The 124,772-nt window shown below is 27.2% G+C and overlaps 6 protein-coding genes across 7 annotated transcripts; 2 read left to right on the forward strand and 4 right to left on the reverse strand.

Annotated features, from left to right (window-relative positions):
- Positions 1–21,453: 21,453 nt before the first annotated feature.
- On the reverse strand, positions 21,454–23,925 carry LOC112591727 (mitochondrial import receptor subunit TOM40 homolog 2-like). The gene is made up of 5 exons (XM_025335636.1): positions 23,684–23,925; positions 23,338–23,603; positions 23,036–23,273; positions 22,771–22,953; positions 21,454–21,626 (listed from the first exon to the last, which is right to left on the reverse strand). Exons 1-5 carry the CDS (start codon positions 23,829–23,831, stop codon positions 21,487–21,489), a joined length of 975 nt encoding a protein of 324 aa, XP_025191421.1. The 5' UTR covers positions 23,832–23,925; the 3' UTR covers positions 21,454–21,486.
- Positions 23,926–25,921: 1,996 nt separating this feature from the next.
- On the reverse strand, positions 25,922–27,102 carry LOC112591729 (DNA excision repair protein ERCC-1). Its single transcript, XM_025335637.1, has 4 exons — positions 26,963–27,102; positions 26,724–26,890; positions 26,273–26,656; positions 25,922–26,205 (listed from the first exon to the last, which is right to left on the reverse strand). Exons 1-4 carry the CDS (start codon positions 26,985–26,987, stop codon positions 25,984–25,986), a joined length of 798 nt encoding a protein of 265 aa, XP_025191422.1. The 5' UTR covers positions 26,988–27,102; the 3' UTR covers positions 25,922–25,983.
- A 257-nt stretch (positions 27,103–27,359) lies between these two features.
- On the forward strand, positions 27,360–30,672 carry LOC112591683 (coiled-coil domain-containing protein 130 homolog). 2 transcript variants are annotated; one of them, XM_025335581.1, is made up of 6 exons: positions 27,360–27,383; positions 27,677–27,909; positions 27,966–28,077; positions 28,144–28,404; positions 29,668–29,806; positions 30,394–30,672. In XM_025335581.1, the coding sequence occupies exons 2-6, from the start codon at positions 27,710–27,712 to the stop codon at positions 30,600–30,602; spliced, it is 921 nt and encodes a 306-aa protein (XP_025191366.1). In that variant the 5' UTR covers positions 27,360–27,383; positions 27,677–27,709; the 3' UTR covers positions 30,603–30,672. The 2 variants fall into 2 exon arrangements, with proteins under 2 accessions (XP_025191366.1, XP_025191365.1); XM_025335580.1 differs by lacking the exon at positions 27,360–27,383 and adding an exon at positions 27,504–27,542.
- A 7-nt stretch (positions 30,673–30,679) lies between these two features.
- On the reverse strand, positions 30,680–33,720 carry LOC112591684 (S-adenosylmethionine mitochondrial carrier protein-like). The gene is made up of 6 exons (XM_025335582.1): positions 33,433–33,720; positions 32,462–32,618; positions 32,297–32,403; positions 31,920–32,190; positions 31,709–31,838; positions 30,680–30,850 (listed from the first exon to the last, which is right to left on the reverse strand). The coding sequence occupies exons 1-6, from the start codon at positions 33,517–33,519 to the stop codon at positions 30,733–30,735; spliced, it is 870 nt and encodes a 289-aa protein (XP_025191367.1). The 5' UTR covers positions 33,520–33,720; the 3' UTR covers positions 30,680–30,732.
- Positions 33,721–41,219: 7,499 nt separating this feature from the next.
- Positions 41,220–114,887, forward strand: LOC112591746 (flocculation protein FLO11). Its single transcript, XM_025335663.1, has 9 exons — positions 41,220–41,663; positions 56,520–57,071; positions 58,930–59,397; positions 63,211–63,287; positions 109,803–111,706; positions 112,469–112,597; positions 112,664–112,772; positions 114,326–114,466; positions 114,659–114,887. Exons 2-9 carry the CDS (start codon positions 56,542–56,544, stop codon positions 114,814–114,816), a joined length of 3,516 nt encoding a protein of 1,171 aa, XP_025191448.1. The 5' UTR covers positions 41,220–41,663; positions 56,520–56,541; the 3' UTR covers positions 114,817–114,887.
- Positions 114,888–115,194: 307 nt separating this feature from the next.
- On the reverse strand, positions 115,195–117,547 carry LOC112591709 (elongation factor Tu 2). Its single transcript, XM_025335614.1, has 4 exons — positions 117,263–117,547; positions 116,878–117,206; positions 115,488–116,137; positions 115,195–115,432 (listed from the first exon to the last, which is right to left on the reverse strand). The coding sequence occupies exons 1-4, from the start codon at positions 117,393–117,395 to the stop codon at positions 115,222–115,224; spliced, it is 1,323 nt and encodes a 440-aa protein (XP_025191399.1). The 5' UTR covers positions 117,396–117,547; the 3' UTR covers positions 115,195–115,221.
- Between the last annotated feature and the right edge of the window lie 7,225 nt (positions 117,548–124,772).

Below are 124,772 nucleotides of genomic sequence, written 5' to 3' on the forward strand. Positions count from 1 at the left end.
ATTACCCACACCCGTCTACTTTAGACTGTTATGGACTCGGATTTTATCCCTATATGCCCTACTTGTGACTCGATTTAAAAAAAACACATAACTCATAACAATCATAACTCATTAAATAGGTGTACTTACCTTGTTGAAATCTTTTATTTTTTTAAATCCATCTTCACTTTTATCAAATACCAACAAAAAAAAATAACGATTGATGCATTAAATTACTTATAAACAACATTTTTTTAAATATACCTCTAATTTGCAGCTCGGTCTTCCGAGACATAGATCTGGTACGGATATACAGTATATAATGTCCCTATTTACTATCATAATTAATAAATTTGTAAACTAATCGTATACCATACACATAGGTGGTATTAGTGATGAAGCGGAAACACGTGTCAAGGTGTGCGGACAGTACCCATTGAAGGCGATCGGTGAGCGCAATCAGAATTTGCTGTCAAATGCGGCGTACTTGAATGCATCTGTATCGTGTCCGGCCGGACTAAGTTGGTTTGGATCAATGAAGCCAAACAACGTGCTAAACATCGCCATGCACGGTCTGTACAATCCGTGGTTGAGCGACCATCAGCGTCAAAGTCGCGGGTCGAACACCACGTGTTCAGCCATATTGCACGTGCCCTCGGAAATCGACTCGGTAATAATAATAATAATAATAATAATAATAATAATAATTACATCTATCAACTTTGGCATGCGCCATATAATTCGCTGCATAGTATTATACAAATTGGTATAATGTATATATACATCATATTATATTCGTTTTTTTAAATGTGTTTTATATACGTTTTATTTCTTTATTCGTAATATACACACGCATTATGTAGATAGGTTTAATATTATTATCGTTTTTACGACTGAGATGAGATGAGACTCGCTCTGGTTTTGCCTGCGCACAACCCGAATAATAATATAACATACTTACCTCTATATTATATGTCCAAGAAAGTATATGCATACAGACGTAAAGGACAGCGCCGATATAATAATAATAATAATATTATTATAATATAACAGTCATAAATAAATTTGGTTTTTTTTTATTATTATATTTTTTTTCTCCCGAAAACTGTCTCGCGCTATAAATTTTGCCAAAAAACAAATATGTCCGTCGTAAAATATACTGACAACGGCTCAGCGTGAGTTCGCTTATCGATTTCTTTTTTTACTTTTTCAAAAACAGCCCACATGCCGCCGCTGCCGTTTGTTCTACGCCAGCATTGCATATTCCATATAGATTCTTAATGTATTCATAAACCCTATATGTTGAAATGTATATGTAACGTCTGAAAACTAAATCCGGTCCAATTATAAAATAATATATTTTTGTACAAAAAATAATATTTTGAGAAAACGTTTCATTTTTTTTATTGATCACAAATTCTAAATTATGATGTATAATAGATAATCTTTACGTACTCACTCAATAACTGCATAAATAAAAACAAATCCAATTAATTCCCTTCTCTTTTGATTCCTGTATCTATAAAGTTGTCGTCAGTTTCTGTATATATATTATATAAACATTTTTATTTAAAACTAATCATCGTTTTACGTTTATCTTAAGTTTTGGTTATCATAATACATAGTAATAATTCAATAATCACTATACGTACATGCAAATTTACATCAGATGAATACTATTGATTAGATAGAAATCATCTATTACTATTATTATTTATTATGGCTTTTATTAGCTTTACCTATATCATATTTTTAACAACATTTTTAAACGTTTTAAATGTAATTAACCTTATATAATGCTATAACACTTTCTATGTTGTACATTGATTGATTAAAAAGTTGACTTGATTCTCCAAAAAACTTTTGTTTACCTACATTAATGCAAGTCGTAATATAGTAAGTGCTTATATATAAATAATTATTATATTTTTGTTGAAGATTTTAACGCGATTTTCGATTAAACAACTATCATATCATAGTTTTTAGTTTAATTTAATGTTATCATGAATGTCGGATGATATCGCATAATCTAATATTAAAAACAAAAAAATATATTTATTGGATCCCACAATTATAAACAGACTAAATACATCAAACCTCAATGGTTCACATTATTTGATAATAATCTTTATTTGCTCTTAGCTGTCCTGTTTTTAGATGTTAGCTATAATTTGTTTCATGTATATTTTATTATATAACTAGTAGAAGTTATAAATTACAATTTTTTCGCTACTACTGAATAAAAAATAAATGATTATGTTTATATATTATTCAGTTAATTATATTATGTTTGATAACAGAATTGTGTAATTGACATGTTGATGATTACGAGAGTTAAAAAGTATGTAATAAGTAGGTATATTCTAGCAGATTAACAGATTCAATGCACGCCCGCTCACTGCTCAATAAAAAATGGCTCGTTATAGCACTGAATACCAATGTATAATATTATATAGGATATAAGTATTAAAATAGTAAAATATTTTTCCGAATAACGTATACTATATCATCTTATTAAGTACCCTAATAAGTAATAAGTAATGACATTGACATAAAATAATAAATGTAAAATTATGATATATGGTACCCATATATAGGTATGTAAATATAAATTTATACTGCTTAAATTTATTCATACGTCAAAAACAATAATCCAATAAAAACAATAAATCAAAATCAATGCCATCATAGCCGGGTGTATAGAGTATGTATCATGTATAAACCCTAAGGCTCATTTTTATATTTTAGAGACCTATCAACAATTTTACATCTCAAAATTCTCACGAATTCAGAATTGTTGATTGAAATAAAACAATAATTCTGATGTAATTACATCAAATATGTTGTATTTATGATTCTACAATATTCATTACATTTATATTAATTTCATACTATAATTTTTAACATAAAATGGATTTGAAGACTATTTTAAAACATTAAATTATTACAAAAATTAAAACTTTTGCATTCTGACAAGAGGACCTTTCTGGTTTTTTTGTTTAAGTTTTAGCTTGATACCTAAAAAAAAAATACAATTCTGATTTTTACGTGGCTTCTAGCTGTAAACAATTTTTCAATTGAAGTTTTTCGAAAATTAAAAATTTTTTTATTGGTCAATACCGATTTTAACCACGTGTAGATAGTACTTAATAAATAAATAATAAAAGAACAACGAAATAACACATCAAAAAGATCTGAACTTTTAGCATAAAAAAATGCGATTATTTCGGTTAGGGTTTCTAAATTACTCAAATAAGTGCTTTATCAAAGTCTTAGTTTCAGAACCAGTTCTTCTTTTCATTACGGTTCTATTTCCTGTTTTTCACTAGGTATAGTCTACTTTAAACAGAAACTGTAATTGAATACAAGTTGATATTAATATTTAAGTTTTGTGATTAATATCAATATGCATTATTCTAATTATAGTTTTATGTTTAAAACTATAGTCTGTCATATTAGTAATCCGCTACACTAATCTATGAAATTTAAATATGTCAAAAATATTAAATGTATAACATTTATATAAAAACATTTAAATACGTAAATATACATAATATCTAAACATTATGTGTGTATGTGTGTTTATATTGTATACAGTATATTATACATATTATACATACATCGATAACACAATCATGATGTTTAAAGTTGTATACTGAATTATATCAGATAGGTAAATAATATATTGTTTATACAGGAAATTCATAGCTCTGTATTTGAGCGTGGCACATACACGGACGTAACGAAGGACGTAAACGATCTGCGATGGTTCAGCTTGGATAACATGCCAGCAACCGTATCCACCACAGGTCAGAGGTGCGTAATCATACTATTCCCACGAATTCACGTGTTTGGCCACTTGAAGCTGATCTGCGGTAGGTTAAAAATATATATATACCAAACATCGACTAAACAAAACAAAAAAACGGGTAGGCTACACTTAAAACAGACACAAAGTACATTATATTATAATATGTATACATGTAAAGACAATAGAGAGGAGTTTATTCAAAACAGCGGTTACAATAATTTATATATATATGTATGTATATATATTAATGCTCCGTATATAGTGTTGCCCCGTCATTTTGACATATTGTAATTGTTAGTAAAAATCCCATAGACGATATTTTGGTGTCTAAAAATGTTCCCAGATCAATACAGGTGGTCTGAATTAAACTCAAGAGCTTTGTTGGCGTGCGTGTATGCAATGCGATGTTGAAAATGAAATTGTCTCTCCTTATAATAGGTTCGAAGAATACAAGGGCGTGGTGGTAAATTCAGCGAAAATTCCCAAACCAAAAAACGTACTGTTCAAAGGGCCCAGATTCGAATGGAATCTATGGAATCGATTTCTCATGAACGAAATATCTTCATATGCATTACAAGACTTCATTTTCAAGTATCTATAGTGAGATAAAATTACAGAATCCTAGAAAAAAATAACTTGAACTAAAAAATTCCAAAAGAAATTATTTTTAAAAAGGAAACAAAATACAATATTTACAATAATTAATGATAATATCTTCTAGCCTTAACTTTTACTAAGTATAATGACAGCAGTAGCTGTACATTTATTAATATTAATATTAAATTAATATATTTGTACTTTTTAAAAAATTAGTATAATAAACAATAAAAAAAAATTTACATTGCATAATATTGTAAATTATTTTTTTTAAGTTAAAATATATCCACATTTTATTTGTTTATTTGAACTATAATGAGTATGACTATAGTCCATAATAAAAAAAATTTCTAAGATACTATTACATAGACACTTGTAACATATGATTTTAATTTAACATATTATTGAGTTATGACATTAATTTTATTTATAAGTTTTTTTTATCAGGCAAAGATATCTACTTGTTACATTTTTATTTAACGAAAACAACCATATGATGATTAACAATACAAGAAAAACACCCTATCGGGAATCAAATACGAGCATCAACAATGAAGTAGTATCTGTAGCTTTTTTGGACTTATCGATGTTGTTACAGCCAAATTGTATAAGAAATTATTCGTATTTACTATTTAGTATTTATCTAAAGTTATGAATTTATATTTATAGGCACTTCAATTAGATGTTTGTCCATCGTTCATAATATTGACGTAGAAATTGTAAAACATAACAAATTGTCATTCAAAAATTTTGACCTTGGTAAACTTATTAAGACAAATATAGAAGAAGATTTGAAAAAGGTTTTTTATTATTTATATACAAAATCCTAAATTATAAAACTTACTATAGGCATTGGGTATAGTTGGATAATAATATAATATAATTTTGTATTAATCTAATTTTATTTACAGTAAACTTTATAGAAAATTATTATCGACATAGGTTATACCTATACGTATATAGTATATACTTACTAAGTATAAAACGTAGTAAGAAATATACTAAATAATAATGTAGTGTATTGGGATAATTATTAGATTTATAATAGTTATTTATCTAACACAATCATACACAAATTCACAATAGTATTTATATAACATAATGACATTTCAAAATTATAATTAAGCAAAACTAGTAACCAGTAAAGCATTTAAAATTGTAGTACTATAATACATTATATGATCACTCGGTATAATATATCTACATGTAAAAATGTATTTAGGTAGGTAACTTTGATAAAAAAAAAATAACATAGTGTAGATATTAGGTGTATTAAACTCAGTTTTATTTACTACCGTGCAAAATATATCATAATACTTATTGGTACAATAGCAACTAGTGAAATTAAGTAATAATATAAATTCCATAATATTTTATAAAAATATTTACGAGCCCGGCGTGATTATGATAATGCGTTTACATGGCCATAATTGTATGTTATGCGGTGATAGATCGCGAGGAACACGTACAAATATACTACAATGGAATTATAATTTCCGGGAATAAAAATTTTTTTTTAAGTTTTATAACTGTCGATAACAGTAGATTGGTATACTTATAAAATATTTTTGTTTAATAAACATTATTGTTTATGTTAACAAGTTAAACTCTAACAAAAATATACACATTGAATGATTAAAATATTGCATTTGTTTAGTCTAAAACACTATTACTAGATACGGCTGACAATAAAGGGGTGTCCACTCAAATGTCAACCGAATGGACATTTCCTTTTGTAGTTGTTGACATTTCCGTGAATTATTCACTTTACGATCAGTATTTAAAATATTTAACATCAAGGTAACTACATGAAGTCACTATAAAAAAAATTCATTGAATGCCTTGATTAGCATTATAATATTATTTAATTGTGTAAATATAGACAGATCTTTCTGATGCAGATGAATATTATTCCTGATAGCCCACAAGCTCTAATATGTAACCAGTCAAAGTTAAATAAGTATCAAGATACCTTGAAAAATATCATAGAAACGTTGATAAATAACGTATAGATAATAACATATTATTAAAACGATGGCATAACGCACAAGTTTATAAATAATAACATTTATTTTACATAAAATTAATAAAGTTAAACAGTCTAAAAATATTATTAATTTATTGAGTCATAGTATGACCATTCTATAGATATTGATTTAAATTAAAATAGAAAAAATGTTATTATTATGCATTTTCATTTTTCAAATAGTATTTCGATAAGTTGATTATTATGTATACAGATGTAACATGTGCTCTATGTCATAATTTTTAATAGAATTCTCCAGTATTAATTACAAATATTATAAATTACATTATCAAACATTTAGTCAAAAAGAATTATTGATCAAGACAGTGAATTTGTTCATGAACTTCAAATTTCTGAGACCTACAAGTCAATGTATTCGTTGTTATTCGATGAAATCCAGCTGTATATTCGAGAAAACTATAGAAGTCCTATGATCGGTGAAACGATTCAGGTAAATATTTAATAGTGGTTCCTAAGTTCATAACTCATCAGCAGCAATCACTAAATTTTCATCAAGTGAAATTCAAGAATCGACTAAAATGCACAGCGTATACTACAGTTTCTTTTTTTTCAAAAAATATCTTTTGTTTTATTTATTTTATAAAATTGAATTTACCTAGTTAGTGACTATTCACATGATTACATACTCGTATTTTATTTAAGTTTATCTATAGATAACGATACTACGTTACTGTAAGTGAATAATATTACAAATATATTATACACGCAGTACAGAATTATTATTAAGTATATATTTGTTGTAGAGTTTCGTAAATCGTATTTTCACGGATTTAGTGAGTGAAATGAAGAAGACAGTGGAATCATTTGAATTTCCTCAATCTAGCAGTGTTGATAGCATACAATTTGATCATGTGGTCGTTTATGCTAGAGAAGCGGATGAGATGGAACAGGCGGAACGCGCCAAAATATTTTACTTTAACGTAAGAGCATCTTGGATGAAAAAAATTAGGATAACGACGCGTTTTAACGTTCGTCCATTTCAGTTAAACTCTACAGCTGATGCAAGGTGTAACCCGAACTACTGGTTATTGTACGCTAGTTTATGCTCAAGGCGACTAGATTTCGATACGGCTTTGGAGTGTGTTAAAGAAGTGTTACTAGTCGACAGTGGCAACCGAATCGGGCGAGTTTAACAGGGCTATAAACTAGTATAGTTACTGTCACCGTAAAAAAACACTTGTTCATAATATACAAAAACTTAAGAAAAAAAAATGAAACCGACTAACAAAAATCTAGCACATAATTTTTATAATCATCACTTTCAAAAAAAAAAAAATTAAAAAAAAATACGTTGATATTTATTCTGCCCGTATTTTGTATTACACTAATGAAAAATATATGTATTACTTCGCCGTACATATAATATAAAACAACCAACTTTCTTCATAACAAATATATTTTCAATACAGTCAATACAGATATATAATTTTATTTTTATCTAATCCATACACGCATAAATAAGTCAATAATTTCAGAATGCAAATTCACTGAAATGAATATAAGCTTTGATTTCGTTAATTCAAATTATTCTTTATTATTATTATTTACTTCACGCCATAGCTTTTAAATCGTATTACAATTCATTCATGCGATTGCCCTAAAAATGTCGATACTTATTAAACAGTTGAGATTATCAATAAGTAATACCTATACATAAAAATCGATAATTTTACAATGTTAAATATTATTATAGTGCCATTATAATAATAATAATATATTATGCCGTCTTAAATTGAAAAATATCCTTTAAAAATTCAACTTTTGATAAAATTATTGAGGTAATTGTTAAATCTATACCTACTTCCTTCATACGTATTAACGTGAGTAGCTACAAATATTTTTATATTTACGACGAGTATTTTCTATATAAATTCTATTAAAAATATTATAAAACTCATGATTTCATTCTATTCAATAAAATTAATTGCATTCAATAACAATACAAAAAAAAAAAAATGATAAGGGTTGAATTAATTAACAATTATTTGATTATTCAGATTATTTCTGTATGCCGCAATACAGTTTACCATGCACGAGGACAACAACAATGGCGAAATCGTGCTGAAATCTTTGATAATGAGTCACGGAGACTTCAGCGAAGTGTACGCTTTACTTAGTGTTCACTATTCAAGACTAAACATGTATGAATCCAGCTATATTATGCTGCAAAGGGGTAATTATAGTATAGTTAATTTATTCCATGTATATATTCTAGTGTGATGAATTAGAAGGTGAAGTAAGATTTATTGTTTATATTCATAGAAAAAATGTTGTGAAACAATAAATAATAAAAATATTAATTTATAAAATATTATTAGGTATATAATATGTATATGTATTTATAAATTTATAAAATATACGATATTTATAAGTTAAAAAAAAATACTAGGTATAAAGAAATTATTTTTTTTGGCCTTTTAAATTTTAATATACAATTTGAAATCAGTAATCACTAAGTGGCTAAATATATATGAAAATGGTTTATAATAGTAATCATAAAAATAAACTTTTAATACTTTGATATTATATTATATTCTAAAGCAATAAAAATTAATATTATGATATTATTATTTATAAATAGTAAACATTTTCAATAACAGAAAACAGATTTTAGAAAAAAAAAATTAAAAAATATCAGCTGCTGAGCTGCAGATGTTTGAAAATATTAACAAATCATATCCTCACGGAATAGTTTTATAAATTTCGTAAATAATATATTTTATATATTTTCATCATAAATAATGTGTATATCAATAACTAAAAAGGTAGGCAAGTGAGTACTCGGCTAACCTATCGGCGTTGAGTGAGGATGGATTAGGATTATTATAATGGATGTGTTAAATTTAAATTCTATGATATATTATCATTGTATATAAAAGACGATTTTGAACGGAGATGGTCTATCAGTCTATCATTAAATAGGTATATTTCATGATATGTTTATAGACAGTGATACCCGAAAGTGCAAATCGTCTATGTTTTCAGTTGGTAGCCCGCTTTTGAGCTGATTCGTTTTACGCTTTTATACCTTGGTATAGTGAGATAAAAGCGCAAAAACAAATTATATTACTTGATACGATAATATACTCATTGAACTATGAGTTTCAATTTAAAATTTAAAGCTCAATAAATTGAATTCTCAAGTACACAGTATTTTTATGTTTCAAAAATAATATTGAAGGCGTTAAGTTTATTGTTATTGTATCGTATTTATAAATTTTAAAAAAATTCCAGATTAAACTACTTAAAAATTTTAAGATTCAAATTTCAAGTTTAATTTTAAGGTACTAGGTATATTCATCATACTTCTAAATTTAAAATAAATCTAAATTCTAATTTTTATTTTTTAACTTATCTTATATCACTATTAAAACTCCAATTAACAATGACTATGATTTTAATGAAATACACTTTAATTTTGTAAAATTTATTTTCGCTTTTCTATTGTGAAAAAAAGGTAATATTTTTATGCTTTTAAGTTGCATTTGGATATTTTTCCCTTATAGGATAAAGCCGTTTATTAACATTGTTATTAAAGTAATATATTTAACTAGTTTATGTTATACTCTATAAATATAAAATAACTTGAAATGAAATGTATAGATATACATTTTAAAATGTCATTATATAAAGTAAAATTCATAATATACATGAACGTTTCCACGAATAATATTTTTGAAATATAACAAAATAATTAACATTGTTAGGATCATTATTAAATCAAGATGTAATTTTGTCAAAATCTTAACTAAAATTATCTATAAAATAAATAATAATGGGATTCGTATATTTTTTTTAAATATTTTAGTTCTAGTATAAAATACTTATGAGGAACATTGTTTTACATTTTCAAAACTAAAAAAATCTTTCGATTTAAAAAATGGAAGATTTTATAAATTTTTTACTACAAAATACTTTTAGCTTATAAATTTTCATAATTTTGACAAATTATGACTATGTATTTTTTTAAACTTTTATGCAGGTTACAAAAACCATCTAAGCGAGGTTTTGTATAAATTTTTTATTGTCATTTATATATAAAAAAAAAAACTAAATAACTGACAATTTTAAATGTCTATAAATGGCTCGAAAAAACCGAAATATTTAAAAAAATAACATGTGTAAGAAATTCCAACATGAATATTTGATGAAAATTTGAAGCATCTACAATTATTTGTTTTTGAATTACAACAAAATAAAGAAATACATTTTATCAAAAATTGATTCAGCGTAAAAATTTTCGTTTTCCTTAATTTTTTGTACTGTTTTTCCTGATTATTCAAGAAAGTACTGATTGTTTTTTACTTTTGATCCCTAAAATTCTAGTTAGGTACATTTTCCTGTCTAAAAGTCTGTAAATTGATAATAATTGTAAACATAATAAAATCAATACATTTATCACTCCACTCAGAATCTAAATGATAAAAAAATGTATAATGTTTAAATTAATGGAACGAAATCCTAATAAATATGTTTATATCATGCATAATAAATATAATAAGAATTATATAATATATATATACCAACTAACTATTCATAATAAAATATAGATATTTACCCAATTCCAATAACGTTGTATAAATTAAATTTAAAAAATATTTAGGTGAATTCTAGTTTATAACCTACTTTCTTTAAATATCTTGTTAAAATAATAAATATAAATTAGTCTAAAATAGCCATTTTTTATTTTTACGCACTCTAATAGTTATTTATCTATTTATAATGCTATTTTAGCTGAAAAGTGTGTTGAAGAAGACAAATTTGAAAATGATAGTCTCATAAAAGAAAATCTTTTGAGTTGGACACCAATAAGTCATGAAAACGACCCATTGATTAAATGCGTAATTTTACTATTAGAATTCGAATTAGTAAAAGTCAGTTAAAACAAAACAACTATAAATATAATTTACATTGAATTATTCAAAATTATTTTTTTTTTAGTTGGCGACATATTGTTTAAAATTAGCAAAAAATCAAAGTGAAATGTACCATTATTATATGGCAGTATGTGAATATAAAAAAGGAAATCATTTAGCAAGTTTAGAACATTTAAAAAATAATAAATTGATAGAAAAATACGTAAGTAGTACACTAAGTAAGCATAAGTAATATTCTAATATTCACTACATATTTTATAGTATTATAATATTATATCAAGTTATATTGTACTATATTATATAATTAGGTAGTTATTACCTAATAACAAATATATCTATTAAATAAAATATTAAACAATAAAAATAAAAATTTCTTATTAAACAATATAAATAATTATTTAATTAAGTTTTATTTTTTTATATCCTTTAAAAATGTATTTAAATAAGTATGTATAAAACAACTTAAATTTACAAATTAAATATTAATAATTATACTTCTAAAGATTTCAAAATTGTCTCTTTAAATAAAAATAAAACTTCAAGCAAATATTTTAAATGCCGCAATTTACTACAAATAAATATATATTTATAAATTATAAAGGTTGAAACAGGTATATAATTAATTTAATAAATCAAATTACGCTTGATAGCTAACAGTCATTTGATTATGATATTTTTAATATTATTATTGAACATTGTGGAAATTTTTTTTTCAGAAGAAAGTTACTGACGCATTAAAATTTCTTAACAATATAGAGTTAAATACACGACTCGATATTTTTGAAAATGACTTGCTGCACGTAATATATTTAGAATCACCTAGCAAAGAGCTACACTTGGTATACTTAAAAGGGGCTATGCATTGCTATAAAAATGAATGGTACGTTAAAGGAGCGGAAATTTGTCAAATTGCTTGCACTGTATTACGCACGCCAATGATACTCATATTGTTAGCCAAATGTTTGATACAGGTAATTTTTATTTTATTTAGTAAATAACTAATAAGAATATTTTTATTTCCACGTTGAACACTATGAACTCATACATTTGTTTATTAAACCGAAAACCTTATAGAAAAGTGTTAAAAAATACATGTATATAAAAACCAGTAAATCCATGTATAATTTAAATTTAAATTTATTATTTAATGCATATTATTTCTGATTAAAATATGTAATTTAATATATATATATATATATATAAATAGATACATACAGTAAAAAAATGTTATATTATATATTTTTTTATATATTTTGAGCTGCTAACGTTTCTTAATAATAATCTGGTTTGACTACACTAGACCACTATATTTTTTATCACCGCATCTTTATAAACTAAATATTAATAAATTCTAATATCAATAGGTTATTAGTTATTAGGTCATCTAATGTTTCAACTTATAATCTATGCGAAAGAACAATAGACTATTACGATAAAAAATTGTAATATTTAATTACTCGTTACTTCCTGTACGAGTTTTAATTATTAATTATTTAAATCATAATTATTTAGTTTTATATTGATAGTAAAAAGCATTAATTATGGAATCTATATTATATTATATATTTAATAATTAAATAATATAATTAAGTATCTAAAATATATGTTGAGCCTTAATACTTAAATATCATTTAACAATATTCAACTGTGTATAAAACGTTTGTATTATTACGATAACAAAAAATATATTTTTAATGTTCACATAATAATTGGGCGTTGGCCGTTAAAATGCGGGTGTTTTTTTCACCTTAAATATTGCCATAAGTCATTTCAGCTTGATCGCAAATTATTTTATACCATTTCTTCTGCAGCACATTTTTCATAATTATTTTTAATTTCTTGCAGCTATAATTTATGTTTGGTACAGCCTTAATATTTATGTTCAATTTTTACTTTTAAATACAATAATAAATTATTTGGTTTTATTTGTTCTTAAGATTATAAAGCACATATTCACAGAACATAGCCTCGTTTTTTTCTCAATCTAAGAGTTTTAATTAACCAATAAGTTCTTAACCTATCTTTCCAGTCATCTATTAAATACTTTTTCCATTTTTGTTAGGCCGAGAGAAAACATTAAGGAGTCAATATCGTTAAAGTAGAATTAGTTACAAGAAACAAATTAGTTCATTAATGTACGGAGTGCTTAGATAAAATTAAAAATTAAAATAATGTATTAATCAGAGCAAAAAAATTGTTTGAAGTATACCTTTAAAAATTGATAATTAATTATAGCATATTTTTTTATTATAAAATATTATAATAAATTATATTTGTAATATGTTTAGGTTATTTTTATAAAAAATTAAATGATGTAATCTAAACAATGTATAAATTAGTAATACACTTTTAATACAAATTCATTAATGGAAAAATCATGATCTTTTTAACTATTGAGCCGGTATTTCTGAAAAGTAAAGTTGGTAACTACATTATCATAATTAACTATACATTTTTTAACTTTTAGTACAAGTTGTAATAACAATTGAAATTTTTAAATTTAACATAAGTTTTAAATGAAAAATATCTATGTACGCTAAGAATTGCTAAAAAAAAAAATCTCTAAAGAAAAATTCCACTTACTAGGAGTTAATAAATTTATATTTTTGCTCAATGATAATTTGGTTTTGAATCAAATGCTCTAAAAGTTATCAAAATATATCCAAAACTACCAATTCAACTTAATAATGCCTTTAAAAAATGATTCACATTTTTTTGATACGCGCGCAAGCGAGAAGAAAACGATAGTTTAACTTTCGATATTTTCGTATCTTAACAATAATTTAAAAACAAAATACCAAACTTAAGCACGTAAAATAGACATTTAACTATAAACCTAACGTGACTAATGAATTTTGGCTTAATTTATGTATAATATCTTAAACATTTTCAACACACAATTTATTTTATTTTTTTATTAATATTTGTAAACTCAATTTAAGTGATATTATTATTACATAATTTATAAAATTATCGATATTATATAGTTATTCTTATAATTTATTAATATTTAACTAAACTTAACCTTGGTACTCATCACATTATTTTCTTAATTTGTATACTAGGGATTTGTTTTTCTACTAGGTTACTAGGTATGTCAATTTATTTTCCTAAGGGTTTTTTACAACAATTTTTTACTGTGATTTTTCCAACTACCATACATTTTTGGTACACAAATATAATAATATCTAAATTATAAACGTAATGGAAATTAAATTCTATTAATGAAGACTAATTTTAAAATGTTATAATCACGCTCATTTAAAATGTGGGACTTTTCTACTTAAATACATCAACAACCTGAAAACACATTCAAATTGATCGTTATAATCAATGCTCACATGACCTATGATTTTACTTATTTTACACTCAACCATCCAACTGCCTTAAGTTCCTATTAAACAAATTAAATTTTAAGTACCTATATACCTACAATATAAAAAGATAGATATATTCTATAGAGTACGAATAAGAAATGATTATAAGTGCAGTACTGTTGAACCACATGAAACGTTTATATTTCAAACATAACCCATAGTATTATTGATTATTGTACAACTTATTTTGAAACATTGAATAATTTCGCTTTGGAATCTAGTATATAAGCATAAAATACTAGAAAAACATTTGAAAGCAATGCTCATTCCCAATAGAAAAACGCGTTCCTAGTATATAAACACCCTTGTCGCGTGTAACCCGATCTAACCTTTCAGTAAATAATTCAATAACATGCTGCACGGATGGAAAGTGGTGACTTTTCGTCATAATATACGCGAAGATTCGTAATATAGTGTACATAGTATTATTATTATACATTTTTTTTTCGCTCTGGCACGTTTCATTATCATAATAATATATAGATATATCGTATAACGGCTAATGGCTAATGCACTCCTACAAAACCATCGACGAGGTCGATGTATACAATAATATATTATATCTACAACTGTGTATAGGTATTAATTTCACGTTACATTACGATGATATGTATAGTTTCCGGATTTTCTAGAAAAACGATAAGCCGTACAGCAGTGCAGTAAGTTTTGTTGAAACAAGTTTTTCGCATTCACATGCCGCCTCCGCCACAAAACGCGTCTAAATGTCGTCCCCTCGTCGGAAGACGCGCGGCATATATACATTTATACATAATATAATGGGAGAGTGTGCGCGTGTTTTTGTTTGCGGATATACACTTAGTCGAGTCGTATATATAGATACACCGCCGTTGTACGAAAGATATCATCGATTGTGTTTCCTATATACGGACGTAATTCAAGTATATATCGTTATACATATATATACTGAGAATGCCTTATACGTGTGTGTGTCTCTCTAATCTTCGGCCATCGATAAAAGGTCAACTACATAACGCACCCCATTGTTATTTATTATTTTTATGTATCAAATGTATAGGTATATATACGCCGCCGTCGATTCCAAAATACGAGTCTAATTCGTTTTCCATCCCCGCGTTATTGATAAAAATCAACGACCGTGGACAAAAACACTATATACACTGTCAGTACAGCAGCATTATACATATATATTATTATATATAATATATTCTTCTACAGACAATATAGACTGAATGTATAATGTATAGATTCTGATTGCTGGACTCCGAGTCTAACAAAACTTTTCAGCGACCGATAAATTTTAACTCGAACTCTATTATATACAATTTTCATTTTTTTCTATCATTACTAAAATAAATGTTTGTTTTATTTTTATCACTGAAATTACTAAAATCTAATTACGCGCCGCTATGATCCATAATAATTAATAACGCACCTGTGTAACAATGCAGTATGGACAATGCATGTCGAATAGAACTCAATTCAAGTCATCATCCAATTAACCATGCGATGATATCAAGTATGGTTACCAGTATTGATGTGGTAACATGGGGTAAATCTTAAAAGGACACTACACTCGCATGTGTTATTATCTTCGTTTAAAAGCATAGTTTATTGTCTTTCAGTAGAATCGATCTTGAGTTATTAATTCTAATATTAAAATCTTTAATATTTAAGATCAAACTTAAAGATAAGAATATTAGATATTCGTCATATCTCATCAGTTTTTTACGAAATTTTAATTTTTAATTAAGTTACGAGTATGTAAAATATTAAATCTAACAACACAAAATTGGTTCTGTTGAACTTCTAAACGCAAATTTTTGAAGAAAAAAGTTATATTTATACCCATCATTTTTATTTTGTTTATAAATTAGGTATTTACTTTTTTTTATAACACTATATAATTTTCATTTAATTTCTAAAAGAACAATATTTTTCTGTTATATGAAAACTAAATTTAAATGAATAATCAATTTGATAAATAGAAATAGTAGGTAGTATCTAAAATTTAAATGGATGGAGTGTAATTAGTCTTATTAGTGTACCAAAATTTATTATGATGTATTATAAGTGCCAACCCAGCTACTCCCATATGCAGCCCCTTAAATTGTGTGTAGTAACTAGTAAGTACAAAAAGTGAAGTGTGTAACACAAAATTTAAGTGTGCTTTAAACATTATTTATTTTGTTAAAATATACAGCTCTCTTTAAGCTTTAAAATCAATATTGTATTTATTTAAATAAACTAAAAGGTTTCAATATAATATATATAATAAAATATGTTGGTAAATAATAATATATTAGAGACATTAGAGTAAATTAATACGTTACCTAGTTAATTAATTTATATTATGCGTTTTTGGTCAAAGAAATTTACAAGCATTGTCGTTAGTTTTTAGAGCATTGATTTTTTTATTTAGATTTGGCCGATTCGGCGTACTATATACTAACTTAAATTATGGAAACTTTCAATTCTTAGATTTAATTAATTAACTAATAGCTGGAAATTGTATTTTAATACTTAAAATATTATTCTATCCAGGAAAATAAAATGAAAATATATAAAATCATAAAAAAGTCAAAAATAGTAAAAAAAAAATTAATTATGTAGGTAAGAAAAATATTTTAAAAAACATTAACTCTTTTCAAGATAATGCATTTTTACGTATAAAAAAAATGGACCTTTTTAATAATATTGATATTAACTTGTTTAGCTTTTCTGAATCAGTTTACTTAAAAGAATAAGGTTCTAATGAATGATGCCAAATGTACGCCGATGACACATAGATATCATTATATAATAATGAACAAAAATAAGACAATATAATTTGTCCTTCAAATTATTTCAATACAATTCTATTATATATTTATTGATAAATACACGGGCGGTAGTAGGTACCTATACGTCTTATAGTAGTGTGCACCTATATAATGCACACATCAAACGAATCATTTGATAATGATTAAAAACACGTTAGATTATCGTCGGTGAGCTGATTTACTACGTAGATATAAATACATTTATTATACAGGTACCTATTACCAAGTATAATACCTATATGCTAGATGTATAATATACGCATGACTGGAGGCGATCATATATATAATTTTATAATTAGTTTATTATAATTATTTGCGTTCAACAATATGATATATATATACGTCCACGACAGTCGTACCTTTAAGTATCTAAACATATATTATACTCAATATTTCTATAGGTAGAGGTACTGACTGTATAGTGTAGGTATACTTACATTGTTTTTTTTTTTACTATACAACCATTATTATATTTATGTATATTTTATTATTAATTATTATGATATACCTAATATTCAGATTGGTGAATTGGAAACCGCCGAGAGCGCACTGAACGAAGCAAACGTTATGGACATAACGAACGAGGAAGTGTGGGCATACCTAACGGTGGTAAACATCAAAATGGGAAACGCCGGCGAAGCGAAAGTGTGTTACATTCGAGCACTTGAGGTAATTATGATATTGATGTAAGTGTGTATATTTTAACGTTCGTTTAAGGACGGATACTTTGATAGTAAATCATTATTATTATTATTGTCATATCTTATTAGGTATATTTGTGTATTGTGTTCCTATAGACTACAGGTAGGATGGTAGGTATCTATACTATAATCTGTAATAATTATTTTACATTCTATTATATTTCAATTCATAGTATAGCCATCATATTTTCCATATTAACCATGAATAAAGATAATACTATAATAGTAATAATAGCTATTATTATATTAAATAGAAAAAAGTTGAGGTACGGGTACCTACAGTAAGTGTAATTGCACCCTTATGTAAAAATTAAAATATTAAAATATGTATAGACTGTAGAACAAGGAAATTGTTTATATAATTATATTTAAAATAATATTTAATAACAGTATTATAATAGAGTTAAAGTAACTTAAGTCTACGCATAAAAGTGATAATATCGTTGTCTTAGGAAACAAATTGTAGTGCCTAATTTATTTTTTCATTATAAGTAATTAAACGGTATAACTGTGGTTACAGTTTAAACTTATTTTTATCAAAAACATTGCAAATATAAGAAAACGATTACCTATAGTACCTATTATCAATTATCATATCATGTATTATTGTTATTTATTTAAGTCAATACTTACGTACAATCAATCGATGTAAATGGGTTTGTGAACTCAAAGAAATCATAACATTAATAGCTTAAAATCAGTCTAGTTATCGTGATAATTTACCTTACTGTAAGTAAAGAAAAAATGTCTTAAACCAATGGCGTACTTTCAATATTTTTTTTTCGTTAGAGGGGGCTAAAAATATGTAAGTTTATAATATTATAAAAATACAACATACAAGTTACGAGTTAATACTTAAATTATTACTTTTGAACCTTTTTTTTCTTCTAGTGAGAGGAAGGTCGTGACCCCGAAAATACGCCATTGTTCATAACATAAACGAAAAAATTTCCAGTTTCTACATTTTTTTTTTTTTTTTTTTAATTACAACAAAATAACTAAAAATGTAATCTAGATATATCACACGTTATCAAATACCTAGTAGAATCATCATTTGAATTTCTTATCCTACCAAAGTTTCTAAAATACATGTTAATAAATAAACATAAAAAATGCGGGAAGCCATTTTAATGGTTACAATTAAAATGCCACATAGTTCAATAATGTCGTAAGTAGGTAATCAATCAAAAACTACACACAAAATATTTATTCAAATTCTTAAATTATCTTTATTAATTATTAATTTATGAAAAATCATATTATATAAAATATTCATAAAAATATATTTTAAAAAAGGTTATTTAATAAAAATATATAATACTGATTACACAAAATCATTTGGTTTAAAAACTCATCAAATATTAAATCTTTTGATAGATACATATTTTGACCAATCCTCTTGCAACCTTCTTTCAAGCAAAGAGAAAACACTATAGACTCAAATTAAACAGTTTTGTTTTGTAATACTCCATAATCACTTATCAACTTGTAGGTTTAGTTAAGGTAAATCGTGAAAACTATGATACATAATTTACTTCACGAGTAGGTACCTAGATCACAAAAACTACGTCAGACCACTTCGACACCAATAGACTGTTATCAAGGTATGAAATAATCGATACGTCTTATAAGTTATAATACAACTTTCAAGTCTACAAATAGTAAGAATTTTGGAATCAGAAAAGGCGTAGTGAATATATTGCTTTTACAATTCTGTATACTTTCTTTTTGTAAATGTATGTAATATATGTTTAGGTACACAATTTAAAATAAAAAAATTTTCAATTTTCAACTTCAACATTTTTAAAAAGTAAATCTAGTTGAAATTTAAAGGGGGTAAAAATTAAAAATACATTTTTAATTGATTGGGAAAAATGGAAACTTTTATAACCTTGTTATAATTGAAATTAGACATAATTTAAATCAGTACAGGATATTTAACCAAAGAATAATAATTTGTTATTTTGTTAAATTTCAAAAAGTATTTTCTAATTGAACTTTAATATATATTAATTTAAAGCTATTGTATATACCATAAACTTATTTTATTACTTTTCGTTCTACGACAAGACTATAATGGCTAAAAAAATGTTGATAACAATAAAATATGATTTACTATTAAATATTAACAATACAATAAATACAATATCTTCAAATAAATAAAAATGAATCTACTTAAATAATATCAAAATAAATTATTTTAAAATAGCAATATCAAAAAATAAACTTAGTAATATGGCTAACAGGCCATCTTCAATCAGAATTGTATGGTATGCGATGATTAATTCATCACATACCTAGGGACTTCCTAAACAAAAAGGTACACCACCTCGCTGTACAGTCAGATGTTAATTTTGTAAGAATTGTATGTAGAACAAAGCCTATAAATACAAGTTTAGTGATCTATTGAAGTTAAATGGAATATACTATTCATATACTATACCAAAAACGTGTAGTAACAAACATTTACTAAATCAATACAATAAAAAAAAACTGATTTATTAGTCAAGAGTAAATTCTATTAGTATTTATTGAATTAGAACTGGGCCATTTAACATTTATTTCAAGAAATAATTATAAATAATTATACACACAATGTATTTAAATTTTAACTAGTAAAAAAATAAGCAAAAATTAATTTTAAGGTACATATCATAATTATTTATATGTAATTTTGAGTGATCTAGTAATTAAAATGAATTGTTTTTTTTTTTTTTTTACAGTGTGAACTACAAACAGAAATGAAAAATAAAATAAATACATTATTTAAAAAGGAGTTGGATATACATATATAATTAAAAAAAACAAATTAATATATATTTTGTTATAATAAAATCATCAAATTTAAATTGGTTTAATTATTTCAGTCAATAAAGTAATATCACTATTTCTATTTGTATATGCATATATATAATAATAATATTTATATATAATATATATAAAATTCTTATTTTTTTTTTCAAGCATTTATAGTATTATATTCAAATGCCACTTAAAGCATAACATTTTTCTAGTAAGTGTTGAATGATTTTCCAAAAATCTAATACTTAAAATAAGTATAACACAATTTTTTTTGGTTTATTTATATTGTGATAATTTCTAATAAATGCATAAATGGCATGAAAAGTTATAATTTTGTTTATATCTACCTGATTTAATTTTAGAATAATTTTATATTTCAGAGGTATATATTATTATTGAGTTAAATCAATAATACAATATACATCATGAAATAAATGGGAATGAAAAAAAGATTCAACATGTGTACGACTACATCAATATTTAATAATGTTTAATTAACCGACTAAAAATCCAACACCCATTCTTAATTGATGTTTGGCAGGAGAAAACATAGTACTCAATGCAAATGTAAATGGCATTGGGTGTAGACGTTTTTCCAGTGTCGTGCTAACATTCCACTTTCTATCTATGCTACCTAAGAACAAAAAAAAATTAATTAATTTTGGTTTAAAAATGTAATTATTAAACTACGTGATCAATAATCATTAATCACTGAAATATTTTTTTCGAAAAATAAACTTCACATTTGGTGAATCATTAATAGATAATATAAGTTATTATAGATAACTCTCTGCAATGATTAATAATACAATTAATATATAATAGGATCAATTTTTTATATATAATTGATGTATTATTTTTATTTTAAATATTTATAAATTTAATTAAACCTATTATGCAAGTCAACTCAGGATAAAATGAGGAACTTAATATTCAAACCCAATTGAACAATATACTACTTAATTTAATCTCTAATTTTACAAGAAATCAATACTGATTTAACTGTTAATAAAATAAATAACTTTTTGTTTACCGTTTTGAATGCAACATGAGGAACTTTTCTTCCCCTAAATAAAATTAAGAACTCAGTAACACTGGGATAGAATGGAGTATGAATATTTTTATGCTTTTAAACATGGTAATATTAATAAAAACCAATATAAATTATTTTTAATTATACCTTTAAAATGTTTATATATTGTACAATCATATTACTGTAATTACTGTTTCTTTGTACTCAACAAGTTTTTAAGTCTTAAGTTGATTCTATCCTTCATAATAATTGTTTCTATTTTTTTGGATTTACTTGAATATCAATTTTATTACAATATTATTTTATTTTATTTCTCAGCTTATGTTGATTTGTCCAGTTAATAGATTGAAAAACTGAGTAAATACAACTTTAATGAAAACCATGGCAGCAGCATCAGATATCTTTGAGAGTCCCAAAATATAATTTAAATGACACAAAAATGGGAATATATATTCAGTTTTAATTAAACAAGAAAAAGTATCAAAAGTACATAATCTGATAACTATAAATTTTTTACTAAATTGTATGTATAATTTTACCTATATGTAGCACAAAAACTAAAATTTTAAAAATAGTTATTTGATCAATGATAAAATTATCATATTATTTTCACGATGGAAAAATTGTCAATAACATAGTTTTAAAAAAATATCTGTATGCTGCTATACAATGCTTTGTAGTCATACTCGAGTTCCCTTAATCAATATATTAAAAAAACACTTGATAAATTAATTTTATTTTTTACCTTTAATGTTGATATCTGATTTAGGAATTTGTGCTTGGTATGCAAATGTTGCATTTATATCTCGTTGTAAAAGACTACCTTCAAGATCTACACCAAATTGGAGTTGCTCACTAGCTTTAAAATGATAACAGCATTGCAGCCCCGTAAAACTCAATGTAGTACTGATCGTGGTAGCATCATCATCTAAAAATAATGTTTTAGTTATGAGTTGTTTATTTAATTTAAAAAATTCTAATTTAATTTATGAAAAAAAATTTTTATTTACATATATATCTTCCTAAGACATTAAACACTGTTATATGTCCATTTGGAATTTGAGGACTACGTTGGTGAATAATTTCAGCACCTACTGAAGTTTTATTGTTCAAAGCATATAAATACTGAGATATATAAATTCCTGTGTAATTGAATAAATCAGGATTGACTAAACACAATGTAGCAGTGTATCTGTTTGCTCTATACTCAGCCGTTGTCTGAATCCCAGTTGTTTTGAACTCTTGAAACTATTGTGAACAATCCTGCATAAATATTTTTAGCAAAAATATTAAATTATAATTAAAGAATTACCTGAGTGTTAAGTTTGATCTTGACATTATCCCAGGGTTGTACATTAACATTTGTAGAAATATTCCCACGGGGATCAATGTCACCTATCAACAGAGGACTAAAATCACCAGGCCCAACCTGATTGGTTCCTACAAAAGTAGATCCAAATTTGTAGTTTGATGTTTGACTGGTTGATCCTATAAGAAGACTGTGACTAACAAAAAAATGATTGCTTAATCCTTTATTGATGACAAGTCTGATGCCCTCAAAGGTCATTGGAAATAATTCTATAATAACAATAGATTTTTAATTAAAAACACTACAAATAAAACTATACAATAAGATAAGAAGTAAGTAAAAAACAAACCTTTGCATTTTTTGTGTAATTCTTCAACAGAACCTGGGTTTTCAATACGATTTTCAGGAGGTAGCTTTTGCGGTGTCGTGGGTGGCGGGATGGGTGTCGTATTAGGCGGCATCGGTGGTAAATTAGATGAAGCATGTACGTTACCCATAACGTTTTATTTAAAAGAAATTCAATATACAATTTTAAACTACTTGTTTCCACGCTGTTTTATTAAGTAAAGAAATTCACCGACAGGAGATAGTTGATAATTTGATAGTCAAAATCGATGAGCCAAGTTCACTGATACGGTTCATGGAGGAAAAATTCATAATTCATTGGTGAGAACATGCAATTTTGGAATAATTTTAATTTTCTGATTAACAACAGCACTGCAAATAAATTCAAATTTAAAAATCAAATTTTTTTTAAATATTTTTTATCCAAAACAATAATATATCGATTGACGATTAATGTATTAAATAATTATTTGTATCTTGCAATTTACAAAGTAGCAATTAACGTGCAAATGTGGTAGCTGCTTAAGTGATAGGGACGTAAGGTTATCTTTTTTAAATATTTTTTTGAATTAAACTTGTATAGTTGCATGTATATATGATATTTACACATTTTAAATTTTTTATAATAACTACCTAATTATTTCATCCAGACAAGTAAAATTTGCAGTTTTTTTATTTGGAAATACTATTAATAATTATAATCAATTAATAATATAGTTAAAGATTGAAACAAAAAATATTCAGGTATAAAAATATTGTTGTACTTGTGCAGTTTTGCTATTTTTCAGTTTATTTTGAACATACTAAATTTAAAAATGGCTAAAAATCTGTTATTTAAATTTTATAAGCAGAGCGATATGTTATTTTGTTTATCATTGTTACTTTGTAAAATAGAAAAAATATTTTGATTTCTAACTCATACAATTTCTATCAAATTTAAAATATATCCCGAAAAAAAAAATAAAAAACAATACTTTAATGATTATTGCCCGCAATTTTAGTATTTCATTTTTTTAATTATAATTCAAAAATAAATAACTGAGAACTAATAACTATAAAATTCAATTTTTCACTAAATATTTATACGAACTACTTTTAGAATTGATGTAATTTTCAAAATATTTCGGCACTTTTGTGTTAGTTATTTATTAATAGGTAGATTAAATTTTTTTAATATGAGATAAAATTTTTTGTTTTGAGTAAAAAATTAAAAATTAAATACAGGTTTCATTACAAGTTATTTGCTAAAAATTAAAAAAAATTTAAGCTAACCATTTTTTTGACAACTGATATTTAAAACTTTAAGTTTTGTAAAAATTTGATGCTTAAACGTATTATAAAAATGTGCATTTATATTTTTACTTTTTACTTTTTAATCAAAATAATTTATGAAAAACCTTAGTTCAATTTATAAGCCTTTTATAAAACTATTAAAATTTATTAATTTTTAACCAAAACAAATTATAGCAAATTTTTGTAATTTTGTCAAAATAAGAACTTCAATTAATAAACATAAAATTAATATTAGCTTAATAATTTCAACATTGATAAAATAACTTTTATTGCTTCATGTCCACAACCAGTACTAAAGTATCTAAATTTAAATCAAAACCCATGTATGAAATTTATGTATAAAAACATTAACCAGGGAAATTTTGTAACTCGACTTCATACTATTGCACTTTTTAATAAGATATTAAAATATATTTATTCTTGTATTTAATACACAAATTATAGTGAAACATCTTTATATAGGTATTTTGGGTTGTATACATTTGAAAAAATTCCAAAATTCTATGGTAGTTGTAAATTAGAAAATAAAAAAAATTCCAATAAATGGAATTTTATTTACTTTATTTTCTTATTACCAGATAATCAAATACAATAACTATAGAAATGAATAAGTTAGTTAATGAGATAACTTAAATAATGGATTACTATATAGCATAGAAACATTTGTTTATTAAAAAAAAAAATAAGTAATACTATCAACAATAAAATAAATAATAATAGACGATAGTACAAACTCTTAAATATTTATAGCCTGGTGTGTGCTAAATGAGTGTTGAGTGATTTAACTTCTCTTGGGATCAGCCATAATTCACCCAGAAAAGTTAAACAAGAAATAGTAGCTTACATGGAAATCTTTTTAGTAAACCCTCTCCCTATTTAAAATTTCTGGACACTTAACCAGATAGATTATGTTTAAATTGTATAATTGCATGGAAAATAAAATTAATAGTAAATATCAGTTATTTAAATAGAAATGCATAAACATAATAACATTATACTATAATATTAACATTATTTTTGTAATTGTAAGTCTTCTTCATTAGTCTTTTGTTTAAGGAAAGGTTTATGAAGAGTATTATATAGTTGTGTTGCTTTATGTTGAGCAAACCCTGGACACAATGCTAAAGCTGTCTGAGAAGCTTTACAAATATTTTCCAACGAACCAAACGTAGATAATAACAATGCTGCATCAGTTTTATTTACAGCACGAATAGTTGTAAGTGCATTGGCTACCTATTGTTTAAAGAATAAAATGTAAATTATAATTTTAATTTATTAAAAATAAAAATCTAAATTTTACTCTGGAATAGTCATCTGTCTCTGCTTTCTCCATTATAAGATCTGGTGGTTTGTTTTCAAATATTTTATAAGTTTCAATTAGTTTGCCTGCCTCTTCAGAAGTCCAAGCTAACATTAATGTAAGTTCAGCTACCAGACACATTCTAGTCAATTGTTTTAGAGCTGTATGTGGTTCTTTGACATCAATCTGTAGTAACAATACTCGTAGTTCGTATAATTTACCCAAGGATTTTACTCTATTGTATATATAATCAGGCTTTAGCATATGATAACGTAGGGATAAAAATAGTGCACATGTTGTACGTCCCATTACATAGTCAGGTATAATGTCGTCTGAATATTCCCATGGCACATTAACAATAGATTTAAGCAATGGATTGCCTCTCTATTAATAAATACAAATTAATATATAAAAATATTTAAAATTCATCGACAAGATAATAATTATATACTTGTTTATTGTTGACTAAAACACCTGAAAAAGATGCAGCTTTCACGGGGGATTGTTTTGCACCACTTGTGCTAGGTTGATTAGTAGTGGCTTCTGAAACATTATGATTTACACCAACAGAATTAATTGTTTCATAATGTTCTGACGCTTTTACTCTGCTAAATTCATCTATCACAATAAACACATGCACGTTAAAATAATATTTTACATCAAAGTAAATAATATAAATATTATATTTACCAGCAAAAGAACCTGGATTATTCATGTGTGCTATAACTGAAATGTATTCTTAGTTGAATTAGGCTTTAAGTTAAATTATTTATACCCTTCTAAATAAAATACAACATTTTAATTTAAGCTGTAAAAAATGAGATATAATGTAAAAATCTTAGAAGTTAAAATTTAAAACTATAAAATATTTTGTAACTTTTAAATTATTAATTAACGTAATAACTTAGGTATTTACTAATAACAGTAATAACTATAATGTTTATCATATTATTTTAAATTTTTTCATATTTGATAACATTAGTTTTTTTTTACTTGATTGATAAGTGATTAAAGCACAAAATTCTGTGATTAAAGTAATAATAATATGTGATTGTGATAGTTATTCAATAATAAGACATAACAATATTAATTATATTATATTAAAAAATTAGTAAGTTAATACTTATTACTTATTACACACAAATACATTAAACTAACCTTTCTAGTTTCTAATTTTAATTTTGTAAATAATTGATATTTTAATTTTATTTTACAGTTGAATGAATTGTTTTTTGTGAAATATATTATTAGTTTGTTTTTTCTATTTATTGTGAGTAGTATTAAATATTAACGCTAATATATAAATTTGTAAAATTAATGTTTTGAAAATATAATTTATTATTAATTAATTACTTATTTTTTTTAATATTGCTACTAATATAACATTAAAATGTTTGGTCACAGATAATATTGATTTGACTATTACCACTAAACAAGATGGGTGAACGTAAAGGACAAAATAAATACTACCCACCAGATTATAATCCTGCAGTAGGAGGATTGAATAAATTTAAAGGAACTCATGCCTTAAGAGAACGAGCTCGAAAACTCCATATGGGTATTTTAATAATTCGTTTTGAAATGCCATATAACATATGGTGTGATGGATGTAATAATCACATCGGAATGGGTGTTCGGTATAATAAATATTTTATTATTTGAAGTATTTTAATTAATTAATTTGAATATTTAGGTATAATGCTGAAAAAAAGAAAATTGGGATGTATTATTCAACTCCAGTTTATCAATTCCGAATGAAATGTCATCTATGTAATAATCATTTTGAAATCAAAACCGATCCTGGGGTAATAACAAACTTATAAAATAATATTTTTATTAATTAAAATTAATGAATTTTGAAACAAAAATAGAATTTAGATTATGTAATTGTAAGTGGTGCTCGTCGACAAGAAAATCGATGGGATCCCTTTGAAAATGAACAAATTGTTCCAGAAGACAAAGATACGAGTAAACGACTGTTTGATGATGCTATGTTTAAACTTGAACATGGTACTGAAGATATAGATAAAGCTAAAAAAGCAGCTCCAATATTAGTTAAGCTTCATGATGCACAAGATGCTAAATGGAATGATGATTTTGCTGCAAATTCCTTACTGAGACAACAGTTAAGAGTAAGTTTGAAATAAAATTACCAACATATTTTTAATTTTGTATTTCTGGTTAACATTTATGTAAATATTCAATAGATATAACTTATCAATTATTTAATAAACAAAATAACTATACATATTATATTACTAAGGTATCCTAACATTTTTATACAAGGGTCACATATAATATCTATAACTGTTAGCAGGCCAAAGTATTAACACCATAGACTAACACATACAATTTTTGATTTTATAAAAATATTTATATATACTTATAAATATTTTATGAAATAGTTCTTTTAATATACTTAGTATTAATTTTAATAATAATTTATAAATTATAAATATTTTATTATTGTGAAGTAAAAAATTGATATTTTTATGTAAATAATTTTTTGAATTGAAAGAGGAAGATGTTACATGTTCTAATTTTCAACATTGACCTCTAATGTTTGTTAAATATGACCAATTTTTATTTGTATTTAATGTATTTCATTTTAGAAAAAGTTTGTTTGCACAAATAAGTTGTAGTATGTGCAGTTAGATATTCAAACATAATTTTTTTCCTAAATTTAAATATTGTGTATCTAGAAGAAATTATAAAATTAAACTTCAGTTTTCATATTTTTATTTTTATTTTTAGGGCATCATTACATTATAATTGATTGCTTTATTTAAGAGTAGAAAACAACTTCTTAAAATCACAACTTAACAAATTTAAAAAAATATTTATTCCATCATATTTTATTTCAAAGTCAGAAAAACAATGTTAGAATAAAATTGGATTTTAACTTTTAAGTTCAGAAATTATTTTTTTAGTAAAATTGACTAAAAATTTTGTTTTAGATTTTTTTTTATATCTATCATAAGAAAAAAAGTAAAAAGATTCTTTTAAATTTATGTTTCAAATAAAATAAGATTTTGCCTAAATACTTTTATGGAAAGTGTAAATATTGCAAATGAGAACTTAAGACTGAAGTAAATTATAATTAACAAGTACGTGCAATAACAGTTTTGGATATTACTTATATTTTTAAATTATTTATCATCAAGGAGGGATGGGTTGGGGGGTTAACATTTAAACGCAGATCATAGTTTAAAGATCCTTGCTGTATTTAACAAAAATTAATAGAAAAACAAATAATATAATTATAATTAAGATAATTAATAACTATTATTAACTTTTTTAAGTTATTAACTCTTATTTGGACAAATTATTTTAATACTTTTATCGATTTTCAGACATTGAATTCTTTTATAATAATTAATTCATTTAAATTTCAGACAAAAAAACAGAAAATTGCTGTGAAAGAAAAACATGATAATGAATTAAAAGAAAGGCTATCGTTAAGTATTCCATTAGTAGATGAAGTTGAAGAAGATGTAAAAATTGCCAAACTTTTAAGTTACCAAACTTCTGATAGTAAGAATACATCTTATTTATTTTAAAGCTATGTAATTTTAAAATTGTTGATTATTATTAAACAAATCAAAAATATTAGTTGTTAATACTTTTAAATTCTTATAATTATTGATTGATTATAGAATTTAAAATAACTCTAATTTTGGTGAAAAAACACAAGCAGAGTCAAGATTTTTTGTTACTTATTCATACATTATTAAAAAAAAAATTAACATTACATACACAGTATCATTTTTTTATAATATACTTAGTTTGTCACATACCAGATTAATATTTTACCTTTTTATAATAATGTATGTGTGTTATTAAGAGAACATTTAACAATTTTAACACATCATTATTCTGAGAAATATCTTGAATATTAAATATGTAGCTATTTTTCTCGTGTTTGTCAAATCATATCATAAAACTGCTCATACAATATTATGCTTATTTGTAAATATTAAATTTAGAGATGTAACATTGTATTTATTCAAAATTAAGTTTAAAAATAGCAATATAATATGTATAATGCACGTAACTTAATAAATTTAAGGAGTTTTTCATGTATAATTATTTAGTATGTGTGTATTTTTTGTTCTTTTTAGGTACTAAAACCAGACAAAAAAAATTTATTCATGGACTTCGTAAAACTCCAAAGCTAGATCCTAGTAAACCAAAAAAGTGTCTTAATGTGGGTATCATTCCATCGACTATTACAGCGAAAAAAGAAATATTACCAATTGCTAATACTAATAGTTGTCCTACATCATCACTTGTGTCTGCAGATTATGGGTCAACGTCATCATCAGATTAGTATTTTATTAAACAATTAAAAACCGTTATTATTTAAATATTTTATTTTAATAAATAAAAAACTATAACAATTATTGGTAACAATGAAAAATTAGAAGAGTATAATTTGAAAATAAGTACTATTAAAATTTTCAAATAATATTTTTATGTTTATCTTCGATTTGTCTACATGCTTTTTCATATACACCAAAAAATAAAGCTCCACCAATCATTATAAATACAACTCTTGGAAGAAAACCAGCAAACAATCTGAAACAATGAACATAATATTAAATAATAACTAATAATAAGTGCATTTGTGCAAGATTTTTGAATTTTTATAATTGAACATACAACTTTTGAATGTAATAAAAAATAAAATATTATAATGATCAGAAAAAGGGTGTTTACTCATTGATTTAAAAGAAAAAAAGAAATAAATCTTTTACAACTTTATAGTTGGACCACAAAAGTAAAAAAAAATGTAGTTACTATTAATTTATTATTATTATTGTTTTGTAATATTTATTGATTTTCAACATGAAATGTATCAAATGCACTGAAGCAATCAAGCAGCATAATAACATATGCTAACATATTAATATTATATTATTCATCATTTTATTAGAATTTCACAGCAAAAGTAAATTGTCTTAAATATGCTACTAGACAGATTGATAAACATTACAACATTATATGAATAATTATACAAGTAACTTTGAAACAATTTAATTCCAAAATTATTTTGTACAAATTAATTAAATATCAAAAACTAATCACAATTAATAATTATAACTTAACTAAGTATTTTGTTGACACTTCTGTACTCTATAAAAATTTTGTTTTTTTATGACCCATTAAACTGATGGAGCATAGACTGATAAAAAAAAAAAAAATATGTCATGCTCTGCAATTCATTTTTTATATAAGGAAATAATTTATGTAACTACTTATCAGTACATTGTCAAAAATTATATGGACATTGTGTCCTAGAAAAAATTAAATAAATTATCTCTATAACTGATAAGTTGTAATAGAAATTTTTATTGCTACTATGTTTCCCTTTATCTGAGTATAATATTATAAGTTATAATGCATTATCAAAAAATATATATATTTATATAGTACCCATTAATTCCTTTATTTAGGTAAATGTTTTTGAAGACTGTAGAGAAGTTTTGGTCCACGGCACTATTTGCTAACATAATTTGTGTTTTTGTTACATCAATGGGTGTAGTCAAAGCAGCTGCTACACCGCCTATAAAAAAAAATTACTATGGTAATATAATTTTCAAAGCAAATATTATAATATAAATGTTAAATAATAATAAATAATAACCAGATATAGAACCACAAAAGGCAACTTCTAATGTTGTTAGAGGTTTACCAGTAAAATTTCTGTACTCTTTTTTTAAGTACTCCCATATTGGTAGTTGCAACATAGAGAATGGTACATCACGCATAACAGTTGTCCAGAATCCACGATAAAAACCAAACACTCCTTCGTTAGCATATGCATTTCTTATGATTTTTAAAATGGATTCTTGATTTGGTGATGCTTGACGTCTTTGTTTTACTATTTCTATGGGTACTTTGGTTGTACAACAAACCTGTATAATTAATAATTAAGTTAATAATAGTATTATTAAATATAATTTATACTCAAATGTTAATATTTAATATGAAATAATACAATATAATTAAAATGTAGTATACCACTTCACCAACGATTCCTGCGCATAAATGAACTAATGGAGCGGTATTGTTAGATACATTAGGAAATAGATTTTTAAAACCATCATAAGTGCCAAAAAACAATCCCGCTAAAAACATATCGGTTTCAATTGTTTTATATGATAATAATAACAACAAATATTTTACCTGTAAAAGGGGCACCAATAATAGTCGGCGTTAGTCCTTTATAAATACCTCTGAAACCACCTGACTGAACAAATCCATATTGGCTTTGTAATCTAGTTTTTAATGTGTCAAGTGGAAATAATGCAACATCAACAACAGTTCCAGCTACAGCACCAGCCTAAAAAATGGATAGTTTTTACTAGTGCATTTACTTTAATATGTAATTACAAATTTAATAGTATTTCAATAGTAATATCAATATAAATATAAGATCATTGCATTTTTATTTTAATCAATTGAAAATATATAACTACCAAAATTTAAAATGAATATATGGAATATGGAGATAAACTGTGTTAAAAATAATAATTGATTATTAATAATTAATGTGTTGCTTTATCTAATATTTTATAACTTAATTGGTATAATATTAGCTAATAAATTATAATAAATATTAAAATAACTCTATAATATTACTCATCAGATTAGTAGAACCTCTGAATGTAACTCTATGTATACACTGATTAGAGCTTATCATCTTAGAATAAGTTGCAAATTTACTTTACCTAAATCACAAAATGTAAAAACTTTAATTTTAATTTTATACATTAACTTGGTTGTTAATAAATTAAAAACATCAAAACTAGGTAGATATATCATTAAAAACCAAAACTAAAAATGTGTTTGATAACATATAGATTGTACTAGGTTTGTACATATCATATAATATGAAATATATTTAATACCTAAAACAGTTTTTGTTTAGAATACAGGAAAAGTTTTAATTATTATAAATTATAAAATGAAAATACATTTTTCACAATCAATAAAATAGATATATCTAGGTACATAGGTACTTAATGACTTTTTAAAATTAAGTATTTTTTTTTTTTTTTAAGCTATACAAAATATAGGTAAATTAAAATTAAAAATTGAATTATCTACGTCTACAAACAAAACTATGATAGATAATGCATTAAAAGTAAACTTACTATTAATGAAGTTGAATAATGTCTGGGCGGCACATTAATCGAAATAGAATTTAACTTGTTATTTGTATTCAATTTGTTTTCATTCATTGTAGGTATATTGCTGAGTGTGAATAACAATTAGGTATTTGATTTAATCTAATGTGTTATGTACATAGGTATCAACTGCCAAAAATCAACAGTTAAAAGAAAAAAACAAGATTACGACTAGTACGAGACTGCATTATTACTTAGTATTCACAGCACGAGTGATATTTAAAAAATAAATTCTTGTGTTTCTTAAATTCTTAATGTTATCAATATTATTTTAGTGTTAACATTATCAAAAATAATATGTAGGTATTATAAAATTTCAAGAAATGTTGCATAATTTTATAATTCAAAACGCAGTTTAATATTAATTCGTTATTACTTTACATACAACAAAAATATTTTTATTATAATAATATATATTAATAGCTAAATCATATTTTATCAATTATTTATGCTTATATACATTATCTAAATTAGGTTAGAATTGTATAATTCCAAGACAGAGTGATTTGAGACTTCTCACTCTACGTTCTACAATTTTGCCGAATTTAAGTTTTAACAATTAATTATTATCCTTCAGAAAAGTAAAAATAATAAAAAGTCTCATATGTAGGTATTCAATTTATTTTTTTTGGATAAAAATTAATTATTATTAGAAGTAATTTTTTTTTAATTTTCTTATAATTATAAAAAAAAAAATCAGTAAAGAACCTATTAGATATAAAATGTTACTTAGATATCTAAGCAATAAGTTTTTAAAAGACTGTTCGTCCAATTTTAAGTAAATCAACGTACCTATGCAAGGAAATCAGATGCTTTCGAAATTATTACATCCGCATTTCACGCAACATTTATGATTACTATAATTGCTTTCATTTATTTTGTTTTTATTTTATGCTTATAATTATTATTTTAAAGCTATTGAAGTATTAACTATACGTAAATAATTTCGTTGGTGCAATTTTTTTAATTATAAACATATACATATTGGTACCTACCTATATAATAATTTAATATATAGATATATAATGACAATGACCGGTGCAATTGAAAACAGCTGGAGTATATAGAATGGCTAAAATGTTGCACACTAATGAACCAGCATTTGATTGGCTTATTATTCTAAATAATCATATAAAAAAATAATTTGACAATAGTTGTTTTTTTACTAAGGTTTTATTGTTGAAATATTTCTAAAACATATCTAAGACTGAAACAATTCGTAAGTAAGGTAGGTCATAAGTAGGTACTAGGTACTACCTACAATACTGAAATATAAGTAAGTAGTCAATAACTTAATTGCAATTCCGTGACAAAACACATAAATATTAATATAATATTTCCATGGTAACAATCATAAAATTATATTTTAAATTTAAATGAAATAAAAATCATTATAAAATAAATAGAACAATGTAAGTAACGGTAACCACGTCATATATAATGTATAATGTTATTATATTAATATAATTACCTATTTATACTTATATTTAAACGAATTATAACTTTGTCGTTACCTATTTCATTGTGATTAATATTCATACGACGTAATTATGTCGATAATAAAATTAAAATTGATGAAAAAAATATTCAAAATGTTCATAGGTAACTCACAACTTTACAAGACGTCAAACAATAATTGTTTTCTAAAGCAAATTCTTAAACTCAATCACCTCAGTCATTAAGCTACCTACGGGCGACGACCAATTAGGTGGTAATCAGCGTATTTTACCCGTTAACCGGCGTTTTCAATGTTTTCATTTTGTAATCGGTTTATCAAGAATTTACATTATCATTTATTCTTAAAACATATTATAATCTAAGCATTTGTTTACCGAATCTACAAGACAAGTGTTATCACTGAATATTATTATATTCTGTGGTACTATCACGGCCTTGTTATCACGACATGATGCGTTACCTTCCGGACCATGAACTGAGATAGGTAGTTTACTTATTTACCTTATTTTATGGTTTTTATTGATCAGGTTTTTAGACCGCGATTTATTAAATATATTTAGCCATGAAAATTATCAATATTAACAATAGACACGAATAAAGATCATATAACTAGGAAATTTATTCATATTCAATGAAAATAGAATTTCAATAATACATATTGCCTATTGGATATCTAAATATTTTGGTTTGTGGTTTTAAGTTTTAATTTAGATCAAAATATATTCAAATGTAAATTAAAATAATATTTTAACTTGAATTGAATTGGCAATAAACTAATATTTGTATTAACAGGTAAGAATTAAATCACGATGTATAGAAGATATCTTAGTGAATGAAATATAATATATATTATCTGATATCTCATATATTTTGAGATAAATATGCGACCAGTTTTCATCGCATTCGTAGTAGATGGTTCTTTTCTGTTTCCAGGTAACTCATTGTTAACATGTAGGCACATGATACATCATATTAATTGATATTAAAGTAATTTATAGGTCATGAATCTATGTATATTGTATAATAAGATTTAAGTATTTTACACAAGTGAATTTTATACATTTATAAATCCGTTTATTTTTGTATGTGGAAATTAGAGAATGGTCGCCAAACTGGTCTGCCGCCGCGCCAGAGCAAAGTTTATTATTCGAATTTATTAAATAATATTTTTGTTATCAAAATATTTGTTGTTTTTTTAATGACAATTTATTTTTTACTTTTTACATGTTAAAAAAATTTGGATCCCCTTTGAAAAATTCCTGGGTACGCCCCTGGTCTTATAGAATCAGTTATCATTTCACTACCTAGTCATTATATTGCGGTAGGTACCAGTTTATTATTTTCATTATTAGCAAAAACAGCAGCATAACCTCTTGTCGATCTTGAAAAGTCGTCTCACCAGTGCGTATTTTAAGGCGTTAAATGCACTAACTGAAGATTTACTAGTGGCGGCCACTCTCAGAGATTGTTAAATTTACTGTCCGTTAAACTGTGTTTGAATGACGATAAGTTGTCGATTTTGAGTGAAAAATGACGATATTTTGGCATTAGCACTTAACTAAGTATGTTAAAAAAGTTGTTTAAGTTTGTAGGAATCCTCTTCGTAAAAAGTACCATGCAAATGATGGCCGCGCGTATGCTCGAGTTTTGAGCTGCGATACTATATCATACAATTATTTCCGAAAAACAATGTCGACGTTTCGTCTACTATTGCTGTACCTGGAAAAAAAGCATTGCAATCGATAGTTTAAAACTTAGGTACAAAAATTAGTTTATCGTCCAATATACATTATACATTTTAATCAATCTCTTTATTTAAGAAAAATAACTGCACCAAAAATAAGTAATACTATTTCTTTCGTAATTGGAGGTTCTGCATCTTAAAGATTTATTTACATTTTATATTTAAATGTTTTACGTCCTGTACACATCATCATGTAGGTGTTTATTAAGTGTTGGTGGTAGTATATTAATAATGGTAGATATAATAATAATGTTTATACACATTTTATGTCTATATTATAAAAACAAGTCCCGATTTTTTGTCATGTATAAAAATCCACACCGTTCAACGTATCGTCACCAAATTTTTTATTGTTATACCCGATAGTCTGCTGAAGGTTTTAGTACCACTTTTGTCAATAAAAAAAAGTATTAAGTTCTTGAAAAATTTAAAAACAAAGCTAATTTTTGGGGTCACTCTGTGAGGTAAATTCATCTTTTTTCCATTTTTTTTTTACAGAATTGTTCCAAACACCTTCTTGACTCTTGTGTGCTGTCACATCGCCAGATTTAAAATTTTTTTTGTTTAGAGGAGATGAAAGGGTGTGTATTGTATTTAAATGTTCCAATTATGTATATAACAGTTTTATACTACAGTTCAATTATTTTTCATATATATAAAAAAAGTTGCAAATAGATTGACAGGATTCGTGGAGCCACAAAACAGCCTAACAATTTGCAAACAACTATCCACGGGAGCGGAGCACGCGGGTAACAGATAGTATTATAATATTATAGATGATTTATCATAGTAATTTGTGACTCTAGATTACTAAAATTTGGTAAAACATTTAGAATACTACCTATACAGTAACTTATCAACAATATTATTCTGTAGGTATTCTTCTGAGTAATAAGTAATATAGATTAAAATTTAAAATTAATTATATTATCAATCAAAAATTATAAATATTTAAAAGAAAGTCCATTTATCCTTTTTTTTTCGAGCGTATAACTAAATATTTATGATTTACCGTGTTCACTAATATTTACCATAGGTTAAGTTTTAAATTTGAAGACAGCAATTTTATCTAATTTTTATAAATTATTATTATCACGATTACATAATCAGTAATTATTTGAATAAAAATAATTGCCTACATGCGACTACTCTTTAATGGATTATTATTGGAGATAGTAGGGAATTGTTAATTAATTTTTTACGAAAAAATTCTTTATAGCTACTTTATACCTAAAATAATTAAATATTAACTACACTGATTTAGTGAAAGGAACGAGTAGGTACCTTTTCTAAAGACTATTGAAAGTTGGTTAATTTCCCATAGAAATGCTGATGACAAAAAGTCATGAAATGTAAAAAATAGCACGATAACTGAAGACTCAAAACATAAATTATGGTTAATATTGTAATTTACAATTTACGCAATATTAAAAATAAAAAAATAAAAATGTGTATTTAGTGTATTTATGTTCAGTTATATAGTTTTTCATCTTTTAATAGCATAATATGTTTTTAATATTATTTATGGAATGCAGCGCCTCTTGCCCTCATATTATTTTCTATCAGTATCTTAGAAGTTTACCCATACATTATTTTAGGACTACATCATTGATTAACGATAGTTATTATTAAAATTATAAAACGTCATGTTTATTTATACAAGAATAATATTAATAAACACATTTCTGTACATACAATTAATTAATATTAAAAAAGATTTGTCAAATAGTATATCTACTTGACAAATTAAACAAATATAATTTGTCTATCAAAATGAGTATACAATATTATATCCTGTTAAATAGTTGGAAATTTCATCATAGACCACCCAAAACGTATAGAGAAGTAAAATGCTCTCGCTAATTGTCTAATTACAATATTACACGTTATTAAAAGTTATGTAAAGGTTATTAATTTTTAAAAATAATTTAATTGTTGTTTCTATTATAGACTAGGTCGAAAAACCTACGTAATATTATTGTATCAATAATTAGTAGTACTTCAAGTCATCGGCCACCCAACATTAGATACTAAAATAAATGTAACAATAACTTTCAAAAAATAACAGTTTTATAGAAAGTCATAATTCCACTAATGTGTACCATACCTATATTTAATGGGTGATAGGTGTTCAGATTTTATGAAGTACCATGCGTTTACAAACTACAAGTTACTTAGCTATTATACTTATATGCGTTCATAGCAATGGAAAATGTTATATGTCACTCACCACTTAATATTGTTTAAACACGGTAAACAAATAAAAATTCTTTTAATAACAATGTTACGATTAAATATGTTAATCGTTAAAACTAAAATTATTAAATAAATTTTCATCTTGTGTTATTCAGACAAAATATAATTAATGAATAATGACTATGCACTATTATTATATTATATAGGTACCTAGTTGACATATTTTACTACAATATAATACATATATTATACCTGTAAGTTCCTATAGTCAAATACTTTTACTATAATAATCGGATTATACAAAAATTAATTATAAGTATACATTATTATAAATTATGTTACATTATATATTATAATTTATAACTTAGCAGTTATGTAATTAATTTAAAATTTAAGAAATTACATTTTCTACAAACCACAAAAATATATTATGAAATAAAGAATTTAAACATATCTAAAATAACTTATTTGTGTTGCATTTGATGAAAAAGATAATTCGTGATCAATTTTATCAATTCTATTATGAGCTATTACGGCAATATTTTAAAAGTGTTAGGAAAATGATTAGGTACCTACTTCAAACTCATTAATAATGCTCATCCTCATTAATTTCACGTATATTTATACTCACATATGTCGGACGAATTTATATAATAATATTAAAATGTTACCTATGTATTGGTCGAAATAAACAGAAGACATATATGATTTAATTCGTGTGCGAAAGGGTATCTGAGTATAACTTATAAGCTTATAACATATAATTATAATATAGTTCATAACACAAAAATGAGCGTCGAATAACCTAACCTATTTACACTAGTTATACAGTACACTCACAATATACTCATAAGTCATAACACTTCATAATGATAATTATTTTATTTTATTATGTTATATTTTTGAGATTGATAAATGAAAAAAAGCAGAAAAAATATTTAAGATGAAAACATTTGTAAATACACAAACGTTAGATTATATTTTTGTCTTATTTATGAAATTTGTTTCTTAACCCTTGTATGTGCTACCTATGTATATTATACGTAATATGGATTATCGACTATCAAACAAATGGTGGAAGACTAGGGAAGGCGGAAGAGAGACTTTATCATGCGGTTCCGGATTTGTGGACAAACCGGTATTTTACTCACTGCTGCTCCAGTCAAGCCTACGGGTGCACTAAAAAAAAATTAAATCACCAATAAATATATTATGTATAGGTTACGGCCGCTGACCTGCAGTGGCATATTTAGGCCGGATCTGCATGTAGGGGTCTAGCCGTCTGGGTCTGGTCAGTTGTAAGACATCACCTTGTTCAACGAAAGGGGTACGGGTCTTGCACTGTCTTAATACAAACTGTACGTCTGTACTATGACACCAGTGACACCACATACATGTATGACATTGATTGAAACCAATTTATTTTTCTTTTGATGAAATACTTTTTTTTTGATTTTACGATTAAATCACAACATACGCATGGTTTTCAAAAAAATAAATAAGATTATTATAAATTATAATTATAAATGTACAACAGTAGTCAATAAAATGGTATTTTTATTAAAAACACACATGTTCGCTACGGTGATAATATAAGAATAATTAATTATCGTAATATCGGTTGAAGTTGACTACCGAACTGGAGTTATCATTAAAATTATTACATTTTAATTTAAGCTCAAGAATATGGAGATTTTTATTTTTATTTTTTAAGTTTCCTCATAAAATATAATATAACTTACAACATAATTTGTTGCAAAACAGTTGACACTTTATTTGTGAAAACATTTGATATGTTTATTTTGTATTTTTAAACATAAACATGAATTAGTTAGTTTGTTTTATTATGATTTTCTATTTTTAATAAAAAAAAAAACATAATATTTTAAAAATTTAAAACACTATTAAAGAGGAGGTGTTTTACGCAAGTTTCTCGACAGGTTTATTTTACAATGGTACATACTTATAAGTTATAAGTTATAATATACTTTTACAGATGTTGCAGGTCTTTGTCTTACAGTTGTACGGTTTTAATATGAAGATTAACACGAACGCTCATTTATACACATCACGTGTCACAGCGGTAGACTCGTATTCTATTCTTCGCGATAAGTAGTACGACGATCGACCCTTAAGACGGGAGCAAAATATTGGGACACAGAAAAAAATAAACCTGTTGCACTTGTCGTCAAATGGATATACAGGTGCGCGCGTATATAACATACCTATAGATGAGATTGTGATTATAATAATATTATAACCGGTAACCGCCGCCGCGACTTTCGTGCGAAACATTCGACCGTCGACCGTGTCTGTCAGTCGTCGGTCTTCGCCGCCACACCAATCCCCTCCGACGACCGGCGAAGAAGATACGCCGTTCGGTCGGGGCGTTCGCATAACAGGTGCGTGTGGATCGCAGAGTGCAGACTGCAGGCGCGCAGTTCATGTTCGTCCGGTTTCCGTGCGTGTTGTTTATTCGTCGCCCATCGTTTGCTCGTCGATTCCCCGTGATTCTCTTCTACAACCCTTTCGATATCATCCTCCATCCACTCGACCATAACGAATAAACTACGTGATTTACGAGCGATCTTTTAAGTTGGTCCTATTTCCCTGACCAAAAGATGTGTTTTCGCACGATAATCTCCGACAGTCCAGCATCATGCCGCGGGCATTAACGTCATTATAGGTGATGAACCATCAAATTCGATATTGGTCAGTCCCAGCGTTCGGTCGTCGTGAAAAGTATCCGAACAACGGGAAAGGAATGGCCTACAAGATATATTTTTAACATTTTGGATACGTAAGTCTTGTACGATATAGTATCGGTTTTTATGTAAGCACCTAGTATATATCATAGTATAGAAGTACAAAACACTAAAATAAAAAGTCATGTTTTAACGCTCTAATCGAATTATTCTGGATAATTGCACTGTAATAGATAAATACATGCATTATGTAGGTACTTATAATACACTAGACCGTTTTCGCTGTTTTCTTAGTGCATTAGATACAATAAAATATTTAAGCGTTGTAAATAAATACAATACTTCGAAAACTGCTGTGTGTAATTCGCGAATATATTTGAAACGGATCGTTGCTTTAATGGCCTAATAGTTAATAGTTAAAAACATTATATTACACGCAAAAACGGTTTAAAAACTATCATACTGGCTCTCTTAGTAATAGTTTGAGTTATTTTATTTATCAGTAAAATACAAGTGTCCGTAGATCTAAGACCTTTTTGACATTATGATATAAATCTATTAGTAGTCAATAAATGGTATTACTTAATGTTTATTAAATAATAATGCAATTATTCGTCGGCTCGTCGGTATATACCTACCTTGTTTCCAAGGATAGGTAACCGGCGATAGACGATAAGAACGAACGAAATCAGTTATCACTACCCCTTTTGATCATGTGGGAACACTGTCCGTTCGGTGATTATGATGAGGTTCATTGGCCATGCGGCGGCGGTTCGAATCGAGGCGATTGTCCCGAATCCCCGTCGTCGACCTTGTTCCGCGTACGTACTTGCCCTTTCACATTTACTTAGTAGTTTATAATATTTATTATTTTTGACAAATAGATTTGTGTAAGTACCTACAGAATACTATGTGTACAAAAAAAATGAAAATATTTTTAAATTGTGAAAACGTCTTTAACTTAGATACTTAGAATATTCTTTAGTAAAATCAAATTTAGGAGGTGCCTAGTTAAAATAATATCTTATGTTCCCAAATTTGGAAAAATTAGACTATGTTCAGAAATTTTAGCTATAAACATTTAAAATAGTACCTTATGAAAGACGAATAGGCAATTTTCCTTTTTTCTATAAATGGTTAAAAAAAAAAAAAATTGCTGCCGATATGTAATCAGTTGAAAACATTAGAATTCTAATTCTTAATATAGTATTACACTGTTTACCTAGCTATTTTTCGGATATTATCATCTTAATTTTCATCCTAAATACTGGTATTAATATTCAAATTGTATGGACATAACATAATGCACTTTGTTTTGAAATAATTAATTTTTATTCAGCCTAATGATGGAAATATAATAATTTATTTTATGTTGAAATTTTTATATTCGTGAATTAAAATACAATAATATCAATTATTATACTGCAATGCTGCAGAACAGTCGTTAAGCTATTATAAATTATAATATCCGTTGACATTTTAGTTTTTAACTAGAATTTGTATTCTGTCATTTATCATTATTTCCTACGTGTATATAAAACAGTTCTATTAATTAGTCAAAATAATATTTCGAATCGTTATCAATGGATTTATTATATATTTTCTTTTACAAATGCATATACGTAGAGTTTATTTTTATATTTTAATAATTAAATTTTTATAGTTTCGTATAATGTAAGTATAAATAGAAATATTGAAATATTCGTCGCCGTCCATAAATATATTATACATAATATGATATGTGTGTGTGTATTACTAGCATTGAATTTACTAGAGAAAACCATTCATCATTTTTTTTTAAAACTTAATTTTCACTTCGAGTTTTTACAGCAAATCAAAGCCTTAACGGTTTATAAGTGCACTAACAATTACTATTGCTTTCGATTAACTGTGTGTATAGCGTATATTTGCAACATTAATAGGTGTGTTGAGCTGTTTCGTTTCATGAGTTGTGTGGTTTCTACAAAATCTATTATTGAGTTTCACGGTCGACTTAAATTATTATTCTATCATATGAATACCTATTACGACGAAAAATACTATCTATAACTTATAAGTTGTTCGCGTATCCTTTATTGCAGGGAGAACATAAGTTCCTATACGATAGGTACCTAGAAAGTAAAAAATATACATATGATAGTTTCTAAATTGTAGATAAATGATATATAATGTACGTAAAGTCTTACACAGTAAAATAGTTGATTGTGTTAATTCCTGTACTAATCGTTTATCTATATAAAACCACATAGATGTTATTTTTATGCTAATAAATATTAAATTATTAAATAATTGTAAAAAAATAACAAATTTAATATTTTATAATAAAAAAAAACTATTATTTTTATACGTACAATTTTTCTGCGCATGTGCGTCACCGAATTCTTCTTTAACGGCCGGACCGATTTTGATGAAATTTTTTATATGTGGTTATGGTTCCTGTATGATTTAAATTCAAACTTGGCCTGGTAGATGGTGCTGCAATCAATTTTAAAAAATTTGAAATTTTAACATTGATATATTTTCTTAAATAATACATGTGTGAATCTTCATGCCAAAGATTCCTGAAATCACACATTTGATCGTCATGTGGTTTATTTTAAATGAAAGATCACACTATAGAGCAGATTATGAGCATAGTTTAATGGAGACTCAACTTCCGTCCACGGCATATTAAGCGATAAAATGTGAATAAATTAGTGGCACCGTTTGTCTAGGTCTTAAAAAAATAAAATTTAGATTTAATATAAAAAATGGTAAAACTTTTCTATTGCAGATTTGAACTTAATACAGCTAAAAGCATTGTCAATGTTGTATTAACTATTATTTTTTCAGTTAATTTTAAAACAATTATAATAAAAATCTATTAAAAATTTAACGATTTGTCAGTAAATTGTTAGGCATAATTAAACCGAAATACAATACAATAAAGCATTGTGTGTTCGGGTTCGGAGGCGAATGAGGAGGCTTTAAGCCCAATTCTGATTTAATAGTTGATTAACAATCAAGTTAATTTTTTAAATAATCGGAAAATATGTAAATAAAGGTATAAAAGGAATACTGTGCAGTCATCGTGAACAAGGAGTATAAATAACGGATTGAACAACATTTGAACTATATAAGAGACGTAGTTTTAATGAGCGACGAAGTGCATGAGGATAACTACATAATATGTTCCTTGCTAGTTGCTACTGTGTGAGTTCAGAAAATATCATAGAAACAATAAATAGGTAATCTCGCAAATAATATAGTTTACAAAGAAATATTAGAAAATCAATAAAAAAGATACTTTGAAGAATATTTAAAAAAGTATTTAGTCAAACACCGGTCACCCAAAAGAAAAATAATTTTCAAAAATTATTGGTTTTAAATTGTCAAAAAAATTAGCACGAGAACATATATTAGTAATGGGTAAACAAACCACGTTGTACTAAATATATGTTATTATTATTATTATTATTTTTATTTCTTCATGCAACGTCCGGCAGTCATTATATTTGCATTACAATGTTTGAAAATGTCTTCAAATGACCTTAATCGCTTCATAACTTCCATGTAAATTGAATTTCGTTTCCGTATCCATATTATTTACGTTTGAATTATAATATTATAGCAAATTACGACATTCACGTGTATCTATATATAGATAATAGTGATAATACATAACCTAACCGTACACAGTAGTCATGGTTTTTGAATAGATGAAGCCGACAAAGGCATCAATAATGATGAAAAAAAAATCTATTTTATTATTTTAATTTGTTAATGATCTGTAATTTTAAAAATACTTAAATACCTACTGTTAATAATTTTATTAGCAACATCATGATAATATTTTTGATATGAAGCTTTTACAGAATTTCTTACGCTGTTTTTATATTTGATTTTAGAATTTGTTGTGTCATCTACTCATGTCTATTGTCTATTGATGTTTTCAATCAAATTCTAAAAAATAAAAAAAATAAAGATGTTCTAGATATAATAATAACGGTTGGTTGACAACCGCTTTTCAAATATTTTAAAGTCATTATAAGAAAAAAAAAATATTTGGAAAAAACCAAGGTCATACTTGAAATTTACATGGGAAATTTAATTAGAAAACATTATTTTTTTCAAAATTTGTACATTAAAATATGTGCAGTGTAAATATATATAATATGAAAACGATTATACGAGTATAGCAGCTGTATATTTTATTTTAGGATTATAGATTCAGGAGTTACTATAATAAAACCAAATTTTTTGAGGAAAAAATGCTAATAAATTTAAAAAGAATAATTGTTTGGTAATTTGTTGACCTATATTTTATATTTTTATCTAATATAACCGTTACGTTATATGATAATTTAATAATTTATATGTAATAAGTATAATTTTATAGATCAAACATTATAAATGTCAATAATAAATATTAACAAGTTAATTTATTGTTTTTAAGTATAATTAGTTTAAAATTTTGTCATTTTCAAAGAACACAAATATTTTACATACAAATCCTATGTGTCAGCATGGAATCTTAAATGGCTAAAATGCCCTTGAGCTAAATTTCACTTCAAAAACGCCCACACCTATTCACATAATAATATACGAATAGTAGATAAATAAGCCAGTAGGTTTATATAGATAGGTACGTTTTTATGTATGTAAATATATGATTTCTCATTTGAGTTTAATCACACTTTAAAGATCTGAATAAATTAGCGAATAAAAGATAAAACACACATATGTATGTATATATTATATATAGATAATGTGTAAACAAAACAAGTTTCACTAGATACCTATATGGTATTATTATTATTTTTATTTCTCTATCCTCGTCCGACGTCTGGTAGTCATCATATTTGCATTACAATAATTTAAAAATTTCTTTGAATGACCTTAATCGCTTTATTGATTCCTTGTAAATTGAATTCCGTTTCCTTGTTTGTATTAATTTACTTCCGAATTAATATGATACTACGAAATTACGACACTTGCACGGGTACCTCAAAATAGATAATTCATTAAATAGTAGTCATGGTTTTTGATTGGGTGAAGCCAACAACTGACAAGGGTTCATCAATAATGATGACAAATAATCTAAACTGTGTTTTATTGAGACAAAACCAATCAGCTTTTAGCAATAATTATCCTAATTTATGATATTCTTGTTTATCTTGGTTTATTGAGAATGTAAAGAGAAAAATATCGAATCAATAAATTTGTTTTTTTCATAATTAATTTTGTTGTGAATTTTAAAACGCGTAAAAAACACTGAATAATAAGGCCTCACATATCTACTTGTAAAACACCACTGATCGTACTTACATACGCATTTGTTCATAATCGATGTTAATCTATAACAATATAACTTATTTTTACAATAATAATAATATGGATCATTATCTTTACGATGTACTAAAACGTCTTTCGTAGTATGTGTGTCATGCAAATCTCCAATCGCATATCTAGGTTTCTTATATTTAATATAGAGTGGCGTAAAAACAAGACAACGTGTATACCTGTGTCTATATTAGTTATAATGAATTATATTTCGGTTCGTTGGTGCCGCTATTCCGCGCCTATACTTACAATGTATAAATATAATATTATACTGTTTAGGCGTGTGGGAATACTACACAGACATATTATACGTAACTATTACCTACCTGTTTGCATTTTATAATATATCTACAACTAAATATTCATAACGGTATACGCTATTTGACGTAGAATATTACGTTATGAGTACTTATGATTGTAAATAATACGTATAACATATATAATATTATTTATTACATTATTACAGGGAAAGGGGTAGGTTATACGAGGTGATAAAAAAATTAATTTTAATATAAAATGCTCAAATTCTACCTTTAAAATGCCGCGTGATTAAAATATATCGTTAGTTATAATTATAAACTATAATATTATACATATAAATACGCATAATTTGTTAGTATCTATAAATCGAATGACCCCATACATCTCCTTTAAAACGGGTCTGTCCTTTTTTTGATTATCATGTTCCGTTATCCCGATGAACTTCAAGTGGGAAGTTTTTTATCTCATTTTTAGAATATAATCCCATTTTAATCCCATTATTTCCGTATTATTGTGTAAAAACCTTTCGGAAGTTTGTAGAATTTTCTCTCAGGAATAGAGAGAATGTTTTTCATCAAAAATGTGTTATGGATAGACTAAAAAAATCGCTTACTATGAATAGTATCTATATAACCAAAGCAATTTTAATTCTAAAAAATATTCTTTCAATGATTTTTATGATACATTGTCAACACAGTCGAAACTATAAAATGCAATTCTTTCATAAAATAAGTATGAAACAAAATTGTAGTAATATAGAAAATTATGAGCAATTAATACCAACCCAAAAACAGTAAAAATGATTTGACCAATTTTTCCGAACTAAAAATAAAAATGAATGACAAAAATACGCGTTCTCCTAAGTTATTTAGCTAATTAAAAATTATTTAAATTGTTAATTTAAAATTTATTAAAAAATTCTTCGGTTTTTTTTTTTTTGACGAACTTAAAACTGCTTTTCCTATTTTTTTTTTCTATAAAAATGGTCACTCTACTATAATATTACCTACACAGTTATGATAAATTTCGTTTTTGCCGACTACATTGTTATTGTCGTGAACTATGAAATAGTGTGTTTCATTGAATAATTACCTGATAAAAACCAAACGAAGACTTCGTTTTTGTTTGTCTGCTATACAGTGTACAGCATAGTATCACGATATAAATGTATATTATTTATTTATTCAATTCAAATAAACTGGTTTTGACCGACTATAACTTAAATCGGTACATGCGAAACTTATAATATGATATTATGCGTAAACACACGCGCGCACATATTATAAATACTAACATTATTTATGTTAAGAGTAAAAAGGTAAGAAAATTCAGAGCAATTTTAATATAATAATGTTTTGTATTATAATAACATCACGTAAACGATGCAGATGCTGACGGGCGGGTCCGTTTTGCAATAAATAATAATAATCTTTCTGAACAGGGATTTCATATACGCGACTTCGCATAATAATAAAAGAATCAATACATAATTATTTTTCGGTTTATCAATTTATCAAGTTTTACAAAAAAAAAACTGGTAAATCTGGTAATCGTCACTTTAGATGCACTCATAAACAAAATTCACTGCTATTAATATTATATTAATATTATCTTAAGTTATTCATTCAGCTTTGTTTCTGTCTTAAAAATACATAATATAAAAAATTGTATAATATTCTGAATAACCTATTTCACTCTGTTATTTTTAACATCAGAATGAGTTGACCTATTATCAAATAAAAAATTAAAAATATTATCTATGATGATTTTTTTTTTAGATTTAAATTTTAAAGCGAGTTATGAGTATTCTAAAATTATAACTTGTATATTTTACACATACATGTAGATGTAGCGTCTTCTTAAACTATACAAGAGGGATCGTTGATTTATAAGTTATAAGTTATAAATTAAAAGTTACCTTCAGGCTTCAATATTCAAAACCTATGCACGCGTATACATACAATAGCTAATGCGTGTTATAATCACAGTTTGTGCTTAGAAAATATTAATATCTTGTGTTTAATGAAGTATTATAATATTGAGATAGAAGTACATTTAATTCGATTTCCAGCATAGTTTCGTCAGAAAACAATTTTTTCGTTCACTTATATAAAAATCTTTGACCGACTTAGAAGTTATCTTCTGAGTTCCGACACTGCAGCACAGTGTTTAATAGTATACTTGTTGCGCTGAAGATACTGACCTTAGGATTTTTATATTATTATAATCAACTCAAATAGCACGAACTCGAGATTTTATGATATTATAATACGGTTTGTTAAACCAGACGGGTTTCTTATTAATAAAATAATTATATACCTATAAGTAATAAACGCATAATATATAATATACATGGGTAATTGCAATGACCAGTTATTATAGATAGTCATTTATTAGGAGTGTAAAATATTTGAGTATAACAATTAATATAATAGAATATGATTATAAAGTATAAATTATAATACAGCTCGTTAATTCGAATATATATAAAACTTTTCATGTATAGCCTCAAAATACTTTAACCATATTTAAATTTTATAAACAGACCAATATTGAATTTTGTAAAGTCAAATTATTGGTGATTATTTTAGAAAACAATTATACGAGTTCAAATATAAAGTATGTTAGTTAACATTTACTTGTTGTTTTATTCTTTACATTTTTTTAAACTAGTATTGAAAAAAAAATGGATGTTTTAAATATTGTAAGCTTATATTACATGTAATAACTGCTAAACGCTAGTAAGGTATATTAACATAAAGTTTTGATGATGTCTAGTAACCTAACAGCTAACATATATAATGTCAAAAAAATTCATGTTTGACTTCGTGCATATAATTTAGAGACATACCATAAATGAATATTTTTTCCAGTATTGGTACAGATAAAATAAAAAATACGTGTTGTATAATGTGGTGCCAGATCTAGGACATTTGATGCCTATATAGAGCTAGTAAAATGCAGCGCCTTTATAACTGAGCTGTATATACTCGTAGGAATACTTTCATCGTTTTATATGACTATAATAGTCATATTTGGTATTGATTGAGTTAGTACCTGAGAATTTATGTTCAATGGAACCAGTTCTATAAATTTTAAATGTATTAGAAAAAAATATTTTAGTAAAAAAATTAAGTAATTTTTTACTATGTGTCGCTTTTATACAGATACGGTGTATATTATATGAAATACAATTTATAATAATCTAACGAAAAATGAACGAAATTCTAGCTATCATTGAAACTAGAAATCAGATCCTCTTAACTAATATTTTCCCACAATTGTCAAGCTCACTTATTAGTTTATTTATACACCTATGTTGAAATATTTAGTGGTTATGCACTTAAAATATTTCCAGTATATCTATAGAGCTACGAGATGGATATTGTTTTTTAGCATATCCTTTTATAATTTATATAATAGGTGTTTATTGTCTGTAGGTGTCAGATAATACCTTCATTATAATAATTGACAAGTAAAAATAAAATATATGATCGTGCAAAAACTTTTAAAGTGGCTTTTATCAAAATTCATGGATTAAAAATAAAATATTTAAATGACGCAAACTGCAGAATTTATAATATGTTAATACAAATATAATAAACTAATATAAATAATATAATATTATATGAGAGTCTTATATACAAGACCGTATAAAATACTATACTCACCCGTTATCTAATGAATGATAATGATTTATTGTTATGCACCATCTGATGGAATGTGATTTGAGCACGATTCGGATAAACTGAATTTATATTATTTATACAATGATTTATATTTTAAAAATACGTACTTATGTCACACAATATGCTCAAGACCAGGTAAACAAGAAGTTAGTGCTTGTTTATAGAGGGGTTTAAAAATTTTGATTTCTATCATTATTAAAAGTGTATGTTGTGTTGTGAAGGAAGTGTAAGCAAAGTGGCAAAATAAAGGTTTACCCGGTTACTGATGTGTTACCTATATTATAATATATATAAACTAAAATTTGCAGTGATGTACCTACGACAACCTGCAGTGAACTTATGTGTTATCTGTGCTCTCTATATGTATAATATGTTATATTATACCACAATGACGTCCGTAATGATATCCTTTGTTCGGTCTATTTAATAATATAATACCGTTGATATAATATAATTATTGTTACTTTAGAACTTAAAAGGCTTCAGCAAAATTACCGTAGAACGTATTTTTTGACGTGTGATTCCGTATTTCCGTACATCTACAGTACGTGTACTATTCCGATTAACAAACTTGGGGGAAAATAAAAACATTTCCGTTAATTTTTATCCTGTTTGACGAACCGTATAATACATTAAATATTATTATGTACGTATATTACTGTGGTTCGCCATAATAAAACTGAAAACATGGAACATATTCCTGCCTTCCCGTCGATTGTTACATAACGAATATTCTACATAGGTATATAGAATTATGTGTGTATACAATAAATTATCCACAGTCGTTTACAATTTGAACATCTATAATGAATTTGAAATATATTTTTAGGTTTTATGTATGTATACCTACACTAATAATTACATAATATAATACTTGTATACTATTATTTAACATAATATTATAGTTTATCTAAATACAAAAGCATTGAATGCAATATTATGGTTTTCTTTTGTATATTGTACATATATACCTCCCAATCTGATTCTGTCAATGGTTCGATTTCGATGCTTTATTTCTTTGTTTCATCTAAAGACAATAAAATATAATACACAGTACTGCGTATATATAGATTAGATTTTAGACTAAGATATTATATCTCAACGACATCATGATGTGATAAATCTAGATCCGGGATTAATGTAGGTACAATGGGAAAAAAAGTAGGTACTTGTTAAAATCATTACATTTCAACCGTTGTGCTACATTACATTATTATATTTTATCGTTTAAGGCAATTTAAACACAATAGAGATAATAAATGTGAAAATCGTGGATATATTTTTAAATTTATAATAAGATTTCTTTATAAAAATTACTAGATGTTACGATTTGACAAATTATAGGGCGTGCAAAATATCCGTGAGAATCGTTCGAGGAGTCGTCGCGTATTAAAAAAACGCTGTTAAGTACTAGCAGTTCTATTAACATAAATGGCATGCAATAGTAAAACTATCGTATTTTTTAATGTTTTAACGTATGAAGACATTGGATCGTTAAAAATAACATGTCGAATTAGGTTACAACGGCGAACGATGGTAAATAATATTATACGTTAAGCGATTAACGAATAGCTAGGACTAAGTTTAATTCAATATATTTTATTACTAAGGAATTCATTTTTAGTTATCTGATTCAAAAATGGATAGTATGAATACAATACAATTTATTATAATCATATTAAGCATGATACATAAACATACTTAGGCATTAATGCATATTTCATTTGAATTTATTAGATCTACATTATTTCGATTCGTAATTTATATAAATTCATCTATTTATAAATGTTAGAAAAATTATTAACAAAGGATTTTGTTATAATAACATATTATGTATAATAAATAACATGGTTAAAAATATTTATTGCACGAATTTAAAATTTAAATTTAGATTCACATCGGACATAATATCAGCTTTATAATGATGTGTTTTAAATTATGTGTATAGCGAGTAATGTTTGAAGCCAATTTCAATGATGTAGGTTTTTTATTTTATTTTATTATCACATTTTAGAACAAAAATGTGTTTCAATCTATAACTTGAGGTATACTTTCAGGTAAAAAATTTAGAAAATACTCTAGGTGGTCAAAATTTATAATCGAGAAAAACTAACAATAAATAGCTGGAATACTGAAAACTCGGAATTACTCAACACGCGTTTTTGACTAAATCAATGTTGTTTTTTAGTTATAAATTGTAATTTATAAAGAAATAATATTAAGCTTTAAATTTTTCACTAAATATTTATATTATATTATAATTAATAAATCATTCTATAATTTTTAAAGTATTTTCGAAACTTTTTGCAATAAGACATTTATGAAAATTTGAAAAGGTTAGTTAAAAGGTCTTCCTATTTATATTTATAGTTACAGATATTTTTCATATGCGTATGAAAGTATGAAGTTAGTACTTTTGCAAAATTTGTAAAAATTAAAAAATATTTAAATCATTTTGTAGTTTAAAATATATTAAGTAAATTTTTATTTAAAAATGAAATACCTTGTCTGAAAATGTTATACTATGTTCCTCTTAAGTTGTTCTTAATGGAATTAAAAAACAAATCAGCTTAACCTGTAATGGTTTGAAAATGAAAACAAATAATAAGTATAAATATATAATTTACTCATAATAATTTCTTTATTTATAATATATCTTTGTAAATAGAGGTTGATCCCCGTCTCTTTTTCTCAGGATTGTTTTTTTTACAATTATTTTAAATTAGATATAGGTAGTAGATACTTACAGTGATCTACTTAATTAAGTGGTATAATTGACACCTACTATACAGATAAGCGAGTTTTCTGATTTTTTTAAAGTGTTATCTAAGCTTATTGTATTTGTTCATTGCTTAATATAAAACTCAAGCCGTTAAAATGTAATTTAATTAAAATGTCTTAGCCCAAACTGGTAAACTATGTCTATAGAAGAATTAAACCAAGCCCAGAATGAAGCTTGCTAGTGTAAAGTTTATCTGGATTTCTAGCTGATTGTTTTTGGATTTGAGTTTTGTCTAGGAATATCTATTTAAACATCTATTATATAATATTAAATATGTATTTTAGTAACAATTATTGGCTATTGAATATGCTAAAAATGTATGAAAAGAAATTAATATTATTCATTGACTTAAAAATTCTAAGATTAAAATAATAGTATAGTGGAGTAGTATCAGCTAACGAGGGAAATTCAGCAAACTTTTACATAAATCCTGTTTCTCTTATAAGTTTTGAATGCTATCAATGCTAAACGATGAAAAATAAAAATCTATGTATATTTTATAAACTGAATCTAGTAACTATTGCAACAAATATTGATATATTTATAACAATTAAATAAACGATAAACACTATATAACTTTATTAAATTTTGGTAACAAATATTTTATGGTCCAAAATCTGAAAAAAATAATATAAAATAAATATGACAGCCAAACTTATCAATTGATAATTTCTGAAAATAAGTTTTGCGATTTCTTATTATTTAGCGGTCATCGCTGTTGAACGATACGAAAGTTGTTCAAAAAACAAGTGTTTCGTTTTAAAAAGAAACATTTATTTGTTTATTATACGTTCATCATTTAGTATAGGTACCAACATTAAGAAAACATGACATTATAAATTTAATAATATTTTATGATACTCATTAATTTATGTTAAATTATAATATTATTATAATTTTTTTCGTATCATTTTGTGCTTTTGGTTACTTATGCCTATAAATATAATGATTATAATATTCAAAACGACGAGCGATGTATTTATGTGTAGGAGATATTCGAGTACATTTTAGGAACAATAATATATAATTATTATAGGTATACGAGCACGAAAAACCGCTATTATCCTTATTATTTTTGTATTATTGTTGTTGTTGTTGTTATTATTATTATTTTTTTTTTGTAAACATTTCTATCTCTAAATCTTTTTTTCTTTCCCGTATGGTTCTGACAAAAGTAAATATTAGAATATTAAGAATGATAATAATAATAAACGTTTGATAATATTATAATATTGTTTTTCTCTTGCTATCTTATCATAATCACCACATAATATATCATATTTATACATACCTATCTATCTATAATATAAGTATATACTTTCACTGCGATTTCACAGCGAATGAATTCATCCTAAACTTGAAGTGCACCTATACATATATTTATAATATTACATATATATGTGTTTGTAAAAACTCGAACACACGCGTGCCCGATCTGTGATGGGCGGGCATACTTGAAATCTGCGTATAGCGTGTATATATATATATATATGTGTGTATAATATCCATTATATATGTGTTGTATAGTGAAGTCCAGGTCACCGTTATAATAACATGCTCATATGTGTTTTTTTTTCACCGACGAAATTCCGTATAGCGCGTACCCTGCACCTACTTAGGTACAACGTATATAATATTATCGTACATGTTATATACTATATAGGTACAGAATTGAATTTTTGAACTCATTTCAGTCGATATCTTTGAATATTTTTTGTTTTAACACACTTTAAATATTTCTATTATGTTTCAAGTCCATTCCTTGTTATTAATGTTTAATAAACAAAATCATCATTTTTTTGATTTCTAAATAGCAACCAATATATACATGTGTGCTAAGTAATTTTTTGATTAAATACTCATTATTTCAAAATCTATTAATCTTTTTGAACCTAATCTATGACAATAATTTTTAGAATAATAAGTGGTTCATGATAAAAGAATCACTAGTAATCATTATTTTAATTTTAAATATTCCCTAACTATAAATTCTTCTGAAATTTAAAATATTTAATATTTTTTAATATTTAATTATAATGATATGCTGTAATACGACTGATTTAAAGCTTAAAATTATATTATTTTAAGTTAAAATTTATGGAGAAAAAATGTAATGATATAAAATCTATTTATGGTCTTTTAACTTTCCAAGTTGACTTATAAACTACTCGTTCAAGTTATCATGTATACATTTTTAATAAATATTTTCATAATTGCGGACAATTTGAACTCGTGTGAAATTTAAAGTTATACCGTTTCACTCGACCGGTTTCCCGCGGTTTTGATCGATGCAAGTTGTTACTGCGATATATGCGATCAAAATAAACTATAATCGGTTGATATTTTGTATATTTTTATGAATATAAATACACGATACCTTCGTTTTTAAATCTCTTCTTTTTAGCTGACCGTCGTTACTTTCATAATACTTCTTTTATTTAAAAACACTTTTCTTGTTCTATTCACTCTCATTCCCATCTTGAAATTAAAAATTTAAATGTGCTACTTCGAAACATCCATGATAATTCTTGTTTTATTATCTCTACTACTCAATCAGGTTAAGTTAGGTTATTTAAAAAAAAAAAACCTTTCACCAGGATGACAATACTCGCCAGTAAAAATACGCCATTTTTAAGCTTAAATTTTTAACTTTGAAATATATTTACATTAAGTCTCTGTATATCTCGGGTTCACACCCTATACATTTATTGAATAATAATAATAATAATAATAATAATATAATAGGAAGACTTCTAATTGTACCGGACATCGTCGGGGTCACTTAAATTTGGAGGTGTCCGTCAGCCGTTAGAAGATGTTTTACTGCAATATAATATGTATATAATCATCAAACACGTAACATTATTAAAATAAAATATCGTAATTGGTTTTTGCAGATCGACAGCGCAAGGCACAGCGATGAGCACAGTGGCCGCAAAAGACTTTGTGACCGTCGTATCGGTGGACAGCGGTGGCCGTGGCGGCGTTCAGACGGTCGAAGATTCGTTTGTCACCGTGCTGTCCATCGGCGAGGATGCCGCCGCCGCTGCGGACGGTTCGACTTGCAGCGCCGCCGAAGAAGTGCTCGTCTACCGTCTGCCCGGCGAGCGATTGGGCTTCGGTTTGCGGTTTGACGGCGTGGACACGTGCAACCGGCTGTTCGTGCAGTCATGCGCCGACGGCAGCCCGGCGTCCCGCACACAGGCGTCGTGGGGACCGCTGGCCGCCGGCGACGAAATCGTCCGGATCAACGGCCGGCCGGTGAACAGGCTGAGCCGCGACGATTGCGTCCGATGCCTCAAGGAGTCCGGGCTGGTCGTCAAGCTGCACATGGTCGACGGTCGGCTGGCGGTCAAGGCACCGCCGCCCGTGCCTCCCCGGAAACAGAAGAAATCGGAACCGCCCCCGCCGATCGCGTCGTCCACTCTGTACACGGATGCCGTCGAAAGGCAAGTATTCGTGTAAAATATATCATAATGTCTTAGTATTTGGGCCACATTTTATCTACTTAACTTCGTATACAATATTTGTGTACATTTAATAAATTGCTCGTGTATTGGGTCACAAACGTAAAAAGCAAAAATATATAAATTTGTAACGTTTATTAATTTTAATACCTTTATAATTTAAATTTTTTAAATAAATATAGAGCGTGACATTAAGTACATACAATTAGTCAAATCGTTATTAATTTGTATTCAAATAATGCGATACAGATTTCACAAATTCAAATCTGATCTTATCCCCTTCTTCCTATTTTAATTTAATTAAAATTATAATTATTTTTAATAAAGTTTGTTTCCTGGCATTCAACGATCTTACGCTTCTTTAAAATAGTGGCCCAATCACCAGGTCATTTTATGTAACTGATGTAAATGTACAATTTTAGTCGCTCAATTACCGTATAGATTTTTGAAAAAAGGTTATTATGGCCCAATTCTCCGACGCCTATAACTATAATGTGAAGTATTAAACTATTTAGTATGAGTTAAACACTACAGTATTTATCAATGGTAAACATTATAAAATGAAATATGATATAACTTGAATTAAAAACGAGACAATGTCAGACAGTAGGTAAGAATTTATATTATTTTATAAAACTATTAATTAAAAAAAAACATTTAATTTGCCTTTCATTTCATATTTTACGCAAGTCATCCAACTAGAAAATATAAAAACCGACAGGTTATATAAGCGAAAAGTGAATTATAGTATCTGATAAAATTTTCATTTATACAGAGAAAGGAGGTACAAAGATGACGATCGATGATCAATTTCTAGTAATTAGTGATGATTGATGAACACTGTGATTGTATTATATATAGATAACGAAACTCATCTAAACAGATACAAACCTATTATTTATTAAATTATGTTAAAAGAATTGCCTTGTAGGAATGTCTATGTTGATTATTATATACCTACGCGATACTATCAAGTGTTGAGTGTTAATTAAAAAATAAAGCGTTGTTGCAATGGGCATACTATTTTTAATTTCCCTTGCAAATCGAAACAATTAGGATTTTAATTAGGTGCCTATTGGGAATAATGATATATATGTTTTCATCACACGGGTATTATAGGCGTAACTTCACTAACTATAAAAGAGTTTTTATATTTAATTATAGTATTATACAATTACAATATATCATATAAATAACGTACCTATTCGAATATTTTAAACCATTACTTGTTATATTGAAGTAAACTGCGTAGGTATTTATGATGTTTTTAAGATTTTGTCGTTGTGGTAAGCTATTTAAACTATTTTCTAATAATATTATCAATACATGTTATTATTATAGTAAATTTTATAAGAATTGCATTCATATAGCTTACTTTTTGCCAACTGTTGCCTATACATGCGTAGATAACATAATATAATATAATAATACTTATTGTTAGAGTAAGGTGGGAAATTTTCTTTAGCAATCTTACCTCAAATATTTACTATGTTATGTTTACCTAAATAGTTATCTACTTATAAAGAATAATTTAATACTATATAATAATTATGCTATTTTTAAAGATCTTATACTATATAAGTAGTTGTATCCGTAATAAAAATTATTATTATTAATTTTACTCATAATCTATCTCCATACTATTTGTCCTATCTTACCACAACTGTGGTGTGTATAAGATAGGAAAATTCAGCTTTTTTAGAAAAACAAAAATAACCTCATGAAAATTGAAATATTTAAATTGCGTATGAATGTTTAAAAATTGCATGTATTTGCACTCCAACACTTATTAATATATTAAAAAAACTATAATAATCACGAAAATATATCTACATTGCAGGTTATTTGTTTATCACGGTGAATCAGAATCAGATGATACCAACAGCAGCGTTTCCACGGTGGTGTCAAAGTGTCCTGCCGAATCTTCCGTCGGCGAAGACTGCGACGGTGTGTTGAACTGCGGCAGCGACAAGAACTGCGTGTTGGACAAAGTGCTTGAGCCGTTCATGCAGCTGGAACGGGAGTTTTCATCGAGCGCGGCCATCGGCGACGACGTGGGATTGTACGAGAAGTTAGTGGCCGTGGCCGAGGAGGACCGGCTGCCACCTAAGCCACTGCCTCGAAAGGAAGTGCGGCCGCCTAAGAAGAAACCGCCGCCGCCTCCACCACCGCTTCCTTCGACGCCGCCGCCGCCTGCTTATCGGTTACCGCCCAGGCTTGTGGATTTCGTGCATAAAGACGAACCGACACAAACAGTTGTAGACACAGCCACTGCAGCTGATGACGACGACAACGACGATGTTTTCGCGTAAGGGCGTAAACCGATTACTTCCTACTCACCCACCGGCGACGGGATACTACCCGTCTCATTTATTTAAATCTAATTTTTTCAATCCTATTATTTATAATAATCATTATTTTTATTTATATTTTTGTCATCGGATCCCCACCACTACTTCTCCAAAGTGTTTATGCTGGTTAAGTTCAGACCAAACCGTCGACCGATGCCCATATTATGTTCCTAGCTCGTGTCACGATAAAAAAAAACTTGTTATTGGAAATTCCACGCTTAGGTATATTTACGGTAATTGGTGTTAACTAAATTGTGTAAAAATGTTTGCAATCGAGGTTTTTTGCTTGGGTTCTACTTGCAATGATGAAATTAATAACTTTGATTTTCTTATATTATCTCAAGTTTAATTAAATGTGACTATAATAATTTATAAATGCATATATCTAAGGAATGGATTTGATTAGGCAACTAATTATTCGGCCAAATGTAAACTCCTACACAAATAACCTTTTTACCTGAATTATCATTAAATGTGAACTCTTACACCAATAATCGTTTTACATTTTTACTTGAAAAAAAAATAGGGTAATATTATTGATTCACGATTTTGTAGTTGAAAAGCTCAAAAAGTTAAAAATTATCATAACTTGAAAATAATAAATGTATAAAATACAAACATTTGAATAGAGCATTTGCAGTACAAAATGTTAATAGATTAACGAAAGTAATTAATATGGTATCGGAATATTGCAAACAAAAATAAATATATACTAGGAGAAATTTCACGTTTAGAGTTTATCTCCAAAGTGTAGCAAAAAAATAAACGTAAATGATTATGAGTTATGACTATTGTTTTATTAAATTATTTTATTTTTTAAACAATTTTTGTTTAATATTATGCATTAATATATTGCAAGACTGATATATTTTTATAGTGGTACGAGCGGTATCTTTTTTTATCATATTTTGTAAGAGTTAACAATATGTATATGTAGAAGATTACATTACAGTTGTAGGAGTTTGTCATTTCCCAATTATTCAGCTGAAAGTAATGTTATTGTGGACCTACTTGCTACCTTAATTTTATTTTTCAAATAAGGTAAATTCCCTTGATATATTTTTGAAATTATTACATTTTTACATTTTATTGTTTTATAAAAAAAATAGTTAGTATGCAACTTTTATTTTTTTATAATTCATTAATGATTTAAAAGTTTAATACATAATCAAATGTATATTATCTAGTTATTAAAACTGTATCACAATATTTTTCAAATTTGCTATCAATTTGTAGTATTAAAATTTGAAGAATAGGTACCTATTTTATATGCGTTAGTTTATTAACTTTCTTCAATCATTGTTTTACGTAAAATAAATGAAAAACAAGTACAAATCGTAATTTAACAATTTTTTTTAGGTTATAAATATTATATATATATATATTATATATTTGAATTTAAACTGATGTCTGATCGTTAAAAATTAAATTTGTAATTGTATTATCTAATGGAAAATAATAATAATAATACTATAATTTTGAATAATTACAATGTAATTAAAAATTTATAGATTTGTGAAAAGATTGTAAATTGTTACATGGTATTTATAATACATACCTTTGAAAAGATTTAAATATATTGTTTCTAATTTAAAAATATACCTCTAACAATGTAAAAGCATTTTAATTGTTTCATATTACTCAAGTATTATGTCTAAGAAATTGATTTTTCGGAAAATAATTTACCGACATAATTGAATGTATACAGTTAAAAACTATATTACTATTTAAAAAATTGTCTTTAATTCATATGTCGTATTTAGAAAATTGTTTATTAGTATTCAAATAAAATGGTCAATTACTATTCACTTTGATCCCTTTTCTCAACAAAATAATACATTTAGGACTTATTTGTTTTTAATTATCACATCATAATTTTATTAATGTAGCGTGAATAAAGAATTTTTGATAATGTTAGTCAATTGTTTTAAGTTTATGACATTAGCTAATAATTAGTAGATAATAGATAAATACGTTTTTTATAATTATTTACTTAAATATTTGCTTTATAATTACGATATTCAATACATTTTGAATCATATAGATGTCATGATAATTAAAAATTGTAACATATTTCATTATTTTTTATACAAATTCAAATATTTTTTACATAGAAAAATTATATTCAATATAATTTTGGCTTTAGCTTTTAATATTATTGTTGTATAAATATGCTTATCATTATAATGAGTTTAATGTAATAAAGAAAAAAAATGTATGTCATATGATTTGATTATAATATTCAGCTTAATCTTATGTGAAAAAATTCAGTGTTCGGAAAGGTCGAAAAAGGAAACTACTTAAATTAAATTAGGGAAGGTTCGCTTTTCGTTTTTAAATTTTTTTAACTTAAAAGGAAAAAAGTCTTCAGGATTTTTAATTTCCGTTAATTAATTTAGTAAATGTATTAATTTTTAGTAAATATTATAAATAAAGGTGTTCATTATATTATAATAATAAATTCTTAGAAGGATTTTATATTTAGATTAAAATAATGATTAATACAGAGTAACAAACAACAGTATATCTTATAATATTATCATACAATGTACATTAATGATATTTATATAAGAAAAATGTCTTGAATATATTATATTGAACGGTTATCAATGTTATTCTTATTAATCATTATCAACAATAAAAATCTTTACATATTATTATTATGTAAAAACTAATCATTTTAGCGTTTAAAAGGTTCTGTGTAAATAATAATAATTATGAAAGATAAATGTTTTTCTTTTAATTTCTTCTAATACGTATAGTAAAAAAATAATATTTTAAATATTTGTAAAGAAACACAAATCTGCAATATTTCCATAAAATACATTTAAAATGTGTAATCCAACTAACCATTTTTAATCTATAAATCTTACACTGACTGAATTATTAATATTAAAAAACAACATCCATTGACATCACATCATTTGTATACCAATATAATCAAAGATGAACATTAATTGATTAAAAATTGAAAGCTAAGTTGTAACGTTATATTTTGTTAAGTTTTGATTTCAACTAATCAGATAATGTTCTCATTGACTTATTAATTTAATTAGTTAAAATTCTATTGTAACAATTTAGCTTTTTCCAGTTAATTTAGAAAAATACAAAGTTAACTTAAAATCATGTTTATATATATGCCTAGTTACTTAGTTAGCACATAAAATGATTTTAAATACAAACAAATATTCCTTGATTTAATCATTTAGTTAACACAAACGTGTAATTATCTAAACAATAATTATAGCTTATAATAAGCAGGAGTATTATAAGATGCATTAAAAAAAAAATTATTTAATTGTTATAATTATAATTGAAAGATGTATAATCACTAAATATGTGTATATGTGTTACTCTGATATTAATTTAAGAAAAACATAATTAACTGAATTAATATTTTTCTCCATCTTAACTTTAAACTTTTAGAATTTAAATATTATTTATTAACTATTCACTATTACAGCTAAATGTTCTCTTCATTGACTTTTTAATTATCTCAAGTTAATTGTTTTTATTTATTTTCCACCTTTTACTGTAATAATAAATCGCATAAAATTTCTTAAAACCATTGGATAGGTTGTAATAGTAATACAATATTATGTGGCATGCCCCTTTAATCACGACCACTGTGTATAAGTGTTTATCTACTCGCCGGTGGAACGGCAACCATTAGTATTTAATGTTATAAACGTCGGATGGAATACAATTTAGGTTTTTATTTCTCTACTATTTATTCACTCTTTTGATATTCTTAAATGTTTATTTTTCAGAATTGTCACCGATTCAATTACTATTCCGATAAATGATGAAAAAATAACAACTGCAGAGCAACACAATCAAAAAAAAGGTAAAAACAATATTATATTATACTAATATAATAAATAAAATATCACGATAGTAACAACTAATAACTATTTTATGAATCAAATTCAAGATATTAAAAAAAAAAAAAAAAAAACTAAAACAAAAATTAAACCTTAAATTTTGAATGGTGTGATGAAAGTATTGGTTTTGTAATGATGTTTTTAGTAGTGTTTAAGTAGTAGTGTTTTTGTGTCTGGAAACACTTTTTAAAGTCAAAAAAATATTCCAATCATAACCTTTGAGGGAAAAGTCTATAGAGAATTAGATCTATAATTATAGTTTATAAATATATATATAGGTTAAAAGGTATAAATTCCCAATTACTTTACAAAATAATCAGGAAAAACTTGATTATAAAAGAATCCAAATATTTTACACGAAATCAGTTTTTGAATAAATTAAATTAATTTATTTTTTATTGTAATTTTAGAATAACAGACTGTCTTTGCTCTTAATTGTTTTTAATCGTATAAAATAATTTATACCAAAGACCTACTCATATGGCTATTAGGTATATTTAGGACTTGACATTTATTATATAACAGAATGGTTACTTCTACTTTTCTGCTTTTTATTATAAAAATAATATATTTTTTGAACCATTGCCGTAAATGACTACCATGTTTACCTATTTGCTTTAAACTACTTGTTTACATAAAAACATAACTTGGTATTTGTACTTATAAATAATAATAATGATATGTACATTGGACGAGATTAAAATGTCGTTACAGGACTCAAAACGATATATTTGTTAGTATGTGTGTGTGTGTGTGTGTGTGTGTGTGTGTTTATCATTATTATTTAGTATTGTAGGCATATGTAGATACATTATAAACAATAACAACACGATGAGAGATAACGACGCGCGTGGAACTTAAACCGCAAACCATTCGGTCATGAGCATCGTTTAATAATATTAAAATAATAGTAGTATAATATTGCAGTATCAACTGCACTGTTGTAATGACGCGTATCCGGAGATCTAGAACAATATCATAGCCACTACATCTGTCTACAATAATATTATAATAATTTATTCTATCATATGATATCGTGCGTATATACGTAATAACAGTAATAAGTTTTAATATATATTTCTATTGTATTACATATTGTACTTATACTAATAATAAACCCTACACGCGCTCGCGTTTAACAGTGATTTATAACGCGTAAAACTCGTACAAGACGATTATGACGACGGAGTACGCTAGACGGGTATTAATTATCGTCACAGGTATGTGTGCATTAGGTTATTTAAAGATCAGTTTCGATAAAATAAAAAAATAAAACTATTCTCAAACTCAATATAATATATTATTTATATATGTATATTGTTTTTATGAAATTTATATTAATAATAATTGATTTATGTCGCTTTAATAGGTTTATATAATAGTTAATGTGCATTTTGATATTCCTATCACGCGTTACACAGTATTTGGTTCATGTTCCGACGTGTATAATTTAAAGATTTCAACGAAATGTTTATAAACTTGTATAATGTAATATTAAATACTCAATAAAAAACAATATATAAGTAGTATTATTACAGGTCTGCGCAGTGGTTTTACTTTGGAAGGGGCTGATTTTTTGCTATATATATATATAGGGTAGACTTAATTTTCTAGGATTCCGTATAAGTTCGGTACGTTGATGCCGTGAATTTTATCGTTTTAAACATATGCAGCGATTTTCATACAAATTATAATTTTTAATATGTGGTTATGTCTTGCGTAATTAGTTCACAGAACACTGAAATCATTTTTAAATACTTCTAAAATTCAAGAAACGCTGCTGCTCGCTCAGCTTCTCCTTGCCGGTACCACTGCCATGTTTTGAGCAAATATACGTAATGCCGAAATTTAAGACATATTGACATGTAATATCTAATAAAATATATTATGTATTATATATTTGCCAATGTTTATTGATATATATTATATCAGAGGCGCACGTCGTTGATAAAAAAAACCATTCATGGTATAGAATTTTCTTAAAATTTCCTGAATATCTTACATGACATTTAAGATTTATTTTGTAATTTTGTTATGCAATTTTAATATTATATATTGTATAAATATACTAATTTATGGCCCTAATTATCTCAGAACTTTTTACAGTTGACTATCGCAATTTTGATACCGTATTTTAAAGATCTTCAACCTTTTTTTACGAAGGATCAAATCTGAGATACACTTCGGCAACGCGGGCCAATTTTTTTTAAAGGAATAGAGAGGTAATAAAATTGAGAATAAAAAAGATATTTTTCGATTTTAGAAAAATTAATATTTTTTTCGATTAACGATCGCCGGCTAAAACATAATAACGAAATCGATGGGGTAATCGACAACGATTAACAAAAAACCATTTATTTTATTTTAAAGTTTTATTATTTTTCTCTTATTAGGTAATACTATTTCTAAATAAATAATATTTTCAAAACATCAACTAACTTGGCGGGCTGGTTTAAAAAACTGGACGGACCGAAGGTTAGAGACCCCTGCCGTATTTTAATGCTTATACACACGCACGTGACACATGACACTGTCTTATGTATTTTAACCAGCAGTATATGCTATACAGTAATTATCTACTAAAATAGTATTACCATTCTGCGGAGCCAAAATTATCAGTTTTTCGTACTATCTACGTTTCATCTGTAGGACATAAGAAGACAGCAATATATTAGTGTATATAATATTTGGCCACATATATAATAACTTTTTTGTTCTCGGAGCAGAAATCGATAATTTATTATTGAAATTAGTGTTATGAACTCGCCAAACGACTACACGATCGCGTTCGTATGGATCATTAAAATATTATGAGTGTATCTATATGGTATCTATATTGTAAATGAGGTATTATCTCGATTATTATAATAGTTTTACGAGATTTACGCGCGTAGAAAGTCCCCGTCGTATACACATTAGTACATTGCAGTTGAAGTTCGTTAAAATAATATTATGTGTATCGATCATCGTTTTGAACGTCGGCCAGGTGTACTTAGTAACAACAGATGAAAAAAACGTATTAAATTGATGAAATCGCGATGAACGCAATCCATTATTCCGCCGTGATATATTATTGTACATAATAAATGAATGTATATAGGTTCAGCAAATATACATACCTTTGACAGTGGGCGGGGGGCATATATAGTAAGGCACTGTGTACAAACTATATGTGTGCGGGTATACTATATCTGGTCCTTATTATATATGGACATGCCTATATTATACTTATTTACGTGCATTAGAAGTATTTTAAACATTCTTGACCTGATTTAGCGGAGTGCAAATAAGCGCGATCTCTATAATATATATACCGGTGCTTACATGTTATAGATGTAATGACATAATGACGTGCAATATTATGATATAATATGATATACCTATAGTGTATCATCGCCACGCGTAGAATAAGTGTGTAACTATAAATATCACATGAATACGACAACTTTTCATGTGTTACACATGTCAATTAATAGATAATATTATTACTATGGGGTTGAAGTACTTAGAGCGCACCCGTTTCAGTTACTGTGATTTACGGAACAGGTATCAGTTATAATATAATAAAGATGTATTATAAGTAGATGTAAGATGGTTTCAGTAGCGTCGGTTTATTATAGGTAGATTTTATATTCGGCAAGGAAAATAATTCCGACGTAAGATTTACCTATATTTCTGTATTTTGTTATATCATAATCATATTCAAATATCACCCACTGACCCACCCATCTTGCATGATTTACATTTCTGGAGAATTTATCACTGTTAGTGTATTGACTGTATTGGTACGTATTGGTTATCACGTTTATCGAGCGCTTAATAAGTTGTATGTATGATTTATACTAGCGAATCGTCTCAAATACGAGTCGGTACGTAACACTAGTTAGTATATATCGATACCTATCAATTTTTTCTTTTAGACAATTTTACAGGTATATCACTTGATTCACGCTAGTTTTAAGAGTTTTTTGAACAGTTAATAAGGCATTATGATCTGTATTACAGAAATACTAAGTGTGAAACGCCATTGTGAAATCTTCGGCCTATGTGATATGTCCACACACGTATCTACGTAAATATACGGAACTGCTGCAGCGTGTCCCTCTCGTCCAGGGCGGCAGTTGGCATGTATAAGAATATAAATATTATACGATGTTGTCGTGGGTGGTCCACGCGTTTCGTATATCGTATAAGTTTAATACACACGCGTATAATATAATATACACCCGCATGGCGTTGCAAAACACCATACATATGCGAGACTTAAAAGGGGATAAAAAAAAAAAAATAAAAAATAAAGCAACAACCGTGCCAGTTGGCCGTCGACACCGATGACCTCAAACTCGCGGCACGCACGCACGTCAGCAGGTCCAATAATATATATAATATCGTTGTTTATTGTGCATATATTGCTGTGTATAACTATATAACATTGTATTTATATCATATTATACATAAACTCCTTGTTGCAAACGAGCGCCCAAGATAACCCGTTCACGAGATTAGACGTGTGATGCATATAATATGTGTAAGACGCATATTCGAAGTAAATGCAATACAAAAATCAATTATAATTTTTTAAATAATAATAAAGATTAAAGGTTTATATAAGTATATAATAACACTCGAAAGGTTGTTGTCGCAAACAAAGAGAAACCCGGACGCGCAACAAATAGTATGCATAAAATTTCATCGCGTGGGAATATTATTATTATTACAATATTATATATAATATTCATAATATATATGATATATCATATATATGTATACGATAGATTACATTATTATATATTTATGCACACTTTAATCGTTCCGTGTTATTACGTATACGTAACATGTCTGGATATACAAGACTATCATCGGGCTATATGTAAATAATAGATTTATTTTTGTTTTTCATTATTTTTGTAGAAATGAGTATCTTATTTAAAAATTAAATTGTTTGAAAAATATAAATTAGATCTTTAATTTATATAAATAACATATTATTTGAAAAAGTCTGTTATTTATAAAAGCGAAAAACTACCTATATTATGATTTAGCGGAATAAAAATTTAAAATTGTGTGTTTTATTTAAAAAAGCTTAATAATTCGATTAGCTATCTATGTAAACTGTTTTATACTTAAGCATCCTTGAAAATTAAAATAATAATATCAAATCATTACATTTATTTTATTTATTAGAAAATACTTAGAAATAGCTGATAATATAATTTGCACGAGCTCACATCGAGTGAAATATAAGTAAATATACGTTACTTATGTTATCGTAACACAAAAGCACGCCCGGCATATTAAAATAATATATAACACGTCGCTTATTGCTGTAGGTACGTATCGGATTGCGGCTACTGGCACTGCTGACACCATATATATATATATATATATAATAAGAACACATTTATCATCTCCAGCAAGGTTCGATGAATTATATCGATGAAACTCTCCTCGGGCTTCACAAGTATCATCTCATAAAATTTTTTTATAATTTATATACTGTGCGTAATACGAGCGAGACGGCTATAGATGCTTACTATTCGGGTAAATTGTTGTCGATATATATTATGTTAACGCTACTTTTCTGAAAATTTGGTCGAAACGTTGTAATTTTCGAAAGGAAAATAAACTATTATTCATGCATAATATACGATTATGTATATACCTATATTATTGCCGTATACCGTTTAAACATTTCGACCCGATCGCGTCATTAAAATCACGAGATTTCGTGTAGGTATACAATGATACGCTTTCTTTTCGCTGCATATCAACATCTCGATTTACCTTATTTTCATTCACGTCGAACTTCACCTCACGAAAAACGATTAACTGTCACATTACGAAACCACGAAAGTGCATCAACATTCCAATATTTTTATAATTTCTTTACAATATGGTTTACTGTGTTTATAGTGTATTTTATGTTTAAAATAAAACCTCAAATAGTAAATAGTTGTTTCAACGAATTTCGAATACATTCGTTTTTACCAATAAAATCACGATTTATGACATTATTCCTTTATAGTTTAATGGCCTTATCTTAGCTGGACTTGAATAAAATTATGCGTCTATTATTGCTTTCATCAAATATCATTTATCCCCTTATTAGTGCATACATGTATAAAATGTATATATATACTTCAAAACTGTACTATTTTAGGCACTTAGGTACACTGCATCCCTTCTCTTCGGACAAAGGTTATTATAAGTCGATGACGAATTCACCGCATTGTGATTCGCACTTTAGTATTTTATAATGTCCTTACATTATATAATGTCATTATAATAAAGTTATTATACAAACATGTATTGAATTTTAACAATGAAATAATTTATCCTAATCCAATCTACTGTAGCGACGGTTGTGGTAATTTATTGAACGAAGGTCAATAAGTCCCCGAAAGAATTTTCATTAGGCGCTGGTCTAAACAATACGTTGTTAGTTGTTACTTGTTATTAGTATTACATTATGTTATAATAAAAATTATGCAAAATCCATAATTGCCATAGAAAACTAAAAATAATTTTAATATAATAAATAATAAGTTTATTATATTATCCATATAGGTATTAAGTTTCATATATAATACATGTATGTATTAAATATTATACTCAATAAGTCATTGAAAAATGTTGTGTTCCTTTTTACGGTGATTATATTTTTTAAAGCCCACGGTGCCCATAATAAGTAATAAATATTACAGACACTTCACAATCGTCTTCAAATATTCACATATAATTTCGTTGTATTTAAATTTACATAGTTATAATTTTGTTCATTTTCTTTAAACTTAAATACACACCATACATTAAATTTACTGTATGAATCTATTTTATGATTATGACTATATAGATACGCACGCGCAATGATTTAAACTTGTCTTATGTTTCAGTTTACATCTTTATTTTTTAATTGTAAAATCTGTAAATAATAAATATATTTTCACAATGAGTATAGTTATAAATTAGCTACACATTTTAAAACGATAAAGGACTTGAGTGAAGGCTCATCCTACAGTGATGGAACTTCGTGACATGAAGTTTGGAAGATTAGTCAATCAGTAGGTTACGACACCAAGTTCGTTTTAGGTGCCTCCTGGGATCACTAGATATAATGCATTATATGGAGACGGATAGTTCTTATATCAGAGGGTTGCGATGGTTATGATGTTTGAGTGTAGGAATTATTTAAACTCAAAAAGCTTTAAGTTAAAATGATGGAGAAAAATATTAACTACATTAATTTTCAGTTAAAGTAAAGTAAATTAATTTTATTTTTTTTTATATAATCATATGAATCACACATAATATATCATTTAGTAAGTTAATTAAAAAAAAAATAATAACTAATTAGTTAATCTATTATTTATGTAATGTTTAATATTTTTGTTTTATTTGTTTCCTAGGAGAATATATATCATATTAAATGCTGTATATAAACTATATGATATTATATCAGTTACGGGTTTTTATTTTGTTTGTTTTTTTCTGTTTAAATTTCTGTTTTATAACATATGACTCATAACTGTCCACTACTTGCAACCAAAGTGTCGGCGGGCTGGCAATTCGCTGCAGTTTTTTCCCCGAGTGGAACCAATAGCAGTTAATTTGTTTTCGCGACAATAATATAATAACATAATGACATTGAAGTTGCTGTTATAACAATAGGCTATTGCGGTTTTTATGCAAGTTAGTATTCGTGGGAGGTGGAAGAGGGAGAAGTTAAGCTGGAAAAATAACACAACATTATGAGCATATTATATTATGATATTATATATGTGCCGCGATATTTACACATTTTTAAATACGACGCGGACCTTATACATTATAATAGGTAGTTAAAACCATATAGTTGCACGTCGTAATAGGACCTTCAAATTGCCATTATTGTACCTGCATGTACATATACGGTACAAATGGGTTAGAAATGAATACTTTTGATCCGCTGGACAGTATTTAATTCTTCGATGATGGCGATGGTATGTTATTTATTTGTGTAATCAAATAAGCATATAGTGATGTATAGTGTGTACAGAAAAATTATACCTAGAAACTAGTCATTTTGAGAAAAAACTTATAATTATTTTTTATCCCTTGTATTGTAAAACATTTGTTATGCACGATTTTAAATTTTTTAAATTTGCTATGAATTCGTAAATCATAAATTTTCAAAATAATGTCGGTACATTAAAAATAACTGTACCTATAATAAAAAATTAAAATCGTATTATTTAAAAATAGTATTTTAAATAATATTATATTATGGTCTAGCTTATTGAAAGCTTTTTGACGATTTACTGAAAACTCCTAATACTACATTTTTGCTAAGTAAAAAGTCTTGGAAAGAATAAAGTAGTCTACAAAAAGTAAAATGTTATTATAACGTAATTTTAGAGCAGACGTAGTTTAGAGTTGTATACTATTAAATACCTAAAGGTCCTAAAGCCGCGTGTTTAATAATGTGAAAATAAATAATAATACATATATACTCGTATCAAAAACATGTCAATCTTATACCTATAAACACTAATATACTATTATTATTTACATGTTTATATAAAAAATATATTTAAACATTTTAATAATTAAGGTCAACAAGATGTTATTTTAAAATTAATTTGTTAGTAAAAAAATAAATAATAAATACATATTTTTGTACATGATACACAGTACTTGGTAAATTAGTTTTGAGAAGTATATTAATAATTATGTTAAGTATAAGAACTTATTGTTACTTGAGTTTAAGTAGTTACTTTGATATATTTTAAAGTTTAACTTGTGTACTTGTATTAGTCATAATTTATAATTTATGTAGTTACATTTTTCAAAAAATATTAAACACTATTAATTAATTTGATCAATTAAAAAAAAAAATTATGCGTAGGTTTATTTTAAGATTTATAATAAATCGTAATAAGATTGATTATTCTTTTATGCAATATATTATTAAATTTTTTAGGTAGGTACCTTAATATAGTCATTAGGTACTCATTAATTATCCTGTTTCATTATAATAATAAAAATCATCAAATAAATATTAATAATATCAACAAAATAATGTTCTAATAAAAATATTACATTTTAATGTAATGTGGCCAATACTTTAGGGTAACTGGAAATGGGCGATAGGAGACGATAAAATAAATTTTACTAACCATAATTTAATCATTCAACAATAATTTTTAATCTGCATTACGCGTTACTAAACAATCGATATAACAATAAAATCACTATTTGCAGTTTGGATATGTCAATACCTAAAAAATTGCATGTCGCTTAAGACTAACGTAGTTATACTACTACTGTGAAATGATGTATAATAATTAGGAGCAACAAAGTGTAATTTTTTTTCAAATTTGAGTCTTTTACCATAGCTGTAGTATAATAATAATTGTTTTAAACATTATGTTAAGATAGCATAATAATTAATAATTTTAATTTTAGATCCATATCAATAAATTAATAACTCATTCTACAGTTAAAAACCAAGTAGGTTAATACACTCTTCGTAAGAGGAATTCCATATGAAAGATGGAATTACGTATTGTAAACACAATATTTTACATTTTGCATACCATTGTATACAATTTTTCTCTCACACAATATGAGATTTAAAAAAAGTTAAATACTTGATTTCTCGAAATATAGAACGCCTACATGTTGTCGTAAAATGTACACCACCTACTACCTACGCGAATCCAATCCTAGTCCGTTGTGTTGCTTTCGGTGCCAGAGTGAACGAAATCCTTTTGTTTTCCACGCACTTAGTCGTTACTATACAAAACCGTGTCCAGCATCGACGATGACGGCGCTGGTAGCCATTCCTCGTAGGTATCATGATAGGGGATCATTACGATTGCACAACGTGCAATGACTGCAATATAAATGGAACAATGGCGTATATGGGGTTTTGCTGCAATAGGTTGTATGACTTGTGTTGTATAGTGTTGTCTCCCGAGTGTGTGCGCGCGCGCGCGTGTTTGATTTATAATAATAATATTATATTACATTGTAGGTATATAATATTATGTCGGTCGTCGGTCGACTTGTTGTCCTATAAATAGAAGTCGAAACTCAATATTATCATAATGTCCGTCCGTTGGGTTTTGTTTGCGACATCGAGCCCGTGGAGCGTGTAATGTGTGAAATGTGAATATCAGCTATTCTTATAAGACCATACCTATAATTTATTATTATGGAGTCCAAGGCTGAGTATAAATGAGTGTAAATAAGTTTAAAAATTAAAAATCCAGTTGATTTAAACTACTATTGTTAAGTTACTTTTAAATTTCTTATTCACCCAAATTATCACTCACTTCAAATCATACAAAGTTCAAAGTTTTATAACATATTTTTGATTACTCCTATCTTATCTACTGTAAATTATTTAGCGGGGAGATTTTCTAAAAATTTAAATTATCAAAATCAAAATTCAGACAAGTATTTTTTGAATTATTGATTATCATTTTATTGAATAATAGAATCACAAAATCGGGTTTGGAATATATGAGAATTTTATTGACTTGAACATTCTAGTAATTAATATATATCTATTAACATTAATAATTTTTATAAAAAAGGTCTTAGTACATAAAATAAACATCATATCCAATACAATATATATTTTATATTTTTGTTAAATTATCTTTAAGAATTATTTTTTTAAATATAAGCAATTTAATAATAAAAAAAAAACTATTGAGTTGAATTTTGAATTAGGTATAAAAAATAATTGTTTACTAAATATTTTAGAGTAAAAAGAAGAATTTTCATTTGTAAAATATAAGTTTCTATTGCCTTTATAAGTGCTCTATACACTCTTTAAACAGTAAAAAAAGTTTCAAAAAAAAAAAATGTGATCTTAAAATGTATATAAAAATCCCCAAAAAATTATAATTTGAATAAATTTGTTATTAATTAAAGACACGGAGGTGAGCGTGCTGTGTGAATCACCTTGTATATTACATAGCGTATGAATAAGTAATGTATTTTCACGAATAGCAGCACCTATATTGGCTATGTAATGATCAGGAGTGGATCAAAAAAGAAATGAAAATAAATCATTCGTCATTACCACGCGAGGCATGACGTATAATGGCCGATGATCAGCAGTGGGCATTGATCGATAAATCGTTACTAAAATAACAATAATGCAATAAAAAAAAAAAAATAGAGAAAAAAATTAAATCGAAGTAAATTGCTTAGGACGCAGTGCCGCCGCGCGTCATGGGATCTATATGCACTGATTTTTATCTCAATTTTATGTGGGATTAAAAAGAGCTAATAAAACATATCGTCAGACGCCAATTTATAGCTCTACGTTTAAAGACATTATTATTTGAAAAAAGAAATATATATTACATTGAAAAAAAACCAGAGACAAATTATTCCAGTTGTATTTATCGTGATGAAAACTGGTTGTGTCCACGCGCATTTATTCAAATCAGTCTGGCGATAATGTCGGGCTGTGACATCGCCCGAAATTCTCGCGGAATATGCACCGCGCCTTAAGAGATGCTTGAATAGATGTATATATTATTATAGTACATGCTAGTTATATGCGTATGATCGACCGGAGACGGCAAATTATCGATAATAATTTCCAACAGAAAGTAAAAAAATTTAAACCGTACATCCGCTCAACAGGGTTAGTATATATACATAAATAGTCTCATAATTGTTATTGTACTAGTAGTAAGGAGTATAGAAGGAATTGTAATATAAATTACGTTAAAAACTATAAGTTTCCCTAAATCGAAAACGCATACAACAATATTATACCTTTATATTGTAATAAATAATATTATATTATTAAGAGTGTCGGAGCCTTCAGTATAGGTAAGAGTCAAACATTAAGGCAATTTCCAGTTACGGTTCAAAAGTCTGTAATTCACAGAAAAAACAATTATGCTTTTTAGAAAATTTGAAATTTTACAAATTTTTTTAACTTAAAAGATGAAAAAATGATTTAGGTTGTATCGGACTTTGTTTTTTAAATTAATTTGATATAACGTAAAAACAAAAATGCATTTTAAAATACCCAACATCCTATGAACATTTATTTTAATTTCTGAAAATAGAGAATTTAAAATCGGATCAAACGCGACTTAAGTTAAATTTTCATTTTTCAAATAAAACAAAAATATCAAAATTTGACTATATCATGATTTATAACGAAGTGAGAGCTTTTAACTATGAAGCAATTTGTTGTACTAAAACGTCCACTTTTATTGTACGTCTTTTAATCGAATGGTATAGGTATAAATTTAATATGTTACATTTTTTATTCAATCGATTTCCATTGAAAATATAACTAAACCTACTCGAAAAGAATATATTATGCACATAGGTAAATTTATGGAGCTGTTAGAGATACATGTCCAAAATTATTACACCCATGCGATCACTATATTATTATAGGTATATAAATATGCTTAGTGTAATTAATACTATATGTACTAAATACGCTACTGTAGACAGCGACCAGTACTCCTGTAATAGGAGTAGATACTGGAAAGTTGAAATCTCGAACAAAGTTTGGCAGTTTAAATGGGATATAATCATTACCGATGCCGCATTACCCGCATCACATACAAGTCGCATTTTATCACCGTGATGACTGTATAATTATACAATTTATATGCATACGTATTTATGACTATGACTAACCATTCATTTTTAACTATTTATTATTCGTACAACTATAATTATATGTCGCATGTCTTTCGTAGAGTTAATTATTATTTATTAGATTCGATCGCTTCCTGTTTTTTTTTTTTTTATACAGAATAAAATCACATATGTAGGCGTTGTATTTAATTGATGCAATTAGGGGTAGTCTAAAGGGGGGACTTGGTACCACAAATTTCTGAGAATTCTCTGAATTTAAAATCTAATACTTATTAATAGGTACTAAGTATAAATAACTTTTAGGAAATATTTTATGGAAGAACTTTTCGGTCTTCAATTCCTTAAAAAAAATGTGCAACGTTAATAACTCTACTCAGGCATAATATATATTGTATTACATTTAACAATTATTATTATTATAAAAATATATAATAATATAATGTTGTAAATTATACTATAGTCTTTGGCTTCTGGCATGCATAGAGTTGCTATTTTTATTTTTTAATATTCTATTATAATAAAATATACCTAATATACATTTTACCGCACCACGCAATTGGGGCGTGCCAAAATAATTAACGTCTTCTATATTTATACTTTATTATTAGGTGTGCATATTATAATATTATAGATTATAATATCGAGTGATGCGCCCGCCACTGTTTGTGTCCACAGGTGTGTTTATGACACCATCGACGGTATAATATAATGTGATTATTGACCGTTTCCACCCGCGCGGTACACTATTTTATTATAACATATATATTTACGATATAGCGCGCTTAAACATTTCACATTACCGGCCAGAACGGGTGGGAAAAATATTTTTAAGCTTTGCATTCGTACACACACACAGACATACACATAAATATTTTTCTCTTATTTTTTCACTATATGTGTTTACATCGTAGTCATTCTCTTTTTCTTGTCCGTATATTGTTTATATATATATATATATATATATGTGTGTGTGTGTGTCCGCCATCGCCGCAGGATTGAAATTGACAAACGTTGAACCCGTTCGGCCGTATAATAGCGCAGCATCACTCCCTCTTCCCGGTTAACACGCCGCCGACGCCGACGCCGGTGCAAACCGAGTCGTGTCTGCAGCTCTAAACGCAGTTTCAGTATCGGTACTGGCGACTCCGCATCTGCGATTCTATTACGTATATTATAACGTGACTGTCCGTATAGGTTTAAAGTCCGCCTCGTCGTGTACGAAACGTGCAAATATACGGAGAAAATAAAATAAAATTTCATCCGTAGTTTTAATATTATTATTAAACATAAATAGTATAATTATAGATGTTTGTTCTTTTTTAAAATTTTTTTTTTTTGTCTTTATCATTTTATACACATGCAATACTATTATATTCCAATATTATACCTACATAATATCTATACATTGCAGCGCCACTGCAGCAGTTAAATGTGAATATGAAAAATTTCGTATTTATCGATCAGGTAATACATGCTTATATATTATTATAATACATTTTATAGAATATTTACGCATATTTTATTATTATTATGTTGTATTTATTTTATGTTCGTTATTACAAAACATATTAACAGTGTATAAAATATTATAATATCGTTATTAATCATAATAATATAATTTATAAACATGCTTCAAAATTCAAATGTATATAAACCTACGTCTTCTATAGGTCTTTACTCTACGTCACGTTATGATAATAATAAATTATATAAATGTGTTATATATATCTGTATACCTGTATTGCAGTATATGTATACATATTTAGCAATGCGTTCTCCCTTGTTTTCATCGGTCGGCGCAAATGTTGTATGAGCGTATCTTCGCGCGGAGTGAAAGCTGCTGCACATTATGGAACATTGGTTCTTTTGTTGGCCGCGTATACGTATATTATAAATGGCCGATAATGGGCAACGGGCAGACAAAAGAAACGCAATATTAATGTGTGCAGTGTGTGTGTGTTTTAGGGAGATAATATCTATATCTCTTATCAAACAATTGAGCGTGATGAAAAGTCCGTTGAATTTGGGTTAATAATAATAAAAATAAAAATTTCAACCGGTGTGAAACAATAAGAAACCTTGGAAGGTATTTTATAACGTTATTATTATGTTATAACGTAGTGTGCGCACCGCCGTAAAAGTTTCTGACATTTTACACAATTTTCTTGCGTAACTGAAATTTGTTTCTAACTAAAATCTTGTATCACACGAAGCTACCACGGTTTTCTCGTGTCCATCCACCATGTCATCGGTCGATAAGCAATTACTTAAACGAGAACTAACATACTATCAAGTTAAAGCTACTTATAATTATATGATGTTGGCAGACGGATAACATGTAGCGAAAATTATATGCATAAGAGTGCCTACAGTTATATAAAAAAAAAACGTGTTTTTATTAATTAAAACTTTTCAGCTATCATTTATGTTATATATTACTTGTATTGTTTCACATAAAATGATGATTATAATTTTAAAAATTGGAAATTGCTCGACCTTTAAAAGTACGTAGAAAAAATACGATGATGCGTAGCTGAACCGGTCCGTTTTTAGATAGTTATAACTCGAAATCACGTGACGTTGGATAGTAGTGGGCGAAAAAAGGAAACATTTGTCTGCAACCAATTGCTTTTAGACTTTAGTGACCATCCAAGTTTGTAGGTACTTGTAATTCTTTTCTTTTGCATTTAGAGTATACTGTCATATAATTGACATATGTCTGAAAATGCATAATATATAAATATATTGCATCGTATAATATAATATGTATACCTATGACTAGGTTGGACAAACACTCGCGTGCTGCATACGGAATCAGTGCCCGTTATAATGCTTAATAATATAGTCTGCCGCATTTTATCCATAAACGGCATGTTGTTTGAAGGGGAAAAATACCATTCGGGAAACATCGGGGGATTGTCGGTGTTGTGATGGCGACAGCAGTATGGCATGTACGTACTTATATACCACTATATATAAACATATATATACATATTTAGACCGACAGATTCTTATGACACGAAAATAGCAACGTGGGATGGGTACATGGCCACGTGTAGGGTTACGTCGTATGGGTGCACCGGAAATATTATTACCACTTGAATTTTTTTTCAGGGTGTGTATAATACGTATTTATACGATTTATATTAATATAACGCGTCTCAATAAAAAAAACACGATATACATATAATATACTTTATATATATATAAACATTATATTTATACTGTAGATAAAAAAAAGCCCTTGTATATTTCTAGATCTCGCATGTTTTCCAACATTAAAACATTGAATTCAAAAATACAGCTGCTGCAGTGTTTATATAGGCGTGCAATATATTATGTATATTAACGTTTTATTGTGTGCACGTGTTTTCCTATATGTGCGCATACACTGTAGATTGTAAACCAACTTAATAGGTAAATGGAAATTTTTCAAAAAATATTACACGACGTGGGTCGAATAAATTGGCGTTACAATGAATATTTATAACCATAATATAGTACATTGGATGACAAAAAAAAACCGCACGAGCTTGATCGTCGAAACACTACGACGACGGCAGAAAACGAGTATCTAGGGAGCCCCGCGCACCGCGACCAACGTATTTCTAGGTTTGCTCACACTACGTCGCAAAATTACAATCACACATGTCTTTCCCTTGTTATAATAGTTGCACTTCAGCACTTGATAAAAAATTGATGTATGATATTGAATCCGGTTTTCGGATCCTCGGCCTTAAATGGTCATTTACTCCGGATGATTGTAATAATTGGATATTATAAACATTCTTCGGTAAACGTGAGGTTTTCATTTGACATTCCCGGAATAGACAACGGAAAATACACTCAAAGTTCGTATAAAATTGTGAAACTTTGCAGTGTGCGTATCACAACTATTGTATTGGCACAATAATGCATCCCTGCAGTGGTGTGGCAAAAACATAAATGGGTGGCGGTCAACTCTGAGTTTTTTTAATGTTGGAGGGTATATGAATGGGTAATGGCCAAGGGATAATAAATTCGTATTTTAATACGATAGGTAGTTAAAAATATGACTTCACACTTCACAATATACCAGTATATAAGTTATATAGTATAACTTATTATTATTTGGGACCAAATGTGTCTTGTATTCATTAGATGCACGTATAAGGGATGTTGATGAGCAACTCCTACTCGTATATTCAAGCGGTATAATAATATGTGTAATTCGTGTACTTATAATAATTATTATTTATTAATATGATGTAGCTGGAGTACGACGTCAACGGCTGCTTGCGTGTATTTTTAGAAAGTTTATTTAAAGAAACTGAAATACCTACAGGGAACAAAATCCAGGGCTGTGCGTGTTGTGTTTATATTATACCTGTATTTGTGTGTACATGATATCTATTAAATGTTATTTACTCTATAATACTGTGGACATAGGTCAAAAGAAAAACTTAATTTTTTTAATTTTATATCACGGAATACGGTTTTAAAGATTGATTTCCGAGTTCAATCTATAAATAATTTTAGATCAGGCATAAATACTGCACATATTTTTAATTTTATTGTTTATTGTTTAAATAATGCTTCAATAATCACTTAACGAATCTATAATTCGTAAATTTTAAACAACAAAAAACAAGTGCAAATGTTGTTTAACTACTGTGCTTATGTACGCATATATATTTCAGAAAATGAATAATAATATTAAATTAATACTATCTATACATCCTGATTTCGATGGGTAAAAATTAAACAAAAATATACGGGGCTATGTTGATATCCAGTGTTGCGCAAAGATAACTAAAAATTTATCTAGATAAAGATAAAAGATAATTGGAATAAATTTATCTAGATACAGATAAAAGATGGTCAATATTTAAATTATCTAGATAAAGATAAAAAATAAAACACTTTTTATCTAGATAAAAAAAAAGATAAAAAATTTTCATTTTATTAACTGCACTACACTTATCTAATAAGTAATAACTAAAATGTATTATTCAATTAAAATTATTATTTAAAAAATAATGATGTTTTATTCAAATTTTTAGATTACATTTTAATGATATAAGAAATATATATTTTTTGTTTAAAAATATAATATATAAAATAAAATAAAAATAAATTATACTTAGCTTCTTATTTAATAAATAATAAATCAATAAACAATGTAATATATTATATTAACAACTAAATCATATAAATGTACATATTATTATTTAAAAAACATTACAACTGTTATTATAAATTTTATATAATTAATAATTAAATTCTTTCATTAAGCACCTACAACAAAGTAGCATATCAAATGTCTTATCCTGAAGCCTATTTCTTCTTGGTGTTAAAATTTGGGATCCACTACTAAAAAGTCTTTCCACTGGTGCTGAAGACGGGAGAGTGGTATTATATTTAAAAAAAACTTTTTTTACAATTGGAAATATGTTTAACATGTCTAAGTTTTTGTCTTTTGAATCCAAATAAGATAGTGCTTGTACAGTTGCATCATTACTATCATCATTATTTAATTGAATACTTTCAGCAGCCGAATTATCTAGTGAATATTTACTTTGTTTTAAAATACCATAAAATTCTTCATCACTATCAGCAGAGTCTTTTTCATTTTCTTTAGAATCTGAATTAATTACTGACTTCATAAAATTACATTCAGATAAAAAAATATTTTTACATGCAGTTAAATATCTAACAGGTATCCATGAAAGCTTAAACTTTGGGTGTGATATTGAAGCAATAATATATGGTCTGCTCTTAATATTTTCCAAATCAAGTATAAAATTAAATCTGTTTTCAAGACTTTTAATAATTGATAATGCTAAACATCTGCAATATTTTAAATTTTTTTGTTGAATTAATAAAAGTCTTAAAGTTATAATGGTTGGTGCAACATATCCTAAAAAACAAGATTTTTCTGCTTGAATTTTATCTAGTGAAACTGCAAGCGGTTCCATAACCAAACAGTATTCTTCTAAATATGCCCATTCTTTTTGTTTTAATTGTTGAAGTTTTAAATCACTGAATGAGGTTATTACTGTTTCTTTATGTAAAATAATTTTTTTAACAGCGTCAAATGATGAATTCCACCGTGTAACAATAGGTATAGGAAATTTGCAACCACAAATATCATACACCTTGTCTGAAGCAACTGTACTTCGACTTAAAAGATTCCAAAAACTACATAATTTATTAAAAGCATTTTTAGAATTCATTATATAAGACTTATCAGAAATTTTGTCTACGTCAACAGTTGCAATTAAACTAAGTGTATGTGCAGAGCATGTAATATGATCTGGTAAGCATATATCATCATTTTCTATATCTTCAGAATTTAAAAAAGTGGAAAAATCTACAGTATCAAAATCTGCACTAGAATAATCATTTTCTACTTCAGTATTATTATCATCACATACAGATTCATCATCAAACCAGTTATCATTATTAATATTCAGAGATTCTTGACCAATGGACTTTAAAGAATATATCCTGAATGCCTTGCCAAAATTGCTAGCATTGTCTGTTACTGTATGCGATATTTTAGAATTTTGGATATTATATGTTTGAGTTATTTCATTCATTAGTTCTGTGATATTTAAATATGTATGACTTCCTTTAATTCTTCTACAACCGAGAACATACGAATATCTAACATAAGTATGCTCATCAATGAAGTGGCAAGTCATACCTAAATAACTTTTGTTATTGCAAGACCAAATATCAGCTGTAGTACATATAAAATTTTGTTTAGCTATCAAATCAGTTAAAATAGTTACGTATGATGTGTACTTGTTATTTAATTCTTTAGACATAACTCTACGATCAGGTAATGAAGTTGCATCATCAAGGCCACATAAACCTTTTACAAGACGTTTGAATGATGGTTTTTCGCATGTCACCAATGGCCTCATTTCTTCTACAATGTATGCAAAAGTTAAGTCAGTAATCTGAAAAATTAAATTCACATACAAACATATAATAATAAATTTAAAAATAATAAAATACATGAAAAAAAATATAAAAATATGGTAACATACAAATTAAATTTTTCTGTATATTTCTGACAATTAAAAGTATAATTTTATAAAAATTGTAGGTAGACATTTATTTATTCTTAAGTCATAATACATGATAGATTCTATCTATTGCCATTTTAAATAATTTATATTGTTTGGTATTTAACAATTGATATTCATGTTTATTTCAAAATATTTCACTGGACAGTAACATATTGATCTATTTTATATTTTTTTACATTAGGTGAACAATAAGTGAATATAGGTACCACCAAATTGAAAAACAATTTATTTTTTAATTCCTAATACAGCAAGTATTAAATAAATAGGAAAACTATTAAGTAATTTAATTAAATAAAAATTATTTTTTGAAAGTTTTAAAAATATTTTGAGATTTTGTACCTCCATAAATTCTAATTATTGACTTATGAATTTTTAAAGATAAATTGTTTTTAAACAGTTCCTAATTTAAAATTTTCTGTAAAATAATGTATCAATATCCATAGATATTATTTAAATGATGTAGGTAACTCGCAATTGTGTAAATTACTTATCTAAATATATTATGAGGTAGGTAGGTAAAATAATTGTCATTAGGTAAATAAAATCAAACGGTTAAGTATAAATCATCTATTTAAAACAAATACTTACTTTTTGTTTTGATATTTTATTTGAATGCAAGAATGGCAAGGTTTCTTGTTTTTTTATGAATTTTAAATTGTTTTTAACAGTTTTAGCAGCTTTTACTTGTTCCATCAAATGTGAATGTTTAAACTATAACAGTATAACAGTAATTATTATAATATATATATAGAGTGTATCACAATGATCTGACAAATTCAAATACAATTTTAATGTAAAATTGTCATATCTCTATGATACACTGTGTATATAGGTAAAATGGATGCAAAAACAATTATTGAATCCGACATCCTAATTTAAATATTTGGATTTTAAGCGTCAATGGGATAACAGTTAATTAATTTTATTTAAGTTATAAGTTATTTACCTTAATGTGGCTTAAAAAATTCCCAGTCGATCCTTTATGGCCATGCACAATTTTGGTACAATATTGGCACTGTGCGGATATTTTATTGTCTTCATTTTCATCAATGATTTTGAAGAATTTGCCATCAAATATGTAACATTTAGTTTTTGTTACTTCCAAATTGTGTGGATTTATTTCACACTCAACTTTTTGTTTTTTGGTGGTGTTTCGAACGATGAATTTATCCATTGTAAATTTGTAATAGATAATTTAAAATCGAACGAACAGGCGAAACACAAAAACAAAACTAAAACGAACGTTCCAGCTTTCCTGGTATAACTAGTGTCACATGCCACAAACGTATCCGTACATGTCATTTTATATTATAAATAATCTATTATTATTTATTACTGCTTTAATGAGAATTAATACGTATTTATAAATAATTATTATTCGTTCAAATTAGTAGCTATATTTATAATTTACAGTATCAACATACTAAATTACTAAGAATTACATTTATACACACTATCTATCATAAAAGTACGGAACATACTTTACTATAATAATATTATACACGAAATATATATAAATGAGGATCATTAATAATCTTAATATTTAATATAAAATATACATTTACGTTTGTGTAACTTTATAGGTACCTAATTGTTTTCGGATATCAATACATTAATCTATTTATATCAACTAACTAATTGAAGAATTTAACAGATATTATTCATATATTGTATGAGTCAAAAAATATCATTATTGTGTACTTAATACTTATATACATATAATGAGCGTGTGTCTTGTGTGACTTATCGCTTATGGTATACCTAAACAACACGACATCATAAGTCATAACATATTACAATTTACGACCGTATAACCAGTATCAGTCCAAATATAATTTTATTATGAGAAATAAAACGTTAATATTTAATAAACCATAGGGAAAGTTATGATTACTTTATATTTATAATTTTATTCCATTTCTATACTTCAAAGAACCGTAAACAATGAGACTGGTTTTCAATAAATATAACAAAAATTAGTAGTTGTGTACAGAAAGCATTTTTTGGAAAAAAAAATAATCCTATAATTTATTTATCTAGATAAATTGGGTAAGATAATACAATTATTCATCTAAGATAATTCATCAGATAATAAATTTAATTTATTATCTAGATAAGATAAAAGATAATTAATTATTTATCTAGATAATTTTTTTAGATAATTTATCTAGATAATGCTCAACACTGTTGATATCTCGATTTTAGTGTATTTAAGTTCATGCAAGAATTAACATTGGCGAAATTAATCACCTTATTAGATAATTCGACTGAATATCATCACACTCGGTATATTATTTTCGAACGAGGTTAATAATGTTAATATTATTATCTAAACTTTCGTGGTATGTCTAAAAACAACCTCTAAAACTTTCCACTACATATATCCTTGTTCTTTGATTTGTTATATCCGATTACTGTAAAATTATCATTGGCATTGGAAATATAATTGGTATTTTTTTAACAATTATTCACGATTTTAATACACTATTAAGTTATTTAATATTTTAGAGATATATTGTAAATTCAAAACAATAACAATATAAATCAGAGATTACTGATCAATAAATAAAAAAACTATTAATTCACAACTTCTTACACCGAGCACGTGAAATAAATGAAACAGTCCATAAATAGATTGAAATTTGTAATGAATATGATATATCAAATTTAATTCATGTAGATACTTGCGTTTGAAAATCGTTTGTGTTTCTAATGTTTCTTTTCGAAAATTAACGATGGCTAGACGTAAAATAATAACTATTTATACCTACAAACTTCTCTCGTAAGTTGTGTCATGTCGGCGACTTACCACTCATTACGTACATGGATGTGGAATTTCTAATGATACATGTTACTACCTATATACATATGCGCATATACTTAATACTTACATATATAATATGGCAAATCCGGTGGAAGTATATTATATATAAAGAGAACAAATCACGACGTTATAATAATATTATTTATTCACCGAAGTATATGATATAATGTATAATAGGTATATGTACTATTAATTTTATACATAGCTGGTTATCTCGCGTGCAGTACGACAATATTGATACTACGTTTTGACTACAATGCTTGCCTGCCGTAGCTATAATATTTTTATCTTTTATAAAAATTGAGTTCCAACCAAGTGATGAATATTATTAATGAGATTCGATTATTTGTGTGCGATTATTATTGCAGTATGGTCGATTGCTCGATCTTCTGTTAACACGTTATGATTTAAAAATATATATTTATATTTATATTTATGCTTTACCTGCAATGTAAGAGTATATAAATATATACTTAATAATATGATTTTTTTCATTTACTCGATTATTGTACTTGCAGCACTCACTTCATCGAAGGTGCGTATTATTCTACAGTCTCTAACACCTATATATAATACATTTATAGTATGCCGTTCTAACCATTCAGTTTTGAGTTACGTATTGAATCGGACATATTTACACATTTATGCATCAGTTACAATTTCTAAACGTTTTCCGCCCGCAGTGAACAGTTATTTGTTTAAAAAAAACTTTATCAAACACGTATGCTACGATAATGTATTGTACTCAAATAATTATTGTAATGGAGAACACAAACTGCACGAGCGCAACATTTATTTGGAATATTGTAGTCTTTACCGATACGTAAGAGGTATGATATCATAACAAATTTAAATTTATATTTGCATTGATATTTATTTTATATTCCGTAGCATTATAAATATGTATTACATTTATATTATTTAATCAATTATTATTATATAAATAATATAATATTGCACAATATCAATATCTTTATAAAAAATCATTACCAAATAACAATAATAAGTCTTTTAACGTTGTTCATATTATATTGTGAAAAAACGTGAATCAAATTGGAAAACACGATTTTATCGTAATTGAATTTTGTTTTCGTAATCGAATAATCTTTTCGAACAATATTCTAGTAAATGACAAAAAAGGTATTTTGTGATCATAACAATGAATCATAAACACTAACTTCATACCTAGTTTTATCAATTGGTCAATGCAATATTAATTTCATACCTAACTAATAACTATTGACAAAATACATTTTGTAATTGAAATAGTATTTTTTTTTCAACTGTGTTATTTATTACCATACATAGTACCTATACCTATGTAATATAGTTATAAAAATATTCATGAAAACGGTTTCAATGGAATTCAATTCAATGTTGTGATTGGATTTGTAAAACCTAACTGTTGCAATAATACGAAATGTGATGTAAAATATATGTATTCATATACATCATTTAATTATATTATTTTTAAATTATATTGTACGAGAATAATGCCAATCGTTATTATTAGTTAGTATACTATTTATGATTATTGAAACATACTATAATATTCAAATATTTTTAGTTTATCAACTTACGTATTAACATATGTGCCAGATACAAGTATTCTGAGTTCAAGATATTTACTTAAGTTTAATAATAATAATAATTATTATTATTATAATATTAAAAACTAGTCAGTTAGCTGTTGTGAATAAAAATCGTAGACTGTAATAATAATTAATAATTACTGGTGCATGTTCTTTGAATTTCTGACATTTCTCTTGTTCTCCAGACCCAAGTCGACAGTTTATAAATGTTTGTAGGTAATACTCATATATTATTATGATATATATATTATGCATTATAAGTAGACGCGAATCCTATTATTAATCGCAGTGTGCAGTGTGCTCTTAATCGCCTGACGAAACGGTTTTGTAAAACCGCTTTTCGTTTACAGGTCGGCTGCGGAATCCGTCCACTTACCTTATCTCCTCTCTCCCTTCCCACACACATACTTTCAATCGTATATTGGTAAACACGCCACTACGCCTGCAACGTCCCGTGGATCTGATTTATCGATGTACCACATCCGATTAATAAAATATGTACCTACTAATATGTTATACTTAATATATTATTATTATTATCATTATGCGTAGTAATACAATGCGTTAGAAAAAACATCATGAACTCATTTTTAATTAACATTTTTAAACATTTTTTTTTACCTTTATCGGGTGCGTGTCAAAAATTGTGCTCCCAATATAATATAATAGTCATAAAATATGCATTCAGTATTTAGACAAGACGGTCACCCGGTGATCGCGTCTCAACATTAAGAAATAAATTAAACGGTTAGGTATAATGAATCTGTAATAAAATGAGCGTTTATTCATAGGTCGAAAAACAAAATCAACGATGCCGCCGAGATGAGGTCATCGCATTCTCTAACATAGGTATTATGCAGTATACACAGCCCATAGTACATAATATAATACTATTGTGAGCATATTATGAATAAATATTATATCGTAAAGGCAAATGGTATACATAATATAAGTATTACTATATTTTTCATCATATATCGTGGGATACAGGGGTTTACTTAACTTGCGTCTCGCGACTCCCGTCGTTATATTACATACGTATTTAGTACTTACTATTTAGTTCCATGTGGCTCATATTATATAAATGAAAAGAGTCAATCATAAATAAATATAAACTATGAACAATTTTCAAAACAGATTTTTTTATCCTCTGGAGTTTTAAGAGTTAAATATTTTATTAATAATTATTTTTTTTATAGATTGGTGAATAATAATATACCTATTATTATAATTTAATAAATCTTTACTTTTAATTCACGTGTATATAATTTTTCCATGAACCAACTGCACGTATGCACCAATATTATTTTAATGGGTAATTAATGATAACACTTAACTTCCTGGACAGTGAGCTAATATAAGAATACTCTCATGTCTAAAATGTGTACGTATATCATATCTTTACAATGAGTGGTAATTACTAATTTGTAACAATAATATAAACTATAGTATATAGTACTCTAATATTTGTAGTTTTCGTTTTAAAAGTAATAATACTTTGCCACAACTGTTATAAAGAAAGTAAATACTTTTATACATAGATTACAATTTTATATTTGATAAATTTATTGATGTTATTTACCATTCACTTATATATATAGTGACATACTTACACTAAATGTGAATGGATAATCGACCTAATACATGAATAGGTACCAATAGTAGAAATGATTACAATTTTTAAAAAATTTTTCATACCTATTATTTATTTAATATTTCATAAGTCAGTACCTATCATATATTTTTTTATAAGATGTACCTATCTAATATAAATATTATTCATTTTACTTGCATGTCATAATCCTAAATAATATATTACAAGCAATTGCAACTTTTGTCCAAGATTTTACAAATACACATAATATTATATGAAAATTAGTGGATAATGGGCATATACCAAAAACTCGTGATTTTATAGTTATTGATATTGATTTAAAGGCGTAATTGGGTGGATATATTTGAATGGAAGGAGTTACGCTTAATAACAAACATATAATATTAAAAAAAATTTCATAAATTCTGTTACAAACTTATTAAACATGACTTCTGTAACATTGAAGCCAAAAGTTGGATCATACCAAAAATTGGTTATTGGAACTCTATGAAAATATTGAAACCAGAATTACACTGATATTCTTAAATATTTATTTTAAAAACAAAAGCCAATATTTTGAAAGTATATACTAAAAGCGATTTTCATTGATATTTAATTTTATTAATCATGTATGTTTTATTTATTTATTTAAAATTGGTAGGCAAGTACTAAGTAGTAACAGATACAGAACTATTAAATTTCATTGAACCAACATTTTCCTTTTTCTAGAAGTTAAACTGAAACCAAAAATACTATAAAGATTCTAAGTTCTGATTGGGATTGGAACAGTAAGAACAGATTAGTAGATAAAACGATTTTTCTTCAAAAATGAGATACCGTTTTCTTCATTATTAAATTTCCTCATAAAAGGATAAAAGTATACTTTCCATTTTTTCACACACATTTTCGAACTAGAATCATGTATATTTTTCTTCAAATATTAAAATTTTTAATTATAAAAATTATTTATTTAATTTGTATTTTTACACAGTATATATTTTTATCGCTTGTTACTCTTAATAATTATTCATAATACATGTATAAACATTAAAATTTTACGATAATTGTTATATTAAATTTTAATATAAAATTAAAGTTTTAAATAATAATAATATTTAATATTTATCACAATGATTTTTATTTTTAGTTTATTTCATATTTTATTTTTACGTATTGGTATACCTATAAAAATAGAATAATATTTTTAGCTAGAAAATTATCGGTAACTATTCAAATTATTAAGTGAGTAATTTCTTATTTTATTAATAAAGAATACCTTCATCATAAACATACATAGTCAACACTAGAGGAATATCTATAGTTATTGAATTGTGTTTCACGACCTCTTGGGTATCCATGGATGCTCTATCGGTGGTGTCGACCTGACGCATAATCTGAGATATCTTATAAAAGAAAGGTATTTGAAAACAAACGAGTGTAAGGGAGTTCGCAGTTTCTACTAGTCTTTCGTGAAAGTATAGACAGATCCAGCCCCTGATAGCGGGGGAGGGGGAGGGCGAATATTCAAAAAAACCTTATATACGTGTAAGTTTGTTTAATTATAATATCGAAAAAGCAAAAAAGAAATTCAATTAATATTATATTTTTTCCTAAATAAAACACAGTTTACGGGGGGCCCTTCGCCCCCCGCCCCAATTTGCCACTTTATGAAGGGTTCATGTTCTACAAAAGTTTAAGAATTGCTGTGATGTATCACTTATGGAGAAAAATAACTAAGGCCAACTAGTAAACCCTTATAATATCCCCCAAAAATCACTTTAAAATTACAAAATATTAGTAAATCTTTATTGCATTGGGATGCCATTCATTACTTATTGAGTGCATATATTTAACCATTTATTGGTGCTGTTCATTGAAAAATTTGCTTGCTGACCGTTCATATATAAAACATGTGAATATAGTAATACCTATACATTTTATAAGTATACGATATTATGCACGCGTATATTTAACGATTTTTATAGCACACTTGAGTAAGTAGATAATATTATATAATATATCATGTGTACCTAATCTAACCTATAGTACCATTTAAAATATAAATTTATGTATAATATACAGAGTGATTCATCAAACAAAGCTCACTCCCATTTTTTTCATTTAATAGTGAATTTATTCAAATTATACTATTTTTAAGGAGTGTGATGATAAAAACTATTATTTTTTTTAATCGAAAACTGTCTTTTTTACTGTAAATTATTTATTAGATAATTTTTTTTAAATTTGTCATGTACTTATCTACTTTAAAATTCAAACGATTAATTTTTCAAGTATTAAAATATTTATTCAAAGATAATAGTCATTACAGATGGTTCACATAAATACAAAATAGATGTAATATCAAATTAATATATTATACTTTGGATCATTATTACAAGTTATAAGTAAATAAATAAATTGATATTAATTATAAAAATGTTCGAAACTTATTATTATTCTGAGGACACGAAGTTAAATAATTCAAACACTATTAGTTCGAATTTCGATTTAAATAAGACAAAATTTTCAGAATAAATATCTGCTAAATAATAAACCTAACCTAGAAGAACACTTCTTAAGACAGTATAGTACTAAAAATTTCAAGCCTTCAAAAATAATGGTTTAAAGTATACTTGAAGATTTCAAAAATCACTGTATTATTGAATCAAGTGAAAGGGGCGAGTATACTTAATAAATCACTCTGCGTATTATTACTCAATTATTTAACTTATCGTTTGACCGCGCAATGTTTGCATTGACTGTACATAATATGTTAGTATATAGTATAATAGTATGTATATTATATTATACCGACTAAAATGCATTTTCATTACCCAATGCTAATATATAGATACAATATTATACTGGAGTTATTATAATAATGTATTAATTTGTATGGAAACAAAAACATTTTAACAGCTCTATAAACGACGACGGTAGTTACGTAATACGTAATATAGGAGTCGCAATCCCAATATACCTGTGGACTGTTCAATTACCACACGTACACATTATATTAAATGCGAATACGTTTACAAATTGTTCGTAAAACATGACGTGCAAGTACAGTTTTAAAAGAAAAACAGCTGTATCTATAAAATACTATTACAAACAAACGCGTATCCAGAATAAGCGATTTTGCGATAAACAAGTTTTCATATATTTTGTTTGTTGTAGCAATGCCATTTTTTCAAAAATATATATTAATTTATTATTTGCATACCTACTCTACTACAATATAGAGTTTTTCGTTTTATGATTATGTTATGGTCTTTTTTATCGCTATACAAGCGTATGCACATAAATAACTATTTTGTCTATATCTATAATAGCTCTCTTACTTTAAGGCGAGAAATATAAGTCTCTTTTTTTATCTGTAAATAAATAATATTAAATTTACTAACAAAAGCATAGGATACAATATATACTTTATATATATAATTCAATTATTAGCCATATAATATTTGATGTCCTAGGGTTGTTTTCAAGTATATAATTTGTATCACTACAATATTTTACACTCATACATAATACATATAAATATATGTATTAGTGAATATACCAAAGCAACTGTGAAAGAAAGAAAAAAAAATCAACGATTAAAAGTTTGATTAATATTATAAATTTTAATGCGTAGAATATATCCTACAATATATAATATCTTAACATTATATTATATTATCATTAATTAGTAGGTATAATAATATTTTAGCGAAGTTCAATTTTTTTAACGTATAGTAAAATAAACACTTAAAAGAATGATAATAGTTTAAATAAAACCATATACCTCCCTTGTAAAAATTGTATGTTCGTCGTGATCCAAAATCAAAATACATCTCAAATAGAGTAAGATAAGATACGAATTTTAATCGGTTATAAGTATTATTATTTAAAATAACTATATTTTTAGAAAATTGTTTCGAAATATACAATGATCTACATATTTTAGTACCTACCTAATAATTATCAAATAATAAAATTATTAATACAAATATTATGAGGAAAGGTGGCAAATATCCATGTACGGCGTTTTTTAGCATGGATCAATTGTCCTAAATCCATGATATACCTATATCTACTTACTATATAAACAGACGATGCATCAAGAAAGGCTTGTAATGGCGCGACACTGATGTTGCAGTCGCTGTCCGTGAGGCTAGACCAGAGCCACATTCCGCGATCAGGCAACCACTGCTTCGTAGCTATTCATATATAATAGTATATTATATGTATAGAGGTACACGAGCGCGTCTAAGTCGTTTACCAACGTTCGTTCACAGCAACTATGCATTGCAATTCTTTGTCATCGCAGTCATTGCTAGTCGATACCATAATATTACCGATACACATATTTCATATATATATATATATATTATATAGTCGACTATTTAGTACCACACACTATCCTACCTATCATATTATGTATATATACAAACTTTTAATAAAATAAAATAATAATTTATCGTATAATCATTGCCATACATATTTTTAGGCATTATATTATAATACAATTGTGGCATCGCAAACACCGCAACTGCTTATACTTTAATTATACAAATCACTAGGAACAAATAATATATTGTTGACAGTATTAGTATGTTATCAGAAAGAGTTGCTGGAATAATAAATAAAAATTAATTTTTGAAAGTAATTAAAATGAAAAATGGATTAGGTAGTATTTGAGTTAATCGCGTAGGTATCGATGGTTAGAATGTTAAATACCTATTATTGTTATACAAATTTTAATGATACCACTATACAACGATTTGTGTATATTTCAACACATTTTGTGGACAGGCACTAAAATTGCTATAGCTGTTATTTCAAAAGTCAATGTACATGTATCATTATTTTTATGGTAGTAGGGTTTAAATTATTAAAAAAAAACTTACTATTGTTATAGCGCAATTATTTTTAATGGTTTCATGTGAAAAAATATACTTTACTGCTTCACTATAATAATTCTGTTAATAGAGATTAGAATCGTATTAAAAGTTTAATCCAACTTGATTGTAAGAGGCAACTAAAAGAATTAGGACAAACTGGTCCTGAAAAATAGGGGGTAGTGGCCAACACTAGGGGAGCGCACGGTAGTGCGTTTCCTTCAAGGCCTACCAATAGCCGGGTTGGGAATTCAGAATAATGGAAGAGATTCGCCTCGAATTGACCAACTAACATCAACTATAAATCCAGTCGGTGTCAAGAGAGAGGGGTGCCCCACTAAGTGTCGGATCGGCTAGCCGATCTAGTGCTTCGTGACGCTCAAGATTGAGGTGCCTACATCGGCTGAAACGTGGTAGTTGTGGGACCAGCGCTAGTATAGTAACATACCACCTTACCTTGGTGAGGGGAAAAACTCCTAAGGCGTAAGCCGACCGGACTCAGAAAGATACAGATCTAAACCAAGTGCTGTTGGTTCCCAAAACGACCCAGATCCGACTAGTTCGGTCTGAACCTCCATAGCCAGTTAATAGCACCACGAGTCAAGAAACGGTCCGTGATAAACACCACAAACTATGGATATACTCTGCAGTACCACTGTAATATTTGATAAATTGGGTATTGTCTTATTTATATTTCACTCTTTTACAAAATATTATTATTTATAGTAATTTAAAAGCAGATTTCTGAGAGTGAATAATTTTTTTTCAGAATATTGTGTTGTTTATACGTAGGTATGTATTAATAAAACGCGATTTTAAACGATTGTAAATTGTGAATGAATTTAAAAAATATTATAAATTTAAACCTTCCTAAATTTTTTGGTAATATCTCATTAAAAAACACCAGTTTTATGAATTACATAATGTTTTACTTTTCATTTGAAAGCTATAAATTATTATATTACCTATGCCTATTGTGTATATAAAAAGTTGTAGATAAGTTATAGGTATATATAATTACGTGTAAAATTACTACAGCACAAAGCAAATCCTATTAGAGAATAATTTGGTTGAGGCAGTTTCGATCAATTTTTAATTAGACCATATCGTAACCACGACAATTTTCAGTTGTCAAATTTACACATTATATACTTATATTAATTAATCGAGTAGTATTATAAATAAGTTCAGAGAGATGATGTTGTTTATGCATGTGTGCATAACGCACATCCATCTTAGTCATTGATACCTAATTAATAATTAGCTGCGCACATAATATCATTATATTTTGATTTAGTACGGACGTAATGTATGTGCGTTTGTAATTTTATATACCTATTTATATATATAATATAAGATGTGCGTTTCGCGAACATTATCGATTTTCTTATATATAACATCGATATCGTGTGGATACTATAGTACAATTATTATTTTATTATATATATTTATACACACACGTACGATATAATAAACGATATCGAGTAAAAAATAAATAAATCGCTAGTTATTTCTTTCTCAGTCTTCTCCTGTTTTCTTCTTCTCTACCTATATTTATTGTATTATATTGTGTGCTGATAGTAGGAGAGAAAGATAAAGAGTGAGTGAATGATATAGAAAGAAGAGAGAGATAGTCACGGTTGAGATGAAAACGCATTTTTTCCTCGAGGCAAGTGACCTTCGGGCGATCTGCACCGATGGCGGCGACGGCGCATATATAATATAATCAGACGATCGGAACAGGGGGGCCGTACCGATACTAGGCGCGTGCGTGCGCGTGCGTCTCCCCCCGCCGCGTGCAATAAGTATACGACGGCAATGGGAATTCGTGGTCCGGAAAGATATGCGGTATCCGGTCACGGGAAAAGAACTTTGTTGATTTTTTTCCATATCCAATAAGCAACGGTTACAGCAGCAGTCGGAATATTATTGTATTGTATCATGATAAAATAATATCATATTATTATACGTTTTTATTTTTCCACATTTTTTTTTTTTTTTTATCTTCTTCTAAGTAATCGCGTTTGTATATATAACTACGTTATGTATTTATATCGTTCATATAATTGTATAAATACCACTGTGGTTATGCCTATGTTGACGTGTTATTGATGTATACTGTAGCTGTTTAGGTATAATTTATAAATAATACCAAGTGATTTTTTTTATCAAAGAGAAAATTTATCATTTTGAAAACTATTAAGTTTTTTAAAATATTTTTTGTACATAACTTAAGTTTGTTACAAAACAACATTTAAAAAAATTATATTTTTACCATTTTACGAGTGACACAGGGGTACACCGAAAAATATTTTACTGAGTTACCTATGATAGGCATATAATATTAATTGGAGTAAAATTACGTTACCTATAATTTTGGTGGTAGGTAGTTGTATAGAAAGTTTATGATTTTCAATTATTAATAAGAAGAAAATTTAAGGGCATTTAACCTAATATTTTAGAATAATCGAATTGAGAATTAAGTAGCTTGTAAAGCCAAAGCACATGGTTAAATTTTATTTTATTTTCAAGTGATACGATATCACTGTGCTATATTAAAATGTAGGATATAAGCATATTATTTAATAATAATATAGCTAAACACTATGTATATAGATTGAAGTTTATTTGTTATTATATAATTTGTATGAGAACAGCTAGTACAACCCTGGAACATGGAATATATAGTATATACTTTTATAGTGTCCAGTAAAAAGTCAATCAAATATTATAAAAATTAATTTGTTGCCTCAAATTAAAAACATTTTTAAATTTTATTACTTTTTTCTTTAATTTTTCACTGTATATATTAGAAGGTTTCAATTCTATACATACACATTTTATACAGTAAAATGGGCTAGAATAGTAAACAATTTAAATAATAACGTTGAAGCAAATAAGCCATTATAATATATTTTTAGTTATTTGGCTTATGTTTGACTGCTTATTTGACATTATTCAGTAAAGTCTATCTATACGTAAGTCATGAGTTAAACTTTTAATTATTTGTTATCTGATGATAGTTAAATGAAATAATTATTTTAATAATAATTAATAATAAAAGCAATAATTTATATACATTTTGAAGATAACAGACAGATTTCAACGTGACATTAACTACTCATAAATATTCATTAATAATATGATGCAAATATGTCATTTAGCATATTGCTTGATTACCGCACATACTAAATAAGCGAAAGTTCGTTATTATTGTGACAATAGACATGACCACCTAAATTATATTACATAATAAATTGACTAAGTTATTATTATCTACAACAGTGTTGACTGTTATGTGTACCTATAAGTTAATGTGCTATAATAGTTACAAAATATTTTGTTTTTATTATTCTTAATTCATCTTTGAAATGTTTTTTAACTTATAAGTAGGTATTCATGATTACATTTTTTTTTTAAATATTACTCAAATATATTTAATTATCACAATATTTATTTTATCAAGATGTATTTAAAATTTGCATTTGTGGGGTGGAGGTCTGTCGAATGCAAATGTAATTATGTGGTTGACATAGGTTAGATAAGATAAATATTAATTTAAACATTTTAAAAATTTAAGAAAGACCATAATAATATAAAAAATGTTCTTCATAATAAATAGCTATCATTTTTATATCAAATGTATTTCATTTAATTTCCTAACTTTGAAATCTACAGCTCTCGGTTATCAAAATGATTTTTATTCGAATACATATTTTAGATATGTATTTAAATATTTAAAATATTATTCAAGATATCCATACTTTTATTAATTTATTTATCTTTTTATATAATGTCTTTCATTCAAATGCTTATTCTATATTATAAAACCTAGATTAAATTAATTATAAGCCCATTTAACAATGGCTTTCATATAGGTACATGAACTTAGAGTTTTTATCAGGGGACAGGGTTGTACCACTTTCGACCATAGGCGTATTGCATCGCCCCTTCTATCCAATTTTCAAAATTTTCGACAAATAACATAAATTTACAGCGAAAAATGTGGTTGTGTATATTAATAATTTATCATTGAATAAAACTAAGATATATATACTATACGAACTATTTTGCCTAACTATTTATTAAAAAGTACGTCGTTTGGTGTATTATTTAAGTTAAATGTAAAATAACTTCATGAGAAAAATATTGGTTTAGGCGGTTTCTTCACTCGCGAATAAACGAATAAACTACATAAATTTTGAATGTAGGTAAGTGAGTGTGTTTGTTTTGCTAATAGTAATTTGTATGATTTATTTAAGCTTCGTATTATTAAGAGAATATAATAGTATAATGTAGAAAACAGAAGTATAATAATAAATTAATGACTAGAAACGCTTCAAAAATAAAACTAAGGTATTATATATATATATTAAGTATTATTGTATATAATAATTATTAATTCATAATATTTATTTACTTATGATATTATAAATAAAATATACTATCATAAAAGAATCATTTATGCATTTTGCATTTACTTATATGTGCATGTGTATAATATGAAACTCAATGACAAAAACTTCTACTTATTTATTATGGTCCAGGTCTCCTAAAAATGGAACAGACTTGATTTCAGTTGTATATATTACGAGTGCAATAATTATTATTCAGGTATGTTGCGTATTTGTTAAAAACACAAAATATGTTCTAAATAATTCTCTGTTCATTTTATGCAATAACACATTTAAAAAATATAGAGTCGGTAAAAATAGTAAATAGCAATAATTATTGCTAGACAAAAAAAAAAATGAGCATTTTACAATTGTATTTATTTCGTCGGGTAATTTTTTTTATTTGTCAACATCATATTATATTTCGTTCATTACCAACACAATATGCGTATAATAGGTACATCTACAAAACACGCATAAATCCGTAGAAGGTACCCGTGCATTTATAATATTACGAGAATATCATATATTTATATAATTTCGTACACAAGACGACATAAAGTGTTAAACCATTAGTCATAATATTATTATTGTTACCTATCTACCCGCGAACAGGCTACACTCGACTTACACTTAGAGATATATTACATATATGTATAATGTGTACCACTCACAAGGTATTGTAATATAATGTAGATGTACATGAATACCGGAATACCTACTGTAAATATAATATGTGCATACTGAGAAGCATCGGGCGAACGTGTTCGTAATATTTGCGTAAATAATGCGAAAATATTTAATATACTAGGTATATTAACATAAAAAGCGTTTAAATATTCTACTAAGACTAACCTAATCCCAGTATGTCTGCATGCATTTACAACTTCTATTATTTAAATATTTAAACATACCTATATACACTGTGTTTATAATAATCAAAGGTATTATATTTTATCCGATGAGCTGAAATTTTCTATTTGTCACGACGAATTTTCTAACGAATTACTACAACGACAACGCTTTGTTCATTGCAAAAATAAAATTGCATTTTACAAACGACGTGAACATATTTCTTCATTGTATGTACCTAATATAGTATATGTATTCGCGCTTTTATAATTGGAATACATACACACACAGATGTACGGTTCATTATAATAACATTCAACGTGTCCTAATAATGCACACGGGGACCCGCCGTGCCAGTATAATACTCCCGTGTGTATGTCTGTATACCTAATACCTAAACCGTTAACTACAATATTCTGTAAAATACGATTTTCTGACTTGTTATTATCGCGCTAGGAACGTAATTATATAATGACGCGTTGCTGGGGTCGGCATATAATATATATACGCGTGTATATCATACGATATTACACGCGAGAGAGCTCGAAAATTCGTGAGTTTCTGGTGACCTACCTGCATGTACATATATTTACAATTTACACGTACATTATATACGTGTATAACTGATTAGATTGTACGTACACCTATACATTGACTGGACAACGCGGGAAAAACGCATTTTTCTAATTTTCAAACGGTATACGTAGGTACTAGGTATAGTATAGCCTAATCCATCGTAATACTTTCATGACTACATCATAATATTAAATATACCACATTATATCGATAATATGCTATAAATTACAATATTATATCTACGCATAGCGATTCACCAGCATACTCACTTCAATTTTTTCCACTAATAATGAATTTTTCACATTCTAGTTTTTAAAAATTTTAAAAATATTTATAAGACTATAGGAGCTACATAAATTTAATTAAATATATTTTAGTACACTTAAACCTTTTGGTTTCATATTTTAAAAAGAGAACTCCGTGGTAACAACAGACTTTTTTTTTTCAAGTGAGAATTACCATTTTTACTTATACATTATTATTCAAATTCATTTTTTGGAAATGATGTCTCTAAATCTATTTTTGAATAATTAGTTTTTACGTTACTTAACTTTGCACACAAAAAACAATATATATATATTATAACATACACGAGAGAGGTTATATAACTAATACTAATCTGTTCATATTTTATAATTTGTAACATTTTCTGAAAATAATATATACTAAATCCAATATTACGTTAATTTATTTTATATTTTTCTAAACCATTTTTAAGGGATATTATCTTTAATACATAATATCTACACACATTTCAATAAATTATAAATTACAAGATACATCATAATTTTCAAAAATTAATCTGTTTAATGTAATTAACAGTAAAAAGAGTTGGTTTTCAATTTAAAAAAAGGTGATTATATCAATTACTATTCCACATGCAGGGATTTTTTTATAAATAGCCCAAAAATCTAAATGAAAATAATCAAAAATGTTAAGAAATCAGAATTCGAATAAATTCGCTATTAAAATAAACAACGTTATGCTGGGCCTGTTTGATGACTCACTGTGTATAAATGTAAAATATAGTATTAAATAGAAAAAAATTTAATCTGGACAATTGTATATTAGAGTTATTTAATGAATAATTTAAGACATAAACTTGTAGTCTTATTAAATAAGTACTATCTAGTGATAATTAATAATGGTATAGCTTCTTAAATAATACTTACTGCAGAGTGATAAATGATAATTATCCAAAATTACAGTACTTATAGCTAATAATAATATCTATTATCTGTAAGTATTATATCATTTTGTCTATTTTTTTCGTACCATATCTGAAGAGATTTAACCACCCGCAAAAATCAGTTTTACTCTTTGGGCGCTCAAATAGTAATATTATCGTGTATCGGACGTGCTGCAAATGTATCGCAGCAGTTGAGATTACTTGACACGGCGCATCGTCGGCCGAGCGCGACAATTCGATGGCAGATCGGCGGAACGGGCGCGCCCGACCGTATAGTCAAGAAAAAAGTACAATATTATATTATTATAAATTCACGCGATGTGTTTTCCGGAAAATACCGAGACGGTATATGTAGTTATGAGCAGAAATTATATTGCAGTCAAGATCTTTATATTATTGTTAGATATAATTTTTCCAGTTCTTTTAGTTTAAATAAGCATCTGCTTGTAATAAATGTGTTTTCCTCGGTGTTTTCATATATTACACATCATTATTATTGAAATTAAGTATAATGATGTATATTGCGTTGTTACAGACGATTTTTGAACGTGGTTCTTCTGATCACTTTTATCCATTTGTTGTATTGTTTACAACTTAAAAGTATAACATTGTCATAATTACACCAGTTACACAATACTTCTAAGTATAAAAAAAATAATGTTGCACAATAATAATGTTTACTAAACCCCGCCTTTATTTTAAGGGTTGGACTGTCTCTAACGATGATACATGTCATTTTCGTTTAATAAATTGCAACGATATGCGTTGTGTGTGATGGTACAACAATAAAGGTATTTTAGGTGTTAATACTTATTGTACCAACATTATACATAAACAATATTATATTTTTTCAATGATCAATTTTCATTCTGTTGTGTATTATTGTTTTCTATGTAGATACATGATACATTCATATAAATCGTGTATTTCTATTTTCCGAGTCAATGTAATTAATATATATATAACGGTAATGGCTACCTAAAGACTTTATTTAAAATACACTAATATATAAAGCTCGCAGATAGGTACCTATTATAATCGCGTTATTTTCATAGTTCGTTTCACTAGCTATATAGTAATAAAAAATAAAAAAATAATTTAAGATTTTATATAGAAATCGTTGTATTTCGGAATTCAAATATTATGCCCTGTTTTCCAAATGTTTCTCTATCGTACTGTTTGGTACACTTATAATCAATATGATAGAATATATATTTAAGTATGCATATCGCTACCTAACGCGTTCTATCTTGTTTTGTGGACAGAGCGAGAAATATATTTAAGAATGTGGAGTATAATTAAAAAGTTTGAAAATTAAACAAAAAGATTCTCATCAAATATGTGTTATTAAAACAATTTAAAAATAACAAAAAATACAGTCACAATTTTTATGATAAGCGTTTTAAATAGAAATTATGTCAAAATTTGATATTAATCGAAAAATATATCTTTTTTCTCTTACAGTTTTAGATACTACTAGTTCCGACTACGCATCATCCTACGGTACGTTTAGTATTGGCTTTTAATAGTTGTATCTGTGAACTGTGTTATATTTTTGCAAAAAGTAGTTCCACATTTAACTTAAGTATCAATAATAAGAGAACATAAATATTAACGAAAATAGATATTAATCCACTTATTTTTTTCATTCATTTTTTCGCAAATAATTTTACATCGAATTGAATTCAAAATATTTTATTACGCCCATTAAGTACTATACATACTAAATGGCGACCGACAAGGTAAATTTGAAATCTACAACTAAGTATATAGCATAACTATTTCCCCATTTTTTAAATCAGTTTTTTAATAAACATATTTTCTTCGTTCCAGTTGGTAACATTGTAAAACTCTGTAAGCTAGTCACTATCTGTAATGGGTCGACAATGATTAATTCAAATGTCGGTGGCATTAATAATAATAACATTATTTACAATCAGCAAACTGTAACCATATTTGGTGTATGGTATAGTATATACTTTATATATAGTACAACATATAGTCATACATATTAGACTCTTACTCGACACCTTTCCAAACGATATACATATGAACGAACATATTATGTATTAATATATTATCTTCGTATTAAGCTAGATTTGAAGGTATGAATAAAGTGGAAAAATGCGTCGTTATTGTGCAAAATATTGCCTAAGCTTAATAAACCCCTTCTACTTTCGCGGTGCCCAAAGATCGGTGACGACGTACCTATATAATAATAATTTATAACATATTATGCTATTTTATTATGATTATCGTTCTATTATATTATATAGGTACAGTAATTCCATTATCATTAATAGCATAATATGGCATCGAAATTGTAGTATTAAATTTTAAGTAGTTTGATGATGGTACACATAGAACATATACGATCTCCCTACATATTATAACAATAATATTACATACCTATTATGCTATAATATAATATAATATAGTGAATAATCGTTTTGCACGAGTTCTCCGTCGTGGCAATGTACGCCATTATTATACTATATTGAAACATAGGTATACAATGATTTTACTTGAGAATCTATCTCTTACACACACACTAAAACGTTTACAATTATTTTCATTTGATTTATATCACGTGCAAGACGCGTTTATAAAATATGTAATATTCTGTCCAAAAATATAATTATTCGTAAGGTACCTTTAAATTATTACCATTATAAACGCAAGTGCATGCAACGACGACTATAAACTGTGTATTTGGATTTCGGATAACCTGTCCAATGAATTTTGTGACTTTTTATTATAATTTTTTATAAATATTATAATATATTACTTGAAGCGTTTGAACGGTCAAGTAAATATTTCTCCAAGAGAACCTTTTTAAAAAACAATGATTTTTATTCAAATTTATTTTTTATTTACAAATATAAATAATACCCCACAGCAGATGAGATAACAATAATGGTGTACCAATATTGAAAAAAATAATCGGTGGATAAATATGTCAATAATATACCTATTTACACTCATTGCAAAAAATGTTAATGATTAATGAGTCATTATTGGTTTTTTCGGTATACTACGTTTTAAGCGTTGAACTTTTTTTTTTATTTTGAATGGCTTTATTATAAAAAAGAATAATGTAGCAATTTATAAAATATATTTAAAAGCATTATAAAAGGTGGCGTAGAAGGATATATTGGAAAAGGAAGACTTAGGATAAAATATATAAAACAAATTATAATAGACACAGGAAAGAGTTGATGCAACTGGTACAAGAAATTAAAGGAATTAAGTTACAAAGAAGGAGCATTGAATTGTAATGAAAAGTTAAAAAGTAAAAAAAAAATGCAATGAAAGAAGAAGACGATATAATATATATTTTTATCATCGCGGTTTTGGAAAAGTGTTTAAACACGACAATTTTTAAAATAATTTTTATTAAGCATTTATTATTATCGCAGTGTAAATTTTCTGAATTATAATAAATAATCGATGTAATGAAAATCGACGGCAAAAGACTGCAGTATCAGAAATGTTAATCGTGTTTTTATTCTTTATTAGTTATTAAATATTATGAATTATTATATTAGGTACCTGCAATCTTACGATGTATTATTATGCGGTGATATTCATCTAGTATATAATAATAATAATGACTAATGCAAAACGAATGGCGAGTGCAATCACTGGTCTGTGTCGAAAAATAACACAAAGGTATTATATATTAAAATGTCATCATGTAGGACGTGGGTAGGTATGACGACTAAACTACGACTTAGACAGCTAGACATGACGATTACAAAACGTGAATTACACAGCAAATTTATAAAAATTAAAAATATATTTTAACGTGTACATATTGAAATTATTTTAACAATTAAAACCCTCATTATTTCAGTAAATGGTAATTGTTTTTTTGCAAAAACTAATAAATTGGTATAATTTTTAACCATTTAATTATAATAGTGATTTAAATCATTTTATTAAGAAACAATGTTTCCAATTTCATGTTACATACTAGTACTTATTTATTAATATTTCAAAAAACAGTTGCTTTTTATAAAAAAAAAAAATAATATATTACTACTTTCAGCTATACAAAAATCATCTTATTTTGCAATAATCCTAAAATTGATTAGGATATTGAATATAGCATATCAAATTATCAATGATGAATGAAGTAGGTATATATTATTATATATAAAAGGAAATGTGTGTATGATTGTAATTTATAGATTTAAAAATTACTCAATTGATTTTGATGAAATTGTCAAGGATTGTGTTTTAGAGAAACCTATATGCATTTAGAGGAATGTTTAGAGAGTAGTTTGTTTGGACCTCGTCTAAAATGTGACGTTAGGTACTATCTTTAAGTTATAAACTCATATGTAACATAATATTGTATCAGTTTTTATTAATGAATCGTAACTTTATTTCATTAACTTACAAATCATTAATTTGTCACGTAAAAAACAAAGTCAAAATTACATGTTAATTAGATTTTTATTAACATTCTAAAAAACAAATATTTATTCATAAAATAAAATTGAAAATTGAAATTTTTATAAACGAGTTGTATTTTTATTTTTTATACCGAGTTATAATTTAAATAAAAATATATATTAGCCATTATTTATGAATTATGCTATTGGTTGATTCCTGAGCACGGCGATACAGGTGTTAAATCTGTGTTTAAACTTATGCTTAACCTGTGTTCATTACGATGATGTACAATCTGGTCAAAAAGTTTAATTTTTGTCAGGATTACCTGTTAAAAAAAATTTCTAAAATTTATTTATAGTCTATATTAAACTAATAAGCATTAAACATGAACAACTACTCTTGTGTAAAGACAGTGCGGGCCAGCAAGTAATATTAAATATTATTATACATAATGATAATAAAAATAATACTTAAATATTCAAGTCAATTTTACAGGTCACACAATATATTTTTTCTCATTATTCGATTATTCGATTTATTATTATATTAGATCACATACACATACGTGCGTATTATAATGGGTTTAACGGGTGTATACTCGTAATATGAAATGCGTTCGCCAGAGAAATGGTTTTGCACGAGATAGGTTAGGTACCTCTGCATTATTCTTGTATACCTCCACCTATAATACTACATAATATACACCTATCTACCTACAACTTACTAACTATATGCCTTATATACTTACTGACTTTACTATACACACGAGTATTACTTTTATTCCTTATCATTTTTTTCTCATTTCTTGTTTCTCTTTCCTGTCCGTTAGCATTTTTATATTAAAAAAATACACGTTATAAATCAGGTTTGCAAGAATCTGGTTCACGTTTAGTCGGAAAATAATTACAGATACCTCGATCCATCGGCGGCAATCACCACGAGATGTACCGCAGCGATTTATATGTACAATTGCCGCACACATCTTCACAATAGATATAAGTGACGTTTTTTTCTTTGCTCCATGCACATATTATTTATATATATACAAAAGTAATTCTGAAGGTCGCTATTGCCGCTTACTGGGCAGTGTTATTATTACTCGAGAATAATAATATAATACATATTATTTCGTTTTTTCCTTTTGACTTTAAATCGCGATGTGGGCGTAATTGTTGGCCATTATTCACCGTGGCGACAATGAGACGTGTCCTCTTCACCCATTCCAATAGTCTTATGCTACATAACTTATCTGCGATGAATATATTATAGTATACCTATAAGATGAACTGTATGAAAAACAATTATAGGATAATACTTACCATCTGCGTTATATTTCCGGTTATTAAAATCTGCGGAAAATGTATTTCGAAAATAATTTGCTATGTTATAACAATAGATTAATAATAATAATAAATATGTACCCTCCATGTAGATAATGAATAATATATTAATACACATTATATTTTATAATTTATCCATACCTATTCTATGGGTGGGATAACTGGCAAGGTGATCTCGTTGAAAACGATAAACCCAAGATGGTGAATCTCTACCTGAGGCGGTTTTTTTTTATATTTTATACATCTGATTTAATGAATAGGTATCAGCTACATTTTAATGAATATTATTAACTCTATAATATATGCTAGTTCAATGGTTAATTTTTCACACTGATATTCTATAAAAATCTAAAAGTCATATACATTGTAATGTCGTCAAAATATTGGCACCAAAGCATAAATATTCAATGTTCAATAAATATATATAATTATACTCGTATAAATATGGATGGTTTAAAAATGTTTATTATTTATTAAATATAAAAGAGGAAATATGTATGAAATTGAAAACTATTAAATGATTTTAATTATTTCCTAATGTCAAGTATTATTGGTTTAAAAATAATGTCACTAAACTTCACACAATTCCGCCTAACAATTTTTAAAATAATAAAAACGTTATCACAAATAATTTAAAAAAACCATTAATTTTTTGTTTTTAAAATATTCTAATATGACCTTAAAAAAATAATACATTAATGCATTAAAAACATTGTTATTATACATACATGCCTTATTTGGGCTTCGTTAACTAATCAAGTAAATATACTATAGCCATTTACGGACCACTTTATAGAAAAACGCAAATCGCGTGAGAATTGACCGTTTCATAAAATTGTCTTATGCAGCTCATTATAATGTGTATAGATTTTAATAATATTCGTTTGACGTATTTTTATATAGTTGTCTGATGTTTGGTGACTTTAAACATAATATTTAACAATCGTTTCGTGTTATTTTTTTTTTTTGATTTATGAAAACATTGTAAACTATAGATCGCAAAGCGATGTCAGTGTATATTTCATCAGAATATTACTTATTTTTAGTAAATATATGAAATAAAGTATTATGTTTTAAAATACATGGATGGTACGTAATTTTAACACCTAATAATTATTATAATATTCATATATTTATGATATGTTTATAGTTTTTCGTACCTACTGCAAGTATATACCAAATAATAATCGATGTATAAGGTACCCATTTCTATAGTCCTTATGGCTACTTATATGTATTATTAAATTCCAAATTTAAAATTTGACGAGTATGACATAGAAAAATATTTACCTACGGCTGAATACTGATGGCTCAACCTCATAAATCACTATATTAATTAAGATGCGTGAAAAAAAAAATAATATACTTTTACTTTTATATAGGTGGAATATACTATTATAGTATTTTATTTAATTGATGATTTTTTTTGTACATTAAATATGAGTAATGACCAAAATACATTATTATATTGTTGAATTATAATGTATTAATGTATATTGTATACATTAGGGCCGCCAAACAGTCGATCACGATCACAAACGATTTCAAGGTCGATCGTGTATTTTTAAGCTACACAGTACACACACAAAAATTAATTATGGAGGTATAGTAATTTAATAATAAAAAACTTTTTTATCGGAGTCGATCCTTAAAGGTGAAGTATATATTTTTAGTAGATCGCGGCCAAAAAAAGTTTGACCATCGCTGGTATACATATTATTTTCTTGTGTGTATTTTTTATTTTATTTACTGATAATATTCAAGGGGTTTTTTTTTTTGTGTGTCTATAATAATTTACAAATTACATAAAAGCGACAGTCTTACTTTTGTTGTGTGAAATTCACACTATGAATTAAACAATATGTAAGTGCTAATGTGCAGAATATACTAAATTAATTCAAATTTTTCATAAATTGTAAATGTCTTTGACCGTTTATGCACTATACGCTTAACTAATATATTATAAGTTAAGCAATAGTTTAAAATACAAAACATTTTTAGCCTATAGCTGTAAATTGTGGAATAAAAACTAAAACAGTATTCTGACATTTATCGTTTGCAATTTGACGTCGTTTATTAATGTTGGGTTGGAGCTATCCGAATGAATAATTAACAAAACACGGTTCACGTCTACTATACACATATATATTACATCCGGTAGGTGTATTATTTTTTCTCGTTTTGAAAACGAAGATTCGTACAAACGACTTAAGACATTTGTGTCGGTTTTCTTATTCCCAGAATTTCACTATATAGGTATATTAAATTATTACACTTACCCATAGTTGTAATGAACGTGGGCGTATAAGTACACGTACATAGAAGAGGGCAGGGGATGGTCTACCTGTGGAGTACTCATCGCATATTGTAACATATTTTGTACGTGAGATTTTCATCATATCTATGTATATTGGGCATAGTACTTATCTACATATAGGTACACTCATTACACGCTCTTATCTACAGATAAAAAGTAAAAATACTAAACTATATTATTATTTAACCATAGTAAACGAAAGAGTCATCGTCACGCGTTGTGGGCAGTGACAAATCATCTTGACAGATTCATACAAATAAAAAAAAAACAATTATTAATTTAATAATAGTTTATTGCTCTTATCAAAATATACTACTTTTGTTCATAACTCTTTTCTATATTCAACGTTTATAGGTACTGTTTTAAATTGTAAACATCTATAGATACGAATATTAATAGAATTTTAAAGTAATTTAAGATTAGGTACTGTCATGAGTCATGGCAGATGAAAGAGTTATGAGTTTATGACTATATAAATAATATATATAAGTACTTAGTTTTAATTTATTATCGTAAGGATAAATTAATCTAAATATTTGATGTTAATAAAAACTAATAAATATCAAATAATACCAAAGGTTGACAGGTCAATATAAATAATTAGTGAGTTGAGTTTATAATCTTTTTAACTAGTTAATGCTCAAACAATGTCAATTATTATATTATAGATTAGGACGGTATCCAATTGTTTCAAATTATGATACAAACTAGGATAATAAATGACTTAAAAATCGTGATGTATACATATGCATTTATTGTAAAAACAATTACAGACTCGAATAAACATAATCTTTTGTGTGTTTACAGAGTGTGACGCGACTTTGGAACGACCGGAAAACCTAACGTCGAGCTGCGAGCCAGATCATTTTTACAGCGGCGGCGGCGGCGACGGAGACGGATCGACGACAATGAAGTCGTCGCATTTGGTGGCCGTGGAACCGTCGAGTAGGACGGACTCGGAAACGGATTCGGACGGTTCGAGAAACTTTGTTAGGACAATAACACCAAAAAGAACCACTTCGGGCAGAACAGACGAAGTTTGCAACCGGAGCGTGCGAGACAAAATAGCGATGTTTTCACGGGCCACGACTACGACGCCGGGCGGCGAGAAAAAAGATTCGTCATCGTCAGCTTACTCGACAGCTTCCGCAGACTCGTCCCCGACAGCGTCTCCTAAAGCTGTGGCGTATAGCACCCTACCGCGCAAACCACCGCCGCAACAACAGCAACAGCAACAACAGAAGCAACAGTATTCAGCCACAGCGCGACCGTCGTGGGGCGCACCAATGCAGCTAGGTGCACCTACAGACCATCGACGGTCTCAAAGCCTCGTCGAGCAACCGTACAGCAAGTACTTCAACACGATGAACGCGTACGCAGAAATGGGACGGTCGTCGTTGAACGCTCTGATCGAACAACGTCGGCGGAGCATGTCCAAACTCAGGGGACTTGTGATACCGGAAAAAGTAGTGCCGGGGTCCGGAAGCGGTTTTGGCGGTGGTGGAAGAGACGGCACAAGTAACGGTACCAATGCCGACGAATCGCAGCTGCATCCGGCCGCGATTCCCGATTTACCGCTGGTGATCAAAATTCCACAGTCGGAAAACAATGATGACGACACCGATGCCCCTGTGTTGTGTCCGCCCACCAAGACGTACGTCAACGAACCGGCAATCGGCACGGTGACCAGACGTGCTAACCCAGTGTTGCGGCAGTCATTTATGGTCGTCCCCGTAATCACACCGGCGCCCGCGACGGAACAGCGGCGTCCGTCGTCTGCGTCCAGTTCACCGTCGTCGTCTTCGTCTTCCTCGTCTACATCGTCCTCATTGAACTCAAGCCGAGAGGAACTCAGGCACATACACGACGAACGGCCACTGTCGTCCGTCAAGTCTTCCAACAAGAGTTCATTTAAAGCGGACAGCGATGAAGACTCAGCGCTCAGCTCCAGTCGGTCAAGCACGTCGCTCCAACAGTATTCGCCAGCTTCATCACCGCCACCTCAATCACAGCAGTCGACGCCGCCACCACTACCATCTTCGTCGCCACCACCGCCGTCGACCGCAAACGCGGCTTTTTCCAACCACAGTAGTCCGTCTACATGCGACACTGGAAAACGAGTGCTGAAAGCCGAAAGCGTAGAGGCTATCAATCGGAAAAACGTACTCTGTTCGGCCAGAATCAGCAGCGGCAAACCGGAACCTCAGGCAGTGTTACCGTCGTCCCCGGCTAATAACTACGTGTGTAAGACCGAATACTCGCCGAACCACCATCACTATCATCAGAATTATCATCAACAGCTACAACATTCAGACGCGCCAGCGTTGAAATCAGTCAAGTCTGGGCCGATATTTGCCACCGGAACCGCGATCGTCAATAGGTACACGCACAACCGGATGTCGTCAGTGGAGTCTACGACTAGTGACGATTCATCCATGCAATACGCAGTAAACGCCGAACCGTTCGGCAGCATCAGCTCATTAGCGTCGTCCACTAGTTTGATCTCACAACAGGAACTTCAACAGCTCATCGACGACGCCAACCAAACACTAGAAGAGAACAACAATGGTTGTTACGGTATCGCTGCGGCTGCCGCGATCCCGCCGCACTCGGTCGAAGTGACTGTCGTCATTCTGCACCGGGATATGGCTACCAGTAGTGTGGGTATCACGTTAGCCGGCGGTGCTGATTATGAAACAAAAGAAATAACGGTCAGTACTAAACCTATATACCTAGGTTACATTTTTCATTGTTGTTGCCATCTCCATAAATGTATTTATTTTGTCTAGGAGTAGGCAGAAAGTTTTTCTCTGTAACTATTTTTATTGTCCGATTCTTGATCACACAGCTTTCACAGTTTTTTTTTCATTTTTCACACCCACGATACGTATCATATATTATAATATTAATATTATATCATCGTTTACGGACACAACGAAGCGTGTTAATCAATGTAAGACAGACGACACATTGTCTGGAATAACTTTTAAGGGTATAGACTTTAGGAGTACAATCATTCATCTTATTAATCACAGGTTCCTTATAGAAAAGCAACCAAACACCTAGCTAGAATTTTATTTATTTATTTATTTTTTTTTTTTTTTTGACAGGGGTCTAAATGATTTTGAATAAGTACATTTTTTTTTATTTTTTACATAATTAATATACAAAATCTTGTATTTTTAATTTTTAAAAATTTCAGGGAGGTCACACCCATGAACCCCCCTGGATACTGCCTGATAGCAACAAAATTTTACGCTTTTACAACAATTATTTATAAATTAAAATTGATTTAACTTATGTATATTATCATAATATGTATGGATATGTCAATGAATCTTGGTAAAATCATTAAGAGACACACATTACCGTAAGGGATTAGGACCAGTTATGTTCAACACTTAAAGACTAAAGTTCAAAATACAGTTACTATGTTCATACATTTTATTATACCGATGAATTTGTTCTCATAGGTGTATAAAGTACTAACTGGAAGTCCGGCGGATAAAGACGGCCGCATCCGAAAAGGCGACCGCATATTATCAATAAACGGCAAAAGCATGAAAGGAATCACGCATCGAGAATCATTGGCAATACTTAAAGTATAATTGAACCAATTACATATTATCTACTAAAATTTATTAATTAATTTTGCTGGTATTTTTTAGGCACCTAGGTCTGAAGTAGTGTTGGTAATATCTAGATGCAAGTCAGACACGACCACTGAATCTGTTGGGCTACTTCAATCTGCTGATCTCACGACTTCAGCCAAAAATGGTAATAAAGAGAGGGCTCAGTCGAGTAAGATGTCTCAGACGTTCTGTAGGAAAATTGTATTAATGTGAAAGTTACACTTACCAGACTTTTTTCATCTGAATTAAGATAACTTAGTTCTTTACAAAATAAATTTAATTACTTAATGTCTCCATACTTCAAACGGTCGGCACTCTATTCTTTTCTATTAAAATAATTTCTTCTTTTTGCCTAAAATTAATTGCATTTTTTTCGCCTACGGTTTAACGTTTAACATCTTGGAAACCACTGATTGTTTAATACAGCCATTTAACATACCAAAAAAGCACCACGAGAAAGCAGCTATTACTCTTGAAAAATTTATTGTATTAAATAAAATAATAATAATAATTTTATTATATAAAATTAAATAGCACCCACTAACACTTTTTTTTAAATAGAAAATTAAAACCACTTCTATTAAAAACAAAAACACAATTCAACAATATATTCTCGAGTTAAGTGGTTATGAGTTTATTTAATCTTAGTATTTTCAACTACATATACAATCAGTCAATCACTTATTTAATTCATAATTATTAGTCACATGAAATGCATAGCATAAATATTTTATTTAACAATGTTATAACAACTAATTACTAATGCTTATCTGTGTTATACAATAATTATTTTAATGTACACAAACAATACATTTTTGGAGAGTAATGAAAGTCACCTCCTCGTAGTGCTCTCAAGGTTGTGCTAATAATTATACTTAACTAATTTTGGAATGATACTTCTTAAAATGTTTAATTTTGTTCAAAAAATATGCAATTACGTGTAGACTAAAAGAGAAAACTACTTTATCATATTCGATGAAAAAGAGGAAGGTCATTTTTGGATGAAAGGAGTTGAACCTCTTCAAACTATTTGTTTATTAAGTTAAAAATAGTAGATAATAAAAAATGACATATCACACCAATCTCTTATTTTGAATTGTCAAATATAGAAGAAATCCTGCTCTTTTCAAATTTGTTAACTCCTAAATTATTGTACCTTTACTTAGAATTGAAAATTACTTACATCATCAATAAATTATAATATGTATATGTATGCCATTCATTAAAAGACCAGTAATGATATTGATATAACAATTATTAATACCAACTATAAAATGGTATTATTGTTTTCCTATCTTATTGTTTAATGAATTTCTAAAAAAATTGATATTAATTACATTTTAAATATGTACTTGTTATATTTATATAGTTATATGATACTGGCATAATTGATAAAAACAATTAATTTCCAAACTAATGTATACTTTCAATAAATATAGTGATTAGTTGATGTTTTTATTGGCATTACAACACTCAAAATAGTTTGTAAAACAATACAAATAATATTTATGTGCCAAGACACCTATTCGAAATTGTAGATAAGATAAAAAATTAATTTTTATGGTGAAACTTTTGTAAAGAAATTTGTAACATACATACATACATACATACATATATAAGTATATATTCTTTTAGACAATAATTGTTGTTATTTATTAGTTTTTACCAACATCCTTAGTATATTTTTTTAACTTACAGATGTTATAACAAATAGAGTATTTGGACCATTAACTAAAGTAATATTATCAAAAGATGGTTCAGGTTTAGGCTTTAGTTTGGAAGGTGGAAAGAATTCACCAACTGGTGATCAACCATTAACAGTGAAAAAGATTTTCACAGGTCAGTAATTTTACTTTTCATTCTAATAATAAAAAATGTTTATTGCAACAACAAAATATACTTACAATATATAAAAACATAATATTTAATAAATAAGTTTAAAACTCATCCAATAAGCATATCATACTTAGATTCAGATGAGCTTAAAATTATACTAATATTTCAACATTGGATAATTGACTATTTATTCAGGTGGATGTGCAGAACAATGTGGACAAATATTAGCTGGAGATGAATTGGTTTCAGTAAATGATATAGATGTGACTGGGATGTCGCGTACTGAAGCTTGGAATTTGATGAAGAGGCTAGTAAATGGAAGTGTTACTCTCGGTATACGACATGTAGTCTAAATACTATATATACTAATAGATATTTTTATTGTATGGAAAATTTAAAATTATGTATTGTATATTTATTTATATCTAACTTTAAAAAATGATCTATAGAGAATTTTTTATATTAATAGACAATAAAGTTTTTTTTTTTTTTACCATTTTTGTAAAATATAATTTTAATAATTATTTAATAAAAAAATAGCTTGATTATTGTATAAAATAATATTGTTAGTATGATTTTAATTTATATTATATAGTTTCATTTTAAAAATTGTGCCATTCTTATTTATATTAAATATACTATGGTTTATATTAAATTATATATCATAACATCTAAATATAAATTGATATATATGTATGTTATAGGTAAATATTAATAATTACACATATAAATAGTGGCAAAATTTTGTATCACTTTTATTAGCTTTCTGAATTTATCTTACTTAAATTGTTTTTAAGTACATTTACATTTGATAAAATTTCACTAATAATACCAGTAGCTACTGTTCTTCCGTTTTCTCGTACAGTAAACGGTTGTCCAATATCCATAATCATTTTATTCAATAAAGTTATTTTAACTTCAGCATGTTCTCCAGGCATTAACATAGACACTGATGAATCCAAATCAATTCTAAGAAAAAATACAAATAAATATAAATATATAAGTATATGAACAAGTAAAATACCTGCAAAAAATGTTCCATGTATGACTGAATAGTTGCTGTTGGTAATTGGACGTGATTGGTTTAGACCGTCCACCCTCAGAACGTGAAAGAAAATAAATTGTTGCTTTAAAACGATTGTTCAGTTGCAAAGTATTAATAGGGCATAATATCATACCCTTACGCACAAACTTTGGCTTTAGCCCTCTCAACAATATACCAATATTTTCTCCCGCTTTAGCACTTGCTACTGAATTTTTAAACACATGGATATCACTAACACTCGTTATTTTTTTCTCATCAAATCCTAACAATTCAACTTTATCATTTCTATAAACAGTTCCTCTTTTTAATGTGCCTATAACAACAGCCCCTCGGCCAGGTACTAATAGGCAATTGTCTATTGGCAATAGAAATGGAGAAGTAAAATCACGTTTTGGAGTTGGTATATTATTGTCAATTACATCCATTAATTTTCGTATAGATTGTTCTCCTAATTCGGATGTGTCTCCTTTTAAAGCAAGAAGTGCTGAACCAAAAATAAATGGAATTTCATGTCCTTTAAAACCAAAATCTGTTAATAGTTCTCGTATCTCAAGTTCAACAAGTTCAATAACATCATTTTCTGTTATATCACATTTATTAATGTATACTACTACATGTTGTACGCCAACCTAAAACAATTAAAATTCATAAAATAAATAATAATATTAATTATGTAAGTAGAACTTCAACAATTTTTTAAGTCTTATAATTTATTTTGTACTCATTATTTATTTTAATAGGGCCTATAGGCTTTGTCAAAACTCACAAAATGGTAACAAAATATGAGAAATTAAATAAAGGAAATTATAAATTTTAAACATAAAAATTATAAAAAGCTGAATAAGACAACAGTATTTGTGCTTTTAAAACAATCTGGAATGAGAAAGTTGAGTTTTTGTTCATGTTTATTATTTTATCATTTGTGGACCCCCAACATAAAAAAAAAAAGAAATGTTTTAAAAATAATTAACCACGGCTTGCATTTGAAAAATTTTTGTTTTGCGTTATTTACAATTAAAACGTTATTCAATTTTTGCGTTAAAGAATTCAAATTTTTTATATATTTTATATATTATAACTATTAAATAATTGGAAATAATTTATTTTATTTAATGATATACTATATTAAACATTTTGCGTTATGTTTTGTTTTGTGTTATTTAACTATTTATGTTTATCCGTTTTCCGTTATAATTACATTACAAATCTCAATTGTTTTTTGTCAAATGTAACGTTATTATAACATTTGCAAGCCCTGCAATTAACATAACTTTCATTCTATGATTGTTGACAATAATAATAAATAATAAGCAATGTAATGATAATTTTTATATTAACATATTACTCAAATGTAAAGATAATCATTTACTTGTTTAATTAATAGCAAATGTTCTCGAGTTTGAGGCATTGAACCGTCCGTAGCAGCCACTACTAAAATAGCACAGTCTATTTGAGATGCTCCAATGATCATATTTTTGACAAAATCAGCATGGCCAGGACAGTCGACATGAGCATATTTACGCTTTAACGTCTCATAACCGACATGTGCTATATTTATAGTTATACCTCTAGCTTTCTCTTCAGGAGCCTTATCGATTTCATCATATGCTACAAATTGTGATAGACCATCCTTTTCAAGGACCCTGGTGATGGCTGCTGTCAGTGTAGTTTTTCCATGATCAACATGCCCAATTGTACCTATTTGAACAACACTTATTAAGTATAACTATATTTCAAAATCGTATTAGACGTACCAATGTTGCAAGTTGGTTTAAGATTTGTACAATATAATTTGAACGTTGCTAGGTTGGTCTTGTATATTCTGTTGTATAAAAATATTTTCCGGCACCATGTAGTATTTAACGAGCAAAGTGATTTTATGAACATTTCTTCTTTAAAACTTATTAAATGTTTTTAAGAAAGTCAAAAATAATAAATTTTGGTTATCATAAAAAATATCATAACTAATGTACAACACAGAGAAGATAACTTAATACTCAATACACAATATTATAGATATTATTATAATAATTATGGGTAAAAGTTAGTAATTACTATTAAAAATTAATAAAATTCAAAAAGTATATATTTTTATTTTTCAAATTAAATATTGAATGGATAAATATTAAATATTAAATACTGAACATTACGGTCACCGTTATCATCTACAGCCATGATAACAGTCGAGATTTGATACCGTTATCTACAAACCATGGTTGTATATAAAACCGTACTATAAACCTTATACTATATAGTACAGTGGTTAGCAATAGGCGGCCCACGGGTGAAATCCGAGCCGAGGAGAGAAAATAATTGGACAGTAAAAAATATTTTTTTTATAATGCTGATTTTCCGTACATAATAATCATAATATGTATTTATTTTATGATGTATTTGGAAATTAAGGTGGTGTTTATTGTTTATCGTTATTTACAATAATAGTTATGATAACACAACAATTATTAAATTATGTATTTCATTGAAATTAATAATGTACATATTATAAAGTAGAATATTTTTTTTTAAAAATTAAATTAAATTATTTACAAAAAGTACAGAATTACTAATTTAAAATACAATTTTCAAAAAAAATTTTAATTTAATTGATTCATTTTGTAATTTGGAATACACCTACAATGCATTATAAGTACCTAGAGTTAGGATGTTGATGACCAAAAAAACACACAACATTTCACTAAAAATTATGCAAAATTATCCTAAAACCTTAAAAAATGAACTTAGAAATGATCTAAAAAATTTAATAAGTGAAAAATATTTATTTATAAACAGGGCTCGAGACTTCTAGCATTTGCATATTTATTTATAGTACATTAAAATATAGCAGAGTAAGCTACAAATTCGTTTCATACTAAAATGAACGCAGCTTTAAAAGTTTTTAGTGCATATTTTTGCATATTTAAGTGTTTTTGCATTATTTTTGCTATTTTTATAAGTATCATGCTATTTTTGCCTATAATTTGTTAATCTGAAAAAAATTAAGTTGTTTTGATGTTTGTACCTAGTCAACGGTAAGTGTCGCTTTATTAAATTCCTATTTTACAAAAGTAAATGTAAAAATGTATAAAGCCGCGTTTACATTAGGACTATTTAGTGTGGACGCCAATTCGGTCTGAAAACTATTTTGTTCGTTTGTTCGCTTTTATAATGTAAACGCGGCTTTACACAGCAAATAGGTTCACCTAATGTAAGTTTATCGGCACCACGCGTCCACGCTGCGTCGCTGCCTATAACCTATTATAGATAAAATATAAAAATATTCCAGTAATATAGGAGATATAATGTTTATTGACAATAAACATTATACGATATGATACGAAATACAATAAATTATTGTATTTCGTATCTTAATTGTTTCTTAAAGACGTAGTGTATTCTGTAAAGTCCTTATTAGTTATCGTACATTTAGTATTTAGTAAGGATCAATGCAGCGAATTATTACTGTGATAATTTGAGCACAATTCGTTCTATTTTTGAATTACTCGACAATGACGATGCAGTCAGCATCAAAGTAGCAAAAAAATATATCAATAAAAACGGAATAGACGCAGATCTTATTTTCATAAAATCAAATTTTTTATCTCTTACTACATCTTTAAAAAAATTACAAACACAAGGGTTGTTATTGTCTGACTATATTGAAATTATTAACGATGTGGAAAAATCATTTGAAACTCTACGAGGTCCAATAGGATTGAAAATATAGTCAAAATTAAAATGTGTTTTAGAAAAAAATAATGGTCTATTACTTTTGAAAAAAATGTCCAGCATTTTATTGGGTATAAGAGACATCGGAGAATTAGATGGGTTACCAGATGATATTTCTAGTAGTGATGTTCCATACTTAAAGTTCGCCACTATCACATCGGTCGACGTAGAACGTACATTTTCAACGTACAAAACATTTCTGACCAATAATAGGAGATCGTTCAAATTTGAAAATATTCACAAACATATAATTATACAATGCAATTTTCAAGGTATAAACTAAAATTTATAATTTATAATATTTACTTACTTACTGATTTATTAAATTTATCTAATTATTATGTTTACAGAATAAAGAAATTATACATGTACAACAATGGTCGATAAAAAGAACAATCGATTTTTTTTAGAATTATAGATTATAAATAAATATTTTTAGAATTAGAATTAAACAAAATAATTTTTTTATTGAGCATATTATAGTGCATATTTTACCATTTTTTAAGTCATATTATAGCGCATATTTCATAGTTTTTTAGTGCTAGAAGTCTCGAGCCCTGTTTATAAATAATAATTTTAAATAGAGATATGGGTATGATAATGGGTGTCAGAGTAATTTAAAATATGAATTATAATATTAATAAACAATAGTTCACATGTTACAGGCAAAGTATACAATTTGGGCATTTTCTACAAAGCCCGGACAATATATAAAATGACCTTCGTATATTGTGCAATATAGATAATATAATATTTATTAGTTAATTTAAATTTTTATATTATTAGAAAATATAATAATTTATTTTTATATTTGTTACAAATAAATTTGTATAATTTATTTTCGCATATACTGCTTCCGTGGCATTTTTTTTAACTTGATAAAAAATAAATTATTTGAACTTTTTTTTTACAAATCATTTAAATCTGCAATAAAATTTGTTATATTTTTATTATAAGTTAGTACGTAATTGAACTACACTATACAAATGTTTTGTGGTTAATAAAAAGTTAATTTTACGAGAATTAATCCTATTTGCGCAATTAGACCTTTAAAACGAATTAAAACAGTTAATGCCTCACTGAGTAATGGTATTTTACTAAAACAATAACAGTTAGGTATAAAAAAATAAAGAGTTCAAAATTTGAACTAGGGGGTGCTAAAGACCTTATTGCACTCCCTTAGTTGTGCTACAGATTTACCTGTATATAGGTAAAAGATCTCATCGATTAAGGGAATTATACGATAAATATTACAATCATAATACATGTCACATTTAATATGCGGACTTTCCCATTTAAAAAAATCGATAAGAACAAATGAAAAAACACTTAAGTTAATCCAAATCTACAAATAATAATTAGTGCTTAATCTGGCTGTTATATTTTGACAATAATTTACTATTAGACATTATATTTATATTATTTATGTTGCCCAATATACGAAAACCACTTTATATGATGCCCGGGCATAATAGAAAATGCCCAAATTGTATACTTTGCCCGTAACATACATTTACATATTTTTAATCATTAAACAATATTATTATAAAGTAAAAATAAATAAAAAATTATATTAAAAATAATCTCATTAGTACTCATATTACATTGTTGCACTATACAATTAAAATGTGTCTAATGTTTTCAATGTGTAACATTCGAACAGAAAATCTTATCAGTACGCGATAAATTTAATCACAACAAAAACCCCATAATAATAATATTAAAATTATTTTTTTAAATATTATATTATACAAATTTTCTTTAAAATCTAAAATTTAAGAAAAATGCCCCCACATTGTACAAAAACTACAAAAATGAACCCATAAATGAAAAAATTGAAAAATGACGTTAATAAACAAAAAAATGCATTTACAGCTAAAAATACCTTTTTTTTTTAACAGTTTTAATCGACGGCGCCACGGTGACTGCTTTTTGCATTATTTCCGTGATGCCGCCATTATTTATTAAATAAAATTAATAGTAAATCTATATTTAATGATATAGTCATGTGTTGGTCCCTTGTGGGCGCACATGAAAGTTATTTATACATATATAAAAGAAAAGATACATTTATGACTTGGGCCTCAAATAAAAATTTGAGGCCTATGGCCTTGAGTCGTTGGTGTCCAATCTTCTAGACCCGAACTCGCCGACCGTCAGTTTCGGAACTCGTTCGTAACATCTTCGTTGTCCCTTCACCGAGTTTCCGCCACGAGTGAATGTGAGGTATGGTGGTGATTTGCCATTGGTTTGCGGTTGCGTTTGCTGTTGCGTTGAGTCGTGCTGGACTGTAGTGATCGTCCACCCCATCCGTGATACTATAGTAAGTAAAGAACGAAGAAGTCGGTAGCACCTCCAACGGTTTCGCAAAGGCGGTTGTTAATGTCCAATGCGTTCTTCGTATGTTCCCGTTGTGCTGACACTGGGGTATGCTGGACTCTTGGTCTGTGCCTAGCTGCGCGTTCTTGGGCTTGAGCCTCTCTTTCGTGCTGCTCCTTAGTAGCAAGGATGAGTGTGATCATGGTGATCAGCTCATCTTTGTCGTTGTGTGCCTGTTGTAGCAGCCGACCTTCTGCTGTTGGGTCTTCGGGAAGACTGTCCGCTCGTGAACCACATAGGATTTCCTCAACGTCACCGGCGGTAGGGGGTCTCCTGAGAGCAGCAGAGACTCTTACATGTTGTGCTGTTCACCTTGGACAGTCGAACAACATGTGCTCGGCTGTATCGTCGGGTGCGTTCTAATAGATGCATGAACTGTTCTCAGCTCTATTCATCTGACACAGGTAGCTTCTGAAGCAGCCGTGCCCCGTCACCCCGTCAGTGCCTTAGTGAGATGGTAGGTGGTTTCGACTAGTGGTTTGGAGAGTCATCGTGCGACGTTTGGCAGTAGCCGGTGCGTTCAACGTCCATCGGAAGATCGGTCTCACCTTCTTTGCCAGATATTAATGGAGATGGACCTTTCCTAGGATCTAATTATGGAGGTAGGTGTCCTTGACTTTCCCTGGTTTTTTTGCCGGCACCTGATTCTTGCTCATTCGTGGTTAAGCAGATTGGGAGAGTGCACGCGATCACAAGAGACGCTTCGGCTGATATAGTGCGGTAGGCTCTGGTGATCCGAAGGGCCGTGATTCTCTGAGCCCTAGACGTGGCTTTACGGTTCTAGTCTATCTTACTATCTTAATGGCATTGTTCGCCCAAGTCAGTGACGCATATAGAATTTACAGCTAAAAATACCTAAAAATACAAAATAAAACAAGAATATTCCGAATCAAGAGAACGTCCAATAAATTTTTAGTTAAAACAGCATGGTATAGAATCAAAGGAAAAAAAATGAAAAATCATTAACATCCTGACTCTAATTATAAGGTATTTAGACTAGTAGATAAATATAGCATTATTTAATAAATTCTAGTAAATACTAAAATTACATATTATTTGAAATAATTCTTATATCAGTTAATTATTTGTAGCAAAGTGTATAGTTATTAATCATCATATTTTTTTTTTTTTTAGAATAATGTGAATTGACAGTTTAAAATCTGAAATGGTAGGTTCATATAATTATTTAAAAATTTCAAGAAATGATTTTGATATTAAGAATTCTAGTTTCTCAGCAACCTAATCAATTGTTTTGAATTTTTCTTTTTCAAAATGTGTTTTTGCGTGCTTTATAAATATATATATATATATATATATATATATATATATATATATATAAAAAAACACTTAGAATTGAATATTATGCGATTTTTTTTTTTTAAATGTGTAGTTCTTAACTTTTATTAACTTAGTTAAATCAAAATTTACCTATCATACTTACTTTTAATATTTTTACACGTAAATCTTGAAAAAAAACCTTTTTTATACGTAAATCTTGAAAAAAAACCTTTTTAAAATTAAATCTAAAAATTTGTAATAAAAAAAGCTTAGGTACAGTTATAGATGAAAAAGTTTTGAGCAAGGTTTGGTTGAATCTGGATCAGAAACCAAGGAAAATAAGTTTTTATTATTATATCATCTATTTATTTACTCGTATCATTTCTTTGCGGAATTCAAATTATTGTACTTAATTAACTCTTTTAATTGCATTAATATTTTTTTCGGCACATCATAATTGAGTTAGCTTTTAAAATCTGTAACTTTGAAATTAAGTCTGATAGACTATTGTGACTTCACTAAAAATTTTTACATCTATAACTGTACAAAATTAAAATTAATTATTAAAAATAGATTTTAAGCTATTTTATGGACAAATTGTTAAATACTTTTTTTTTTTTTTTTTTTAGAAACGAATTGATGTTTATAATGCATTATAAATTTAATACTAAAAAATTGTAAACATAATCAAAATAAAAGTAATAGCATTAAAAGCCTAAAAGCGCAAATGTTTAACCACGCAAAATATAATTGCATAAACGAATAAGTTTAAACACGATAAGGCGTTAAGAATGTTAATGCAATAACACGTCAATATGCAAATGCTCAAACACGTAAATGCGTTAATCTGTTAATGCATTAATCCTAAATTGCGTCATTGCGCGAACGCGTTAATCCGCAAATCAGTAAATGCGTTCATCCGCAAATGGACAAACAAGTTAATCTGTTTATGCATTAATGCGTAAATGTTTAAATACGTTAATGCGCAAATGTGTGAACAGGTGAATGTGTATTGCGTTAATCCGCTAATTCCTTAATCCGAAAATACGTCATCGCGCAAAACGCGTTAATCCGCTAATGCGGTAATGTACAAATGAATAAATACGTTAATCCGTAAATTCATTTTTTTTTCTTAGCTTAACGGTCCATGTAGGACCTGAGCTGCCACAAGTAATTCTCTCCATCTTTCCCTGTCCAATGCCAGGTCAACAGTCATATATCTTCCCAGCATCTTAATATCTTTCTCTACCGCATCTTTCCACCTCGTTCTTGGTCAGCCTATTGGTCTTTTTTTTGTATGGTCTCCATTAGCACTTTTTTTATTATGTCATTATCAGCTCTCCATACATGTCCAAACCATTCCATACTCTAAATTTATAAATATGACGAAATATTAGGTTTAGAAAATAGTCTGTATAAATCTTCATTTATTCTTCTCTAAACAATTCCCAACTCTGTATTATATAATGGGCCAAAAATGTTTCTAAGTACTTTACGTTCGAATATTGACAATCTATTGTCATCATCTTTCTTTGAGGACCATGTCTCATGTATACCTAACCGTAAATTCATTAAACCACAAATTTGTTAAACCACAATAATAAGTAAATACGTTAATCCGCAAATTCGTTAATCCAGAAACTCATTATTTCACAAATTCCTTAATCCTAAAATACCTAAACCCGCTAATTCGTGAATCCATAAATTCGTTCTTTCACAAATTCCTTAATCCTAAAATTCCTAAATCCGCAAATTCGTGAATCCATAAATTCGTTCATTCACAGATTCGTTATTATTTCACAAATTCCTTAATCCGAAAATACCTAAATCTGCTAATTCCTGAATCCAAATATTCCTAAATCCGCTAATTCATTAATCCAT

The sequence above is a fragment of the Melanaphis sacchari genome, unplaced genomic scaffold, assembly GCF_002803265.2.
Source record: "Melanaphis sacchari strain LSU unplaced genomic scaffold, SCAv2.0 Contig141_pilon_pilon, whole genome shotgun sequence".
Classification (NCBI taxonomy): Eukaryota; Metazoa; Arthropoda; class Insecta; order Hemiptera; family Aphididae; genus Melanaphis; species Melanaphis sacchari.

Coding starts and splice junctions, on each gene's coding strand:
- LOC112591727 (XM_025335636.1), bottom strand. CDS start 23,831: ATGGGTAACGTACATGCTTCATCTAATTTACCACCGATGCCGCCTAAT. Junction 23,274..23,337: donor AGATCAAACTTAACACTCAG/GTAATTCTTTAA, acceptor TGTTCACAATAG/TTTCAAGAGTTCAAAACAAC. Junction 21,627..22,770: donor ATCAGATATCAACATTAAAG/GTAAAAAATAAA, acceptor TTTTGTTCTTAG/GTAGCATAGATAGAAAGTGG.
- LOC112591729 (XM_025335637.1), bottom strand. CDS start 26,987: ATGAATAATCCAGGTTCTTTTGCTG. Junction 26,891..26,962: donor TAATCCAGGTTCTTTTGCTG/GTAAATATAATA, acceptor TTATTGTGATAG/ATGAATTTAGCAGAGTAAAA. Junction 26,206..26,272: donor AGACAGATGACTATTCCAGA/GTAAAATTTAGA, acceptor TTTAAACAATAG/GTAGCCAATGCACTTACAAC.
- LOC112591683 (XM_025335581.1), top strand. CDS start 27,710: ATGGGTGAACGTAAAGGACAAAATAAATACTACCCACCAGATTATAAT. Junction 27,910..27,965: donor CACATCGGAATGGGTGTTCG/GTATAATAAATA, acceptor TTGAATATTTAG/GTATAATGCTGAAAAAAAGA. Junction 29,807..30,393: donor AAGTTACCAAACTTCTGATA/GTAAGAATACAT, acceptor TGTTCTTTTTAG/GTACTAAAACCAGACAAAAA.
- LOC112591684 (XM_025335582.1), bottom strand. CDS start 33,519: ATGAATGAAAACAAATTGAATACAAATAACAAGTTAAATTCTATTTCG. Junction 32,191..32,296: donor CAGGAATCGTTGGTGAAGTG/GTATACTACATT, acceptor TTAATTATACAG/GTTTGTTGTACAACCAAAGT. Junction 30,851..31,708: donor CTAAATAAAGGAATTAATGG/GTACTATATAAA, acceptor TCATTGTTTCAG/ATTGTTTGCTGGTTTTCTTC.
- LOC112591746 (XM_025335663.1), top strand. CDS start 56,542: ATGAGCACAGTGGCCGCAAAAGACTTTGTGACCGTCGTATCGGTGGAC. Junction 57,072..58,929: donor TACACGGATGCCGTCGAAAG/GCAAGTATTCGT, acceptor TCTACATTGCAG/GTTATTTGTTTATCACGGTG. Junction 112,773..114,325: donor CACGACTTCAGCCAAAAATG/GTAATAAAGAGA, acceptor TTTAACTTACAG/ATGTTATAACAAATAGAGTA.
- LOC112591709 (XM_025335614.1), bottom strand. CDS start 117,395: ATGTTCATAAAATCACTTTGCTCGTTAAATACTACATGGTGCCGGAAA. Junction 117,207..117,262: donor TAAACCAACTTGCAACATTG/GTACGTCTAATA, acceptor TTGTTCAAATAG/GTACAATTGGGCATGTTGAT. Junction 115,433..115,487: donor ACATGGAACATTTTTTGCAG/GTATTTTACTTG, acceptor ATTTTTTCTTAG/AATTGATTTGGATTCATCAG.